The sequence below is a fragment of the Ambystoma mexicanum genome, chromosome 9 (assembly GCF_040938575.1).
Source record: "Ambystoma mexicanum isolate Mex_15411 chromosome 9, UKY_AmexF1_1, whole genome shotgun sequence".
NCBI lineage: Eukaryota > Metazoa > Chordata > Amphibia > Caudata > Ambystomatidae > Ambystoma > Ambystoma mexicanum.
In genome coordinates, this window is record NC_090931.1 from 931,698,436 (window position 1) to 931,842,614 (window position 144,179).

Here is a 144,179-nt window from a genome sequence, read left to right on the forward strand (position 1 = left end):
CAGAGCCTTCAAGGAAGAAAGCCTAAAACAGCGAACAATAGCACAAGTGTCTTGTGGCAGATGTCAATGGTACACGGGGCAAGCCTGCGCCGATAAGTAGGAGTGAGGGAAGCTCCCGTGACCATGGTACTGGCCTTGACTCCAATGAGCAGGATAGCCAAGCGGCTCATCACAGCTGGTGAGTCAAGGGGAGAGCCAATAAGAACCGGGCTGTGTTTAATTGATAATCGCAAAGTGGCACGTTTTGAACCAAGTTCGAGGAACTTTGAAAGAACTGTAAAATGTTAAGGGGAGACCAGCTGCAGAGGGAAACCAACAGCATGTGGGTGCTAACTCAAGAGACTCTGGTCGATCCCCATCTGAGGGAAACTACAGATACCAGCAGGCCAAAGGGGAGCGTGCGGAATAGGTCAAATTGGTCATAATGAGGGTTAAGCAAAATCCCTGTACAATCAAAAGACTTTGATCTGCAAACTAAGTGTAAGAAAGGGAAGTGAATCCCAAGAGGGGCAAAGTCTAAGCTCCCAGGAAACAGAGTACTGACAGACGTAAAACCGCACAGAGGGATGTCCACTATGAACTGTTTGAAGAGACATTGAGAAAACAAGGTAAGTGAATCCCACCAAAGAGAGGAGAGAAGGGTCAGCGCCCAGAAGAGGGGGACCCAGGGCTGAAGGCGTCACTCTATGTGAAACTGTGGTAAACAATTGGGAAAGGTCAGTGCCAAGAGGAGGGTGGCCCAAGGGTGAACCCATCACCCGGTGTACATTGGAAACTGGTCTTCATTTGTTTGTTAAAGTAACTTTTGTTTTTGTTAGTTGAAGACCTCAGGTCCTCAAAGGCAAGAGACTTAGTGAAACAAGACTTGGCCATTGACAGTCCAGAAAGCTGCCATTAGAATTGTCGTCTCGTGCTGGAGAAGCCCGAGACTGTACTGTGCTCCAAGATACCACCTTACCCCGTGCACAAAACGTGGGGAAGGGAGACCCAGGTTACCATATCCTGACATATTATTTGAGAACACTTCTTTCTTTTCTTGAGAACTATCCCACACCCTTTCTTGTATTAGTTGTAAGGTTTGGCAATAGGTGTCTTATTATAGGCCCTTTTATTTTGACACGACGCAACTAGGACTGCCTTATTTTTCATTTAATGGTCAATGCTTGCTCTCACCTTAGATTTAGGTTTAGAATAGGCATTTTTCCAATTGCCATACCAAATTAATTGTACAATAAACACCCTTGAACTGTGATCACTTCTGTCTGTCTTACTTGTTGCCACCATGAGTTCCTCACAAAGAGCACGTAAGTATGTGCATGACTGAGAGTGAGAGAATCGTGAATGCAAGTTGAGATGGGGAATCGGTGAGACGTGTGAGTGTGTGGGTGTTTGGGGGACTGGAGCACATAGAATGGGAATATGTTCAGCATTACAACTGATAATGATCAATACTAGTAATAATATTAAATAGGCATGCACATTAAACCAAAAACATAGCCAAAACAAACACTATTCTGCCAAGCCAGAGACATCTGGGACTGTTCCTGGTAAATTTATACAAAAGTTACAAATAATGACACCGTGGCTCTCTTGTAGCCATCCACACTGCCTCTTTCCTGCAATGTGGCAATGTAATACCCTCCAGTCAATTTGAAATGTGCCATAGAAATAGCGCAATAAATAAAGGATGTGCTGCAAATTTTGCCATTTCATGCCATAAAATTCAGATGGGGCTGCAGTTTTGTAGACAGACAGGAGTCCGAGCGATGAATCCCACACACTCCGATGTGCAGAGGTTATGAGTAATCCTCCCCTCACAACATTTCAATGAGAATTACAACGCTACAGTACGAAAGAGGTGTTCGAGCCACACTAATTCTCGAGGTGAATGCTCAAAACTGAAACAATTAATTGGTCATTTCTACAGTCCATGCATCTAAAATCAAAAGTTAAGGAATTTGGTTAAAAAAAAAGAAAAAAAAAGTAGGGTGGAGTAACAAACACGCTTTGGAAAATATACACATCCTGATGAAGGCCCACTGAACCATTTGAAGAACGGGTTTGGATGCCCGTATTCAACAGAAAGGGCCAAGACACACAGTGTCGACACTTTTTAATGTGACACATTTAATTGGGTCTCAATGCATTCCTTTTGTGTAACTGAATGTAGCAAACAATATTGAAATTGGGAGTCCTACTTGTATGTTGAAAAATATTGCTTGATTACTCAAGTGGATGTAATAATAATGTAAATGATGGTTGTTCTCAACCGAGATACACATGAATGGAGAAACTGTCGCATGTGTTAATAAGGAATTTCTTGGTATGTGTTCATCCTATGCATTCATTTTTGGACATTTTTACTAACCCCCATCACTATTAATTATAGGTCGCGTCTGGATTACACGATCAGGATTTAGGTTTGAAAATATGTTTATGCATTTTTAATACCAACAGAATAACATTTTGATTTGATGAAATGACACGAGAGCCTGCACCAGTGTGTTTATAATTAAGTTGTGTCTTTTTGTCTCCCTGTTCATGTTGTGAATAAAACGGTGCAATAATGGAGGGGTAGCCGGCTATGATATTGTATGCCATTAAAATACAACATTGAAATTCTGAGAACAAACTGGTTAAAGTGACTATATAATTAGGTTGGCCTAATAAACAGCTGTGCAGTACAGCCCAAGAAAACAAAGCCCCAAAGCCATTTTCTCTCTCCAGGCAGTTTATTTTACCCAGGTGGAGCAGATTTATTTTTCTATTTAGAGCAGGGCTAGTGCTCTGAGCCATGAAAATGGCAAAATAGAAATCACACGCACATGCAGCCTTCCCATTTTTTGTTCTCCGTGTGAAAACTCATGTAGGCTTCATCAGGCCTGATTAACTGGTGGTGCGATACAAAGTGCTGATAGCGGAATTTCCGCCACTTTTAACGCACCAACATGTCCCGAGTTTGAACGAAAAAATTGAAGAAAAACCTGGCTGGAATTGTTTTGTTCACTTTAGTGCCATTCATGTGAGCAATTACCGCCAGAAAAATTACCACCAGCGGTTGTTCCTCCAAACTCAACCATAATGGGAAAGAAGACCACTTTGGAGTAGGGAGGATTTGCCACCAGTTCTGAGTAACTCCTCTACTTTGGTAGAATTGCTACTGGTAATCCTTTGAACAGCATTTAGAGTGAATTGTAGGAATGCGATTTTTATGCAACGTGGATGCCTCACAGATGTCTGCTAAACAAAGGAGGCCCACACAACAAGGCAGCCAATGTGAGAAATGCAGGGCTCAAGTCGAGGGTACACGCGGGGGGTGTAGTCCAACCACTTTATTCAGAGGGTGGACTCAGTCCCCCCCAGCAAAACTGAGAAACATTGAATATCCTCTTTGAATTTATCAATTAAAGTCGTCCTCGGCAGTCAGCAGATTTGTAGGCCTTATACATCACCAATGCACTATATAACCTGATGAAAAATAACAAACAAATAAAGGTGAAATGTCCCATTTCGGTATTGCAAGTTCCAGGGGAAACCTTTTTATTGGTTCTAAGAGTTTAAAATCTGCACACCTTTTAAAGTTTTCAAAAATACTATTAGTAGAAAATGTCCTCTCTTGGTTTTGTGTATGTGTTGATTTTTATGAAAGGCAAATGCCATTCGTCCTGTGCAATTTGCGTGGCTATCCAAAGCCAATTTACTCAAATGTGCTGTGCATTTTTTCACCTCGATATTCTAATTTCTGGCGACGTCACATCCCATTGCGTTTGTTGATGAGTCCCCCCACTTTAATTTTTAGGACTTGACCCTGGAGAAATGCCGGTTTGTTAATGTTACCAAACAGCAGCAATTTTCAGAACAGATTAATACTGCAAAGCAGAATGTAAAGTCAGAAGCAGTGATTAAAGTGGCCTCTGTAATATAGCACCCTGCAAAATAGAACAAAATGGAGCTCTGCTGTTCTGAAGAAAGCACAACTTCCTTCTTCCTGCTCCAAGTTTTCATTGAGCTTCACACAAAAGGGGTTATGTAGCTGATGACTACTCTCAGTATATGAAAATGTCCTTTTTCACTGAATAATTTTGATGTACGGAATTCAGTAAGCAAAAGGATGTATGTTTTATCAGTTAATAGAATGCACAAGCTATGCTGTATAGAATTCAACAAATAAACATTATTTAAATGTTCTGTTTTCAAAATGTGCCTTTCAGTATAGGATATGTACACCTTTTAAATGGTCATAGAAGGATTTAATAATGGTCTTACTTACTAATATGTTTCTTTTCAGTATTATAATATATAGTATTTTCTTTCTATGACATCTATTTCACCATGCAATGTCACTGTTTACTTATGTGATGCTTTGCCCCGCACTACAAGGCGCAGTGAGGTACAGTCACACAATATCCCTTTGATTTTTGTTAAGTCGCTGCTCACTACCGCTGCAGACACGAATCCTTGCAAATGCCTCAAACCTCCTCCTGCTGTATAAATGGTAAGTTATTACCTGCAAAACTGTTGTCGTTGCATAGGATTAACTTGCAGTTTAGATGTTTTTTGATGTGGAATCCTGCAAAAGTCCAAGCACTGAAATAACACTTTCTACCCCCACTGTCTCCCCACTCTGTCTGCCCCACGCAACCTACCCCCACTTTTTCTATTCCATCTATCCTACCCCCACTTTCTTGACCACTCCCACCCTACCCCCACTCACCCCCCTTCCACAATTCTCTCTACCCCATTCTCTCTACGCACCCACCCTACTCCAGCCCCACTCTCTCTATGCCCACCCACCCTATCCTACCACCACTCTCTCTATCCCCACCCACCCTACCCTACCCCCACTCACTCTATCCCCACCCTACTCCCACTCTCTCTACCCCACTCACCCACACAATCCCCACACGATCTCTACCCCCACTCCCTCTACCCCACCCACCCTACCCCCATTCTCTCTACCCCGACTCTCTCTATCCCCCACCCACCCCACCTCTTCTCTCTCTACCCCCACCCACCCTACCCCACTCTCCCTACCCCCACTCACCCACACTACCCTCAACCTCTCTACCCCCGCCCACCCTACCCCCACTCTCTCTACCCCCACCCACCCTACCCCATTCTCTCTGAACCGACTCTCTCTATGCCCCGAACCACCCTACCCCCATCTACCCGAACCCAACTCTCTACACCCATCCAACCCCCACTCTCTCTACCTGACCCACCCTATCCCCAATCTCCCTACCCCCACTGACCCAACCCCCAATCTTTCTAACCCCATCCACCCACCCTACCCCCCCTGCCTACCCACACCCACTCACCCTACACCCACTCTATCTACCCCACCCCACCATACCCCCACACACCCTACCCCTGCTCTCTACACCCCCCACCCACGCAAACAAACTCTCTCCATCCCATCCACCTATCCTACCCCACTATTGGTACCCCATCCACTCTACTCCACTATCTCTACCCCCACAAAACCTACCCCATCCAACTCTCTTTAAATATCCATCTCTCTCTACCCCCACCCCACCCATCCTACTAACTCTCTCTACCCCAACCCACCCAACCTACCAACTCTCTCTACCCCCACCCATCCTCACACATGCATCTGAGTAAATATTCAACCACTGACCAGTCAACCAACAAAGTAAAAAGTAAACAAAACAAGCATTGGCAATGCCAATAGTTTGGGCTTTTCTGTAGGCAAGTGAAAGGCATTAGCCAGGCTGCTGCCATAGGGGTATTAATTGGCCATCGATGGTAGCAGCTGCAAAATGGTGTGACTACCTGGCATATAATAGCAGTGCCAGGCAAATACACAAATTAAAACTGTGTCCAGTGCTTGTTTTTAACAAGACTTTAGAGGAGGATACACATGGTGCTTATAAATCGAGGAGCTGAAGGCAGCCATGTTTAAGACATTTGTCATATAACAGTAGAACATTTACAGCTCCAATTAAGTCAGTAACTCTCTGAAGACAATTTCGAAAACAACACTGGCAGGCACTTCGAGCACAAAGTTTGATGGTAAAGCTTAATGGAGCTAGCTCGAAGAGATCCTAGGAGGATGAGTTTTGGGCGGGTAGGGGTAGAAAGTTGGTGGGAATGACCATAGGGATTAGCATGCTCATGGGCAGTCAATGGGTGGGTAAATAACCAAACATCACCTGCAAGCTTTTTGTCCCTCCTCATATGCCATTTTCCAGGGTGCCTCTGGACCTCTCCTCACAAGTACCTTACCCAAGGCACACTACTATTGATTCGTCGCCATTGACATATGGATGGGTGCTTGATGTTGGCCAACAGGCCCTCGACTGATCTCCTTGCAATAACGTTCTAAACCTCTATGTTCAAACCCTCTATACTCTACCAACATAGCCACTTGCACAAGTTAAGTAAATAACCCTTGCAAAAGACATCAAACAACAGAACTCTACACCTCAACACTCAACTTATGTAGGTCAGGCCCACACAATGCATCCAGCACAAACCACACACATGTCTCTCTTCTGGACACAAATGCTTCGATCACACAGAGCTCAGTGAACTTCCATTCTGCAAGGACAAACACAACAGCAAAGTTATCTTGCCCTTTCCCTCTCCACTTGCTTCACCCGCCCAACTCTTTTTCATGTTCACGAGAGCACCTGGAGACCATGCAAATGGCGGTGGAGCATTATATAAATCTGAATAATATAACATAACATAGCATGCAATAGTTCCATGCCTTTACAATCTCATTATCGAGGGGTATAGTAGTTATCAGTCTTTGCAAACACATTATCGAGGTGTACAGTAGTTCCCAGTCTTTGGTATGTCATTATTGAGGGGTACAATAGTCGCAAGTATTTGGTACCCCATAATGGAGAGGTACAAAATGTCCATAGGTTGCATCCCTTGCTATCTCATTATTGAGGGGTACAATAGTATCAAGGTTTGGTACCCCATATTCGAGGTGTACTAACATGCCAAGTGTTTGTATCCTGTAATCGATGGTTACTGTAGGTCCCATACTTTGGTATCGCATTATCCAAGTATTGAGGGGTATAGAAGCCATTGCTATCCCATTATTGAGGGGTACATTAATTTCAAGTGCTTACTTAATCATTATTCAGGGGTACAATCAGTCCAAGTCCTTACTATCTCATTTTTGATGGGTACAGTAGGCTCTATTCTTTGCCATCCCATTATCGCGTGGTACTAGGGGTCTTAGTCAATTCACTACCATTACTGAGGGGTGCAAGAGTTTCAACTGCATACTATCCCACCATGGAGGAGCACAATAGTTTCTCATTATCGAAGAGTAGAAGAGTTCTAAATCCTTACTTTCTCAATATCGAGGGGTAGAAAGGTTTCATGTTTTTGGTATCCTATAACTGAAACTGCAGCAGGTTCCAGTCTCTGCTATCCTAATATCGAGGGGTACACTATTTTCAAGTCCTTATCTCATTGACGAGGAGTTCAGTAGGTTCCAGTCCTTGCTATCTCATTATCGAGGGGTACAATAGGTATAGTAATCATTGCCATCTGATTATCGAGGGTTACAGTAGGTTCCAGTCCTGGCTACCTCATTATCAAGGGGTATAATATGTATACTAGTCCTTGCTATCTTATTATCGTGGGGTACAGTAGGGTCCAGTCCTTGCTATCTCATTATTAAGGGGTACAGACCATACCTGTCTTTGCTAAACCACTATCAAGGGATGCAATAGTTTCAATTCCTTGCTCTGCCACTATAAAGGGGTACAGTATGTTCCAGTCCTTGCTATCTCATTAAACAGGGGTAGAGTATGTTGCAGTCCTTACCATCTCATTATCGAGGGGTACAGCAGGTTCCAGTATTTGATATCTCACAATCCATGGGTACAGTAAGTGCCTCTCTTTGCTCCCTTTATGAGGACGCAATTGGTTTCTGTCCCTACAATTTGAACGCACTCTAATAAGAAAGTAACCACCCCAACATTGCTTATGAAAACACATCTTCCACCGATCCAATGTTTATCAAGGTCACTGGACTTAACATACAGGAATACAGAAAACACAAGCTGCTCAGCATGGTTATCAGCTTTCTATGAGTTTCCCAAAGAGAGTTTGGCCCGTCCTCTGCACGCAAGTCACACATCGTTAGAAACAGAAAGCAAATACAGTGCAGAAGCTTAACAAATCGAACATTAACCCCCTACCTCCACTTCCCAAAATAACCCATAAAGTAGCTTCACACCCCGTGTTGGCATTCGGATGAGAATCTTGAGGTCAGTTGAAAGCTAGGGATGCATTCATGTTAGGGTCATTTCAGTACAGCTACTGTGGGAAGTGTTGTTTGTACCTTTTTTGTAAAAGAATTTGAAGAGAGGGTCCCTGGAATGCTCCTCCTCGCCCCCATGTACATGACAGTCTGAAGGGTCAAAAACGCACAAAGTCACTCACTATTTGGCCAGTCCCCAGGAGGACCATTGACTGGCACGTATGCAGAAAAATATTCTCTGAGACAGCCATTCAAACCTTATCCATTGAATGTCTTTATGGATACAGGTGCTTCAACATTGTTCAAGGACCCAAATGCCTTTATGGATGACGTTGACTAATGCTAAGAAACCACTGTGCTGATGTCATTAGTGACATCACAACATAGCCAAGTTAGTCAAGAAGTACACTCAAAGCCAGGCACAATGTTTAAAAAACACACCTGTGAATACATGAAGAACATGCTTACACAGTTATGTAGATAGAAGACAGATACATATACATACTGTCAAAGGTTTTATTATTTTTCTCATTAACCAAGTGCAGAAACGCTGAACGCAAAGCAACAAAGAGATGCAGAGCAAGCTTGCCAATACTTATGGCAATTAACCTTATGGAGCTACAGGATCACATAAGGAATCTAGAAGGACCCAATACGACTAACCTAGGGAAAACATAGCATGGTATAGATATGTAGATATCACAGTATATGTATAACGAGAATCACATAAGGCCACAAGCCGCAGGAGAGGGATGAGGGAAAGCAGAACCAGGCTGCACAGAACAAGAAGGTCAGGGCTCGCAGGCAAGGTCAGAGACAAACAGCACATTCCAAACTTAAAACGACAAGGAGCCATCTGCAGAAAAACAGAAAAAATCCTCATAAATTGCAGACCCGAAGAGCTTGATTTCGTGGTCCTCAACCACGTGATGCGGCTCAGCTAGACAATGGTTATTCACCTGCAGTGGGAAGACGAACAGTTCTCAGCAACACAGACGCAAAGTGACATGAACTTGTCAACAACGTTGCAATGTGTAGAGCACTCTCACAGGTAAAAGTGGTACTGCTAACAGATAGATTGGGAAAACATAGTCATTCTCATCACCTAGAAAAGGTGCACAGAGCGCTGAGAACAGAGCTGGGTCCCAGGACTGGGGAGACCAGTTCCAGCCAATCAGGGGACAGAAATCGAGGGGTGGATGGCAGAGGGCAAGCAAGGGCCAATGGTAATCCTGGGACCGTGCAACTGTGTAATAGATAGTTTCTTGGGGAAGGGCAGGCCAGCCACCTGACATAAAAGGGCCAATTAACTAAGATCCATAGGGGAAATCTATAAGGTATACTACTCTGATCACTCAACCAGAAAGTGGGATAGGTTTTTTGGGTAAGGGCCCATGTTCTGATGTTACGTTGCAACAAAAAGGATTGACATGGGTTTAGGAGTGGTGACTCAGGAGATTTTTTAATATCCGGTCTGATCCATGTCGGTTTTTGTAATAACCGACAGTCTAACTTGCCCTTGGCTGAGTCCTCTGTTTTTTCTGGTGCAAGGGTTGTTGGCTCCTGGAAGCTGAATGGGTAAGCTCATAGTAACCTCCAGACCTCCGGCATACCATACCAACTGGTTTATGACTGGTGTAGCGAGATTATAAGGTGAATGGGACACCTCAGAAACGCTAGCCCAACAGGTACCTGACTGGTTCGTGTGGGTGACGGGGGGAGTGTATTGCTTAGCTGAAAAGATCACCATCTCAGGATCCCTCTGCACTCGATCCAACTGTAATCAAAACAAGAATTGGAATTTCAACCTCCAAAGGACTCTGAATTCTTTGTAGATTTAAAAAAGACCTGTGACACTTCTGTGTTAGTGGCATTGAAACAAAGTGGTGAAATATAATGTGAACGTTTCTATTGCATTAATTTGAACCGGGATCACAGGAAAAGACATATTTGGTTTTGCCCAAATTACCGAAGAGATTGTCGGTTAACTGTGCACAAGCTTTGATGTGTGAGTGTATAATCTCTGAGACATTGGCGCAAGCATTGCATCCTGCTACTATAAGAAAACAAACCAAGAGAGCAAAGCACTCATTCAGCTCGTCAATTTCACAATAATACCTATACTAGTGTAGCACTTACTCTCACAGCTTGCTAGCGGTTTCATTGAATACCCAGGAAAATGGTAGTCCTTTTAGCAACATGGGAAAGGTATGGTGTTAATTCTGCCACGCTGGTTACTTTACCCTGTGACTCGCAGGCTGCATACATATCATAACCTATGTTACCAATAATGCAAATATCAGCGACCCCTAGAGTTCCCAAAACTACAAAAGGATGAAAGGCTGAGATAACCCTTTAAGGCCTGATTCATAGAGCATTTTCCAATGGGATTGCGCCATTATAAAATGCTTCTGTGAATCAGACCCTTATTCCAAAAGGTCTCTAGTGGTCCGTTTGTCTCCCGACCTCTCCTAGTTGTAATTAGGCATTACCGGGTGCATTAACCGGCAGAACTTTCTTAGCAGCTTTCGTGTACCTAGTTTCATGTGAAGACATGCACATATCCTGATGTCAGGCTTTTATTGTATTCAGAAGATTTAGATGATAACAAGCGTGATGTCGGCATGCATGGGCATGAAACAGGCCAACATAAGCAGCCAGACAGCTCCAGTGGAAAGGATTGGTACTGTTTTGACAAAAGTTTGGAAGTGCCACTGGGAAGTGCCTGCAGTCTACATTTCAAAGAAGTGCAGCTACCCAAACCCCCCAGTTCCTGCCCAGCTGATGGTCAGCTTGCCCCCTCTCCAGGTACTCCCAATCACTGACCTAACTCATGGTTGCCTTTGGATGAGAGCTGTCGGCTCTGCACTGCCTCAGAACAGGAGTGAATGCAATTATTCCTCTGCCCCTAGGAGTGCTTAACAAGCGAGCTGCTGCTGCCGTGCAGCGATAATACTGAGTAAATAGGGCACATTCAGCGACGGACTCAAGGCCTGAAATGCATTTGTTTTGCTATTTCTTAAACAAGTAACAAAGGTCACTGCGAAGGCAGAACTGGTCAAGGCTCAGGGTGCAATGACGCACGAGTTATCTTAAAAAGGAGTCAACATGTAATAGTATACCAGAGGATGGGGCGTTCGCATCAACCATATCACAAATTAGCAGAGTATCTAGGTCCCATCCAAAACCTTTCCCTCTGCAATAACAGAAGACTCAGCCATGGGGCAAGTTGTACTGTCTTTTATTCTCCAGTACACAGGGATCATACAGGAAACCAAAAATCTCCAGCAATCTCAGCTTCTGAGCCTGTGTCACCCAGTTTTTTATCTTGGTGATGTTGAAAATACCAACACCATCCCCAAAAGCTTACAGGAACACGCTATTGGTTAGCTCGGGCTTACTACATATGGAACCCATGTACGTCTGGATTCCCACTGGTCTTCCTATGTCAGGTAGCTTCACCCGAGACTTCAACACAAAACTATCTATTACTTTGTTGCAGGGTTGCGCGAAGACCGTTGGTCCATGCAACATTCTACACCACCCCATGATTTGAGCATCTGGATTGGCTGGAGCATGTCCCCCCAGGCCTGGGACCCTGTTTCGTTCACAGTGCTCGGTGTACCTTTTTAAGGTAATGAGAAAGACTATGCGTTCCCATTGTTGCCAATGGGCTGATCACCTAGCCTGAGAGAGTGGCTGCAGGTTGCAGTTTTTGGTGGACAACACATGTATCAATCTTGTCTGTTTAGCTGGGAGCAGCTCCTCTTCTCACCATGGATAAATAGCCATTGTTTGGTTCTGCTGAGTCAACTGTGCAAGGATGACAAAACTGAGCCTTTCTGTCGATTATGTGGATTTTATTATATATTTCACAGGTGACTCACTGCCTCGGGAATCAGGAATTTTCCACCCGCCCTTGTCCTTGTATGCGAACATCGTCTCTGTGCTTCGTGCTGCAGGGACTGTACTTCTCCCTCCACGTATTTTGCACCTGTGGTTTCACCTGTATTCACTACAGTCATTCTATGGTTCCCCTATGCGTTTTGATATCTTCTTAGAGGTTAGTCAAAATAGAGCCGTATAGGTTCCCTATATGTCCCCATAGCTCCTTATGGTTAGTTGCAATAAGGCTGTTGTAAGCTCGGTACACGTATTTTTGGCTTTCTTGCGTTTCTGCAGTTGGCTAAGGAAAATGAAAATATCTTGAGAGTATGTACATGTATCTGTCCTCTATCTATAGAAGGTGTAAGCATGTTCTTCATGTATATTTGTGTGTGTCTCCGTATCTTCGTGCAGGAATGCAAATTTGCTTTGCGACTAACGATGCTGTTGTGTTGTTACTAGTGGTGGAAGAAAAGGCGGCACCACATAGTTCATTAGTATCCAATATATTCTTAATTTGATAAGTTTGTATGTTATATATAGGAGCTAACTGGAGTAAACTGATCTTATGACACTAGGATCTAATAATAATAGCAAACAAAAAAACAGATTTAAATACCCAGTAGTGCCAGATGCTCTCACACTACTCTAATGAGCTGCAATGTTTTCAATCATGTTCATTCCAATTCTTTATACATAAGTATTCCAATGTGCTCAGCATTTTGTTTGGAGAATTGTAATTATTAATCTGTTTGACGTCTTCATGGCTGGACTTTGTCATCAGTCAATTTGGTCCATCGATGAGGCACTTGTCTCCTCAAAGCCTTCAACTGGATAAGGTTTAAAAGGTCGCCTGAGAGAATATCTCTTTGCATATGTGGGACACACTCGAACAGCGAGTTACATCTTTCGTTTCTCATTCTTCAGGTTGACATTTGCATAGGGGACATGAGGGCCATTCCAGGGACCCCTCTTCAGACATGTAAACACTGGTCATCAGCCCACTCCCCCGCGCTTCCACACCCCGAAACACAATAGCGAGTTCTGCTTTTATCGCGGCTTGAAGCAATGCTTTCATTGACAACACATGTTAGTAGCTGAGTCTCTTTAGAAAATATTCCTCCTGTGCACAGAGAGGCACACAATGTCCAGAGACCACAGATCCAACACCGCAATTCACATTAGATGCCCAACTCACATTTGCACGTCATTTTCGAAGCCAACGTCCTGTCGGAGGAGCTTCCATAGAACATTGAATTTACAGGCAGCCTGCAACTTAAGTCAACATGCTGTACACAACATGGCCATCACCACAATACATTATTTTATCAACTTCACCATTGAAATGTGGACAGGTCTCAAGTCCTAAACAAACACCCATAATGCAAATTACTTTAGCTATTTTAAATAATTCACCATTGAAATGTGGACAGGTCTCAAGTCCTAAACATGCAAATTACTTTAGCCATTTTAAATAATGAATCATTTTATTTGAAAGATGCATGGTATGTTTCCCATTCAATGATGGCTGCTAGTTTTGGCTTATTTTCAGAGACCTTCCTTAGAGACAGACATCCAAGATGGCTGCCTCCATGGAAGCGCTCAAAGAGTTCCGAGATGGGCAGGAATGGGTGGATTTAGCCAAAGGGATTAGCATGGCTAGGGGCAGGGAATGGGAGGGATTCAAAATCCGAACAACTGTGTATCCCTCCTCAAATGTCATCTCCATTGCAAAAGCCCATATTTGAAGCTCTTATGTTAAAGATCTTATTTTAATGACAATAGTTCTTGTTTAAAGGTAGCCCTTTCAGTGGCATCTAATAGCCCAAACTAAAAATAAAGTTGTCTGCAGAGAGCCAAGTAATAAATAATACATTTAAGCCAGACAGTGAAACATTTAAAGGATCCTTAGCACTACAAGTTGCATGCATTGTATTGTCAATGTTATGCTGCCCTTTTCATTCCAATTTGCTGGTCTATGTCACAAATTGCTCTTGTGAGGCTTAAGTTGCTTATCCGGGAGTGGTTATATGTGCATTCTGGGTATGTGCAAGTTTTATTTTCACATTTCAGTACTGTCCAATTCACAGAATTCAAAGAAAAAATCAGGAGTCGATGAGACACTCACATTTGACATTAAAAATAATGAGATCTCTTCAGTTTGTTTGTTTCTCAGTTAAATCTGTCACTGATGCTACCACTGAGAAGCAAAATCTGCAACATTTCCCTGATTCACGTATTTCGGCCACATTTTGTTTTCCTGTCTGGAATTTTGTTTTTGGTTAGTTTTGCCTCAAATTTCAGCCAACTATATGATCACAACATTTTGCAGCCACAGAGTTGGCTGAAATGTCAGCCCAAACGATTCAAAAATAAACGTACATCTGTTTCACCCTCCACCAGTTATAAAAGCAATCCTTTACATCACTACCTTTTGTTCTTTTATGAACACATTTTTATTGAGCAATAAAGAAGAAAGGAAAGCATGAGAATGTAAAAAAATAAAACATTCCTTGTGTGTGGAGATTATAACATTACCTGGTCAGAAAGTTATCACACCAAAGGGGAAGGGTATATAATGTGGAATGGGCATTAAAGCCACGATAAACACTCATTATCAAACTGGCAAGTTGCCAGAAGTGGCAAGCTCATCGATTTAGTTCTAGCTTATAAAAAGGTGTTGGCAGAGACAGGCAGAAAATAGAAGATATACAACCTGAATAGTTGTAGCATGGTAAAGGTATCAAGAATAAGAAGAAGCCAGACAGAGTGACTAAATAGGGATCAGAAGAAAGAAGAGAGAAAGAAATTTGAGCAAGATGTCCTCTAAGTTGCAGCGGAACCCTAATTCATACATTTATTTATTTATTTATTGCATTTGTCAAGCGCTCTAAACCCGGAGGCATGAAGGTGCTTGTTAGATACAGTAGCATCATCTTGCCATTCGGCTATTTACAGTGAACACCTTGGTTATTCATGAAACAAATTGAGCCAACATTTCCTTGAATTCCAAGTTATCTATGCAGCACAATATCGGGGGCGAGGAGGGAGGCATAACATCTGCACAAGGCTACATTACAGAGGTGCACAGTAACATACAATGCTTATGTCCAACTCTTCCAGCACATTCCTTTACTGACACACCAGTTTGACTATAGATTCTCTCTTAGCATCTGAGGATTGGAATTGATCTTGTTGCTGAAGAGTGTGTTCGAAAGTACATTTGGGTGGAAGTCATATATCTCTAGGTCTGGTACGGATCTGCACATTGGTTGCTGTTCAAGCATAATTCCTAGAACTCATCTTATGGAATTGTGTTTCATGTGGGTTGCGGGGTGTCACGCAAATATTCTTCAGTTTGGGTATGTAGTAATTCTTCTTCAGGGGTGTATAAGTTCTCATCAAATCTGGCAAATTCACCAGCTATGTCTGTGTCTTTTAGGAGGAGACCATTCTCCGTCTTAAGTGTAGTTACTCTGCTATTGTGCTTCTTGGCTTTAAATATGAGGCTAGCAAAGCACCAGCTTTGTTAGCACCACCATACATTTTGAGGCAACTTTAATCACTCTGATGTTATTGCACCTATTCCTGTGTTCTAGCTCTGTTACTCTGGCTTCTAGCTCATGTACTCTGTTCTGAAGATGTTCCATGCTCTGCTTCCTGTCTTCCAGTGAGGAGACACTTCCGTTGGCATGCCTCAGGCGTCCCGTAAACTGATTCACTTCAGCACGAATGGGCTTCATCTCTTCCTAGAATTCTTGGTTACCCCTGTCAACATGGTCCTTTGTATGACTGCAAGTTCCGCCAAGACAGTACAGATGTCATTCTGCTGGGGTGCGTCTCTTTTGGGTGATGTGGAGAAATTGTGGTCAGAGTTTGTGGACGGCATCTTCCCTTCTTTTTTTGCAGACATTTGTGTATAAGCACAGGGTACCTCAAAAGGGGTTTTGAACAGACCACCCCCGCTGCTAGTTTCAGGACTCACTCACCCAAAACAGTCACAATGAAACTTGAGATGGGATGGGTCTTTAATAAAAAGTATGTTGAAGCACTGACTGTCACATCCATCCTTCTTTTTCTGAATGACAGTGTGCTTCCCAGTCCAAGAGATCCACTTCTAAGATGTATGCCACTTCCACCACTGTTCTACGAGGTGTGTAGTGATAGAGCAGGACTAGGTTCAGGCTGAGCAATGGCGGCATACAGAATACTCCTTCCCGTCATATCTGGAACATGCTCCCCTGCGGTCAGAGCGATGGAAGAGGTCTATGCTCCCAGCGGGCTGCCATACTCCGATCCACAGGGGGCTCCACACTCCTGCAGGACCAGAGCAGGTCCTATGCACACAGGGACTGCTCGTGGCTGATCTCTGCGGCCTTGGTTAAGATCTGCACTGTGGTTTTGGAGGACACCAAATAGCGTATCGCTTCACTGGCTCGCCATGGACTAACTCCAAGTAAGTTGGAGGTATTTTTGGAAACCTTTGGAAGTGCAGGGTCAATCTCCTTAATGTCTGGTAGCGCAGTCCGATAGATGCCTCTTCTGGCTGCATAGCATCCATCAAGACAGTATCAAGAAGGTTGAAAAATCATCATTGCAGTCCCTGTTTCGGTTCCTAGCATTCCAGTGTATCCGCACAATGCAATGTGGAAGAAGAAGCCCTTGGCTGCATGATAATCAATGCAAACTGGTGCAAAGTCTGTTGGCATCATGTGACTACTGACTAACAGACTGCAGCCTTTGTCTCTGATGTTTTTCAAATACAATAGCTCTGGTTGAATTCAGCCAGATCCAAGAATAGGAAATTGACCTGGGAGAGGTGAACTCTCTTCCGCTTTTAAAAGTCAATCTTTGGATATGAAAACTCTAATTCATGAGCTACTGTTCAAATGGCTGCATATGGTAGGTGCATTTTAAAACATGCTCGAAAACTCTGGGCATTTAGTTGAGCATCAGCAAGAAGCAGGGGATAAGCAATAAAAGGAATGAAGGTAAGCTGAGATAGATGTCAGTGGGAGCTTCAATGAAGCTGCCCCATTGAGCAATAAAAGAGAGAACTTAAAAGAAAGAAATACAAAAACTGAAATGAATTGAAATGACACAAAAAGAAACATTTAACTGAAATAAATGCATTGAGTTGGGCTTGCAGTGAGATGGCTTCTTATTGAAATAGATGCGTAGGAACTTCGACTTCTCTCCTCTACATCAAACACATGTCGCTGTAGTTCGGGGGGTGCCCCTGGAATCAGGAAACTGTGTTTCCGCACCAGGAAGCCTTCGCCCTGCAGTGGCAGCACAGAGAAGCACGCATCTGTGTGAACTTCTGCTCCTTTTAACAACTAATAAACCACGCCCATCATATTCCAGTAAAAATGGGTCTGGGCCCTCCTGTGGACTCCTCTGGCTCGTTATTTACATTCTTATTCAGCCGCAGAGTGTAGCAATTACTAGAAAGTCATGCAGTGTTCCTGTATCCAGGGAATAGACTATTTTGAACGGGGTGTTCCTTTTGAAAATAGACTTACTGCAGAAGTACAGTGAGCATTGCCGAAGCACAACTCAAGCTAGGGCTCACTATTAAAGAAATGTAGTTCAGTACTGCGGTTTCCAGCAAGGTTCCACGTGAAAACATCTGCCTGGAAAACGTCGTTGGTAACACGGTTGATGTAATTAGCTTGTTTTTTGCAAGGATGTTTTTTTCTCTTTGTGCTTTTTAGAGTAGAGAGTGAATGACGAAGGGGGGTATGACGTCGCAACCCCACATTCTGCCCCCCCACCCCATATACCCCTGCTGTTCCCCATTCCTAATCCTACCAGCATCACTTCAGTTACTTTGTTTATAATTTTGAATCCTTTACTCATTTCCACTGTTCTCAATATTTTTTGAAGTAGACCTCATTACCAAAGAAAAACTCAAAAGATGTTTTCACAGAGACCACTAGGGGACACGGACGGCAATGGCTGCCTAACGCATCGCTCCATCAGCTGAGGCGCTAAAAGAGACGAGAAAGAGCGACTCCCAGAACTTAAAAATGGTCAAACCAAAGGCGGAGGCACCAGAGGAACCCAAGAGCACCTGGAGCCTTCCAGATCAAGAGAAGACCCCATGAAAGGCTTGTAACCCACCACGGCGAGGACCCTGTATTACACCCGGGCCCACCCGGATGGGAGGCCCGGGCCGTAAGCTGGGAGGTGGGGGATTTGTGCGAAGTCCAGTGGGGCAGCGCCTGTTTGGCGCTGCCCCACTTAGCATGCACATGGTGGGGTCGGGCGGCTGGGTCCCTTAACAATGGGAACCCAGACAGCGCGTCTCCAAGACAGGAGGGTGAGGTGAGAGGGGCAGGTGACAACCGGTAGTCGCTGCCCCCTGTCACCTTGCCCTCCATACTTCAAAGGCCCCCCTTCCCATCCTGCGGATGCTGAGCGGGGGCCTTTTGAAGTTCAAAGAAAGGGCCGCCTTGCCCCCAGGCCGAATTTTGCCTTTATCTGGCGGGGGCAAGGTGGCCCTTCTCATGCTTCCTCCCCGTCAGCCACGAACAGCAGCAGGACGGCTGCAGGTCTGCACAGAGCACCAGGACAAGAAGGAGCACCGTTTGCTGGGTCCAGCTGACAATTTTTTCCTGGCTGCGCAGAAAAAGCGGACATTGACATATTTCCAGCAGTGAAGACCCGTCGGTGAGTGGGCCTCTCCAGCCCCGCAGGCTTTAACAAGACAGAGAGGCACACTGCTGCTGTGCTTTCCTAGGAGAGAAGGCTGCAAGCTCCCCAGCCCCTCCTGCACCTCCCATCGAAGTGGAATTTTGTAAAGAAACCAACGCTGCGCTACACTGTTGCACTCATGCGAATTGCTTCAAGGGAAGAGCCCAGCTACAGCCAGGTGTTTGTTGCTGCCAGTGTTTTGCGAGGAATCAACGCTGTTCATACATAGGACAAGGTACAGCTGGACAATTGCTGTATGAGACCTGTCCTAATCTGACATCGTGTCACGACGGCGAAGATAAATTAAAAATACCGTCTGGGGGATACAGCGGGGGGCTGTGGGCTGACACTGACAGGCCACAGCATTCCAAACCTGACCGAGTCAAAGGTCACAAGCAACGTGCAGCTAAGGAGCAGAGCAGAATTTGCAGCGGCCGTGCTTTTCTGTGTCTTCAGCCTGGGAAGCAGGACTACACAGAGCACCTGCTTTAACAGCTGGACAGGGGACAGCCGGAATTCCCAGGCACACATTTCGGCAGACCTGCATTGGAGGCAGACACAGAGCCCCAGCATTTTACTTTACCTGGGAACTACAAGAGGGGGGGGGAAGAGGACCCTGACCCACACAGCAAGTTGGGAAACACAAAGACAACCCATTACGGACCAGCACGCAGAGACCCAAACAGGCAAGAGATGGCCAACGCCTTATCCTTGAAAGAAACATTACTCCTGGAATGGGCCAAAGCAGCGGAACCCGTCCATGGCATGGACGTGGTGCAGGAAAGAATGGCAGAGCTCGCATCCACCGGCCTCAACGAGGATGACGCAGGCGCCCTGGAAGAGGAGGTCGACGGCGATGAGGAGCCAGCAGAAAGGGAGCAACCAGCTAGGAAGAAGCAGCGCCTTGACGTCCGCAGCATGCCCGCCTCTTCAGACACCCACCCAGGCACCAAAAGGAAAGCAAAATCAGGTACTGTGAAAAGCAATGATTTGGGGCCTATGCTTGAACAATTTTTAAAATGGCATAAGGGTGCGGGTGCTGGGAAAAAGAGGAGGCACAGGGATGACTCGAGCAGCTCCAGCAGCGAGAGTGACAGCACAGACACAGAGTCGGAATCTGGGGGCGAGGATGACCAGGGCCACCTTAAAGCATGGGTTGGGCCTAGCAATGATGTACCGTCTCCAACCCCTCATATGACTAAATATGGGAGGCGCACTGCCGGCAAAAGTGTAAATAGAAGCCTAAAAAAGACCATTGCATGGCACATTGAGCAGAAAATTAAGAGAAAGATCTGGAAAAAGCAATTTATTGACATTTTCTGCCTATTGGAATATGAAGAATTAGGTTTTGGCATTTCAAAAAGGGATAAGAAAGAGGAAGAAAAAGAGAGAGCAAAGAGGCCCACACTGGAGAAGAATATTCAGAACTGGGAGGCCTCTTTTCAAATACTATCCACAATAATTCTAGAAAAATTCCCAGAAGAGGGCACTGCACTGATTGCCTACCACCACAGAATTGTGGAGATTCACAATACCTTTGGGGGGGAGTCTTGGCTGAACTATGATAGAGAGTTCAGGAAGGAGATGCAGAGATTCCCTGACCTGGGCTGGGAGGAGGAAGACCCTAAATTGTATCTTTTTCATGTATTAAAAGAAAACTCAGCTAAGAGCGCCCAAAGCAGCAAGGACTATGAGCATCAGTATAATAGAAGGGGTAGAAACAGGCAACATAACCAGCACAGGCCTCAACATGACAGTATAAATACTAACAAAAACAAACCCCCCTTTCGAAGAACGCCCCCAGGGGGGCAAAAAACAGGGCATAATCAGGGGCAGTCTGGCAACCGCAGCAACGGGGGGGCCAAAGGAAGCACTGCGGGGTCCTGCTGGTACTTCAACAGAGGGTCATGTAACAAGGGCACCGAGTGCAGATACAAGCACCAATGCAGCACATGCAGTGGTGGCCACAGCAGCAACAATTGCACAAAAGCCTCTCCTTCCAGGCCCAGCCCAAAAGTCACTGAGGGCAAAAACATGCACTAGCTATAGATTAGGGGCCTCACCAAAAAAAATTGACCAACTGCTAAAAATGTTAGAGAACTACCCTGACCCAGCAGCTAGAGCATCCCTGGCTCAGGGTTTCAAAGATGGCTTCCGGATCCCATTCAAGGGCCAGGGATCTCCCACCATACCCAAGAACCTACAATCTGCCTCATCCCTAGCTACCATAATAAGCAAAAAAATTGATAAAGAGCTACAACTAGGGAGGATTGAGGGCCCCTTCCAGCACCCCCCCCCCCTTCACTGAGTTTTTATGCTCCCCCCTGGGCATTGTGCCCAAAAAAGAGCCGGGGGAGTTCAGGATGATCCATCATTTATCACACCCACCCGGTAGCTCTTTCAATGACGGCATCCCTGCCACGGAGGCCGCTGTCTCTTACAGCTGCGTGCAAGATGCTGTCGACCTAGTAAAACTGTCAGGTAGACACGCTCTCATGGCAAAAGCGGACATTAAGTCAGCGTTCAGGCTGCTGCCCGTGCACAAAAGCACCTACCAGTGGCTGTGTTTCCATTTTGACAATAAATTCTATTTTGACAAATGCCTTCCCATGGGCTGCGCCATCGCGTGTGCCTATTTTGAACAGTTCAGTTCTTTCTTACAGTGGGCGTTCCAACAGGCCATGCCCAGAGCCAGAACGGTACACTATTTGGATGATTTCTTCTTCACTGGCCCAGCAGGGTCTCTCCTATGCAGCTCATCCCTAAAAACATTCAGTGAAACCATGCAGGAATTAGGGGTTCCTCTGGCACCCGAGAAAACTGTAGGACCCACCACCACCCTGTCATTTCTAGGAATAGAGATTGACTCTTCCATGGGGGAGTGCCGCCTGCCCAGGGACAAAATAGAGGACCTTCTTCAGACAATAAGGCAGATGACAGGCAGGGACAAGGCAACGCTGCGTGAAATACAGTCCCTTGCTGGGAAGCTGAACTTTGCCACCAGAATCATGCCCCAAGGCCGGGTTTTTCACAGGAGCCTGGAACTAAAAATGAGGGGGGTTACAAAGCCACACCACCACATCAGATTGGGCAAGGAGATAACACAAGACCTGGCCATGTGGGAAGCATTTCTTAACAACTTCAATGGCCAAGTGATATGGCGCAAACCCATGAATGGGGCAGACAAAAGGTCCCTGTTCACGGATGCGGCTGGCAGCAGAGGCTTTGGGGTATGTTTTGGTAACAAGTGGTGTGCCGGCCACTGGCCGCCCTGCTGGCAGCAGAGGGGCTGGACCAGGAACATCACATTGCTAGAGATATTCCCCATATGGCTGGCACTCTACCTATGGGGGGACCTGTTGGCCAACACAGAACTGGTCACATGGTCAGACAACATGGCGGTTGTACACATTTTAAACAAGGGTGCTGCCTCCTGCCTTCTGGTGCTAAAAGTGTTGAGAGAAATGACAAAAGTCACCCTGGAAAATAACATTGTAATAATTGGGCGGCACATTGCAGGCAAAGATAATAAGGCCGCTGACGCTCTGTCCCGTTTTCAGTTCTCCACTTTCAAGGCACTAAACCCACAGGCAGAAGCCAGGAGGACAGCAGTTCCAGAAGAGGTTTGGGCCATCATGGACACACCCAAGGCAGCCCCCGCCAGCCAGCCGGTCACAGCTCTTCCCTGAGATACCCGCGCCCAGCTCTACCCTCACCCCCGGGCCCGGACAAAAGGGGTTGCCTTTCCCGGCACCACACTCCTACAGGTGAGCCTATAGGTGTCTTAGGGGAACTGGCCAAAAAGGCGCTGGCACAGAAAACTGCCAAAATGTACAATAAGTGCTTGACTGATTTTGGAAGGATCACAAAAGTCACCAACATCAGGGATATACAGGAGTGCCATGTCAATGACTTTATGGAGTGGGCTTTCAAACTAAGCAAAAAGAAGGCATGGGCTTCATCCCATCTGGCAGCAGTTTCATATTACACTAGATTAGCGGGGGCACCCGACCCCACCCACGGCGCACTAACCAGATATGCACTCAAGGGTTGGTCCAAAATGGAATGGGTCAAGACAGACACCAGGCGCCCCCTCAATTTTGCTAAATTAAAAATTCTGCTAGACACCCTCCCTGCAGTATGCAACAATGCCTACGAGACCTCACTATTTAGAGCTGCCTTCACACTAAACTACTTTGGGGCGTTCAGGATCAGCGAGATAGCCTCCAAAAACACAGGATCAGAGGAAGGGCTGGATATAGGCAACATCCACCTGGGGAAGGATTCCATGGCTGTGAAACCGTGTAGGTCCAAAACTGATCAGTTAGGAAAAGGGAGGATCATCAACCTGTACTGCATTGAGGAAACAGAATATTGCCCCATTTGCACCACCAGGGCATTCATGAACAAGCGCCCCAGTCGGGGGGGGGGGGGGCAATTATTCACACAAAAAAATGGGTCTGCCCTCAGTAGATTCCAGGTGAGGTCTGTCCTCAAGAAGACTATAATAGCTATAGGATGGAATCCTACTGAGTTTGGATCCCACTCCTTCAGGATAGGAGCAGCCACTTCAGCCTGGATGGGGGGCTGCAAGAGAAAGCCATAAAAGGGATTGGGGGTTGGAAATCGGGGGCTTACAAAAGATACATCAGAAAAGACTTGATCTAATAGTATCCTCCGTCTACCCCCCCACCCCCCTCATTTTCCTCTAACCACAGGCTACCCCCCGTCCCAGACGGCGTGGATCGTGGGCCACTCTTTCATTACCAGAGCCAGCAGATGGCTGGAGGAAACCCAGGACGGCATGCATTTCCAGGACACCATCACCTACTGGTGGGGCAAGCCGGGCATGCGCTGGGGAGACCTACACGACAAATTGACTGGCCTACTGGGGGCCTGCTCACCTCCCCCCGATTTTCTCATCATACACCTCGGGGGCAATGACTTGCCTCAGCTGGGCAGGAAGCTTCTCCTGGCTGAAATCTGCACCTCCCTCAGATCCCTGGCACACATGCTAAGACTTCGAACAGAAGTGATGATGTCAGAAATCATCCCTCGCCAACATTGGCATGGGGCAGAGTGCAACAAAGCCATGGAGATTTCCAGGCGCAAACTGAACAAAGCTGTGGCCAATTTCTGCCTTTTCTCAGGCCTCAAATTTATTAAACATGGGATCTCGGTACACAACCAGGCCATGTTCTGCAGTGACGGGGTTCACCTGTCCATTGAAGGTATGGACACCTTCACCAGGAATATTTTCTGGACCCTAGCAGCCAGAGGCTCTACTTAATTCACAATCTCTTATTTTGGGGGGACCTGGGAGACGCCGGTCAGCATCCCCTCAGGGTGGCGGCGGGGATCAGCCTCGAGCGGGCCCCTAATTGGGATTAGGGCCCCCCGCTCACCGGTTCCCTCTGTCCCCAAAATATAGTATTGTTATCCTTATGTGATGTTATGGCTGGTTTTTCTTTTGCACCATGGCTGGTACTAAAATAAAGCTTGTGGCCAAAGTTTTTTCCACCTCACATCCTGGTCGTCAGTCTCCTCATTCCTACAACTGTCATTACTGTATTGCCTGTCTTGTCACACTTGTCATCCATCCGTGTCACCCGCATGCCACTCCCCAGCACAAAAACACTTCCAGGCTTATACACCCGGGCCCACCCGGATGGGAGGCCCGGGGCCGTAAGCTGGGAGGTGGGGGATTTGTGCGAAGTCCGGTGGGGCAGCGCCTGTTTGGCGCTGCCCCACTTAGCATGCACATGGTGGGGTCGGGCTGCTGGGTCCCTTAACAATGGGAACCCAGACAGCGCGTCTCCAAGACAGGAGGGTGAGGTGAGAGGGGCAGGTGACAACCGGTAGTTGCTGCCCCCTGTCACCTTGCCCTCCATACTTCAAAGGCCCCCCTTCCCATCCTGCGGATGCTGAGCGGGGGCCTTTTGAAGTTCAAAGAAAGGGCCGCCTTGCCCCCAGGCCGAATTTTGCCTTTATCTGGCGGGGGCAAGGTGGCCCTTCTCATGCTTCCTCCCCGTCAGCCACGAACAGCAGCAGGACGGCTGCAGGTCTAAAAAAACCATCCCTCCCACCCTGCAAATAACTGTAAGGAAAAGCTATAGCGAGGGCCAGGTAGAAGATGGAACACAAGCATATCATTAGGGGAGGCTAAAACGCCTCATTTTAAAAAATAAACATAAAAATTCAACTCCAAGAAGGGCCTTTTTTAAAATACCGGGGGGTCTTTTGTCTATTAGTTAATCTTCTAGGAAAATACAGTTATAGAAGACCCAGGCGCTCAGAATCCACCAGAGAACATCAATACAGGTGGGAGCTCTAGGGGTATTACAAAACTGAAAAGGAGAGAGGAACTTGAGCAGAAACATGTACTACGAAGCCTCAAGTATCCACCTCCATGCATGCAGAAGGGGGGGTCTCACCACAAGTGGATCAGGAGCAGGGTAAGTTCCTAGTAAGGCTCCGGAACCCACCCCCTCGCATTTTATATGCAAGATAAGCACACTGGGGTACAGAAGTGGATCGTGGGCAGGGGAAGTTCCCAGCTAAGCCCTTAGAACCCACCCCAGCAGCGAAATAGTACAACACAAGTACTGAAGGGGTTTCACAACAGAAGTGGATCGGGAGCAGGGAAAATTCTAGTAAGGCTCTTTTTTTGAACCCATTCCAGCTGTAAAAACAGGCAGCCTTAAGCGCTGAGGGGGTCTCACAACGCAAGTGGATCGGGAGCTGGGTAAAAACCCAGTAAGGCTCTTTGAACCCACCCCGGCTGTAAAAACAAGCAGCTTTAAGCGCTGAGGGGTCTCACAATGCAAGTGGATCGGGAGCAGGGTAAAAAACCAGTAAGGCTCGTTGAACCCACCCCGGCTGTAAAAACAAGCAGCTCTAAGCGCTGAGGGGGTCTCACAATGCAAGTGGATCGGGAGCAGGGTAAAAACCCAGTAAGGCTCTTTGAACCCACCCCGGCTGTAAAAACAAGCAGCCTAATGCGCAGAAGGGGTCTCGTAGCACAAGTGGATCAGGAGCAGGGAAGACCCTAGTAAGGCTCTTAGAACCCACCCCGAGGAAACAACTAGCACGCAAACGGAGCGTGGGGCCTCAAAAACAAGTGGATCATGTGTGGAGAAAGTGCCAAATTCATCTCCAAAGAGTGGACCAAGAGGCTAAAACGCCTCCATCCATGGAAAAGTGCAAAACACATGACCAAATAAATCAAAATGGCTCCAAGAACACATCCCGCGGAAGATCAAGTGAAAGGCTTCACAACGCGGGGTTTTGTTTTATCAAAAAATACGGATCAAGAGCCATAACTTCAGCGAAAACCACCCTGTGAGCAAGAGAGGGCACAAGTGCTAAACCTGGTCAGATTGGACAGCAATGAAAGGCACACAAGCGCACACCTCCCCACCTCACTTGGAAAGGACAAGAGAAAGCAGGTTGAACCTGCTCCAAAGACAAGCAATTATGAACATGTCACAGCTCACACGCTGGGGCCAAACAATTGTCACAAGCTTTCATTTGAATGGCGGCGGGGATCAGCCTCGAGCGGGCCCCTAATTGGGATTAGGGCCCCCCGCTCACCTGTTCCCTCTGTCCCCAAAATATAGTATTGTTATCCTTATGTGATGTTATGGCTGGTTTTTCTTTTGCACCATGGCTGGTACTAAAATAAAGCTTGTGGCCAAAGTTTTTTCCACCTCACATCCTGGTCGTCAGTCTCCTCATTCCTACAACTGTCCTTACTGTATTGCCTGTCTTGTCACACTTGTCATCCATCCGTGTCACCCGCATGCCACTCCCCAGCACAAAAACACTTCCAGGCTTAAGCAGCCTGACCTAAACCTACAGACTGCCTCAGACGGTAAGCAGGGAAGAGGTGGGGGAGGTGTAGTAGTGCAGACCTCGGTTCGGAGGTCCCCAACAGAGAGGAAGGCACGCACCCCGGAGCCTGGAGAGAAAGCGGAGACTCAGAGCGGTGCCAGGAAGACTCAGCACGCTCCGGAGTGAAGAGAGAGCCGGAGGAGGAGCAATGAGCCAAACAGGACAGTCCCGACACGGCGAGGCAGCAGACACCAATGGCCCGATGCAGGCGGAATACAAGGAAGAGGTGGGGGAAAGGCGGCAGCATTAAGAGCAAAGCCGGGGAGCCAAGACATGCAGCACGGGTACTGAGGAAAGACAGGAGGCAGAAACGAATCTTCCCATAGCAGAGCCTTGCGATTTCAGTCTGCAAGAAAAAAGAGAAAGCTAGAAGAAGCAGCCTCAGAGGGAGCACAAGGCACAAGTGAGCAGCGGCAGCCGATTGGAAAAAGAAGGTGAGAAGAACAACAGCACCCCCAAGCCACACAGAGCCCAGCAGATTCAGGGAGGGAGGCACCATCCCCCACTCAGGGGCCCCACCACGAGAACAGCACCTAGGGGGCAGCACGAGCAAGGGAAGGAGCATTGAAACATGGACTGATTTCCCCCTCAATAAAAGGCTCCTATTAACCCTGCAGACACTATAGTGGGAAAGAAAAGAGACCCTATCTCCCCTGCTCCTCAGCGGGGTCCTGCAGGTACCTGCTCCTCCCCACACAACCAACTTCCCTAGTGCGGCAGCGTAAGGGAGACTCGCCCCCACTGGGCCCAATTGAGGCAACAGGGCCCACCTTGGAGGGCAGCACCGCAGGGCACGCGCAACAAAAGAGCCACCAAGGTCACTGAGAGTGGGAAACCCCCGCTCCGGGGAGTGAGAGGAGCTAAAGACAAGGCCCGGCTGGAGACTTGCAAAGCCATTCCCAAGGAGCAAGGGCAAAGAGAAGAGAGGCGAGCAACTAAAAAAGGCAGAGGGGATCCATCGGTGAATGGGCCCCCCGCATAGACGCCAGCAATAAGGAGGGGCAGCCCCCCATGCACGACCCACCTATAGCATCGGCTGGACCACCAAGACCAGCAGGATAACAAGCAGACCTACGAAATAAGCATCACCAAAGAGGAGGACTAAGCATAAGCACTCCCCACAGGGAAGATCAAGGAGAGAACACCAGGCCCCCTGCACCCTAGGAGCAAAAGACAGCACTCAGAGAAGCAAGCCTGCAAGGTTCAGGGGCGGGCCCGCAGCAAAGTTCCTTGGGTAGAACAAGTAGAACTTCAACATAGGCTCAAAAGAAGACGAGAGGTGGCCGGTGCAAGGCCCCCCTCCCCCAAGAGGGCTGGAAATGCTACAACAATATAGAAGGAAGGAGGCACATCGAACAAGGGTCCCCCCAATTTGGTCCCAAAAATGAGCGACACAATTATAAAGGAGGACAAAGCGGGGGTGATGGTGGAAAAAAAAGCCTTGCGCTTGCACATTCAAACATCCATTGCAGAACTGCGCGGAAAAATGGAGAAAATCGAGGGGAAGGTAGAAAACCTGGAGAACAACCAGATCAACATTGACGTGAGATCAAAATGAATGCCAGATTGACAGATATTGATTTGAGGGAGGAAGAGTACGCCCTAAAGCTAGACGACCTGAAGGATAGAGAACTGAGGTCAAACATTCGGATAGTCAGATTGGCAGAGACAGACAGAGAAACCCCGGCCCAGGTCGAGAAGAAAGTGCAGGACATTGGCCCTCATTACGACCCTGGCGGAATTCGCGGTGCAAAATGCACCGCGGAGCATGGCGGAAAGCCGCCGATAGCGCCATGGGGGTTGGCGGATTTACCACCCCATGCCGACCTTGGCGGAGCGGTAAATCCCCAATCCCCATTTTACCCTTCCCCATTCCCATTCTTGCCCGATAGGGTATAATGGGAGTGGGGAAGGAGTTAATTACGCCGCCGTAAAGTACGGCGGCGTAATTAACAACGAGGTCCCTTAGCGCCATGGTTTTCTCCGCCCGGTAAAACCAGGCGGAGAAAACCTCCATGGCGCTAAGGGAACTCGTAGTAGGGCGGACGGGTCCGCCGCGATTACCGCTGGCGGTATCCCACTCTGCCAGGGTCGTAATGAGGCCCATTGTGAGCTTCCTCTATCAAGCGGAATGAGGAAAAAAGTGCAGATTGAAAGGGCACATAGAGGAGGGGGAGCGTTCAGTGGCAGTGCATGCTCTATAGAGGTGAAATTCATCCTATACAAAGAAATAGCGGAAGTCCTCCTCAGGGCGAAACCAACACAAGAATTTGGCTATAAGGAATCGAAAGTCAAAGTGTTCAAGGACCTGTCTGACTTTACCCTAGGGTGAAGGAGGGAATGTAGACCGCTCACCACCTGGCTCACGGACAAATGAATACGGTACAGGTGGGGCTACCATTTCACCCCGGCTGTTTGAGGTTGAAGGAGAAGAGTATAGAGTCACCTCGGCAGAAGAAGCATTCAGATTTCAGTCTGCATGAAAACAGAGAAAGCAAGAAGAAGCAACCTCAGAGGGAGCACAGAGGACCAGTGAGCAGCGGCAGCCAAATGTAAAAAGAAGGTGAGAGGAACCACGGCACCTCCAAGCCACACAGAGCCCAGCAGTTCTAGTGAGGGAGGCACCATCCCCCACTCAGGGGCCCCACCACAGGAGCAGCGGCTAGGGGGCAGCATGAGCAAGGGAGGAGGGGGAGCGTTCAGCCGCGGTGCACGCTCTATAGAGGTGAAATTCATCCTATACAAAGAAATAGCAGAAGTCCTCCTCAGGGCGAAACAGGCACAAGAAATTGACTATCAGGGATCAAAGGTCAAAGTGTTCCAGGACCTGTCTGGCTTTACCCTAGGGTGAAGGAGGGAATGCAGACCACTCACCACCTGGCTCATGGACAAAGGAATGCGGTACAGGTGGGGCTACCCTTTCGTCCTGCTGTTTGAGGTTGAAGGAGAAGAGTATAGAGTCACAGCGGCAGAAGAAACAAATCAAGTCCTGCAACACCTAACAGAGAATACATAAACAAGAGCATTAACGGGCCCACAGGGGGCACACTCTCCCAAGACAATGCAAGCGGAAGTAATGACCCAAAGGCGCAAACGAACTAAAGTGGGAATGAAGTACATGAAATTGAGCTCCCTGTCGCTGTCAAAGCTGCCCTGAATCAGAAGGGGGCACCAAAGCAGCCCTTAAAAAAGGACTCAGGAGGTAATTGGGAAAGGCGAAGGGAAGGAATCAAATGGCCCAGGCAATGGAGAGCACCTAACCTAGTGGCCCTCAGTTTTAAGAGATTGCGTCTCAACACAAGAAACCATGGGTTGGATACACAACCTTTGGAATGTTACGTTAGTTTTCTTACTAGTTAACAGGGGGAATGGGAGACAGATGGACATCATACTAAGAGTAGATGAGGGAGCGGGAAGAGGCGGGCAGTGAAACAGAGAACCCAAGAAACAGGAATTTAATCGAGAGGAACTAATGCAGGTATGGAGGGAGAATTGACAGCAGCAAAGGGAAGAGCCTCCTGAAGGTGGGGTCTCTAAAGGTCAAGGGAATGAACGCCCCCATCAAAAGGTCACTGGTGGTGTGGGAATTTGAGAGAGCTGCGCTTGATGCCCTCTTCATTCAGGAGAACAGACTGAAAGCTGGGGAGGAGAGACCACTGAGGGGAAAGATGGTGGGACAGACCTAATGGGCCTCAGCCACGGTGAAAAAAGGTGGGGTGGGGCTGATATTACATCGGCGGATCCGACTGCTGAATCCCGGGGTACATGCAATGATGGGGGGCAGGCTCTTGGTGGTCCAGGGTAGCTGGGAGGGAACTGACTAACCCTAGCAGGAGTATACACACCCAACCAGGGACAGAGTGCTTTTAATGATGAGGCCCCCTCCACCATACTGGCCATGTGTAGAGGGGTTGCCATAATAGGAGGAGACTTTAACACATGGGTGGACCCACAAATGGACAGGCAAGTCATGAGAGCGGAGCATAAGGGAACACCCCTGGGTGGGCGAGACAAATAAAAATAAATTGGAAGTTAGTGGCCTACCAGATGTCTTGAGGACCCGACACCCAGACCAGAAGGGATTCACATTTCTATCAAGTGTACATGCAACCTTCACCAGAATTTACTATTTACTAATAAGCAAAGAGCATAAATCACGAATAGGAGATTGAAAAATTGGTGCAGTGGGCTGGTCAGACCATGACATGGTCACCATGGATCTCGTGATGGAGGGTATAAGTAGAGGGGAGTCCAAGTGGCAGTAGCAATGAGTACCTGTAGTGAGACAAGCTCTTTGCCCGGGAGCTCACTGCTGTGACAGAGGAATATTTCCAAAACAATGATAACAGGGAAGTAGACAAGACAACACTCTTAGAGGCAGCAATAAGGGAAGGAGCAAAGAATAAACGAGAGCGAAGGTTGCAGCGGGAGAAACTGAGCAGGGATATTAAGCAATTAGAGGACAGACTACGCTCCCAGGGGACCTACAGTGATGAAGACTTGAGAGTGCTAAGACAAAAAAGGGCTGACCTGAATGCGTTGGGAACAGGGGACACACTACGGAAATTAAAATTCCTAAAGCAAAGATTTTACGTAGAAGGAGACAAGGATGACAAGATGTTGGGCGCCAGGTTGAGGGCTCAGAGGGCAGAGAGATGAGTTGAACACGTATAGGGGGAAATGAACAATGGGCCACCTCCCAGGGAGATGTAGCGGACCAGTTTTCCAAATATTATGAGGAGCTTTATAAAAGTGAAGGCTGCGAGGACAGAAAGGGAATGCTCGAATGCATAACTGGGGCAGGGGTAACGCACCTGACTACAGCAGATAGAGGCCTCCTAGAGTCCCCATTCACCCCCAAAGAAATAAAGGCAGCGATGAACAGGGTACCAATGGGAGGGGAGCCAGGGGAAGACGGCTACACAATGGGATTCTACAAGCAATTTGCAAATACCCTGGCCCCCCACATGGCTAGGTTATTTAATCACATACAGTATTCAGGTCAAGCCCCACCCTCCTTCACAAAACCACACATAGTAGTCATCCCCAAGAGTGGCAAATACCCCACCAATTGCAAATCATACTGTCCGATATCCCTCTTGAATAAAGATGCGAAGGTTTACACGAGAGCTCGGACCTCCCTCATGGAGGAAATCCTGCCTAACCTGATCCATCTGGATCAGGTAGGCTTTATAAAAGGCAGACAGGTAGTGGACGCCATGCGCAAAACCCTAGACATCATGCGAACCATGCCCTGCTCAGCCTAGACTCAGAAAAAGCATTCAACCGGGTGGAGTGGGAGTTCCTCTGGGTCACACTGGAGAGCTTTGGATTTGGGGAACGGTTCATGACAGGGGTCAGAGCAATATATAACGCCCACATGGGAAGGATGCTAGTCAATGGGAAAACTTCGAGGGAATTCTGTCTCACATGGGGAACCAGACAGGACTGCCCGCTCTCACCACTCCTGTACGCCCTCTCCATAGAACCCCTAGGGAACAAGATCAGGAAAGATCCCACCATAGAGGGAATCAAGGTGCGGCACCACGAATACAAGTTGGGAATGTTTGCCAACGACATGCTCCTCCACATGGCAAACCCGTCCACCTCCATACTGAGAGTCCTTCAAACCATAAGGGATTACGGCAGATGGGCCGGGTTGAAGGTCAAGATAGAGAAATCCACTCTTTTCCCATACAACAAACACAACAGATGAGAATTCACTCAGCCTGGGAATCCCCGTTGCCGAAAGACTAAAGGGTCCTCTATGAAGCAAACCTCCCCCCGCTTATGTCGGAGCTAAGTGCCGAGCTGGACAGGTGGATGAAATAGACAATCTCTTGGTTGGGTCGCCTCAATGCAATCAAAATGGCAATCCTCCCCAAAATCCTTTACCATTACCAAATGGTCCCAATAGAGATCCCGGGGGTCCATTTCATAGAGCTGAAAGGCAAAATCAGCAAGTTCCTATGGCAAGGGAAGAAGCAAAGGATAGCATACAGTACCATGATTTGGGACATAGGCCTTCCTGGCTGTTACACATACTATCGTGCAGCTCAGTTCAGGGCTCTGGTGCCACATCTCAGAGGATACAAAGATAAGCAGTGGGTGGAGATAGAGAACTTCCTACTGAGACCAGTGACGCTGGGGGAACGGCTCTGATGCCGAAATCGGCATACCCAAAAAAGGCTCTAAATCACAGGATACTAGGCCGCCTCCTTAAATTGTAATTGAATAAAGCCGAAATGAAGGGGCATTCAACATGGCCTTCACCATTGAGTCACATCTGGGCTCCCCGATCAGAAACAAAATACTAGACGCACTGCGCTTCCAAGAATGTGAAGAGGAAGTGCCAAGTACGATTCACACTCTAGCTGCCCCTTTTGAAGTACCAGGAACATTAACACAGAAATATGTCACGCATGATGAGCAAATAAATCAGCAGAGAGCTGCAGTTGGGCTCTGTCCAGTACCTATTAGAATGACAGCACCTTTTGAAATACCGACACCTAAGAAAACCTGGACAGTAAAGTACCCATTAAGAAAACCATATCGACAAGTCAGACAGAATGACGATTGTCAGAATAGAATACCCAAAGAAGCCAAGAAGACACTGAAGGAAGACGAATGGTGATGTCACAAGAGCCCGGACTGACTCACATATAGAAAACATAACGACCTGAGAATGATGACAAAAAGAGATGAAATACCATGGATAAGTGACATCATGATCCTAAAGTGAAACAATTAAGAAACCTATGCCATATGCATGAGGAAGATATTCAGTTACTTTAAACGTGTACAGATGCAAGAAACCACAAGAAGCCAAGAAATCCTGAGGCTTGCTTATGCTTAGTAGCAAAAGAGATTGTGGCAAGCACCACCTACACATATATCTACCTCAAAAAAGCACTTTATATAAGTATACTTCCATTACACACAAGAGCAGAATCAACAAGAGGCTACTAAAGGTCTCAAGAGGAGAGCTTCGCAGCAAACAAATCAAGAATTAAAGACGGAAAGAAACTCAGCCGAAGGTAACCATGCCAAGAAGCCAAGGTCGTATCAGCTGGAATAGACCGACAGTGGATACAATTAAAGAGAAAGAAGAACAGAGTATCCTGTTCGGAAAGGTCAAGATAAGCCACAGATGGCAGACGACTGACAAAATTAAATCAAATACATGAAATTGCATGAAGGAAAGGCCAATTTCACGGTGTCAGAATCACGTGACCAGGCAAGCAGAAGGGATGAAACTTTCACACCTACGCATGGACCTTTGCCATACCCAGACGCCTTAACTTTCCCAGACCAAGAAGCAGACTGGAGGCCAACTACAAAGAAATAATTGACACATGACCACTGAGGTGATGATTGATTGTAACAATAATTGGAAGGAATCTGGGGTGCAGACAAACTCCCTGTACCTGGCCGTCTATTCTGCACACTGCTAAACGAAAGTGGAAAAGTATGAGTGGGGTTGATGTCAACCCAATCATAGTGGACCGTGTAATCTAGGGTGCTATAGTTAGTAGAACCAATGAGACGTCATAGTTTTAGTGACGTTTATAGTAGCCATTTTGAAGGAAGGGCTTAGTTGCCCCACCTGACAGTATTTATACAATCCCCTCTCCCCTTTACCATATACAGATATAGTACCTATATTAAAGTTACCTTCCTAGAACCAATCAAGTTGCATGCTACGTTTTAAGAGTTACACGTCAGTGATGACAAGTTTTTGGTATGAATGTTATGTTTTTTCTGAAATTAATTGGAGTTGAAGCGCGAAGGAAGATCGAGTGATTGCTGATATTCATTGAACTCCCCGTTTTTTGTACATGTCATTAAATTGACTCCCTTTGCCAAACTATTGAGTTGTCATTATTGATTTGGTGCAAGAGTATGAATCTGAATCTCCATCTATCTCAAGGGTTCTGCTGCTTATCTTAAAGTGCTGTTTGGAAACCCCCCGTCCTATGGGCCAGCTGGGGTCCATCCTGCACACTTGGTAGCAGATATTGATGGTTACATTAGAATCAATTAGATAAGACACCCAATGGCCGTCGACATAAGTAACTCTGGGTCCTCGGCAATATCACGAGCCCTTTGCCATCCGGCTGAGTAGAACGAGAAGCTATCCGTAGATAGTGGTTAATCTAAGTAAAAACCATGCAGGTTAGGTCTGAAGGAACCTTTGCTTTCTCCCAAAAACCCCTTCCCACTGCTACGAACAGCTGATCAGACGAACAGCACGGAGGGGCGGTAACAAAGGCGGTGATCCCGAGCGCCCAGAGAGGAAAAAATGCGAACGGTGAGTGAAAAAGAATGAATGCTTTGGCAAAAAGCTGCATGCGTTAGAACAAGTAAAGGGAAGGTAACGGAGGGAGGAGGGATTAAAATAAAGACAGAGTAAGAGTATAATGTATATATAAGGGGAAAATATTGACTCGAGGGTGGCCGAGCAATAGTGAGAGATACCGGGAGAATAACCGAGAGAGGAGTATACGCCCAGATAAATAGCGCGCTAGAAGAAGCCTTCATTTAAATTCCTGAATTAATAGGACGATATAGGAGACCAGAATGGATTAAGGATGATCTGAAAGAAATGGGCTTACATTCCATGTCGGAATACTAATAGGGGCAGAAATGCATCTGAGGAAGCAGATGGCAAGAGATTTATGTAGCCGACCGGAGTCTGTCTAGTCTGTCTTGTGTGTTTTGTGTTCTTTTTCTTTTTGACGTCACGAGGTAAGACAATTTTTGGGGAAAAATAGCATGAAAATTGTGCGATTGGATGGACCAAATGTTGTATGATATGGAATGATGGTTGTTGTTCGAAAAAAATAAAAAGTACATTTTTGTGAAAAAACCGGATTGGAGTTTACGACGATTGGTGCTCGCTCATATTGTTGATTTTGTTTGTGAAACATAAAGCATAACAAAATGTTATTTAAGAAGAGGATAAACAGGTTGAAAGGCATGGTCTAGTAAATTTTTTTATTGTCCCTACGTGTCGGCCATGTTTTTTTAAGCCTAACTGGCTCGATTTTAGAAAATTTTCCTATGGACCTTACCCGAGTTTTCGTCCATTAAACGCATGCAGAAACAGGCACCAGGGAGCTGCCATTTTGTGATAATCCTATCATTTCCCCCATCGCCCTGGCTGACCTGCTTTTGCGGCACTAAATCATATCCCCCGCCCCTGAGCCTGTCATCAGCAGACTCGTACCGCCCAACGCCAAAGCACGTCTTGTGTCAACATTCGCTGCGCTTCAGCTAATGACGTGTCGCCATGGAAATGGCAGGACGCCTCTTTCCTCAATAAGTATAAACAGACGGTTTCACAACACACAGCAGCAGATTTTCAATTCCATTCCTCTCTCTGTGTTACTTAGAGTATTTTGTGACTCGTTTCTGTGCTCTGGTCAGCTACCTTCGCTGCTTGTAGCCCGTGTGAACACCTGTACCATCTCGGTAAATTATTTTACTTTGTTTACCACACAATGGCTACAATAATGCCCTACATGTACGAGACCGGGTATACCGAGGAGGAACTACTGGAAAGGGAAGCAAGCGAAAACGATGGGGATTCGGACGGCAGTTGGCAGGACGAATCAACAGATGAAGAGCCTGGGCCTAGTCGCATGGATGGCGTCTCCAGTTGTTGCACATGCAATCGGTGCGAGCTTATGCCAACCGAGGAGGAGAACTGCTGCTGCCGAGAAAACTCGGGATGCCTGGCCTACATTTCGGAAGGCGAGCCACGACCGCAATGCATCACCGAGCTGCCAGACTTCAGGGCAGCCTGCCTCACACGGACCGTGTTGAGAATAATGATGGTGCTTATGCACGAACTTCGCGCAACTGTTCGTCCTCGTAATCCGAGTAACGAGTAAGTATAGTCTGCTTGTCATGCCACTCCTATTTCATGTTCTTCTACTATATCCAAAATTACATCTACATATCATTGTAACGTATGTAAATCGTTCAATAGTGTGCATTGTCTAGATAACATTTGTCCGTGCAGAATGCCATTAGTTACAAGAATTGTCATTGACAACAAACGTTTATTAAACTTATCTTGGTCATTTAAAAACAGTTTGTTTCATTCCTTTTCATAGGTGGTACTGGCTGGTAGCCTATCGTTCCTTTACATGGTGGCTCCACGGGAGGCTTGGACACCGCGTTCGAAGAGTGATACCCGCCTGTGCCGTTCGTACCATTAGAGAAACGTTCCTGAGTGACAGCGGTCAGTACAGGGGATTTTCTCTCGCTGTGCTGCAACCTGACCTGTATAATCTTTAAAGTCTTGTATTTTTGTGTCATGAAAATAAGATACAAAATAAAACACCACAAATATTTTAACAACGGTTGTTTCGATTTTTTAAATGAATCGGTGTGTGTCTACATTCAAGGATGGACGTCAGACATCTGTGCTCCGAATGGGTGAAGGTCTGGTCGCTGTGAAGCAGGGTGGTCACTATCTATCTATGCTAACATAACATATCCTCGATAATGCATGCACTAAATAACACTTGTTCAAAGTCTTTCAGTAGGTTATGTCTCTATAAAAGTCACACATATATCTATACTAACAATTACCATTGGATTATACAGGTCTTGACCACTATAATACACCGGTTGAAGTTTGGGTCTGTGCTCACAAGTCTCTCCGGTATGTGGCATTTGTTATTGATAAGCAACGATATACTATCAAAGGCGGTTCACGCCAGTGGATGTGCGCTGGCATGGGGGGCGCGAAAGGCCAAGGTGCCAAACTGCATGTACACTTCAAAAGGTATCCCACGCCAAGGGGCCATCGGTCACATGGCCTCCTCAGACCCCGTGTCTCCAGCCAGGCCTCCCCTTGAAGCAGGCCGCCCCCCTAAAACCACGACATACATACGTCATTCATTCACAAACACACCCCTGTTTCTAATACTTTATAAACCACTTGATATGTCTCATGAGAACATCTTTGTGCTTTGCAAGTCAACTCCTGACGTGTTACCTGGCAACCACTGAGACCTACGCTAATCTGCTCGTCGTCGTGCTATCCATGAACTTCTGTGACCGCTTAGAGCAAAACCTGTGGCCACCCACCTATTCTCCTGCAACATACTGCTCTTCTTGCTGAATCCAACTGTTTGTTGGTCAAGGTAAGGCCATGTATCCTAATCATATTTCGCAGATTTTTAAATTTCTATCTATTTGTGAGTAGAGTACACAATAGTGCTATGTTCATTGGTCTCATTGCTATTGACTTGAGTTTCCATTGCTATGCTATCAATAGATCTATTTATTTTCATCTGTGTCTATTGTCATCGAATTGCATCCTTTGGGGGTCCAGTCTATAATGTAAGCCTGTTTCCTTCTCGTGCAAGACAGAACATCCAAGGGACGAGTCACATGTTCAGATTTTAGTCACATCATTTATACATTTCTGCAACTTATGCAAATACTAAGCCGCACATAATGAACTGGTATAGTTCCTGCGACCAAAACAAACCTTGCATTGATCATTGTATGATTCATTTACTTTTGTATCAAATCTTTATTCTTGAAGATTGTATAATAATGTTGATATTTACTTTTCAGATTTATCAACAATGCCTGCCTGTTCGATTAGCGATTACCCTTCGAAGACCCATGCGAAATCTGAAGGCACTACAATGCATGTATTCCCGAAAACTGTTGATCGAATAAGAGAATGGGTCAGACATTGTGGATATCCACTGGATGAGCTGGAAAGTAGAGTCCAACAAGTCTTACAGGACAAGAGGGGTGATCGATACCGCATCTGCAGCCGTCGACCCCAAGTGTGTGTTATGTTTCCAATATTGAAAAGCATACTAATGCAAGTACTGTGTTTCAGGGAGACGACGGAGCTTCCACTACAATCACAACATCCCATTTAGATGATGCAGATGTAAAGGAATCGGAGAAATAAGTCGATGAAATCTGCATACTTAAATTTTCCTTGATTGTTTTAGACAATGCATCATTTGTGGTTATCTCTTTATATGTACCTGTGCTGTCGACCCCAAGTGTGTGTTATGTTTCCAATATTGAAAAGCATACTAATGCAAGTACTGTGTTTCAGGGAGACGACGGAGCTTCCACTACAATCACAACATCCCATTTAGATGATGCAGATGTAAAGGAATCGGAGAAATAAGTCGATGAAATCTGCATACTTAAATTTTCCTTGATTGTTTTAGACAATGCATCATTTGTGGTTATCTCTTTATATGTACCTGTGCTGTCGACCCCAAGTGTGTGTTATGTTTCCAATATTGAAAAGCATACTAATGCAAGTACTGTGTTTCAGGGAGATGCGGATGCCTCCTCTCCAATTCAACCATTCATGGCAGTCCATGCAGAGCCAGAGGTATGGATACTGACAGCTCCATCGAAATAGATCATCACTGGTCGAATACTTGTCGTTTGATTGTTGCACACAATGTTTAAATCGTGTTTGGCTATTGAGATGTACCCGTGTGTTCGTCCTCACGTGTGTTTTATGCTAACAATATTTTGATACATAGTAATGAAAGTACTATGTTTCAGGGAGACGATGGAGCCTCATTCCGTGCTGTCTATGCGGATACAGAAAATATAGTCGTTGCAGCGCAAGAGGAAGGGAGGACATGCGGAAACGAATCAGAGCTACAGCGTGCAGATGTTGAAGGTCGAGTCAAAAAAGTTGCAAAGAAAAAAAACCAAAAAAAGGTTAGTTACAAACAGTTCATAACTTTAAAAAAATGTTTGTGCTGGGGACTATTTTATGTTTTTTTCCAGTCAATTGGACTACACTTTATCTTGTGTTTAAACGGAACATCCCTTTTCCAATCTCTCCTCCAGTTACCCATGGGTGTCAGAACTATACATACACAGACAGTGAAGCGAATGAGAGATGTTGCTTGCCAGACCATGTACACTATGGAGGAACTATTAATTGAGGTGAGGCGTGTTCAGGCTCAAGATGCTCATGTCCAATGGCCAGAACATGAATTAACTGTGTTTGGAGACTACAGCAAAGTTGCATTGGACCATAGCTACAGTGCGACCGCACAACCACAAGAAGATGTTATTGAATGTATTGAAGATAGCTCTGAAGTAGTTGCAGATCAATTCACACAATCTACACCCGCCAAAAATTTGCCACCCAAAAACCTGTGGACATTGTTGTGTTCTCCCATCAATGTTGAAATAATAGATGTCGAAATGACAGAGAATGAACCAGCCGCAGCATCCATAGACGCATCAGAACTTGATATCAGCGATATTACTTTCCAATGTGTTGAAATCTCCACAACGTCACAGGCCGAAACAACGTTGACGCAAGAAGACAGTCTAATGAAAGAGAGCAAATACATTGTATTCGACAGTTGTTTGATGGAAATTATAAGTATGCTGAAATGTATGCATTCCATTAGAGGGAAAGTATGTGGGAAGCCATTGATTAATGTGACTCGTCAAATAAAAGGCAGTAACATCAAAATAAATGCCGCCTGTAGATTAAATCATAGGTTCTCATGGTCTGCACAGCCGATGCTGGGGAAACTGCCAGCAGGCAATCTACTGTGTGCAGCTGCATCACTTTTTAGTGGCTCCAGTTTTAGAAAGTTAGAGGCTTTCTTTCAGTTTGTGGGACTCCATTTCATTTCTAAAGCACTGTACTACATATACCAACGTGATTATCTGTTTCTGGCCATTAGTGATGCTTGGAAAATTGAACAATTGTCTCTAGCAAGTACATTCGAAGGCAAACGATTCAGGCTAGCCGGCGATGGACAGTGCGACAGCCCTGGATTTTCTGCCAAATACTGCACCTACCACTTTCAGGACATGGATAGTAAGAAAATTGTGAGTTCGGTGGCCGTGCAGGTAACACAATGTACATCATCAGTGGCCATGGAGAAACTAGGATTTATAAAATCAGTGGAATATCTACAATCAAGGGGAATGCACATCGACCTCATAGCCACGGACAGACACGTTTCAATTGCTAAGGTAATGAGAGAACAGTTCCCACATATTAATCATCAATTTGACGTATGGCATCTTGCTAATCAATCAGTAAGAAAATCTCGGCTGCAGGAAAAAAAAAAGGTTTTGAAAGTATTTTGCAGTGGTCCCATTCTATCACAAACCATCTTTGGTGGAGCTCAAAAACTTGTGAAGGGTCAGTGGAAATACTACTTGAAAAATGGCGGTCACTGATGCACCACTGTACCAACGTTCACCGCTGGACAGCAAATCAACATTTCCACCAATGTGAACATGGCCCTTTGTCCCCAGAGGAGGCACGGAAGAAGAAGAGGTTGATTCCATCTTCACCGACACACAAAGCCATTGAGAAGATTGTTTTTGACAAAACTCTATCAAGAGATTTGAGAGGACTGACAGAATTCTGTCACACAGGAGATTTGGAGGTGTTCCACAATATGTGCCTAAAGTACAGGCCAAAGCGCTTGCATTTTAGCTTTTGGGGCATGAAACATTGCACTCTACTAGCTGTCTTGGCCCATAACAGCAATGTCGGACATGAACAATCTAGGACTAGGGGTAAAGTAAGGATGCCTCGCTACACTAAGGTGTTTTCAAAACGAAGTAAGCAATGGGTGATCAAACCAGTCTATGAAGAAATGCAGTTCGACTTTGTGAAAGGCCTTATTGTTGCTGTGTTAGAGAAGCACAGATATGGAATTTTGGACGTTTCTGTGCAGAGAAGTGATCCATTGCCACCGAACATTGCGACTGTGCCATGGCCACCCGAAGCACAGCTGGTTGTGAAGTACAAATCCCGGTTTAAATAATTGCAATACGATTGTCTTTTTGTAAATAAATGGTATTGTAAAGTGTACCTGTAACCCTAACCCCAACCTTCACCATCATGGGTGGCGAACAAGCTGGGTGTCATCTTTGAATTATCTATATTCACCTCATATATGTGTATGTATATATTTTTCTCATGTCTCATCTCATGTAAATGTAAATGCTGTGCACTGTTGCGCACTGTTAACAGAGGGGAGGCTTGCGTATTGCAAATAATAAAACAAACAAACAATAAATCTCACTTTTAACTCAACTCCTGTGGTACTTTATACTTTCCCTGACCTTCCGCCAAAAATTAAATGTCTCAATTTGGGCTTCAAAGCTCGCAGCCAACGGGGACAAAATTGAGGCACTCAGAACGCGCCAAGCGGGCCGTGGCATTTGGGAGAGAAGCCAGTTCGCATTTGCACATTAAGGCGCACTTCATAGAGGGATTCTAAACTTCAAGTTCTCACAGATGCCTATACTACGTGATGTTGCAAATAAAGAATGCGAAGGACAGCGGCTTTGATTTTCAGCTCGCGCCCAGATGAGGCCCACAAGTCGCACTGGAAGTATAAGGGTCTATTATTTTTTGACCTAGAGACAGGGACTATGCCGAAAGAACTACATTTGAAGGGGGTGCGCAATAACATAAGAGACGATAAGGCAGAAAATTCAGAAACTAGACCGAATTTCATTTTAGTTCAGTATATGAAAAATCGTTGTCAAGAGCACGGTCCGTTTTACAGACTGCATTACGAAGAGACACAATGGAAATTTCAAATATAATGTAAGTAAATCTTTACACGCTTTTATACCGGAATGAAGATTTAATGAATGGATGCATGAATAAATGAATGAATGAAGAGCTAGGAAAAGCAAGGAAAACGTGTTCGTAGTGGGCACACGGGCATGCAGGTCCACTGGTCTCACCGATCTCGGTCCTTGGCCCAGCTACTTTTCCCTGCACTGCCTACCTGCAATACGGGACTGTCTCTGTATCCTTCAGCCCCTTCTCCCGGCATTTACCTTGCACTTGCCAACAGCTGGCCCTATTATTTAATTTGTATTCAACTAACCATGTACAACACTTTTAACCCCCCCCCCCATTCCCCATGCGCGATCAGAAAGACACCTGGCCTAGTAGGATCGTTGTATGTCTGCCCTTGTTCCCCACCTGCCTCGTCGCGCCTTGAAACACTTGAGTATAGGCGCGTTACAAATGCCATATCATATATCATATCATTCCTCACGCATGTAGACTAACTGTCGTTTATCATTGTGTGTTGGCCTCGATTTATTTCGTTACTTTTCGCATTGATTTTAGAGCCGAACATACTCCATTGAACTATCCTTGCAAACAAATAGTTTCTGATCGGCTGTAATAAATAAAATGAGTAATATTAATGAAGATCGGCTGGCGAGACTAATTATAATGTTTTTGTTTTCATAACAGGTATTTGCTCTCCTTCTGCTACTGCCATCGGTTTGAGACACCAGCAGACGGGTTCTTCGTGAGACACCTGCAGCTTCGTGTGAACAACTGGAGCACACTGACAATTTTATGGGACGATCGCCAAGGGCCCACATGCCCTTACGCTGTACTAGTGGCTAAAAGCAACATATCAACCTTTACGATGGACTAGTGCCTAGTTGATGGAACAGCCTTGCGGTTCACCGTGCTTCCAAAGTGCTTCTTTTAACGAAAAGCAACACCCTGTGTACCATGGCTGATACAGATAAAAGAAAATAAATGGCTTTCAGAGTTCATATGGCAATTGCTGAATATTCTCTAAACATTTAATGTCAAATAAATGTACTTTACCAAATGTACCATGTTGCTGTTTGATTTTAAAGTACAGTTTCATATTCCGAATTGTGGCGCGCTGTGTTGTGAGATGGTCTGTGTTGGTTTCCGGGTTCTGTGTGGAGTCGCGTAGAAGACGACTGGGCGGGTTTGCCTATGCAGCACAGTAACGTCACGGAGAGAGGCGGGGAATATGAATGTTTGGATAATGTCAGGCTCAGGGGCGGGGGAATTGATTTAGTGCCGCAGAAGCAGGTCAGCCAGGGCGATGCGGCAAGTGATAGGATTATCACAAAATGGCGGCTCCCTGGTGCCTGTTTTCGCGTGCGTTTAATGGATGAAAACTCGGTTAAGGTCCATAGGAAAGTTTTCTAAAATCGAGCCAGTTAGGCTAAAAAAACATGGCCGACCCGTAGGGACAATAACATTTTTTACGAGACCATGCCTTTAAGCATGGAAGATGTTACCCCATTGGTACACTTGTACAAATAGTTGCCAAAACATGCACGTAAGCTAAAACAGTACAGTGCAGAGTGAGTTAAAGGAACCGCAAACAAAATGTTTACTCCATGGCCCCAAGATGGCTCGCTATCCAAAACAGTCCTGCAACACATGACAACATATTTGCATGCCACGTATGCTGGCAAAAAGTTAGACAAACGCCTAGCTAGTTTTTAGCTTTGGAGAATATACCAAGACGAAAAGGAGGAGGAGCTGCCGGTAGATTGGATACTTAACATATGCACAGAGGGGGGTGAACGCCTTCTGCGCCACCCGCCCTGTCTGAAACAAAAAGCGAAGCCAGTAAAGACAAAGGATTATACCCATTGAGGGAACTTAAGGCAGTCACGGGATACAGCAACCTGTCGTATGAGTCACCTACGCAAAGTAGTGATGAAAGTCCAGAGAAAACCAAAGAAAGAGATATTGCCTCCAAAGTCCCAAGGGACAAGGAGAGACGTGAAAAGGATAAGGCAGATCAATCACAAGCAAGTACATCTCTAGATATGGGTAGAGAGGCAAAGAAATGGAAAGGTGATGAGGTCAGGACTGATGAGACGGCATTCACACAGAACAAATGGATGGGAGGTCCAATTTTATTGAAACTCGATGGTAAAGGCATTGAGGATATCAGACAAAAGGGAGAGCCAGATTAATTAAAAAGGAAAGAGAAGAAAAAGGAAAAATCATTGAGAGGTGAAGGAACTAAGAAAAAGGACAGACAGAAACGAGAGCAGTTATATTGTGAGGAGCAAGAAAGGAAACGCGATCATAAGCAGAAAACAGCTGATGATCAGGACAGGCAGGAACAAAGGAGAACAGAAGAAGAAGAACAAAATATACAGTAGAAGAGAATAAAAAGATGAAGGGATGAGGAAATACAAAGGGCAAATGAACGAAGAGATGCAAGGAAACAAGAAGAAGATAGGGTTAGAGAGGAAGCGAGGAAGAAGATAGGGTTAGAGAGGAAGCGAGGAAGCGCAGAGACTTTGATGATGACATGGAACGCAAGCGAAGACAGAGAGCACAGGATCTTGAATATCTGGAAATATCTGGAAGGAGAGGTTAAAAAACCTGATCCAGTAGTAAACTGGGAAGATATAGAAGAATACTTTCATGAGTACGATTTAAATATGGAAGATGACTTTGACACCAGAAGCAACGGAGAGATGATCGATAGAATATATGATGAAATGGGACTAGAAAGGTACCCCTAGGGAAAGGAGAGGATGAGCGTCTTGAGAGCCCTCAGTTGTACGACACTGAAGACGCCTCCAGAAGTAGCAGAAATAGAGAGCTGTCCGATGCAGAAAGAGAAGAATATGAAGAAAGAGAAGATGAGAGAAGACGGGAAAAATGCTTCTGTGGGGAAAGGGAATCAGATTGTCAGATTCTAGTGGATCTGCACCAAAACCATCATAGTCAGCCACACAATCAGACCGACACAACGGAGTATCTTAAGGTCAGAGGGGGGTGTCTCCACCAACCTATGTGAGCAGACTAAGGACATTTCCAGATAGACGGCAATGCAGGAATATTACCCCTGCAGTGGATAGAAAAATGATGAGAGAGGAAAAGGAGTGCCATGTGTCACAATTCCCGTTACTCAAAAAAGGAGGGACAAGGCCTCAATATATACCATGGCCACACATGGATCGAGAAAATCTGAAAAACAAGCTTCCAATGTTGACATTGGGAGCTGGAAAATGAATACACCTGTTAGAAAAAATGACAGGAGTGAACATGTTAGCTATCGGGAATATTAAGGGTCTTTTAATCGCCATACTTGGTGATAGAGCTGACGATGTGTGGACACGTGTAGGTTACCCTGGTGTGACTAGAGTTAATAATGCGCATGATAGAGCGCCGTTTAACAATTGCAGAACCGAAGTATGGAAAGCATTACAAGTGCTATACCCGTATACTTCAGAAATGGGAGCTATAATGACACGTAAAATGAAGGAGCCCGATGATCCTTTGCTTTACATTCATAATTTCCAAGACGCCTGGGTGCTGGAAACTCATGAATCTTGGGGGAAATCTATACCTGTATTTTACCATATATTATGCCAAGGGCTGCCAGATCAAGTACAGAAGGAGCTCAAGAAATTGGTAGGAACACAGGCCAAACCGTGATCTGAAACATGGTTGACCATAGCTCACTATTGCAGGCTGCTGCAAGAGACAAATCGCAAAAAAGAGGTTGCACAAAAAGGTGAAGAGGCAAAATTAGTGCAGACGAAATTTTCAAAATATGCCATTGAGGGGGCAATGATAACCAATACAGACGGATCAAACATGCAGCAGGTTACCAAGGCAATAACAGGTTTTACCTAAGAGGGAGAGGCTTTTGCGGAAGAGGATGGCAGAGTAATCAGGGAGATTTCCAAAATAATCAAGGAGGTTTCCTAAACATGCAAAACGGCAATCAGAATATGTCAAATGGGCAAATATTCAGACCACCACTACTATGTTGGAAGTGTGGGATATCAGGGCATCTAGCACGCACATGCAGAAGTCAAGGCATGGTGCAAAACGACCAAGGAGCAAGAGTAGGGATGGTGAATCCACCTGTGTTTTTGCAGCAGGGTGGGAATGGAGTTACACAAAATCACACAGTGCAACAGCAAGCGCCGTGAGCACAGCAAAGTTTGCAACCTCAGAATATGACAAGTTTTCCACAAGGACATTCTCAAAAGTCACTGAATCAACTGTTACAAACAACACGTACAGGGCAGGTACTGAATTCTGGAATAAGACATGACACTGGTGATGAAGGAAGTCCATTCACTCAACATGGGACAAAGTTACATATGGATTAGGACAGCTCACTGGGAAACCTGATATGTTCTAACCTATCAGTGACACCGAACCCTCACAAGGAACCAAGGGTAGATGTCCTTATAGGGGATAAAGGGTATTCTTTCTTAGTCGACACAGGTGCAACACGCTCGTGTATACGTGAAGGCACGTTTTCTTTGTCCGGCGATACCATAAATACTCAGGGCTTCACAGGAGCAACAAGTTGTGTACCTTTTACAAAAGAACTTCCAGTTTCCATAGGAGAATGTGACATGAATGTGCCACTGCTGTATTCAAGGCAAACCCCAATAAATAGATTGGGACGAGACCTAATGACAAAGTTAAACATGACAATCTCGTTCACGGAGAAGGGCATAGTATGTTCAGCTCCAAAAATGCATTATTTGAACGTATGCAAAATGATTACAGCAGACGCAAGACAAACACTATGAAAGCTGTTCAATTGGAACCAGAAATATTTGCGTATGGAGCGCGCATATTAATGTCATGGCTACCAGGCCTTACAGACAAACCAATAAGAACCCCAGATGAGTTTCTATTTAGGCCAAGAATACCTATGCATTGGGAAAAGGGACAAGTGTTTCCCTTGGTAATACACATAGCCATAGTGCAAGGAAAAATGGCTTTGATTGATGTTTGTGATGATGGCGGCAGACAATGTTGCACAGTAATCACCATTCAGGAAGGATACAGGTTGACTGACGTCACTGATGACGATCTGTTTGAAGAGCAAACAGGTGTAGATGAAACGACAGTTGAGGTTAATCTCACCTATTGGGTGAAAATGATCAAAAGAGAAGTGCCCCAGAGAATGATGCTGGCTTCCTGAATATTTTGATGATGACATGGCAAAGGTGCCTGACTCAGTGTGGACTAGAGGCCCCTATGACTTAGGCTTGCTGAAAGGGGTCGGAGAAGTGAAGATTAAATTGAAAGCAGGAGCAATTTTACCAAAGGCACGACAATATCCCATGTTGAGGGAAGCAGATGAAGAGATTTTCAAAACAATTTCTGCTATGATGGAGCAGGGCATGTTAGTGATGTCAGAGTCGTCATGCAACTCTGCAGTTTACCCTATCAAAAAATCAAAGGGAGGGTCTTGGCGTTTAATCCAGGATTTAAGAGCAATTAATGATATTGTAGAGGCCGAGTTCCCTCTAGTCCCTAACCCGCCCACAATCCTATGTAATATACCCGTTGAGGCAAAGTATTTCACGGTGATTGACTTGAAAAATGCTTTGATCTCAATCCCATTGCACAAAGACTCACAAGATTTGACGTCATTCACGTTCAGACAAATTCGTCTGAAAAGTACAAGGTTACCTCAGGGGTACTGTGAGTCCCTGTCAATTTTCAACAGCGTCCTACAGATGGACTTAAGAAATATTGCATTAGAGAGTGTTGTATTGCAATATGTGGATGACATCTTTATTTGCAGCACGACATAGGAAATGTGCAGACATGATTCTCTTCAGCTATTGACTACATTGGCTGAGAAAGGATATAAAGTTGACAAAGAAAAGTTACAGTACTGTTAACAAGAAGTGCTGTACATAGGCCATCTAAACTTATATTAGGGGAAAAGGGTTACCCCTGAAAGGGCTGAAGCCATATTGAACACAGCCAGGCCACACACGATAAAACAAATGCAGAGTTTTTTGGGATTATGCAATTATGTCAGGGCATGGGTTTTTGACTACAGCTCTTATACCAAGCCCTTGTTACAAGCCCTAAAGAAGGCACGGGTGATGAAAGAAAAAATTGTGTGGACAAAGATCATGGAAGAAGGGTTTGTTGAACTAAGGGAAGTTTTAGGGATTCCAATTATGCAGAAGAATTCTACCTGTTTTCACACACGAATGGCAGTTTTATGACAGCGGTACTAACACAGAAAACCATGCTGGGGTACAAGCCCCTGGCATACTACCGTGGGAATCTAGACCCAGTGATGAGGGGTCACTTCCTGTGTGAACAATGTTTAGCTGCCGCAGCGTTCACCATAAAGAAGGCTGCAAGCATTGTAATGGGATGCTCAATAACATTGTTCGTCAAGCACGCATTATTTGCCATTTTAGAGAAACCAAAAGGCACATTGACATCTCAGAGAGCTTCAGCTTATGAAGTGATCATATCAAATCCATCGATTAAAATAGTTCGATGTAAGATAGTGATCCCAGCTGTGCTTATAGCAGAGCCAGTGACTGAAGGAGAACCAATCCATGACTGCGCAAACTATGAAGAATTTTATGATGAGATTCCCAGAGTAAAAAATGCATTGGCAGAAGGAGAAATTGTCTTTGTTGACGGTTCTTCGAGAATCAATCAAAATGATGGGCAGATATATACAGGCACTGCTGTGATGAAGCACATGGAAAATGGAGAATGTCTCATTACTCATTATTGCACGATTACCATCACATTATACAGCAGAAGCTGCAGAATTATTGGCATTGATACTCGCACTTGAGAATCACACATACCAGGAAGTGACGGTGTACAGTGACTCTGCCTGTGAAATCGACAGTGCACGCAGGCCTAGCGCGCTGGAAAAGAAGGGGCTACCTCCGAGCAGATGGCACGCCAGTGCAGCACGCAGCCTTATTGGACAGGCTCATTAAGGCACTACAATTCCCAGTGGGCATAGAAGTCGTGAAATGTGCCGTCCACATGAAAGGGACAGATTTGATCTCACTTGGAAATCAAGCAGCAGACACGGAGGCCAAGCGTGTGGCAACCAAAGACGAGATTATAATGAATGTGGAAATAACTGATGTGCATGAGAGAATGATTGTTGCACTCAGTGAACCTGAAAATTACAGTAATTTGGAGAAAACCCAGTTAATGGAGCTCCAGGGGGAGGTATCACAGAAAACCCCTTCGAGAGCTTATGGCGACAAGACAGCACTGGTAAACCGGTGATGCCTATAGCCTTATTGAAAATAGCACTGGAACAGTTACACTATCCAGCACATATGACAAAAGAAACTCTAGCAGCGACAATTGCCGAAGACTGATTTATATGGAACTTGGCAGAACACGTTGCATTTTTTATGGTGAACTGTATAATCTGCCAACAGTTCACTGCTGGGCATACACTATGAGTAATTAGAGGAGTTATCCCAAGGCCTAATGGACCTTTCCAGCACTTGCATCTCGATTATGTCAATATGATTCAAGTATGTAACGGGTACAGGTACCTAATTGTGGTGATGTGTCCATTCTCTAGATGGATAGAAGCAGGTCCAGATACATACCCAGACTCTACCTGCGCAGCCAAATTGTTGGTGAGGGAGGTATTTCCTAGATGGGGAGTATGTGGAGTTATGAGGTCAGATAATGGTCCTCACTTTGTTAACGCAGTATTTGAACAGATCAGCTTGTTGCTTGGTATAAAGCACAAGTTTTAATTTGCGTATCATCCTGAAGGGAATGGGATATCCGAGAAGCTCAACGCCTTGTTAAAGGAAAGGATAGCCAAGTTGAAGCTTACTCTAAAGAAAGGATTGCTACACTGTCTTCCACTGGCACTGTATGCGCTCAGAAACCAGCCTGATTCTGACCACCATCTCACGCCGCATGACACCATGACAGGCAGAAGGATGCACACGCCATTAACACCCAGAGATAGAGCTAGATGTGATGCTCAGCCAACAGTGGAAGTGTTAGGATCAGAAATGCAAAATTACTTGATTTGCATGACATCTTGTCTTACTGTAATTTCAGGACAGCTGCAGCGCCGACAAGAATGGTGCAGGGCAGCATAGAACACAGAAGGAGATATTGCAACAAACCAAGTTCAGGGTTTACATGTACCACAATTGTTCCCTGGGGACACGGTCCTGGTGAGAAATCACATGAGAAAAAAGTGGGAAGAGCCAAGGTTCAACGGTCCATTCAGAGTGGAGCACGTCACTCCCACTGCAGTCAAGTTACAGGGAAGAAGAGCTTGGATCTTCTTGGGTGACATCAAGCCATACATCAGAGAAGACCCTCTGCCCTCACCCCAACGCGTAGAGTCTACAGACAATGGGGAAGAACCACAGCACATGCAGACAAGATCCATGACGAGGAAGAAGGACGCATGACCAGCAAAACCAAGGCAAAGAACTTTTGTGCAAAGTTGTGGCTTAATTTTGGACATTTCCTCTGAGCAAAATAGGAGGATAAGGACATAAAAACACAGACACTCTGTGCATCCTTGTTGCAGGGTGAAGAAGAAAATTGCACGTATAAGCGACAACATATTTTGTTGACTTTGAACTTTGGACTGAGGCACACTGAAGCTTTCATAAGAAAAGATATGCCAAATTTTGATCGAGGATACATAAATTGGAAGAGTATACAGGATCCTGACTCTTTTGATACAGAAGCCTTATTTGGACTCACTTATGGTGTCACGCAGTAGTGACATAACTAAGGACGTTTTGAGCTATTTCGAGTTAGTATTGAGGTTGTACCCGTCTTAAGTGGGAAGGCTCACTAACATCACTGAATTTCTTCAAGATCCTGAAAACGAAAAGACAATAAGGAGGCTTTCTAATCATCATCAGAGTTACCGGAGGAGATTGTAAACTTTCCTTCAAGGGACAGATCGTGAAGGTGTTGCCCGATGTTGACAAGGAAAGGACATGTCGTTGGGAGTGAAACAAATACGAGGCATCGACTGGGAGCATGTTTATTTTGAACATCCAATTAAAGACTTGCTGAACTTACTACCTTATTTGACATTTTCGTACACGGAAAAGAGAACTATTTCCAGAGACAGGAGACAATCTATTATTCAGGCAAAGAGGATAATTGTTCCAGTATCTGTAACCTGCAAGCAGAGACAGCAGAATTCAGATATAACAATATCTAGCATGTATTAAAGAGTTCACATTTTCCTTAGATGATCAAAATGGGCATTCAAAATAGTAATCTTGTCCTCCCTCAGGAGGAGAGATGCTCATATTGGCCCAGAAATAAGTGCTGTAAACTGACATACCGAGGAATTATGCATAGTTTTCATTATTGTATTACTGTCACTGATGATTCGAACTGCATTTTTTATTGGTGCACAAAGCGTTCAGACTCCAGTGCACCCACCTAATGATGCACGCATGAGACCCACAAAGGTGCCCATACCTTACATAGTCATTCCAGTCCCTATAAAGTCTGATAGAGAAGTGAGTGAACTTGAAATGGATGTGATTAGCAATGACACACACATACACTTGTGGTAACAAATGGATTGAACCGCCGGAGACAGGGTCGGCAAAGTAAACATGAGAAGGGGTTGGTTAATGAAAGATACACGCACGTAAATGGTGAGTGCACATATACCTGGTCTAGTGTCAATAACTGCAGAACCACATTCCAAAGAATGGGGGAAGCTTGGACAGAAAAACGACGAAGAGCTCCACACCAAGAGAAGTCAAAAGACAGTGGAGATGGCTGAACTCTTAAAGAGACAAAAGGAGTTGGAGAATAAACAAACATAGAGAGCATTGACAAGCACAAGTCCTGCAAACCTATCACATGCAGGGACCATAGCAGAGTCAATATGGACATTCATAACAAGAGCAAAAAAGATGCAAGAGGACAAGGAAAGAATTGCCAGACTTTCGCCTACTCAAATGGTACAGATGACAATGGCTGGACCATTGATGGTGATACCCCACAATCCTCCAGCAAGAAGAAGCTATATGGATGTGTTTAAGGATGTGGTTATAGCAAACAACAGAAAATCCTTAAGAATCAGAAGAAGCACACAAGAAGTCAACAACGAACTAAACGACTACCTGGACAGCACAGCACAATTGGGAAATAATATATGGTACCAACATATGAAAGAAGTTGGAAGACGAACTTCAGAGGACGAGTGCTTTGTTTGTGCACTCTTACCATACAGCATGGGGAAGTCGAAAATCTTCATAGCTGTGGAAATAGACATCACAACAGTGCACTGTCTATCACACATCGCAATGTGCAAGACCAGAGGCCAGTTCATACAAAGTGATGCCTCACTCAAATGGGCAACTGAAGCAACTGATCCAAATGAAGAAGAGTATGTCCAGGACATAATTATGAGAAACAATGGAAAAACAAAGAACATTGTGATCAGATATGAGAAGCCTAGAGTGAAAGGAGCAGAGATCAGAAGAGAAACAAACAAAAAGCTGAACATTCAAGGAAAAACTCCAGTAGAAGCTCGAAGTTGGAAGAACAGAGGTCAGATACACATTTGGGAAACAGTGCTTTCTCCAGATGGATGGGAGAAAGGAGTGGTGATCTGCAGAGCATGGATGGTCATCGATCATTACCAGGCTACCCATTGACATAGTACAGAATGGATGCAAGCCATTATGGCCAAGACTTGCAAGACTAATAACATGGGTCGAGGACAGATGAGGACCCTTGCAGATAGTGCCATTGGAAAGTCCAACATTCTGCTTCAGGACCAATGGTACGAGAAAATGGGAGAAAAACTGTGGCAGAGTCTTTGATGCTCCAGGAATGGTACACAGCACAGCAGTGATCATGGATCATTATTGGGCATGTGGATCCAAAGCATATATCAGACTACCGAAGAATTGGAGAGGTATATGTACATTAGTAAATGTCCATGTTCCAGCATTGGTGATTCCAAAAAGAGATCTAAACATTGGCAGTTTCCCGAAAGCAGATGCTCACCTGAGGAAGAAGAGATCTGTGGAACTGATGAGCCGAACGGAGAGAGAATTACTTTTCTGCAAAATCCATAGAAGCTTTCGATGATATCCCATATGAACATAGACTGTTCAGTCAGACTTCATCAGTGTTCACAACAATCCTGATGCCAAGAATTCAGGTTGGAGCAAATACTAAAGGGTTGCAGATAACCAGGTGGGAGTTACTGCAGACCATCAACACGACCATAAAAGGATTCAATGCAATCAAGGAAGAGTTAAGAGCAATTCGACTAATGACTCTCCAGAACAGATATGTCCTTGACATGATCACAGCTATGTATGGAGGCGTTTGTGCAAAAATTTGAGAATCATGTTGCACATTCATACTGTCACATGATGACGAGAATGGAACTTTAACAGAAGCCATAGGTATGCTGACAAACCTACAGAATCAGATGATAGATGAAGTTGACGAAGTTGATGACGACAGTTGGTTTGGATCACTGTTTTCATGGGTTCCACAATGGATGTCAGATGCATTCAAATTCCTAGGAGCCCTGCTAGTGATGATATTGCCTGTATTTTGGGTTATCAAAATAATAATCTCTCAGTGCCAGAAAACTGCAAAGAAGGCCATAGGGATGAAGATCATGATTGATGTCGAGTCAGGATGGAAGTCCAAGGACCTGACTGATGATGAAATAAGAGACTTTGTGAAGGCCAGCATTTATGCACCAGAAGGAACAAAGTTTCGGGTACCAAGGAACATAGAAATTACGTGGGAAGATGGATCTATTGCAATCCAAATGGAGATTGTCAACTACTGACATGCAACAAAGATGAGCATGTAAGAACAGCAGGATGCTTGAAGGGAGTCAAAAAGATATGGACCCCAAAGAGACATTTCTTCGGACCTCTATGTTTGGATCCAGAGGATGAAATAAAGGTGGATACAAAGGAAGAGTGGTCGATGAATTTCCCAGAGGGGGGAGTGAAGAGGAAGTGCCAAGAATGATTCACACTCCAGCCGCCCCTTTTCAAGTACCAGGAACATTCATGCCGAAATATGTGAGGTATGATGAGCAAATAAATCAGCAGAGAGCTGCAGTTGGGCTCTGTCTAGTACCTATTAGAATAACAGCACCTATTGAAGTACCGACACCTAAGAAAACCTGGAAAGTAAGGTACCCATTGAGAAAACCATATCGACAAGTGAGACAGCATGATTGTCAGAATGTAATACCTGAAGAAGCTAAGAAGACACTGAAGGAAGACGAATGGTGACGTCACAAGAGCCTGGACTGACTCACATATAGAAAATATAACGACCTGAGAATGATGACAAAAAGAGATGAAGTACCATGAATAAGTGACATCCAGAGCCTTAAGTGAAACAATTGATGTCAAAATGTCAGAAACTTATGCCACATGCATGATGAAGATATTCAGTTAGTTTAAACATGTACAGATGCAAGAAACCGCAAGAAGCCAAGAAATCGTGAGGCTTGCTTATGCTTAGTAGCAAAATAGATTGTGGCAAGCGCCACCTACACATATATCTACCTCAAAAAAGCACTTTATATAAGTATACTTCCACTACGCACAAGAGCAGAATCAACCAGAGGTTACTAAAGGTCTCAAGAGGAGAGCTTTGCAGCAAACAAATCGAGAATTAAAGACAGAATTAAACTCAGCCGAAGGTAACCATGCCAAGAAGCCAAGGTCATATCAGCTGGAATAGGCCGACAGTGGATACAATTAAAGAGAAAGAAGAAAAGAGTATCCTATTTGGATAGGTCAAGATAAGCCACAGATGGCAGACGACCGACAAAATTAAATCAGATACACAAAATTGCATGAAGAAAAGGCCGATTTCACAGTGTCGGAATCACGTGACCAGGCAAGCAGAAAGGGATGAAACTTTCACACCTACACATGGACCTTTGCCATACCCAGACGTTTTAACTTTCTCAGACCAATAAGCAGACTTGAGGCCAACTACAAAGAAATAATTGACACATGACCACTGAGGTGATGATTGATTGTAACAATAATTGGAAGGAAGCTGGGGTGCAGACGAACTCCCTGCACTTGGCCGGCTATTCTGCACGCTGCTAAGTGCAAGTGGAAAAGTATGAGTGGGGTTGATGCCAACCCAATCATAGTGGACCGTGTAATCTAGGGACCTATGGTTAGTAGAACCAATGAGACATTGTACTTTTAGTGACGTTTATAATAGCCATTTTGAAGGAAGGGCTTAGTTGCCCCACGTGACAGTGTTTATCCAATCCCCTCTCCCCATTACCAAATACAGATATAGTACCTATATTAAAGTTACCTTCCTAGAACCAATCAAGTTGCATGCTAAGTTTTAAGAGTTACACGTCATTGATGACGAGTTTTTGGTATAAATGTTATGCTTTTTCTGAAATCAATTGGAGTTGAAGCGAGAAGGAAGATCGCGCGATTGCTGATATTAATTGAACTCCCCGTATTTGTACTTGTCAATATACGGACTCCCTTTGCCAAACTATTGAGTTGTCATTATTTATTTGGTGCAAGAGTACAAATCTGCATCCCCATCTATCTCAAGGGTGCTGCTTCTAATCTTAAAGTGCTGTTTGGAAACCCCCAGTCCTATGCGCTGGCTGGGGTCCATCCTGCACAAATGGTACGAAGCAAGGCTGGAAAGAGTTGGTCAGATGCTAAAAGGCGAATCATGCATTTCACTCCAAGAATTAGAAGCTGGGCTAAAAATAAAACCTATAGCGACCTACCACTTTCTGCAACTGAAGGGAGTCCTGACATCCCCGAAATGGAAAGACAACTCCGTTAGAGAAGATCTTGAGCGAAGCCACATCATGAAGGGGTCTCATCTCTCAAATATGCAAAGCCCTCCTGAACAAAGAGTCAAATACGGACATAACCTAAGGAAAAGGTGGGAAAAGGATTTGGGCAGCCCAATACACAAAGACCTTTGGAGACGCCCTCTGCAAAGGCGCTGATAAAACCTCTATCTCATGCTAATACAAACTGCATGGACTAAAGCTCTTCCACAGGTGGCAATACGACCCCAAACACCTCTCCAGATTGTTCCAAGGAGAGAGCCCGCTGTGCTGGAGTGGATGCGGCGATCAAGCAGACTACTGACATGTGCGTTGGTCATGTCCGAAGGCGCAAGCATTCTGGAAGGAGGTTCTGGCATGGATTAAAAGCGTAGACAGGGTGGAGTGCAGCTGCAACCCCTGGCTAGTACTGTTTGGGCTGGAGGAATCGGAGGGCTGATGGTCACGGCTCCAGAACATGCCACATTTCCTACTTCTGGCAGCAAGAGTATGCCTCAAGATAGGATGGAAAGCACAGACCCTGCCATCAGAAAGAAGATGGGCCCAGAAGGCCATGGAGATATACGATATGGAGAACATTACAGGGGCGCTCTGAACACCGTACCCCAAGAAGACAAATGGAATGGTTACCCTTCCTCAATGTATACCAATAAACTGTTTCCATGCTCTGACCCAGGCTCCTCGCCGACTCGTCGGAACTCTTTGATCGCCAACTGATATCTCTGATCCATCACGTCTCTGGGGGAAGGAGAAATAAGGGGTTACACGACTTAAATGGACAAGTGCAGAAGTTGCAATCGTCCAAATGTACTTATATGGGAAGGAAATGTGTATTTCGATGTGGATGATACTTTACTGTTGTGTCTCGTAAACCTTAAAAATGCTTAATAAAGAAAGAAAAAAAAGATGTTTTCACATGTTGCCTTCAGCTAGACTTAACATAACATGACCTCGATAAAGTGCTTAGAATTAAATGAAAAAACACTCTGTCAATCAATGGGTCACATTTATAGTATTCACATAATAAATGTGGATGTCTTATGGAACCCAGAATATGAGTTATTTGTATTACTAACGTACACTGTAAGTGTACCAACACTATGATTTTGCTACAGTATTGGGAGGGAATGTAACAAAAAAAAAGAAATCATACTGAACATTTAATTTCATTGTAGCTCATCGGTGTGGGCAATGTGCATCCGCGGAATGACGTTTTCGGCCCTCGCAGTTGTATAGCAACGACTGTCCTTACATTATTTGAAGCAGAAGAGAATACACCTAGTCTGTGTTGTTTTTAAAATCTACCCCTAAAGACATTTGTAAGGCAAAGCTGTAAAATACGTGCCCACACTGTAGCCCCAGACCTGCTGCTGAGGGCATGGGAGAGTTTGTGACAGTGCCCAGTTTCAGCTGGAGATCAGTCCTGAAGAAGCAGTGATCTGACTTGTATAAAATGTTGACAATAATAGAACCTTCTTCGCTTATCTATGTAACATGAATTGACGAAACACAAATTATTTTAAGAAAATGACTTGGTACTGACTCAGTTCTTGTAAATTCAGGAGGCTACTACAACACCCTACTCTGACTTGTTACTAAATTAACACCAGGCTGCACGATTTTTATCGTTATCAAATTTTGCTTTTCAGAGTGACGGCATGGCAACTAAGTCAGAGGACCCTTATTCCATGTGGAACCAAAACAAACACTATAAACAGATAGCTAGGTTCAATACTGGTTTATCATGGGGGACCATACAGGTGTTGCTGCCCTAACAGAGTATGCCTAGAGTGTTATCTGCATCCACTTGAATGGTACTCAATTTCTATACCTCAGAAGCATGAAGTGCTCAGTTACTCCTCCTGGGGTTCAATCCTGTAATTGCAGGCAACTTTGAGGCACATAATGACCTCACTCTGCATTGTTACCAGCTTTCAATTGATTTGACCTCCGTGCAAACACCAGCTCATAACAAACCACCACCCTAAGTAGTTCCGTGTTGCCAGGACTCCTGGTTTACGTTCCCATAAAATGCAGCATTCATTGCTCTACAAACGACAACATTTGTTCTGCTCATCCTTCAGCATTTGCTCTTTACTTTTTATTACTGGCCTCCTGCCTGGCTCCTGGTTTTGTCCTCATGTTTGCTCTCTGGTACTGCATTCGATAATTGACCACTTAGTGTGGACATGGACTGTAGGCGGGGTTGCGTTTTAATATCTTGTATCCCTGCTCTCCTCTGTCACAGACTACACACCTGCACACTGGATACACAGTGCTCAAGTCATATCTGCCTGGGTGTCTACTCTCTCAATTGCAATCTGATCTGCTGTTACTTCCTCTATAGTTCGGGGCTGCCATAGTCCTGATGTTACCCCCACCTTTCTGCTTTCTAATAATATAATCATGTGTTGTTTATGTAGCGCTTTCACTCAACTGCTATACATAGAACATTTTACATACAATTATAACTGCCAAATTAAAGTTGGTACTCGTTTATCTGCTAAATACATTTATAACTACCCAACCGAAGTTGGTACTCATGCATTGACCTTGGAAGTTCTGAGGTTATGTTAAATGATATTTATACCGTGCACTATCACCACCTGAGTGGTCTCCTCGGGCTTTGGCGGATCTGAAAAGCAAGAGGGTATGAAAAGCAAGAGGGTAGGGTAAGTTAGTTGGACTGAGCGGGAAAAAGCACAAGAGAGCTGTGATGTGCTGGCAGCTTCAGTTCGGTTTGCACCGTTCGTTGAGCGTTGGTGTGATTTTTTTGGCCAGTAGGTGTCATGTGCAGTTGTGCGAGGCTATCTGTGGTTTATTTCATTGCTGCAGTACAGTAAAGTGTGTGCGGTTTGTTGTGCAATATAGGTATGGTTGTGTTTTGTTTAGCGTTTGAGAGGTATAAGCAGAGGTATGAGTTTTTAGTGGGTTGGTTAGTGTTGGCGCCCTATCGTACCTCCTCCCCTTTGACCACCTGTGGCGCCCTCCCTGCCAGTGTCGCGCATTGTTGTGTGCTTGGGGGGGTACCTCCTATATTCTGTGCAGAGTTGTGGGTTGTCTGCAGGGCTATTTAGTGGTGATGCTGTGCTGTAGCACCTTGGATCATATTTTGCGCTAGAGGGAATTACAATAAAGGTCACAAATCAAATAACCGGACAGACTCGAGGAATATGTCAAAATACTACTTTATTCTCAGTTTAATAAAGTAGGGACACCTGACAAACATTGGGCTGATGCATGCCCACTCACAATCAAGTTTGATTGCATGGGGATCTTATACCCCAATATGCGTCATCTATGACATCATTCTGCATTGCAAAATACACAAACTACCGAAGGAAGGATTGGTTAAGGGAACATATCGACTTATAAAATATATAAGGGTTAGTGCTTCATTGGCTACCCCTTGCCTGTAGGGCATGCCTTGCACTACCTCTAAATGCATACAGTATTGGTTATAGTCAACAAAACCTCAGGGGATTGACTCTTGCAACGTTGTGTGTTAGGTTGTCCTCCAACCCCACTGATACATACTATCCCAACCTTGGACTTGTGGCTGCTAAGCAGCACGTACTTGAAACGAAACGTAAGTGTTTGAATCCCATCGGACTACTCCCCATTTTCCCAATTAGTCCATCATCTCTGATCGGCAGGCCACAAGCCAAAGTCTCTCATTTGTAGTTTGACCTCGTTGCTCCTCACTGTCCTGGAACATTCAAGACAGTGTGAGCACACCACTATCTTAGCTTAAGGCTCTAATGAATAGTCTTTGTTTTCAACTTCATAGTCATGTGTGAGTGGACCACGAATTTGTCAATTTCAGTCTTTGATTTACTGCTATTTGATTTCATTATGCAGGATGCTGTTGTTCCTTTGGGCCTCTACAGACTTGCTCACTCTATCTCCTCTACATTTTGTTTGCTTTTAATTGAACAGTAGTTTGGCTCACACAGATGATTTTGGCTTTCTTCATCTAAGAAGAATGCTTCCCATTCTGAGCTTATCCACATACTCCCTTTGTGCTCTGTGCTTGTCCTTTAAAAATAGCATCTTCATTCTGGGACAACCTTGACTCATCGTCAGGTCTGCTCATGGGGCTGTCTTTCCATGTCTCCTGATTCTTACAGTTTTGGAAGACTCTGAGGTAGAATGAGTATAATCAACGTGAACCGTCGTCCATTTTCCTTATATGGCCACCCTTGCCATGTTATATATTCCTCTATAGCAAGCTTCTATACTTTATCTTTCTACCCTGCGTTACTGCGTATTTACAGTTATTGGTCAGTAAGTTGCTTCTTTGTCTTTAAGATTCATGATCACTTTAACTTCAGGTTCATGTTACTCTTAGTGCTTCAGTTACTTCATTACTTAGTATTTTCATATTGTTTTAACATAGATTCATAGATCTTCTTCATGACATCATTTTGTCCTTGTCAGATTTCATTTAACGTCCATCCACAATATTCACCAGTGCATTCTGACATCTTGGCAAACAACATCCTTCCATGTAGCTTTCTTCCATGAGATATTCTTCCACACTTTCAATGCAAGGGTACATTCTGTATGGCTGTCTGAGTGCATAACGTCTTTCATACACTTGATGCAGCATCAGAACGATACAGGGGGTCCCATCTATAGCTCTTCTCCAACTGTTCCAATCTGAAGGTGGCGAGGGGGCGGGGACTGGAAGGATAGCGCCTACCTTCTCCTCTACACTGCCTCCTCCACCCCTGTGTTCAGACTAATGGATGTCTACACTGCTTTGGCCCCTGTCATATCATGGTGTGCAGCTGCCATCACCTCCATGAGCCCCTTAAGGGGGAGGGGCACGTCTTCCCTGTGCACTTGAGCTCCCTAGACCCTCTGTTCAGTCGCCACTCTTTCCACCTCAAAGCCTATGCCCACTGTCTGTGGTTCAACCTAGGACGCTCCCATCTCCCTCGTTAGCCTCCGGCAGGGCCCTCCGTGGGAATGGTTGCACCTGGGTCTCCCTCCCACTTGGGTGTCCCTCCACCTCCCTGCACTTTGTCGGGCACGGTCTAGTCCTCCGTCTTGCCATATGTGTGGTCATTCCGAGGGGTGTGGGTGTTGCTCATTTGTTTCCGTCCGGTTTTGAGTTGAAGTGCTAGGTTTTTAGGCGTTTTCTGAATTTGACATGGTCCTTATTGTTTTGTATTTCTCTCGGGTGGAAGTTTCACATTTTTGTGGCTAGGCAAGAGAATGCTGATCCACCATGTTCTTTCCTTTCCTGTGTATGGTTTAGGTTCCAGGTGGATGTCGTTGCTGGATGTGAGTGGTCTGGTCAGCTGGTAAATGGTGATTTTCTTTTGTAGGAAATCTGCTCCTTGGCCGTGGATCGCTCTCTGCATAATGGCCATTGTTTTGAAAGCACAAGAGTGCTGTGGTCCCTTCCTGGGAGTTTGAGAGGTGTGGCCGGTGCGTTCTGTATAAGTTGCAGTTTCTTCAGTAAATAGTTTGGCATTCCGAGGTATTGGCTGTTGGCATAGTCTATCCTGGACATGATGAGGGACAGGATTGCTAGTGTTGTGTGCGTAAAGCAGAGGAAAGGTTGAATCCTTTTGATCGTGTGTAGGTGGAAGAATCATTTCTTCATTATTGTGTTTATTTGCGGTTCTAGCGTTAGCTCCTTGTCTATTAGGATTCCAAGGTTTTTGATTATTTTCGATGGCGTGGGCGCTGTTCCTAGTACTGCAAACCTTGGGATGTATAGGTTGCTTTCCTGGTTTTTTGATATAATCATGATTTGGATTTTTGAAATAATCATGATTTCTGTTTTGCCCAGGTTGATTTTGAGGCTGTTTGTGTTCATCCTTTCATAAAGTTGTTTCAGACAGTTTACTACTATTGTGTTTTCCTCGTACATCTTGGATTTCGTAGATGATTTGGGTGTCTTCTGCGTAGTTGTAGCAGATGAGCCTGTGCCTTTCGATTAGGTTGATTAGTGGAATCAAGTAGATGTTGAATATACACATATGCAAATCTCCCTGACCAATTAATTAGTAGTGCATTCCTTTTGGAACCTTTCTGGGGAAACCTGGGTGTGTAATCTAGGCATTGTGCATTCTCCTGAGTTGTGAAAGAGGTCTATTTCTGGGAATCCCAAGCTTGAGAAGATGGGGTCTAGCACATCTGTGTTTAGTTGCCACTTGTGCTTTGACGGTAGCATTGTACTTTAGCTTAGCACATCTTCCAGAGAATAGAGTTCCCCTGGATCATGTTGTGCCACTAGAAACATGTCGAGATTTAGTGCCCACAGTCAGATGTTCTGGGCTAGTTTGGACAGCCCTGGAGAGTGTGTGTCCCCCTGCTTGTTTATAGAAAACATGGGTGTTGTACTGTCTGTTAGGTATAGCACTGTTTTGTGTGCTGAGACTTGAAGGCTGGAAGTGCTTTGAGGACTGTTAGCAGTTCCAGAAGGTTGATATGTTTCCTGGTTAGTGCTTTTTTCCACACTCCATGAGCAGTGTGAAGGAGGAAGTGAGCTCCCCACCCTGTTATTGACACGTCTGTTGTAAAAGTGGCTTAAATCGGCGGTGTGTTAAAAGGTATTCCCTTTAACAGATTGTCTCTTGACCACCACTGTAGTGACTGAACCAGGGGTTGTGAAACTACCACTAGATCGTCCCATATTTTGCTTGCTTGCAACCACTGTTTCACTAGCCACTCTTGCATTGGACACCTGCGCAGCCTGGCGTGTGGCATTAGGTAGATGCCGGAAGCCATAATTCCTAGCGGGCGCATTGCCTTTTGTACCATCACCTGATGACCGGGTACATACTGAGGTGTTTGGAACATGTTTTGGACCCTCTCTTCTGAGGGGAAGACTAGCCCGTTGTTTGTCTTGATTAGGGCCCAGAGAAACTGTTTTACTTGGCTGGGAACTAGACTTGACGTCTTTTTGTTTATCGAGAAGCCTCACTGGAACAACAGATTGATTTGTTGTTGCATGTTGTGTAGGCACCTTTGAGGTGTGTCCCCAGTAATCAGCTAGTCTATGTAAGGGTACACTGGAATGGACTGCCATTACAACTGGGCGGCTACCATGGCTAGGACCTTTGTGAACACCCGGGGTGCTGATTCAATGCCAAATGGAAGCACTTTGAATTGATAGTGCTTGTCTCCCAATTTTAATCTTAGGTATTTTTTGTGTGCTGGCAGCATTGAAATATGAACGTATGCATTTAGAGGGGCGTGGTCTGAGCCCATGTGGTAAGCTGTGGACTCTCGGAGCTCCTGTAGAGATCCAACATTGATCCTGATGTTTGGTGGTGACTGATAACCCACAACACAATTCAGAACACCAACCTGTGGGGGAAATCATTGCCCTGCTGGGGGAAGTTGCTGTGACTGAAATCAGAGTGATAATGCCGAAGAACAAGCGTTTGTTGATATTGGGCCCGGCAGGAACGAAGATGGCAGCTGAAGCTGTGCGGCATAGCGCAGAGGGAGGAGTAGAGGCGGCACCGCTGTAATGACCGGCGTGCACTGAGGGGCTGGCGTGCTGAAGCTCACGGCTGGTTTGCCTGCAGCTGAGAGCTGCATTGGATGGCGGTCAACTGGCTTATAAAGATTATCCGCCCAAGCCTGTGCGAGGCTTGCACAGCGAGGTTGAGAGGTTGGTGTGCTGTGTGCGGATTCCAGTTGGTGATGGCAGCGAGCGGACAAGCGTGAGGAGGTCAGCTGGGCGCTCGCTTGTGCTGAAAGTCGGGATTGGACCAGCAGAGGAGTATCCACGCCCGGTGCCTGAGAAGTGACCTGGATGGGAGCGGGACCACCCACCCTCCTTATGAGGACTTGCTGAGACATGGCGGGTGAAGCGGGGCCCACAATGCCTTGGGGGCACAGAGATTGCAGCTGATTTTGAGTTGAACCACCTACCTATGCGTGGCTCTGCAGCACGTACGGCTGCCAGGACGTAGGAGTGATCGGCAACCCAACAGTGATAATTACTGAGCCTGCAGCAGCACAATGCGGCTGACGGCAAGGTGACCACTGCGCCCTATACATACTGAGTTCTGCCAGAGGCCTGAAGAGGATCAGAGGAGCAGCGAGGCACCTGATGTGCTGCTGAGGTGCGGCAGGGACACAGAGACTGCAGGGGGAGGCTGGGCAGATCTATTGGCTTGTGCAGGGAAGGCTAACAATACAGACTAAACAAGTACAGTGTGCTTGTTGTGCATTGAGTGCGGTCCTCACAGGTCCGTAGGCCGGGCAGGGTGAATACCCGTGGCCAGGACTGGGTTTACAGGGGGGGCACCTGGCACTGCAGTAGTAGCGAACCAGCGCAGCATGTGGGTCCTATGCAGAGTGGATTAGTGAGAGAATAGCACTACGCCAGCACCTGCCTGATACATTTGGGTGAGGAGCTTGGACACATACAGCACACAGAGGGTGGAACCTGCACGTGGTGGCCCTGATACGGCCGGCCCTGTGCAGACCTGACATCTGGTATTGGTACATGGAGGCCTGCCTAGTGATCGCTTGTAGTGCAGCGTCCTGTGAGGTGGAAAGGGAGAAGCTGCAATGCGAGAGAGTACGTAAATAAGTGGAACACCACCAAGAGAAATACTTGCTGCCCCAGAATTGACACTTGAGTGTGGCTGCTGCCGCCAAATGCTGTGTGGGTGGTACTGGGACAGTAGAGGTGCTCCATGAGTACCGGTAGAGGTGCTCCATGAGTACCGGGGTGCTCCATGAGTACCGGGATTGTGTGCGGTGCCCCCACGGCTTGAGGATCTTGGGATTTTTGGGTGGTGAGAGAATGGGCTGGGCCAGGTGTATTGGGTCTTTGGTATACAGTGACTTGTGCAATACTGTCTGAAGGCGTTGGCCTGGCTCTTGGGGCTGGTTGCACACTTGGATCTTACCTGTGACATCACCCTATGACTGCTTCACCTCTACCTGGGGCAGGCCCCGTCCAAGGGCAAAGTCAAAGCTACAATTATGGATGCGTTTGCTGGCACAGGAAAATCCTGTGAATCTCTGCAGCGTGTAGCCGCGACGCAGGCAGAGACCGGTGCAACTGCTGCAGGCCCTCAGGAAGATCCAGTACTGGCAGCAATGGCGGCGCTAAGATCCTCCTTAGAGATGAAGATTGATGAAGTCAAGGTGGATGTGTAGCTGCTGCGGCAGGACGTTCAACAGCTGGCTGAAAGGGTTGCGATGGCTGAGGTGAGGCTGAAGTAAACGAGGGATGCTACAAAGGAACTGGAGCCCCGGGTTCGATATCTGGAGAGGAGGAACACTACTTTGGAATGTGGGCTGAGAACACTGAAGGCAGGGCACGTCGGAACAATGGACGATTACTTGGGATCCCGAAGGGTGTGGAGGGCTCGGACCCCACCCAGCATGTTAAGAACTTACTACTGCAGGAAATAGGGCCTGGGAATCTATCTCAGGGCTTTGCAGTTGAGCGTGCTCACCGCTCATTACAGAAGCGACTTCCTCCAGGCTCTCATCCCAGACCTGTCATTGCAAAGATACTGAACTTCTGTGACAGGGAGGTGATATTGAAATACTCTAGGGAAGGCAGAGAAATCCAGAGAGATAACTGCAAGATAGCCATCTACCCGGAATACACACCGGTGGTAAAGAGGGCCAGGAAATTGTTTGTTCCAATCAAGGCGAGGCTTTGGCAACTCAACATTAAATACATGCTTATCTATCCGGCTAGGCTTAAAATCATCTATCAAGGCAAGGCACATTTTTTGGAATCACTGGCAGTTGCCAATATGTTGCTGGAACAAAACAATTTGGCTAGTGGTGATGAACCTAACACCTGACACAAAGGACATCACTGAGTGCTGGGCCGCATGTCAATGACGGTCTTGATGCCTGGATGCACCACACTGTAACTATATCTGTAAAAACCGCCGGGGTAAGGTGAGGAGTGTGAGTTAAGACTGTGACCTAATGGCTGCCCTCTGATATGGTGTATATTTATATGTGATCCTGAAATTGTAGGTGAGATGGGTATAAGATGTGAATGACATGTCCATCTGGACGAATAATCCAGCGTATACAGGGGCAAAGTTTGTTCACCCACCAATGGCTTTTGAGGGTACGCTCTGCGCAATTGTGGTTGGCTAGCCCGCTTCTAGCCATCAATTTCCAACACACAGCAGCCTGGATTGGCTCTACTGGTGTAGGAGCACCTAGAGTGGTGCACATTGCGCTGTCGCTGGGCAAATTCGACTTGTTTGGTTTGTAATGTTATTGTTAGTGGTTATGTGTTCTCTATGCATTCTGGTCCGTATGTTCTACATAAGGCTTGATCGGTTGAGTGGGTGCCGGGTTGAGGGGCTCTGGAGGCGACTGAGAGGTACTGGTTCTACCCAGACAGGGCTGAAAGGGGCATATGAGTCTGTACGCAAGGGGGTGGGTAAATACCTGACTCATGACCCCCATTAAAGTATTAACCTGGAATGTGCGAGGGATGGGTATGTACCTGTGCCGGAACAGGGTGAAGTTTTTCCTAATATGGAAGTAGATCTCCCTCGCCCTGCTCCAGGAGACCCACCTAACGATTGAGGAGCTTGAGAGGTTTCGAGAGCAATGGGCGGAAAGGGGTACAGGGAGGCATACTAAGTATGCAAGAGTTGTGTTTACATGGATAAGTGACATGCTACCATTCCAGCTGCTGGAGATGGAGGCAGATAGGGAAGGGAGGTACCTCATATTGCGGGGCAATGTTGACCATGTTGAGGTGTGTATTGGCAACTCATACTTCCCAAAACACAGTATTCCAACCCATGTTTCCATGATGTGCTCCAAGGTGGCGCATCAGCGAGAGTGCTTTTTCTTATGGGGAGGTGATTTCAATTGTGCCAGAGACCCTGTCCTTGATAGATCCTTTATTACCTGGGGTGGTTCATTGTCTTCATCTATTGCACTCAATGAGTTGCCGACCAATTTGGATCTAGTGGATGTATGGAAAGAATTGAATCCTGAAGTTAGGGGCTATTCCTACTACTCCTCAACACACGCCTTGTACACTAGGATTGATTATATTATTGTTGGGCGACATCAGATGGCAGATAGAGGTGAGTACTTGGGGATAACCATACAGGATCACTCCCCACTAGTGGTTTTTTGGTATCTATAGAGTCCACGACCCCCCATTCTGATGTGGCATATGCCGACGGATGCACTGACAGACCAGGTCTTTAGAGACAAGCTACAGGTGCTGCTGATAGAGTACCTAGAAAATTGTCACGCCTCTCAGGAGGCGTTGGTCCCTTTGGCACAGATGGTCCCGAAGATGGGGGTCTTCCATTTTTCCTTCCAAGAAGGCGTTGTTATCTGACAGTAACAGTCTAGTTTTCTGGCCTTTGGAGGATTGGCAGATTCCGCCCCCTCTACAGCACACTGCAGATCAGCGACTCGCCACAACGCGTGTACGCGTTGCTACACTGCGCTTTCAACGCTCCGTGAGTACGAACCTAGGCTGTATCTTACTGTCTATGTATCTTTCACTTTTCTCATTACCACCGTAACTTCTGCTTATCAATTCTCAGGGTAATTCGACCGCTACCCAAACTCCCAGCCTTCTCATTCCCTTGCCGTCCCTTCCTCGAAAGGTTTTGCCGAGCAGCAGTACTGATCTACACTGTGCAGTCAATCGGGGACAAGAACGCCGTGTCGGTCTTACAGACACTGCGAGATTCCTTTCCCGATCTCCGAGACTGCTTTCAGAATACTCCATCAATCATATTCCTGTTTCCAGGTACAATTCCATTAGATAGATTACACATACTATCTATTCCCTTTCACAGCTCTAACATACTATTCTTCTAACAGGGAATTTGTCCTTAATTGGGTAAATAAATAAATTTCCTACATCGCTCTACTGTACCTTTTACCCAAATCACTTACCTTGTTTCCTTACCTCTTTACTTAGAAAAGAACTACAAAAATAATGTTTGTAGAGTCAGATAGTGGGGTACTGTGTGGGAAACGCTGAAGGTTGTGGTCAGGAGGGAGGTAATAGCTGGTGCCGGAGGGATTAGAAGAATGCTGAGGGCAGAATTGGAAACTGTGGAGGATGAGATCTGGGACTTGGAGGCCCAAATAGCTCAGCTGGGGTCAGAGGAGATGCTAGCTAAAGCCTGGTCACGCTGCTCTGAGGCTTGGGAAAGACTGTCTAAATTTGACTCTACAGTAAAAACAGCCAGAGCACATGCCGAGGGAGATAGGGCAGGGAGCCTTCTAGCTTGGCTGTGCAGGAGGGAGCACCCCAAACACCTGGCCACTGAGCTGATCGAGGAAGAAGGGGGTGTATGTAGGACGCAATCTGGAATTAACGATAATTTTGCTAGGTTTTACTCTCAGCTGTAATGACATGAAGTGCAGGTTCCCCGTGAAGAATTAACAGAGGCTATCTCACTGATGGCACTTCCCAAGTTATGGAATGTACAATGGGCTGAACTGGACCAACCCATCACTGTAGAAGAGGTGCGGGATGCGATTTCTTCCCTCATTACAAGTAAATCCCCAGGTAGTGATGGTCTTCCACCTGAATTTTATAAGACATATAATTAAACACTTGCTCTGGTGCTGCACAAGATCTTTGAGGAAACATATACTAAGGGTGCACTCCCAGCAAGCATGCAGGATACCGTGGTGTGTCCCGGTGCCAAAACCCAGGAAGTCCACAGACAGGTGGGAATCATACAGACCTCTGGCAATGCTTAATTCTGACATGAAAATTCTAACGACGATATTGGCAGGACAGCTCCACAAAGTGATTGTGGGATTGGTACATGGTGACCAGGTGGGTTTTATCCCAGTTCGAAACACAGCTCTAAATTTACACTGATTGCAACACATAAGTGCACAGACCAGTGGTATCACTGGATGTGATTAAAGCTTTTGATTCTCTTTACTGGGAATGGTTGTATGTGGCGCTGCAGGGGTTTGGGCTCGTTGAACAATTCATTAGGTGGGTAAATCGAGATGAATCGGGTGGAAGATGTGTCAAAGGAAGGTGTTTGTTTGTTTGTTTATTTTATTTCTATAGCGCTCCGGACCCAGGAGTATAGGGGCGCTTAGTACAGGTTACAAGGCACACAAGGTTACAAGGTGCAGTACATGGTAATAAGCAGTGATGCTAGAACAATTTTAAATAGCAGCTATATACAGGCAGTGGCGGTGAAAGCACCCAATAGTCAAATACGTGAGGCATGAACGGACAGTACAGTATATATCTGGGTCTGACTTCAAAGTTGACTATTTGTCAGAAGCCACCCGATGACAAGTTTCCTGAATGACTGGAAGGAATTGGATGATTTGATGCTCAGTGGCAGGGAGTTCCAAAGTTGGGGGGCGAGGACAGTAAAGCTCGAGCCTCCTGCTCTTTTAGAGTTAAATCTAGGCACTGTTAGGCATAAGGTGTTGGAGGATCTCGTGGTTCTAACGAAGGGTTTCATAGTGAGTTTGTTGGTCAGGTATGGGGGTGCTAGATTATTGAGAGCTTTATACGTCAGGGAAAGTGTTTTTAGGTCGATTTTATGTTGGATGGTGAGCCATCTGCATGTGGTTCTGGTGGCCGAGATGTGCTCACGTCTGGGAATATTTAGCGCTGCCCGTAGTGCATTATTTTGAAGGACTTGGAGCTTGTTAATTATCGCTTGGTTGGCACCTAAGTAGAGAATATTGCAGTAATCTAATTTCGATTGTATAAGGGCTCTGGCTAGTATGAGGCAACTGTTAGGGGAGAGAAATGGTCTACAGGCTCTGATGAGTTTTCCGGTATATGCCGGTATGTACCGATGGAAGAAAATATGTCTGAAGAGAGGGCAGGAAACGACGAATGTCATGGGGTGGGAGGAAGGAAAAAGTGTGCAGTAAAAGTCGCACGTGGACACATTAAGAAATGGGCTGGTGGGTTTCCTCAGGGAATGATTTCTCTCGATTCTTGTGGTGGCAGAAATCTCCTGTTATGTATGATTTCTTTATATTTACTTAGGTAATAGAGAGGGGATCCAGATAGAAGCAAACAAAGGTATTCTTTAAAGCTACACGCACATGATTCATAAAGGGAGATATAAACATGCTTTAGACTAAGAAAACGCAATATGATTGAAGTTATTGCTGATTATGTAGAAATGTTTTTATGATATCTCCCATGTTGAGACAAATCACCACACTGAGGGGGGTGATTGGGACAGGGATGCATAGGTACACTGAATATGTGGGAGGGTGGACATTGGGTGTAGCGGTCATTTGTTGAATAGGTGTCAAAATACAGACCAGAGGGGGGATTGTAGAAGAGGTGCTAGACCCCCCTCCCAAACTGGGTGTCAATGGCATGGTGGGCTGATCAGTGGTTCCAGACCTGCATCTACCAAACAGCGGAACCTGCAATACTAAATTTGGGCCGCATGAGTTTGTTTCTGTTTTTTCATCTTATTTGCTTATTTATTATTCACATCTATTTGCTTATTTGCTGTTTTCATCTATTTGTTCGCAAGTTTTGGGTTTCCTTAAAGAATTTCCGTCTTGGTTTTCAAACCCCTTTTCTTCCAAAAATCTGATAGATGTTTTTCAAGTCTTTTCCATATGAATTGAGTTAAAGTTTCTTTCAAATCTATTTCTGTTTCACAATTAAGTATAATTTATGACTGTGTTTTTAATCTTAAATATGTTTTTCTTTGAAATGTAGTTTTGTAATGTGCACAAAATAATAAATTGCTTTAACAAAAGGAATGTTTTCAGTAAATATAGTGGTATAAAATAATTTTGATATCCGCTGTTTAGGATACACAACAAATTAAGTCAATTGAATTTTCAAATTATTTTTTTTACATTAGCGTAGTGGATACTGTTGGTTTAACAAAATATATATACCTTTCACAAGTCCCAATCCACTCTATGCTTTGAGGAACTACCCTGATCCTACTTTTTATGTATGACAGTGGTTCCAGTATTGCAGAAATCAGAATTATAGTGCTTTTGAAGACAAAGAGTGCATAATAGAGCAACATATATTTTCTGGGTCAGAAGGACCGAGGGGATGGAGGGTGTCTCAGGTATTACACACACATCATGAATATGTGAAAATGTAGTCTGAAAACTGTTTAGAAAATAAATTATGTACAAAAGTAGATTGGTGCGCCGTTTGGTAGCCGAACATCTAGGCTGAACAGGCTCAGATATTTTCTAAGATGGATGCCAGAGACAAAATTGCGCCTTGTGTGCATGTGTCAAAAGCCATTAATCATGCAGGATAATGCATATTTCTTTGGAAGGAGTTCACTGTAGATAAGCATGGCTGGGATTGATATATTTAGAATTTCTTGGCAGACAAAGCAGACAATGATTGACAGTAAATCAGATAGGTGAATGGAAAAGCTACTAATTAGACCAAGAAGCTGCTTACTTGGAAACAAATAAGATTAGCTCATGGAGGCCTTCACAGCATTTAGCTGTCATGGCCTCGAGAATCGGATAAGGGCTGCTTCTTGGCAGGCTTTTAAGGATTTATAAGGAGGCCCGGTTGGATTTCATGCAAGTTTATCAGATTATGTGTGAGTCAAATAATGCTCGCCAAGATGAACTAATGTGGCTTTGTGGGTCACAGTTAAACCAACCAATCACAGACAAAGAGCGGTTTATTTTTGGCTGAAGGGACCAATCAGACCACGACATTGTATGAAATGTTGCATCATTCTCAAAAGTGTATTAAATGCAAGATGATTGTAAGAGGGGGGATTGTAGAAGAGGCGCTAGACCCCCCCACCCCCCAAACTGGGTGTCAATGGCATGATGGGCTGATCAGTGATTCCAGACCTGCATCCACCAAACAGCGGAACCTGCAATACTAAATTTGGGCCACATGAATTTGTTTCTGTTTTTTCATCTTATTTGCTTATTTATTATTCACATCTATTTGCTTATTTGCTGTTTTCATCTATTTCTTCGCAAGTTTTGGGTTTCCTTAAAGAATTTCCGTCTTGGTTTTCAAACCCCTTTTCTTCCAAAAATCTGATGGATGTTTTTCAAGTCTTTTCCATATGAATTGAGTTAAAGTTTCTTTCAAATCTATTTCTGTTTCACAATTAAGTATAATTTATGACTGTGTTTTTAATCTTAAATATGTTTTTCTTTGAAATGTAGTTTTGTAATGTGCACAAAATAATAAATTGCTTTAACAAAAGGAATGTTTTCAGTAAATATAGTGGTATAAAATAATTGTGATATCCACTGTTTAAGATACACAACAAATTAAGTCAATTGAATTTTCAAATTATTTTTTTTACATTAGCGTAGTGGATATTGTTGATTTAACAAAATATATATACCTTTCACAAGTCCCAATCCACTCTATGCTTAGGAACTACTCCGATCCTACTTTTTATGTATGACAGTGGTTCCAGTATTGCAGAAATCAGAATTATAGTGCTTTTGAAGACAAAGAGTGCATAATAGAGCAACATATATTTTCTGGGTCAGAAGGACCGAGGGGATGGAAGGTGTCTCAGGTATTACACACACATCATGAATATGTGAAAATGTAGTCTGAAAACTGTTTAGAAAATAAATTATGTACAAAAGTAGATTGGTGCGCCGTTTGGTAGCCGAACATCTAGGCTGAACAGGCTCAGATATGTTCTAAAATGGATGCCAGAGACAAAATTGCGTCTTGGGTGCATGTGTCAAAAGCCCTTAATCATGCAGGATAATGCATATTTCTTTGGAAGCAGTTCACTGTAGATAAGCATGGCTGGGATTGATATATTTAGAATTTCTTGGCAGACAAAGTAGACAATGATTGATAGTAAATCAGATAGGTGAATGGGAAAGCTACTAATTAGACCAAGAAGCTGCTTACTTGGAAACAAATAAGATTAACTCATGGAGGCCTTCACAGCATTTAGCTGTCATGGCCTCGAGAATCGGATAAGGGCTGCTTCTTGGCAGGCTTTTAAGGATTTATAAGGAGGCCGGTTGGCTCTCACGCAAGTTTATCAGATTATGTGCGAGTCAAATAATGCTCGCCAAGATGAACTAATGTGGCTTTGTGGGTCACAGTTAAACCAACCAATCACAGACAAAGAGCAGTTTATTTTTGGCTGAAGGGACCAATCAGACCATGAAATTGTATGAAATGTTGCATCATTCTCAAAAGTGTATTAAATGCAAGATGATTGTAAGAGCTTGGTGTGCTTCCAGTGTATCTTTCTGAACCTATATTAAAGATGACTGTGAACCTTCCGGGCATCCGTTTTCCTGCTTTGTCCTAGTCTAGTCTCCAGTACCTGAAACTGCAGATGTCAAATGCTGTTGGAGGGATGCAGGGGTCCCCCTTTTCAAAAGTCATAAACTGAAGGGCCCATAGCTCTTCCTTAATGTCCCGAAAACCTAACTCAGACGCATTGACAAACAGTAGAAGTTCATATCTGGTCACCTTGTGCTACTTGGCATTTGTCGTGGTTTGAATGCCAGGTGCCAGAAGAGAAGACAATTTTTTTTGGTATGACTAAACATCCGGTACTGTTCAAGAATGTCCATTAAGGCTTTTTATGAGACCGCTGAAAAGTAGTTTGATTGTTTGGTATGTTGCAATAGTTCCTGGTTCCTGTTGTCGAGCAAAGTAATTGATTTGCCCATATATGATGATGAAGGGGCATAGGAGACAAAGGGGGCACAGATGTAGCTTTGGGCATTGGACGGGCGAGGTGCTCCTCAGGGATAATGAGAACTGGCACGTGGAGTGTAGTGAAATTGCACACAGCTTGCCTGGCTGGAGGCAACTGCCTACAGCCATACGATCCACAAGTCCAGAAATTGTCCAGAAGGGCAGCCATGCCGCCACCCAGATCAGCAATGCCAGGCGTGCAGCTGCAGTTCCCATTTGTGCCAATGGGCACTGTGCCATCGCCCTTAAAACACAGAGGAAAATGTGTATGTGGCTGTATATTAACAGGTTTTTCTGGCTCTTTGAGCCAAGTCAGGGGCCGAAAATAACTTCATCACATGTGCCCACATTCTTGTTTTGTTTATGCCTGCCACCCCTTCTTCTGGAAATCCCCTCATTCCTCCAGTTCTGCAACTCTTCACCCATTGCTCCCAGGAGTTTTTAGAAAGAATAGCTCCTTCTAAACTCAACTGAACCCTTTGTATACACCAGACATTCTTCTTCTCTTTAAGATCTGCAACTGAACATTCTTCGTCGATAGGCAAAGCGGATGCTGTAACTGATTGCCCTTTAAACTGCCCTCGGACAATGCTAGCTACACTAGACACAGCATGTCTGCTACCTCTACTTTGTTCAGGATAAACACCCTAGGGACACCACGAGAATGGGGTATGAGAGAACAAATGTAGCAATATCCTAATGATCTCTCTCTACCAACCTTTGTAAGATACAGAAACTCGAGGAGAGCATGGGTTTAGGGGGAAGGGTGGGCCAAAAAGCAGAGAGGGAGCGGTTAGCTGGAAAGAGGCAGTCAACTGCAGATTGGGAGAAAAGATGAGGGCAGAGTGCGATAGAATGGGAGAAAGAATGCAAGATGCAGAAGTAGCATGAGAGAATGAAGCACTGTATGCTGTGGGAGGAATTGAGGAGTGTAAGGTGTGAGTTGGGCGTATGATTTGGAGTTGTGGCAGAGACTGGGGTGGCGCAAATTGTGACTTGGCAGTGCGACAGAGCACATGAGTATGTGTATGACAGAGTGAGAGGTTCGGGAACGCAAGTTGTGATGGGGAATTGGTGAGACGTGTGAGCTGTGTTGGTGAGAGAGGTATGTGGGTGACGTTTGGAGAACATAGAAGGGGGATATTTTCAGCATTACAACTGATAACAGTCAATACTGTCAATAATATTAAATAGGCATGCACATTAAACCAAAAACATAGCCAAAACAAACACTGTTCTGCCAGGCCAAAGATATCTGGGACTTCTCCTTTGAAATTGAGACAAAAGGTGCACATAATGACACCTTGGCTCTCTTGTAGCCCTGGACACTGCCTCTTTTTTGCAATGTGCCAATCTTACATGCTCTAGTCAATAAAAAAATGTGCCGCAAAAATGCTGCAATAAATAAAGGTTTGTGCCGCAAAATGTGCCATTTCATGCCACACAAATTGCCATTTCATGCCGCAATATCCTGGAGGGTCTATCTAATGAAGGTAAAGGCTGGTTGGATTTTCCATCCCACTGTTGGATATGATAGTGAGAGAGTGGGAGGGTATCTAATAGTATTTGAGTTTTGAAAAACAGGTCTTGTTGACTAGTTGGGATATGTAGTTGAGAGAGCAAAACCTCTTTAAGATTAGATACACAATCAGAGTCAAGGACTTCAACGATTCTATTTTCCCCTTCTGGTGATACGACAATTATCAGCATGGATTCTCAATTTGTATCAATTGAATCACATCCCACTCCGAAACCATATATAAGAAAGGAATGGTATCAATAGTAAGACAGACACAAGTGACCACATTTCAGGGGTGTTTATTGAACTTTAACAATAGTGTGGGGCCTATCTAATCCTAAATATATACATGGGAGCAAACTACGATCATCAAATAATAATAATGCAGTCCTAGTGGAGTCTCGTCAAAATAAAAGGGCCTATACTAAAAATAAATATTGCCAATCGTTACCTCTAAATACAAACAGTGTGGGGTAGTGTTCATGAAAAAAGAAAGAAATGTTCACAAAAATGATATGTCAGGATGTTCAGCCAATAGGCCTCCCTTAGCCATGTTTCAGGCACGGGACAAGGCGGTTCACTCGAGCATAGCACACTCTTGGACTTCTTCGGCACAAGGACACAATTCCATTACTCGCATCAGGGCCTTCTGTAGTGCAAGTCTCTTAAGTCATCAAAGTCTCTTGATTCAGAGGGCCTGATGTACCAAAACAAATGAAAAGTTCCTTTCCTCTTACAATTACTCAAGTCAGGTGATTCACTCTTCACCCTAGACCCCCTTCAGCTGGGCTCAGATCCCTTTTTGTACTGCAATCGTTACTTTGGACCCCTCTCTTCCTGGCTCAGATCCCCTTTTCCAATGTTCAGAGAATATTATTTCTCAGGTGACTCATGGTTCACCCCGGATCCTCCTCAGCCGGGCTCAGATCCTTTCTCTTACACAATTAGTCTCCCTAAGCCGGGCTCGGACCAATTGCAGTTCGTATTAACTATCGAAGACTTTTGAATGTGCACAGGGTTTAGCTTGACCCATTGCAGGACCACTCGATTCCACAATTCACAATTTACATTTGCCACCTCTAACAGAGACCTTCGAATGAGCACCCATGTGGAGCTGGACCACTTTCTATATGGTATCTAACTTGGCTTCAAAAAGTTCAGTCACTCCCTTTATGTTCAATTATATTTGTGTCGCTCACCACATACGCTTCACACACTGTTCTCTTCAGATTTCTCCTTACAATCTTGCCACTTGCAACCTCAGTTCCAACACAGACCAGTCTGCTGTCAGTCTCCCTGACTCACCGGCTCTGCTGACTTTTACTGGCGCTGCTTTGTTGGAGGAGCCAAGGACAGTACCATGGCGGCAAACGCTCCTCCCCTCCTTGGCTATCAACGCGGGAGAGCCCAGGGTACCTCCGACACACAAGGCACGTTTCTTCAGCTGTACTTCAGGTCTTATGTTTCTTGTTCTCGAGCGCTCGTGAATGTAGTGGTTTTTCTCTGAAAAGGTCAAGGGCCCTTCCCTCCTTGCAACCCTCTCTGGTCTTGCTGTCTTTCTCTTGGAACTGTTGCTTCCTCGTGTGTTTGCCTTGCTCAGAGTGTGTTTTCGTGCTCCGGATTTTCTCTGTGTGGGGAAGTGTGATGGAAGTCAGGTGTGTATAATGATCAGTATTTGCCTGACTCTGCTTGACCATTGTGTTGGGACATGTCCGGTATAGGGCTCAGGTGTTAGTCAGTTTTCTCTCACAGTGAGCTGTGCGTGGGAAAGTGTTCATGTCGGGAACGGAGGGTGAGGGTTGAGTTCCTAAGTATCCTACCTGGTAGGATGGGAAAAGGTGTTACAGGGAAGGGGATACCATGTCTCACCATCCAGTGTCCCACTCCCACTCCCCAAATACCCTCATCCAGATGATCCTCCCACACTGGTCCACTCTCAGGAACTGGATCTAATAGCGATGGCTGTGTCCTGGCGACCTGGATGAAAGATCCCTGGGGACTAGTGCGTGAGACACCTTCTGTTTCCCACACCTTCCTCCTATGGCTGTACCATGCATTATCTACTACGAAGCCATGTGCATCTGTTGTGGTATCTATTTCATCATCCCCATTATCCAGGAAATCAACATTACTTCTTGCTCTTGACAATACATCCTCAAATTCTATAAAACTAGATACATTTGAACCTTTGAAATGTACACTTGTGGTCATCCTTAAACATGATGACAAGAGAACCACAAAAAACAAGTAAAAACTAATTTGAACACACATTATAAATTTGAGTATTTCTTCTTTTTGTAAACAGAGAAATTCAAGTACCAGATTTTCGTTTGCACCCGCCTCCACTGGAATGAACAGCAAATCTTTAGGGCATACTTAACTTTGAGCCTGCTCCTATGCCGGCAGAGGGGTGTCGGTATCACTTTCGGTATCACTGACTGGATCCAACTCTTGTTGCCCTCCGCCTTCACAGAAGTAGGAGTCGCATCAATGACACAGTGTGGCCCATGAAAATGCTGCTTGTTCCAGCGACATACGAAGGTCCGGATGAAAATTCAGTATCCCAGGAGTAGCTGTGGCTTGCGTGTCATCACTGGTTTCCTTTACCTTTTTCTCTTGTAGTCTGTTGGTGAGAAGACACAAGACATATAATCTTGACACTTTTGGTTAGAGCCATAAGGTACTCCCAAAACCCCTCTCCTAAAACCTCTATGGTTTTGTGTGCATCTGATGCAGTGCACGCAGGTGAAAGAGGTGGGTTCAGCCTATGCCCTGCCACAAACCCATGGGGATCAAGTTGTGGTCTTTTCCTGCCTAATTCTTCAAATAAAACAGTACTAAGAGAAGACAGCAGTACCAAGACTTTTTCAAATCACTGTACACTTTTGCTAACCGGGACTGAAGGACCCCATTTAGTCTCTCCATGGTTCCGTTGGCCTGCAGGTGGAATATTGAGCACAACCTGTGCTTGGTTTCTATAAGTGAAGTAATTTCTATGAACAAGGCATTAAAAAAGGGGGTTCCATTGTCGGATTTTAAGACCTTGCAAATTCCCCACTGTGGAAATTCCTCCCTCACCAGAAATCTTACTGTGGACTTAGCATCAGGATGTACGCAGGGACCAACCTCAAGCCACTTAAAGAATGGACAAACTATAACAAAGAGGTACCAATAAATGTTACACCTCGTGATCATGTCCACAAAGTCTATATGGGGCTGCCTGAAAGGCCCACAGGGCCTAGGCAAAACTCCCCTTACTGGCCTCATATTATTTCCAGGATTTAATTCCTTGCAAGCTACACAGTTTCCGATGAACCTACTTACATGTTCCTGGAGGTTCGGTACAAACCATTCTTCCCTGAGCTCTGCTGCAATTTGTCACCAAGAAGTGTGTGACGGGTATGTAGTTGTTCTAGAGCCAAAAGAAGGAGCTCTGTGGTCATTATTAACTTCCACATCAACTCCTGTCTCCACAGCAAATACATGGGTGGGAGGAGGCATCTTCTCTTTTTCCAGAGCTCCTATTCTTCTCTAGGAGCTTTTCCTTGTAGCTCTATAATCTGAAGCACCGGGACTGCAGTGTGTGGGGCTGGAAACTGTACCGGCTGGGACACAGTTTCCATTTTCTGCAAATCTGTAAAATGTAAGTACACTGCTTCCTTCACCGCCTTATCCGTAGCATTATTTCCAAGGGCTATTGGATTAGTATGGTTAGTATGCACAGCACATTTAACTAAACCTACCTCTGTGGACAAAGATAACTCTTCAATTTGTCTGGGTAGCAGCACAGCAGGCTGGACAGGGGTCTCTTCAGATCTCGTAAACCCTCTTCTCTGCCACCTTGATAACCCCAAATGCACAGTGGAGGTGACATAAGCGGAGTCAGAATAAATAGTGACTGCCTTCCCTTGACTAATTTCTAGTGCCTCTATAAGCACCACTAGTTCCGCCGCTTGCACGGAGTAATGTGAAAGTAACCGTCTCTTCAATCCGACCCAGTATTCCCCATCCACAAAGCCCACAACGGCTGCACCGGTAGGCCTCTCACCAGTGTCCTTATTGATTATTGAAGATCCATCAACAAAAAGTACCTCACCTCCCTCCAAGGCATCCTCTTTGACATTCATCCTCTCATCCTCTTCCCCATTATAAGTGGTACAATAATGAACACTATCATCAGGCTGCACTGGCTCCGCTCCAAATGCCACAGGATTGACTATGTGACACAGCAGAGGATGTACTGATGCAGTTGACAGGATTACCTCATACCCCGAAAATCTTTGGGTCGTCAACGTCGACTTGGATTTTTCTAAGATCGCAAAGACCGCATGCTCTGCTTCCAGTGTCACTGGGCAAGCCATGGTAATGTTTGAAGACTTTTAAATCGTAAAATCTGCTGCCGCTAAAGGTTGCTCGCAAGGGAACCGTCCCTGCATTACTGGGTCTAGGAGTCTGCTGTGAAAAGGGAAAGGTTTGTGTCCTAGCTAAGTTTGCTATGTCAGGACCACTGTCATCACCTGTCGTTCGAATGAGAAAACAAATAAAATGGTTTCTTGTTGTTCAAGGTTGCCAAGACCGGAGCATTGCTGATCGCAGCTTTTAGTTCCTGAAAGCAAGTCACCATTTCTTCAGACCACTCTGTCGGACCTTTCACCTTTTGCACATCCATAAGCCACTGCAGTAAGGGCCACACGTAACTAGAGTAGTCAAAGATCCACAACCTACAATAGTTACAGAGCCCCAAAAACTGCTGCATTCTTTTCACTGTGTCTGGCTGAGGTGTATTTTGAACTTCGGTGGCTCTCTCTGGCATTACCATCCTTCCTGCGGGTGATAATACTTGCCCCAAATATACTACCTCTGTCTGGCATTACTGCAATTAGTCCACTTTGTACCCCTTCTCTGCAAGCAGGGTGAGGTGCGTTATTGCATCTCCTCAACAGTGCTCCTCTGAAGTGCTACAAACGAGCAAATCATCCACGTACTGAATTACGGTACTGGACACATGTAAATTCCCCAAACCCATGGGAACCACACTGCTAAAGACACTCAGAGATTCACAGTACCCCTGGGGCAACCTTTTGTTCTTGAATCTCTGACCACGATACATAAGCGCTCTGAGGTACTGAGAATCGGAGTTTAAGGGGGCATTTTTTAAATCAATCACCGTAATGTGGGTCAAACCAGTAGAGATGTTACAGAGAATGGTCGCAGGATTCGGTACCACCGGCAATTCCGCCTCAACAATATTATTGAGGGGTTGCAAACCCTGTACCATCCTCCAACTGGACCCCTTCACCTTCTTCACAGGGTATGTTAAACTGTATTGATATAATACCGCCTTGTTATGAATATTGGGCTAAGCCCATTTGCGTTGCACGAAAAACCGCGTTTGAAATTCTCTGATTTCTAATCAACTTCGCTGCCATTTTAAGAACTATCCGCCATTTTGATTTTAACTCTTGCTTTGTGTCCTAAAATGGTGGACTGTGTTTTCAAATACAGCGGAGCCGAACGAACTTTCAGTTGTGTCAACATATAGGCTGACCGAGAGCAGACTGTTTGTTCTGTGCAAAGAAGCCTTGTGACTCGTATGAACTGCAATCCAAGTGTTGTCTGCGCTCACAAGCCTCATCCCCATATAAACAGCGGAACAATGTAGAGCAAACTCAAACCGTGTGCTTTGGTTTAAAGGTAATGGGCCTCATTACAGGTCGGGCGGTCCGGAATTAACAGTGGCGGTAAACCCGCCGCCACTGTTAATTCCGGACCGCCCGATCCCGAGTCCTGCAGGCGGGAGGTGATCTTCCCTCCAGGTCTGACCTGGCGGGTTGAACACCTCCCGCCTGTAGGCGGATGTGGAAACACCAGCACCATCACGAGATGGTGCCGGTGTTTCCACTTCCCCATTCCCATTGCGTCCTATGGGACGCAATGGGAATGGGGAATTACCGAATTCCGCCTCCGGAATTCCCTGGACACCAGGGCTGTAATGCCCTGGTAATTCTGGGAGTCACGGAGGCAGAATGGTAATACCAGTCTGGCGGTAACCAGGCGGTTACCGCCAGACTCGTAATGAGGCCCATTGTGTTTTTTCTTGAAACTAGGCTTACTATGAGCCGGAGAACCAATACTGTCATTGTAACTTCATGGACATTCAAACTTTTTAAATCCGTTAAATAATATTGACATATTTGTCATGTGAACTGGGCACGAACCCTAGTATGTAAATGATTAGTTTGGAGAGGGGCTGGACAATGATTGGAAAAATGTATAAAACAGCTTGGATTAAGATGTGCAGCACTCTCACCCCTTACTGTGTCTGCTGGTACACACTGAGAGGTGTTGGGAGCCAGATAGATAACTGTTTTGCTTTGCATTCTGTACAGAAATAAAGATACTTGTATCTTTCAACCCGTGATTGGCATATTTCATTTTGTGGTACTAAGCCTCGATATTTCTTTGGTCTTTCAGGTAGATGGCTGTGTTGCATGGGGACAAAGAAGGTTGTATTATGCCTTCCTTCAACAATGCATAATGGTCTCGTAAATCCCCTTGTCTGCCTCTCTAGCCATGGGGTACTGTTTATCCTGTGGTATTATCGCACCTGGTTTCAATTTTATTCGCACTGCTCCAGCACTCTTCAGTATCCCTACATCATGAGGATTGCTGGTCCATAAATGGTTCGACACTTTTTCCAAATCCTCCTTCCAATGTGGCGATGTATTTCTAATGATAAGCATAGCCTGTGGTACTTCTCTTTGCTCTATCACTATCTGACAAGGCATCCCAATTTCAAAAACTATCTCTCCTGTGTCTTTAGTGTCTTCGAATAATTGCTAGTCGGACACGTCCCTTAGCTATAAGGTCAGATCGATGCACAGAACTATGTGCCGTTCTCAGTTTCCTCATCTGTGCCTGAGAGAATCACCCGGTTCTTCTTGATCACTACTGCCTCTAAAAGAATCGTAACAATGGTGCCTGGTGTTACCACCTGCGGTACAACAGGTTGAAACAAGACCTCAATTGGTACCCACCATGTCTGATTTCTGATCCCAGGAACCCGACTCAACAAAACCATTAAACCATAAAGAAACAAGGCTGTATGTATAGGCATCCCCCTTATCACTCTGTCGCCACAATATGCATGCAAACTTGCTGCTTCTCTTACCCGATACAAGCCTGGAGTCAAGCATACTATACCTTCTCTGTGAAAGCAATCGACATCGCAACTTGCTCAAGCATTCTCTTCCTAAAAGATTTGCTGGGATATCTGTACAATACAACAAAGGGGCAGATACATTTTGAGTACTTACCTTAAAACGTAGATCTTGCTTTTCAATCTATATATTCGCCCTCTTCTAGAGATCCTGAGACGTCATGGACTGAATGTCCATCCTTACGCAGATGACACTCAGATCTTTCTTCGAGTCTCTAATTTTAATGATGCATTTGGCAAACTGGCACAGTGTTTAGATGAGGTTAGTACCTGGATGTCCCATAATCAGCTGCAGTTGAATGCTGCTAAAACTGAGTTGATTTTACTTGGACCCAAACATCATCTAAAAGTTGCTAAGAAGTTACTCATCTCATTACTGCTGGGATCAAACTTGAAATTTGCCTCCAAGGTTAAAAACCTTGGTTGCATCTGACAGGATGACCTGGGTAGTGAAGCCCAAGTTGGAACAAAGGTTAAGGTGGTACATTTCATCCTTAGTCTCCTTAGGCAGGCACTACCTTTCATCCACAGGAAGAGTTTGCATGGTAGTTGGCACCCTAACCAATGGGCACCTGGACTATTGCAATAGCCAACTGCTTGGCATCCCTCACAAACAAATATTAAGATTGCAGAAAGCTAAAAATGCTGCAGTAAGAATTATTTTGAGCCTAGATTGGCATGCACATGTATCATCATCGTGGCGGGCACTACATTGGCTGGCCGTGGAAGACTGGATTAGATTCAAAGTGGCATGTCTAGTACATAAATGTATTAATGATGATTCTGCCCCAGAATATTTAAGAGTCTGATTCAAGTATACCAACCATCAAGATCCCCATGCTCTAACGATCAACATCTTCTGGTTATTCCCCATTCCATTTACAATTCAAGGGGAGACAGAAGATTTGCTGTATTCGGGCCAAAATTATGGAATTCACTCCCATTGGACATAAGAATCTTACAGTCAATTCCACAATTTTGGAGAGCACTAAAGACCTTCCGATATAGATAGTTTATTTTTCCATGTATGAGCTACCTGTCTGCTGGACCCTAGTGCATCCCTTGTTATAACTTTTGGCTTCCATCTGTGTCTCTATAGGGCTCGGGCTGTCATGTGCATGTAACAAATACAAAAAATCTAATAAATGCAAGATTTTGTAGCCCATGTGTCGACCATAAATGAGAATGTTTGGTCACTGACTTGCACACCAATCCGGGGTTGCTATTCCAGATCGGTGGTAACGGGCAGGACTGGACACATCAGAGACCCTTGTCTCCATCCAAAAACACTTGCTTCCGTGTAATGAGTAAACATACCTTAGGGTAAAGGATTTTTCTCCCATGTCTGTACTGGTGTTTGTGCTGGCATTGTCAGTGGGAAATCATAGGTCTGTGCAGCCCCAGTCACTGGGCTCTGTTCAACCAGTGCCTGCTGCGATTGCACAGTGCCTGGGACACATGGCAGGCTCGGGGATTGCATCCTCTGAGCTTCCACATTAAACTACTGTGACCTGTCTTGACAAACTTGTGACACATATCCCAACCTCCCACACGACCAAAACTGAATCCCATAAAAACCTCCATAGTTATTTCCCATTGGCCCATTAAACCGGGGTCCAATTCCGGTGAAGCCACCAAATGACCCACTTCCTCGTGGAAATCCTCCCCTACCCCTTGGAAACCCTCTCATTTGCCTTGGACCAGGTGCATACCCATCCATCCACCCCTGTGTCATACCCGATTCACCCTGTGCTGTTGTCCCAGTTGCCCCTGCTGCCCCTCGATGGAGTTAGTAATTACTGCCCCTTCTAAACAAATCTTCACGCATTTCTTTTGAACAAACTTGGCCTCTGCCTTTTGTGCCTGTTTTATACTCTACTTTTCCTTTTCTTACCTCCTTTTACAAAAATGCACAATATGTGCTTGAATTGCTGGCCAACTCTTGGTCTCCATCCCTACGACTTTATGTTCCTTGGGAAGTCCCTTTTTTAACATGTGGTAAAAAATCACCACATTCTTGTCCAACGCTACTCCTGTCCCTGCCCTCCACATCTCCTGAATAAACTGGATGTGTATGGCAGGATCATCATCGGAGTTCATCATTTTGGCTAGAATTGAAGTTATATTAGCTGTATCATATACATAATCCGCAAGGCACCCCATACTCGTGCCCCGAAATGATTAAAACCTGCTCCATCATCGGAATTTGTATCCAACTGAAATCCTGTATACCCCGTATACCCTGCTCCCCATTAGGGCTCTTCATGTGCCCTATGGCCAACATGACACAAGCAGTATGTTTCTCTAATGCGTAAATCCACTTCCCTGCAGTGAGTAAAGGGAGTCTCTTCATCAGGTTATTCCGCTCCATGTGTGATCACGGGACAGTGTACGCCTTTCCCAGACCCTTCTGGAGTAACGTAAAACGAGTTACACCCGCTTTCAATGGGGCTTCCCCCCTCTCTCCCCTGCTTCTTGCTACGGCCATACGAGTACCATGGCACGCCTGAAGACCCCATGGTTAACTCTCTACTACTGGAGCGGAAGGTAGGGCTGGTACACCCTGCTCTCACTGCTCGACACCGATTCCCATTCCTCTTTGTCTCCTGCTCCTGTTATTCCTTCCCCTAATACTTCTATAGGCACGGAAGCATACTCAGCACTACAGTAGGGTGCCGGCTCCCATCCTCCCTGCTCAAACCCTGTACCCATGGCAATATTTCTATCCTCCATGTCCAAAATGTCCAAATGTATCTCTTTGATCACAATCCAACCTGAAAAGAACTTGTCCATGCCTCCACATTCCTTCCTTTACATCTGGTGGGCACAACATATGGCCCGCGGGGCATATGCGGCCGGCAATATTGTGCTTTGCGACCCCCTAAGGGCAGGACTTCATTACGAAAGTCTTTGAAGCCCGAGACATTGCTGCATAGGCGTCGCTAGAAGGGCGTAATTACCACCATAATTGTTGTTCTGCCCCCCCTCCAGCAAATAACTCTTTGCAGGTGCCTTAAAGGTGCTCCTTCTCCCAGCCATCATTCGCACGTTAGCAGGCTCTATTTGCACAGCTTGTGTTCTTTCTTCTGGCCTGAAAGGGACACCAGAGGAAACAATGGGCCATGTATATCACTGGGGGCCATCACTGATAAAAGCAGGCTACCTACATGGTGGGTACATTTTTGTTTTCCAAATGCGCAGTTTACACTGGTCTAGAAAAAAACAAAAGACATTTCCAAACTGAAACATGCTTCTTGAACTTACATTAATTAATTTTCTTTGAAATGTGTCTTATTTATTTGTCGGACTGGCACACAAACACACTGTGATTTTTGTGTCCCTTTGTTTTTGTTTTTTCACAGGATATATTTCTAAAGCTGTTATATGCTTGTCAAACTGCTTAATCGCAAATAAATGCTTCTATGTTACACTCACCTGGCTCCCACAGGGGCGTCAATCCAAACTGGACAGCTGCGGTCTCCACCAATGTGACGTGTAGTGCCGAGATGACAGACTGGACTGGCCCACCCAGCTTGGTTTGCTTGGCCCGTAGGAGTGTTTTTCTGTAAATGGAGAAAGGGAATTAGCCACCTGTGGAGTTGAGAGTTAACCCCCACCTCCCCCTGCTGTTCTCCCCACTGATCGCCTCTACTGTCCCTCCTTAAAGTCTCACCTGATGGTTTGGAAGTATGAGCTCTCCATCCTGAATCGATCGCAGGGGCGCGTAGATAACCAGTTGCTTCACTGTTTAGAAGGAATTGGTGAGTTTCAGAATATTGTAGTTCGTAAGAGTTCAAATGTCTGACTTTCACTCTTGTCCGATTCCTTTCAATTTGCAGCTTGACCCCAGAGAAGAGTTCCTCGTGGTAGCTGACGAAGTTCAGGTAAGGATTTGTCTTATCCAACACAGTTCAATAAAATAAGGCCAGAATGTAACCTGTTGCTTTCTCCCTTATTCAGATGCGGAGAGAAAATATGAAGTTCAGGGAATAATGCCTCTGGCGGTAAAATTAGGTAAGTCTATTGTGGTGAGAAGGATTCCCCTCGTTTGTCCCTTTGTCTCACCTTGTTGTCCTTTTGTTCCCCTTAGGGGCCGGGGTACGGCGAGGATGCTATGGAGGCTGCGCCGACCCGTGAAGAGGAATAGTACCTCCAGCGGTAAATCAGGTAAGTCTATGGTGGTAGTTACTATTGCCTCTGTTTATTCCCTTGGCTCACCTTTGCTGTTTTGTGTTCCCCTTAGGTGCCGGAATGCGGCGGGAACGTGCAGAAGGAAGCGGTGGATCGTGAGAATGCTGCGAAGGCCGGTGAGTTCAGCGCAGCGCTGCAGCAGGCGAGGCAGCGCACGTGAAATACTTCTTTCTTCCAGCTCGAAGGCGCGGTGGATCCGGAATTCAGGTAAGGATCGAAGGTATTGCTCTTGTTCTAACCTTTTCTCCTTCTGTTTCCCTTTTTTCTAGGAGCTGCAGACTCGAGGCGGGCGTGGCAGAACACTGGATGCAGGCTTGCAGACATGGTGAGCGTTACGCTGCTGGATGCAGAATAACGCGAAGCATGTGCTGCGCTTCGGGTGTGGTTTAAATAGCCTCCAAAGTAGTCCCAGGTAAGTATTCCTCCCCAGCCCCACCCGAGTAAAACATAGTCCCAAGGTAAAATAGTCCCTTCCAAGCCTCATTTGGCTTGGAGCTCTTGCAGCATGGTCTGCATCAGGTAAGTTTGCAGCATGGTCTGCATCAGGTAAGTTCTACTCTATGAGCCTGGCGCCTATGGCGCCAGGACTGACTCTCCATATGAGCCACCGCACCCAAACAGCCCCTAACAGGGGCTTTTGGGCTTGCTCTAAATAACCTGATGCCTGCTTCCGGGGTTGCTGGACCTGGTCTGAGTCCCCGGGGGTAGGCATCATGACATTCTATTGCACTGACAGCAGTTATCAGGGAACTAAACTGTGGGTTCGTGGGTGCCAACTTTTGATTTTCACTACGTGGGCAGAAATACCCTCACCCTGAATATAAGTAAGCTACCAGCCCGACACATCCCCTGGCCGAACACATTTGATAGCACTTGTTTTTATAAGGAATTGCAGAAAGTCATAGGATTTGCAGCCAGTTTTAAATATATAACATTTTAGCAACAGTCACTCAACCTGCTGAGCTACCCTGGTAGCTTTCTTCTGTAGCACATGTCTATGAGTCCATCATTGTGTTCAACATTACTGTATTACAAACAGTGCAGTTCACGTACATGACTTCAAAGTCAACATGATTTCATCTCCAGCTACACATACCCTATGTATACATTCTTTGACGGTGCACCAATGGTGCTTCTCCATAATGGGCAAGGTTGTGCTGACCCACAGGCACCCTTGCCCATAATGGAAGAGCCAGCCCATTTTAAACAATGAGCACTCACTGGGGTGCATTATGCAGCTGAGGAATCGCTCCTCGGCTGGCTTGAACTGTCAAAGAGAAACGCAGGTTTCCGTTTGACAGTTCTGTTCCTCACTCTCTTATATTTATTTATTTTATTGTGCATTTGTAAGGTGCTTATACATCAAGTAAATTGTGTTTCAAAGCACCCACAGGGCAAAGAGGAGGGAACATGGGAATGAAAGGCAAATATAATGACAATGAAGAGAAGGAGAGTGGCGGTCCAACTAGACCTTGTGAGCATTCAGAACGTGCAAGTGCAGAAAGAGAGAAGGGAGTAAATGCTAGGAGTTCCACAGAGTGAAGTGCTACGGAGTGAGTTGCAAGCAGCTGTTAAGTGCCTGGCAGAGATCACTTGGTAAGAGTGGTCAACTGCCAATACAATACAATAAGTGCTGGCCTGTGAGACAGCACAGGCTAGTGGGCGCCCAAAGGCAGTGCTGGGAGTGGGCAGAGGCTAAAGGCGATGGAGGGGCAGGATGCAGACAGACACATAAGGGAACTGGTCACTAATCTCAGCGACTGTGGGGTTTATCAAGGGAGGGAGAGGGGGAAGGAGGAGGTGCAAAGTTAAGTCTTGAGGAGCTTCCAGAATTTGAGGAGATCCAGCTCCAGACAGAGAGGAAGGGGTAGGCTGTTCCAGAGTAGGAAGAAGCTGAGAGAAGAGATCGGCCACCAGCTTGCTGTTTAGAGAAGTGCTTGACACACAGAGAGATGTCATCGGAAGAGCATAGCGATCTGGAGGGAGAGTATTTGGTGAGAGCCTGTTGTAGATAGTGTGGTCCCCAGCTCGATGCAGCCTTATGGAAGCATTGGGATTTGAATTTGATTCTTGACGCAACCGGGAGCCAGTGGAGAGATTTTAGACTGGAGAGATGCAGTCCATGGGCTAGAGGCCAAGGATAAGTCTCACTGCTCATTGGATTTTATCCAATGAGCCATATAAAGCCAGGGGGGATTTTAGTTCCCCAACCTTGCATGGCCCATTGGGGATACTGGCTGAGGAACTGTATGTTTGTATGTGCGAGGGAGGGGCTCCTGTGCCTCCTCCCACATACAAATGGAGAAGTCTATTTGTCCGTGGAGCAAGATGCTAAGTAAACTAACTCAGCTACTCAGTCGCTCTCTGTATGTACCCAAACTGGCTTTCGAAACTAATATGGCGTGTAATACAAAAAAATAGTAAGTATTAGCCAAAAAGTAATGCAGGATAATCTCAAGACATCATAGCCAAAGCTTTTCCATAGGATTTTATGTTTTATTGTTCAAATCTTTTAAAAAATGAGGAAACCATCAGCAGTAAAAGATTCATGTGCCAATGCATTTAGGAGATCACTCCTTCTTCAGGGCGAGTCTTAACTGTTTACAATGTGTGCACCATGTATACACAGGGTGTAATAACATATACACAATTAGTATTGGGAATTGACAAATAAAGAAAACATTCATAATGTTTCCAAAATTCCAGGCCAAACATGTAATCAAGAAAAATAAAAGAAATCAAATGAGTAGAAATGAACTCCAATTTAACTAATGATGCATAAACTTAAATAAACTTAATGGACCCATTACCTGTCCTGTCTGTGGAGCTGTAATGGTTGCTGACAAACATGCTTGTTTCTGAGCTTTTTCTGACTCGGCGTGTAGCGCCGTAATGATCATAAACACTATGGCAAATACACACAGTATATTAATATAACTATACTATTGCATGTGGTGATCAGAGAAGCACACAACTTTTCTGGCTGACTCACCCATTGGCGTCTCGTAGACCTGCAGAGTCACAGACACGTGCAACGTTACTGTTTAGTCCCGTTGCTTAGGAGAAGGAACTATTTTATGTATTAGTCCCGTGTGATCGCTAAACAATCAGTATGATTACGAGATTGCAGATTTAAACCAAACAAATATAGGAAATAGGACAAGGGTCATAGTGCTGATACCCTATTGTAATTACATCGGTGACAAACTGGCTATCATCTGTGTGTGTTAAGTGAGAATGTGTCGTTGCTTGGCAATGCTGTGAGATTGCTATGAACATAGAAAAGGCTCAAAAATCTACAAAGATCTGTTAACCGCTAATAGGAGCAGCTAACTGGATTCTCATTGTGCACTATACTGTCACGTGTGATAATCAGAAAAGCAGACAACTTTTCTTACTGACTCACCTTTTGGCGTCTCGTGGTGCACACTGCTCTTTCAGAGTATCTTACGCGCACAACGTTACTGTTTAGTCTTGCTGCCTAAGAGATGGAACTATTTTGTGCATTAGTCCAGTGTGATCGCTAAACACTCAGTGTGATTTCGATATTACGGATTTAAACAAAACAAATATCGGTAATAAGACAAGGGTCTAGTGTGATGTTAAAAGCCTTTATACGTCCATACCCCATGATTTGGGAATGGAGGCAGTAGGATGGATACTATTAAGAGCACCCAAAATTGGAGCCAGGAAGGAATTTATACTCACATTATTTCAATTAATTGCAGAAAATTCGTATTTTCAGTAAAAGGAGCGTTTTTGTTTACAAATTTCAGGTACATCTATGGGTGCCACTATGGCACCCGCCTATGCAAATTGCTTCATGCCCAAATATGAGATGAACCATGTATTAAGCAAGGAAGAATGGAAGAACAGCATCCATCTTTGGGTGAGTTATATTGATGATATTTTTGGCATGTGGTCAGGAAATGAGGCAGAGTTTAATATCTTTTTCGACTACCTCAACAATATTGATAACAGAATTCAATTCACGAAAGAGGTATCGAACACCAATATTAATTTTTTGGATGTACAAGTAAAAGTAGAAGGTCAGGGTTACAGTACTAATCTATTCCGTAAGCCTTCAGACAGAAATAATCTTTTACATCATTTAAGTTTTCATCAACCTAGCTTAATTCGCAATTTACCATACAGTCAGTTACTTCGTATGAAGCGAATTGTAAGTGATCCAAATGACTTCATTTTACAACAAACTGAGATGACTGACACATTTTTGGCTAGAGTATATCGAAAAGAAGAACTCACTGCTGCAATCGAAAGGCTAAATGTGCTAGATCGTGAAACATTACTGGCGCCTACTAAGAAAGAAAAGAAAGAATTAAGATCACCAGTATATGTCTCCAAGTTTTCCACACAAAGTTACAAAATTAAAAATACAATTAAGAAACATTGGAGCATCTTGAAAAGTGACGCAAGAACAGAATATCTGTTTCAAGAATTACCGATATTTGCCTTTCAAAGAAGTAGCAACGTACGAGATGAGTTGGTAAAGATAAGGCCACTGATTAAAGAACCGATAACTTATCGTACAGGAACATTTCCTTGCTTGCACTGCACAAATTGCAATTTTGTTTTGAAAGGTGATATTGTACATCACCCAAGGACAGGCAAAGAAATCATGCTTAGGACTTATGGGACATGTGACAGCATAAACACCATTTATGGAATTAAATGCCCCTGTGGCCAATATTATGTTGGGCAATCCACACGACCAGCCAAGATACGGAGGAACGAACACCGCTCATGCATCCGCAACAGAAATATGAATTCGGCAGTGGGCCGACATTGGATAAACAAAGGACATAATGTGTCACAGATTCAGGCCCAGATTTTAGAAGTGAGCACTAAAAATAATCCTCACGAAGACATTGGTTTAAGACTTAACAGAAGGGAGACTTTCTGGATTGACAGGCTGGGGTCTTTAACCCCGAATTGACTTAATGAAGAGATTTATTTTCACCGCTTTATTTAATCTTGTTTCATAGTTTTATTTATTGATTTATTTAATTATAGGCCTTATTAAAATGCACTTACTTTTATTTTTTCGTACCCATGACAGTGTTTAGCGATTCAATGAAGAGATTAACTCTCACAGTTTTGCACAATTCTGTTTTGCAAGGTGTTACTCTGTTTCATTTTTTTGATATTTTTTTTATACATTTCTGATATTGTATTTTACTTGTGAACATGGTAATGTCTGTCATCCATTTTTGTTTTGCATAATTTTTCACTGATTTATTTTTTACTGATTCTTTCTTTTAATATGGTTTCCAATTTTGCTTTTCATTCTTATCTATTTTGTGTAATCACGTTTGTGTTTGACATTCTATTACCACAGCCATTAGAAGCCAGGGGACCCATCCTGGACGCTTCTTATGTCTGGAACCCGAGGTGCCGCCACTGGCGACACCTTCCGTTTTCTCTGGGGTTCCGTTTAAAGTCAATATACTGACTGTTTAGTCACGTTTGAATGTACTTCTAAGGAGTCATAATTGCCCTCTCCTATATCCTGTGAGCAATAGTCACAATGATAATCCAGTTATCTGCCCCTATTAGTGGTTAACAGATCTTTTTAGATTTCTGTTTCCATTGTAAGCTCACAGTGTTGCTAGGCAACGACATGCTCTCACTAAACACACACAGATGATAGCCAGTTTGTTTCCGATGTATTTATAATAGGGTATCCGCACTATGACCCTTGTCTTATTACCGATATTTGTTTTGTTTAAATCTGTAATCTCGAAATCACACTGAATGTTTAGCGATCACACAGAACTAATGCACAAAATAGTTCCATCTCTTAGGCAGCGAGACTAAACAGTAACGTTGTGTGCGTCCGAGACTGTGCATGAGCAGTGTGCACCACGAGACGCCAACAGGTGAGTCAGTAAGAAAAGTTGTCTGTTTTTCTGATTATCACACGTGACAGTATAGTGCACAATGAGAATCCAGTTATCTGCTCCTATTAGCGGTTAACAGATCTTTGTAGATTTTTGTCCCTTTTCTATTTTCATATCAAGCTCACAGCGTTGCTAAGCAACAACACGTTTTCACTAAACACACACAGATGATAGCCAGTTTGTCACTGATGTAATTACAATAGGGTATCCGCACTATGACCCTTGTCCTATTTCCTATATTTGTTTGGTTTAAATCCGCAATCTCGTAATCATACTGATTGTTTAGCGATCACACGGGACTAATGCATAAAATAGTTCCTTCTCCTAGGCAACTGGACTAAACAGTAACGTTGCACACGTCCGTGACTCTGCAGGTCTACGAGATGCCAATGGGTGAGTCAGCCAGAAAAGTTGTCTGCTTCTCCGATTACCACACGCAATAGTATCGTTATATTAATATACTGTGTGTATTTGCCATAGTGTTTATGATCGTTAAGGCGCTACACGCCAAGTTAGAAAAAGTTCAGAAACAAGCACGTTTGTCAGCAACCATTACAGCTCCACAGTCACAACAGGTAATGGGTCCATTAAGTTTATTTAAGTTTATGCATCATTAGTTAAGTTGGAGTTAATTTCTACTCGTTTGGTTTCATTTATTTTTCTTGATTACATGTTTGGCCTGGAATTTTGGAAACATTATGAATGTGGTATGTTTTCTTTATTTTTCAATTCCCAATGCTAATTTTGTATATGTTATTACACACTGTGTATACATTGTGCAAACATTGTAAAACAGTTAAGAAACGCCATGAAGAAGGAGTGATCCCCGAAATGCATTGGCACATGAATCTTTTACTGCTGATAAGCTGATGGTTTCCTCATTTTTTAAAAGATTTGAACAATAAAACATAAAATCCTATGGATAAGCTTTGGCTATGATGTCTTGAGATTATCCTGCATTACTTTATGGCTAATACTTACTATTTTTTTGTATTACACGCCATATTAATTTCGAAACCCAGTTTGGGTACATACAGAGAGCGACTGAGTAGCTGAGTTAGTTTACTTAGCATCTTGCTCCACGGACAAATAGACTTCTCCATTTGTATGTGGAAGGAGGCACAGGAGCCCCTCGCTCGCACATACAAACATACAGTTCCTCAGCCAGTATCCCCAATGGGCCATGCAAGGTTGGGGAACTAAAATCCCCCCTGGCTTTATATGGCTCATTGGATAAAATCCAATGAGCAGTGAGACTTATCCTTGGCCTCTAGCCCATGGACTGCATCTCTCCAGTCTAAAATCTCTCCACTGGCTCCCGGTTGCGGCAAGAATCAAATTCAAATCCCAATGCTTCCATAAGGCTGCCTCGAGCTGGGGACCACACTATCTACAACTGGCTCTCACCAAATACTCTCCCTCCAGATCGCTATGCTCTTCCGATGACATCTCTCTGTGTGTCAAGCGCTTCTCTAAACAGCAAGCTGGTGGCCGATCTCTTCTCTCAGCTTCTTCCTACTCTGGAACAGCCTACCCCTTCCTCTCTGTCTGGAGCTGGATCTCCTCAAATTCCAGAAGCTCCTCAAGGCTTTCCTTTGCACCTCCTCCTTCCCCCTCTCCCTCTCTTGATAAACCCCACAGTCGCTGAGATTAGTGACCAGTTCCCTTATGTGTGTCTGCATCCTGCCCCCCATCGCCTTTAGCCTCTGCCCACTCCCAGCACTGCCTTTGGGCGCCCACTAGCCTGTGCTGTCTCACAGGCCAGCACTTATTGTATTGTATTGGCAGTTGACCACTCTTACCAAGTGATCTCTGCCAGGCACTTAACAGCTGCTTGCAACTCACTCCGTAGCACTTCACTCTGTGGAACTCCTAGCATTTGCTCCCTTCTCTCTTTCTGCACTTGCACATTCTGAATGCTCACAAGGTCTAGTTGGACCGCCTCTCTCCTTCTCTTCATTGTCATTATATTTGCCTTTCATTCCCATGTTCCCTCCTCTTTGCTCTGTGGGTGCTTTGAAACACAATTTACTTGATGTATAAGCGCCTTACAAATGCACAATAAAATAAATAAATATAAGAGAGTGAGGAACAGAACTGTCAAACGGAAACTTGCGTTTCTCTTTGACAGTTCAAGCCAGCCGAGGAGCAATTCCACAGCTGCATAATGCACCCCAGTGAGTGCTCAGTGTTTAAAATGGGCTGGCTCTGTCATTATGGGCAAGGGTGCCTGCGGGTCAGCACAACCTTGCCCATTATGGAGAAGCACCACTGGTGCACCGTCAAAGAATGTATACATAGGGTATGTGTAGCTGGAGATGAAATCATGTTGACTTTGAAGTCATGTACGTGAACTGCACTGTTTGTAATACAGTAATGTTGAACACAATGATGGACTCATAGACATGTGCTACAGAAGAAAGCTACCAGGGTAGCTCAGCAGGTTGAGTGACTGTTGCTAAGATGTTATATATTTAAAACTGGCTGCAAATCCTATGACTTTCTGCAATTCCTTATAAAAACAAGTGCTACCAAATGTGTTCGGCCAGGGGATGTGTCGGGCTGGTAGCTTACTTATATTCAGGGTGAGGGTGGGGGAATTTCTGCCCACATAGTGAAAATCAAAAGTTGGCACCCACAAACCCACAGTTCAGTTTCCTGATAACTGCTGTCAGTGCAATAGAATGTCATGATGCCTACCCCCGGGGACTCAGACCAGGTCCAGCAACCCCGGAAGCAGGCATCAGGTTATTTAGAGCAAGCCCAAAAGCCCCTGTTTGGGTGCGGTCCTGGCGCCTATGGCGCCAGGCTCATATGGAGAGTCAGTCCTGGCGCCATAAGTTTATTTAAGTGTATGCATCATTAGTTAAGTTGGAGTTAATTTCTACTTGTTTGGTTTCATTTATTTTTCTTGATTACATGTTTGGCCTGGAATTTTGGAAACATTATGAATGTGGTATGTTTTCTTTATTTTTCAATTCCCAAAGCTAATTTTGTATATGTTATTACACACTGTGTATACATTGTGCACACATTGTAAACAGTTAAGATTCGCCATGAAGAAGGAGTGATCTCCGAAATGCATTGGCACATGAATCTTTTACTGCTGATGGTTTCCTCATTTTTGAAAAGATTTGAACAAAAAAACATAAAATCCTATGGAAAAACTTTGGCTACGATGTCTTGAGATTATCCTGCATTACTTTACGGCTAATACTTACTATTTTTCTGTATTACACGCCATATTTATTTCGAAACCCAGTTTGGGTACATACAGAGAGCGACTGAGTAGCTGAGTTAGATTACTTAGCTTCTTGCTCCACGGATACTTTGAGTTTGGGTGTCTCTAAACTCTTCTCAGTCTGCTCCTGAAGATTCCAACTAAATTTAGATTTACTGTTGAGCTTCTATAATTTGAATTACTGATTCCATTTTTAGTGTGGTGCCCACTTTTTTTGCTTAGCTGAAGTGCTATTTGTCATCAGTATTCCAGCTCTTGATTGGTTTGGGCTCCCTTGCTACGCTCCATCACACTGGCATATTTGGGGGAAATATTTACACCCCTCCAATTTAGTACACAATTTTACAAACACTACTGCTGTAAACCATGGTAATAAGCAGTATAGAAAACAAACTATATTGGTTATATTTTCATTCCATGGCCTGTACACACCACCTTTGTATGATGCTTCAGAGCAAAGTATTGTAAAGAAAACATTAATGTATTGCACTGGTGACAAAGTAATGTTGCCAACAAACAGGAGTGGCAGGGGATACCAGGATTATCTCAGTACTATGATCTGGCCTGAATAGAACCCATATATTTGTTTTAACATCAAAGATCATAGTACTAGTGTTTCTGTGTGGGGAGCTCTGACACAGTTCACACATCTAGACAGTCTTTATCTCATCATAACACAGAACAATAATAAAAAGAAACATGTCTTTATATAACCAATCAATGAGATGAAAAGCATTCAATTCAAATCAATGGACACTATCAAATATTTCAGCATTTTTATTCGTATATAGAAAAAATATAAAAGACTGATCTCATTATTCTAAAAATCATCACGTGTGTCAATATCAGTGCACTTGTAAACTAGTTCGAAAAATCAATAGCTCAACTGATGTAACACAACCTTCTCATCTTTTCCCACAACAAACCACACGCCAGACATACCTCATTCATACTCAATCAAACAATTGCAATATTTTATTCAATTATGACATCTAAATCACCAATCTAAAACAACATACTAAAATGCAACAATACAACCTCCGAAAACCGAAAACCCTCTGTCAAGCTCCCATGCATCCAAGAGATTACATCTGCTTTCTGTGATACTTATCAGACCATAAAAACCATGTGCAGCTTCTGGGGTTGTATGCATTGGGACATGTTTCTTTGGCATTTAATAGTTGAAAAGCAAATAAAAATGCACCTATACACCTATGCGGGACTTGGGGGGCATACTAAGTGGTGACACACACATAGACACGTGATAACCTATAAATAAAATGTATACCCCTGTGTTCTTCCATAAATATGCAATTTATTCAACTTTCTAAGTATGTTGTAAATTATGTGAAATCATGAAGTATGATTAACAAATCACAGTGTGTGCTTTTCAGGACTAACAATAACTCAACATGAGGTTTTGATGATAAACATAATATTGCACACAAAATCATTAATTGCCTCTGTTTTTACTGTCACTACGGGTAAGACACGGATTACAATGCTTATATATTAACATTTCCATTACAACCTATTAAGTCCTCTCGAATTTAAGCAAAAACATGCTGGGGATCCTTTCGCAAATCTAGGGCATACAAAAATAGTTCTAAAAACCTTGTCTAAGATTTACATCAGGTTTGGTTCCTGTATTTGCACTCCTAGGCATTGGGCCTCATTAGGACCCAGGCGGTAAGGGGTTTACGGCGGCGTAAACAGCGCCCACCCTTACCGCCTGATTCCGAGGTCCCTTAGCGCCATGGCGGATTTAACACCTGCTTTTAGTAGGTGTTAAAATCCATGGCGCTAAGGGACCATGTTGTTAATTACGCCACCGTAATTTACGGTGGCGTAATTAACGCCTTCCCCACTCCCATTATGCCCTATGGGGCAAAAATGGGAATGGGGAAGGGTAAATGGGGTTTGGGGACTTACCGCCCCGCCAACCTCGGAATGGGGCGGTAAGTCCGCCAACCACCATGGCGTAAACGTAGTTTACACCATGGTGGTAAAGGTACGACCCAGGCGGTAACTTACCGCCTGGGTCGTAATGAGGCCCATTGTCGTTATTCTTTTTTTTCTTATTTTCTATTTTTTTTTGTTCAGTTTACAGTAAATTACAAACTTTTACCAATATCCCAAAGGAACTACCCCTTCCCTCATCATATTTCAATATATAATAATTTTTCCGAAACAAGTTGCAAAAACATTGTCAAAGCGTTATTTAGGCAGGTGGAGCAGCGGTACAGACACAATTACCATCTCGACCTGCCCCATAATGGCTGCCTGTCAAACAAATAAATGCATTAAAATCAGCATGTCACTTCATGCTGGTGGTAAAGCATAGGATTCCAATGGAATCCACCTTTTTTTTAGTAGAGGTGAGCAGGCCTTGAAATTCAGTGGAAGAGCCCCGTCACAGCCGAGTGAAGAGTCTGGCTTGGCCCTTGAAACCGAAGCATGAGCAAAGTCATTGAAAAATAAACGGTGTTTAAATTAGGAGCCATACTATTTTGGAAGTAATAGGTGTCATGTAAAGTAAGATGCTGTAGTTATCATCATTATAATATACAATTCAATAGGCTGCATTTTCAAGCATTATCTACAAGCAAATCTGGACTTGCAGGTTTCTCAAGAATGATGAACTCACATCATTACCAATAACCACTTTCAGTGAAAATGCATTCAAAGCTACCGTAACACTGTCGTTATGCACTCGGGCTCTCTTCTTGCAACACAAAGAGTGACATGCACACTTACCATTATACTTCAAAAGCAATATAAACTAGTTACACATCTCACCCATGTACCAGGATCAGGGTAGAACGAGTCTCAGGCGTTTTGTTCACATCTCAGATTCTAAGGGAAAGATGACATTTTTCCAGGTAACCTACATATCTGAATGTATGCCTTTGGAGCATTTTTTCAGACTGGTAATCCTATTAGAGACGAGCACCGCACTGCAATGAACCCGGCACTATCCATTCGTTTCTATGAAATCACTCAGCGCCTAAAAGAATTCTCAGAGCGAGGCACATCCAAAAATCCCCAGGTATTATCATTGAGCTGAAGGAACATTGTAATGGGTCACAGCATGAAAAGTTTAATTTAACTAAAACAGAGTCAAGTATACATATTCAAACCTCTAAAAGAGGGTCACTTAAGGGCTACGGTCAAATGATCCTTGTTGCAACTTAGACAGGTTGGAAGATATGTAGACACATGATCCAGTTTACCCAGCGAGTATAGCTAGTGTCTTATTTATTCACAAAAAACTGCCCATCTGTCTCATGGGCTGGAAGAAGACTGGGTGATAGGATGGACATGTCAAATTCCCCCCACATCTAAGCACTGCAATTGTCAGTGTTAACAACACTCACAAGATTGAAGAGCTGACCCTGTGACTGTGGATCCCACACAGACAACAGGGACAAGCATTTAACTCACTGAGCTATCGTAACATTCTTGTAATTGCATCCATTCACTGTGGATACGTTGGCCTCTCTGGTCTGACACTATAGCATATGTATAAAGTGATTTGTCACTGATGGTGGTGGATGGCTAATAGAAAGTTTGCACCATCTTCAACTTCACAGCCTTGGACATGGCATCCTGGGATTTTCCTTCTCAGTTCCCTGTGCTCACTTTGTTCTACCCATTTCCTGCTGAGATAAAACAGGTCTGCACTGCAATAAAGGGCAGCCATTTTCCTACACAAAGGCACTTCTGGTCCTGTTTCCATTAGGTTGTGCTGCTCTTGACTAGGTTTATACAATTAGTTCTGCTGTAATCTTTCCCAGGCTATTCAAGTTTTCTTAATTTTTCTAAGGAAATATTTGATTGAAAGTTAAAATCTTTATGACAGTGTTGATTGCCTTTTGGTACACATTAGGGATCTCCTAGCAACGAAAGTTTCAAAAGGTGAATGTCATTCATATTACATTTCCATGTACTACAGAAATAATAGGGTTCACAAACAATGCATGTGCTACTTTAAACCTCTGTGCTTGTCAAAGGGGGCAAGGGCTAATTGGCCCATCTTTCCCCCAAATATGCGTGAGTGACCGTGCTTTAGGATGTTTCAACCGGGCAACATCTAGTTATGGGGTATTTTCTACCTCCCCCCAAAATCAGGCGCACAAAATTTTCATTTATTTAATAAAGTTCTTTTTATGAACCCGGGATCCCCAATTTAACAATATTTCTGTACAGCCTCCCTCCTGTAACGATATATTGGGAGACCACCCTTAACATGGGAAGTTCCTTTCCCACTAATTAAGGTGACACACAACACATCTGTTATTTTGATTTTGTTCAAGCAAGCCCTGTCTATGACTCATGTAGAGCCACGTAGATCCCTTACGCTGTGCCACCCATAAACCAAGACACAGGCCAGGGTGCAGAAAAAATATATTTGTATTACATAATAGTTTCCTTGAATATTTGCATTAAATGATTACACACACCACCTTCTCTGTGGCAGAAAACAAAGCTTTGATACAAAATCTTACTTTCTCTGATGTGACTTTTGTTTAATGTACCTGGAACACAGGCCAAATAAACAGTTCGAAACTCTTGTCCCACGAACCCCCTTAGGTATAAATTAACCAATACCATGGAACATTACCAGATCATGAGCATTAGCATTTCTTGATGAAGTTTAGATTTAAAACAACTGCACCATTTTCTTGTTTCAAAGCAATTTCAGACATGCAGAACCTTGTATGTTTAATTTCTCTGCACACTTGAAAATGCTAGCAGTTTTGAAATCACAACAGACCTTTGAGACTTTAGATTAATAGAACCCTTCTTCCTTCTTCACCCCAAAGCAATGCACAATATTTCTGCTATCAGGATCACTTCCTCACACTCAGGACACTTTTTCAATTAGGAATTACACGTGGTTTCATTTAGCAAAGCCCTTCTCATACCCAGCACAAATCCAGACATTCAGGTAAATTCAGCACTCCTCTGCTTAAATGCCAGATCTGGGGAATGGTGTAGTTAGGAATTCCATTTTTGGGGAAGGACACTCCTTTCCTTTAGGGAAGTCTGGGGTTGACAAGAAAAACAGGTGTACCCAATTACATGAGCAGACTATAGTTTCTAAAGTACACTAGAATGCAATTTGTCAATTTTGAAGGTTAACAAAATCACCCTGTGGTATCTGGCTATAGGGTAATTAATTGAATTATTATTGCTCAAATATGCTAAGGATCTACTTCCATACCCCCACCCATTAACTAAGGGGAAGGTATTACATCAAACAAATCCCACACTCTTGGTTCTGTTGGACAAGCTACTTATATTTGATTACTCTGGGTTTGGAGCGCAGGAACTTCAGAAGTGGTTCAGGACCCTCCCTTGTGGAAGCACAGGGATCTGGTCAGGTACTTCAGTCAAAGATAGCCACCAGCTTCATCCCTCTATTTGGTTCTCCTTGGTCATAGGGCCCAGTGAGCCTTTAGGCTTTCCCAATTGCTATCTATCAGGTAGAAATAAGCATGCAGCAATCTTCGATAATTCCAACCCAGGTAGTATCAGGCAGTTGTGTCAGGATTCACCCAGATGAGTTTTAGGCAAGTCTCTTTGATGATTTATAGGCAGCTCCCCCTTTCCCATGGTGCAAGGCCTCTTTAACCTTTTAGCCACACCTTCAAAATATAAAAATTAGAAGGTGCCAGTTTATTGGTTCTGACTTTTCATTGGAGATGTACTCCCTTCTCCTTCCGCAAGGCATAACCCCTCTATGCTGATAGAGGAATTGATGGGACAGAGGTACAAACCTACTAGCATTTACAGTGTTTACATGACAGTTTTTTTCATTCAAAAAGTCCTAAGTGATAAAAATGTTGGTTTTACAAATAAACAGAATAATATTTATATATTCTGATTCAGCTACTCGTGGCAGGCTTATTTAAATTATCCCTGTGTCGGCAGGATGTTGCATTGCGAACTGTGGATTTTTGCCATTTACACACAATTGATAACATTTAGTGTCACCAGACTTTATAGACAGTTGCATGATTCACTAAGTGACCACCTCCCTGAATTATGGTCTTGTGGCATTTTCTGAGAAGCTACCATCAAATTTTTTATTCTAACTTGAGTTCCGAAATTTTGATTTTGACGAAGGTTCTCTGAACAAAGCCTCCTTGGACTTAGCTGTAAAATGACCCCATAATGGCCTCTGTGCGACTTATAATTGCTAGAAAAATCCCTAAAGTATGATTCTGCATACACTCATATTGGCCTTTCTTAATTATATGCATATTTTTCAGTTCCCTTGCCCTCTTGGTTTAATTTCTCTTGAAACATGCATTCAAGGCCTCTCTGCTCTTGGCTGATATTCCCCTGGTGTAAAATGATCAATTATTCTTGTGAAGTCAAATGCCGGGCTAATGGATGCTGAGGATATTTTGTCTTCCTCGCCAGATGGGTCTCTGGCATCATGTGATAATCTGGATTGCAGGCCACTCCTAAATCAGCCCAGGGATGGTCCACAAAATGGCTTGAATTTTGGGGATTTTACAAAGTTGAACTCGCTTAATAGCAGTCTCTCTGTTTATCCAGCACACCAATAAGTGGCTCTGTCATGCATAAACGCAGCTCCTCCCATTGCCTGAAACTTCAAAGCAATTGTCTTTCAGATGGAGAGGCTGAACAGATCTCTTAGTCCCTGCTGGGGGGAAGGTGACAATACCCCATGGGCTGCCCCGTTTCCATGCACAGAAAACTTGCACTTAGAATGTAACTTTTTTTTTTTTGCAAATGAGGCCTTCTATTTATTTTTAATAAATTGCATCACGCCATCACTGTTCAAGGACCATCTCATGATATGTTCATTTTAGCAAGGGAACAGTTGTCTCCATGTATTTATTTCAAGCTGCCAAATGCACGCACTTTTAGACATCACAGTTTCTGTGTTGGCAAATGCCAATTTCCATATAGAATAAGCCTTTCATTTTTCTTGGCCTTCAATGTTGCATGCAAGGCCCATTTTTTAAGTGAAATCTTGAGTCCACTAGGCACCTTAACAGTGTTGAAGTTTTGAGGCTTGCTTTCCCATCTGCCAGTGTGTCTTTCCATGACAAGAATGTATTTCAGCACGTTAGGGCCTTAACATGGCCTTTTAGTTAATGGGATCCTGGGCTGCGATTAAACCCGACACTCCCAATGCGGGACAACAAACATGCAGGGTTGCACAGAAGGTGTATTTATTAATAATATAGAAATGATTGAATCAATTTCAATATCAACAAGTTATGCATCTCTGAAATTCCAAAGACAGTAGTGGCTATGATGAAGAAAGATCAATAAACAAATTGCATCACTTTTCAATGCTAAATTTATTTGAATAGACTTTGTAGACACCCCCACCCCCATCTGTACATTTGATGTATCCTAAGCACACATCCACCATGCGTTGAACAGTGTATGAGGGCTCAGGATAACCTTGTCATTTTATAGGAAAGCAAATTAAATCAGAACATCCCTGCATATTTAAATCTTCTTATATTTTATATATTTAGAATAGACATAAACACCTCCTCTCTACCCAAAAGATATGTGAGTATCTCAAGCAGCATTCCAGAAACTATTTGAAACACAGGTTAATTACCACTGCCACATGCTTGCTTGGAAAAGGAAAAAGTATGTTCAACGTATAGGATTGCTAAATTCCCTTCAGTGATGTTTCTATTGCAGTGCCAAGTAAAAGTGTACATTTCTCATTATCAAGGGACACCTTAACGTTGGGAAAATGGGTAGCAGTTAATCACCTTTCCCCCCCCTTGTCTTTAGCATACACACAAAAGTAACAGGACTGTTCCTGGTGATGGACCCAGGAAATGACTTCAATTAGCTGATTCTTCTAGGTATGCACACAGTGAGATATCCCTTTGACTCCCACAATATTTCTTCTCTGCTTGATCATTACACAGAGAAGGAATAAGGGGTTCTCTTGGTATACACACAGCATAGGACCTATTCTATCAACTCTATCATTGCAGTAGCACATACACTTCTGAAATATTCCCTAACTTCTCAGGATGTATAGTCAATTTATCTACCACACCCACTCAGTACTTTCACTAATAAAAAAGGACTGGGATTTAATCCAGTCCCCTTTAGAGTATTGCTCAGCTCAGGAATATTTCCCCTTAATATTATACTGATATATGAATTTATTTTGGCTATTACACAGAGAGGTGGGCACCCTCTTAAAGACTGGTTCCATTCTCTCCCTCTAGGAACAGGTGGGCATCAGTATGCAAGATGGGGTAAGCTCCTTTCACAGTCTGGTCTCCATCTTTCTGCATTGGGGTCTTTCTGCTGTATGTTCCACTGAAAGGTCTTTATCTCCAGGTAGGCCTCATTTACAGTGCCCTGATATTGTTACAAAATGGGTCCAAAATAAGGCAATCTATTCCATTCTCCTTTCTGTTGTTATCAATTCTCCTTTCTCTCCTTCTTCGGTCAGCCAGTCAGTTTGAGAGTGAGTTAGTGTTCCCAGAATCTATGGATCTGAACTTTTATAGAGCAGGAACCACTCACCTTAAAAGTGGGTATCATTTCCCTAATATAATTGGTCAATGTATGTGATTGGACAGTGTTTGTGATGAATCTTCCGATGCCGTCCCTTCTCCCATAGGGGGAGATCTTTCCCATGGGGCCAGGTAGGTCCAGACACAGTCCAACAGTCCACTTTGGGGTGGTGCACAGGGAGTGGATCACATGGTGGAGGGAACCCCTTTTGGGACTAGCGACAACCATCCCAAGAAAACACAGTATGTCTCCCCTGTCTCACAACCTCCATATTTCCCAAAAACCTATCCTTTTTTTACCCTCTGCCAGACAGTACTAACATGTACTTATGTAAGGTACACCATCCTTACACCTTAAAAAGTACCAGGACACAAAAGAATAAAACGTGCCTATCAGGCCTTCACAATATAAGTATTGTGAAGAAGAAGATAGGTGGAAACATGAAGATCACTCCAAAGAACCGGAGTGAACAGTCTAGCCTTTCTCAATATCTGGTTTGGCAGATCCGATACAAAATCGAAGAGGGAAGCTGAACCAAAGAGAACCATCCTCCATGGAGGAACACCGAGAGACACCTTTCCGGCAGAGGGAGCGAAGCAGAACGGGACGCTGTGTATGGAGGAAGAGAGTCTGAGGGTAGTCTAAGATGAAGGGACTATGCAGGCTGCTCCCAAACAGAACCTCTGGGCATTCTGAAGTCCCAGGAAGTGATGGAGAGGGAAAGCCACAATTCTGGGAAGAAACAGCAACCTGTGGCACCACCACAGCCGAAGTGAAATACCCGAATGCTATCGGAGTCTCAACGAGGAAGGCGGCTGCCCGGTAGATGCCGGCATTGACGCAAACCACACAAACAGGTATGCAGGTGACCTGAGAGGTGGTGGAGGTCCGGGGAAGCCAGGAAATGAATACCGAGAATGGGATAAGAGGGTCTGGGAGCCTAAGATACAAAGAGAGAGAGAAGAAACAACACATGCTTGGCAGGTGAGTAAACCAATCAATCAGAGGATGTGAAAGCCTGAGAATTAGGAAAGGCTTCATAATTTACAGATCTTCATAGTCACAGTACCGGTAGAGAAGGAACCCAGGTTAACTGTGGAATGAAGGGAACTTAAAAGAACCCAAGGTCTTTGACCCAGAAGAATTAAATGAGAGGTTTTTCAAATACAGCAGTACATGACCCCATTGGTAGTGTCTGGCTGGTGAGTGAATCATACCTACCCTCTTTGTGAGTCAGACGAGTCGGACACACAGAAATACAGAAGTGCATGATCTCATTTGTAGTGTCTGGCAGGTGAGTGAACCAGACCTACCCGCTATTTGAGTCAGAACAGTGGGACACATGAAAGTAAAGAACATTGTTTTGCATCCAGGGAAAGGAAGATATTTCCCTTGGCACAGAGAACATTATTTTGTATCATTGTGAATGCCTGAGAAGGCTAGGGAAAGGGGTATATTTCCCCTGGCATAGAGAATATTGTTTTACATCATTTTTATTTTTTTTATTTATTGTGCATTTGTAAGGCACTTATAAATCAAGAAATTGTGTTTCAAGTGCCCACAAAGAAAAGGGGAGGGAATGAAGGTAAATAATACACTGTGAATAGGAAAGGGGCGGTCCTACTGGGCTTTTGTGAGCATTCAGAAGGCAAATACTGGGAAGAGGGGTGGAAGGAGGAGGGTGATTGGGTGGAAAGGCCGGGACCCAGAAGGGCACATGTGGTCCCAGGCCACCAATCTTACTGACTGTGGGGCATTAGCACAGGAGTGGGAGGGGGAAGTAGGAAGTGAAGAGAAAAGTCTGAAAATACTTTGTGAAAGCCTGAGAAGACCAGGGAAAGGAAAACATTTCCCCTGGCACAGAGACCATTGTTTTGTATCAATGAGAAAGCCTGAGAAGGTCAAGGAAGAGGAGACATTTCCCTTGACACAGAGAACATTGTTTTAAATCAATTGGAGAGCCTGAGGAACTCCAAGGGAAGGGAGCCATCCCTCTGGGACTGGAAGATTGTGGTACTTGAAAAGTGCATTTGTTTTCTTTATTAACAACCAAAGACATTGGGAACTTTATGTTTGTGAAGAACCTTTTACCACCAACTGGAACAATACAACACCTTTGAACTTTAGTTTAAGTTATTAATGTTAGTGTCAGAAATAGGCTATTTGGACACGACAGTTGACCAGCATTTTCTTTGACATCCTGAAATCTCATTAGTTTTCTTTGAGGCAGGCAAGTCCCTCTTAGCTTTAGGGAAGAGAAGCAGTTTTCCAACCTACAAATTTCTTTAATGAAAACCATGTCACCTCTGTGTCAGAGCCTTACTTCTGCATCCTTACATGTTCTAAAAGTGACATCACACTTAACCAACCCCTCATTGGGCATATCAATGAAGAGGGCAGTCTGATGGGAGTAACTTCCCATTTGATGTTATGTAATCGGTATGCAGTGATACAATTGCAGCAAAAATGTCGCCTGTACAAAATATCGTGGGATTGACCGATTAAAGGTATACCCCATTGCACCATTTAAGGGGAGCAGGGGCTGCGGGGGTGTCCCCATTCCCGCAAATGGTATAATGGGTCCAGGGGTTGCAGGGGTGTCCCCCGCATCCTTTACATGGATCGCGGTGGCAAAACCACAGCCTTTTTGCCGCGATATTTTGTGTCCATGGCCATTTTTGCCATGATTTTAACACATGGAACCATGTAATCTTGGAGATATGTACATTAAACAAGTGTTGCTTTCTAAACACCATGTTCCTCACATGAGATCATGTTACTAACTGGTTTATCAGAATTCTCTCACTTAGGCAAATCTAATAATGTGATTTTCATCTTGCCACAACATAGGTTGGGCGTGTTATAGACTTTCTGGGTTTACCCTATGATACTTTTGTGCAAAAATCCCATTTTCAGCTAAAATAAGGGCTCTCTGGCATGGACGCTCAGATATATGAAACACAGGTGCATGTTGATTCTGTGCGAAATATCCACATTCGCCTTATGTACATAAGCTGATAGAGGTTTTCACCCTGAACATTAAAATAAATTAGCTCTCTAGGACCTTTCCGTCAAATAGTTACAAGTGATATAGTGACTCCCAATGCAAAATTCAAAAGTCATTTTTTTCTTATTTCCAAAATATTACATGCCATCTCCAGTTTCTCTGCCTGGTAACAGAACATCTGGTATCAGTTCCTTTTGCAGCTCAGGCAGGGGCATTTATGACCCAGAGAGTGCTGGTCATAATGGCAAACGTACAGAGCTGGCAGGGAGTCCCACTGACAGGAATGATTCTAGGATATGGCTGCCTCTTGTGTGAGACATCCAGTCTCCAAGGGAGATATGTTTCCTTCCCCCTTGCCGGAGAGGAATTTGATTACTTGAGAGTGGAATGCTGCAGAGAGCCTATTTGTTGTATTTTTAGGGTGTTTTGCACACCTCCTTTGGCAGATGGAAGTTGTACATTGTATATTGACAGCCTTTGTTTTTATTACCTAGGCATGTCTCTGTGAACCAGGATCGAAGCAAAGTCAGAGGGCCTCATTACGAGGTTGGAGGTAGCCTTGCCGGTAAAAACCGGCAAGGCTACCTCCAAACTTGCATCCGGGTCCGGCACCCGTGAATGGGCAATTACTGGGCTATTCCAGCCCAGCCGGACTCAGTAATTGCCCTTTCGTGGGTGCCGGACCCGGTACATCCCCATTCCCATTTGAGCCCCATAGGGGCTCAATGGGAATGGGGACGTTGGATGCACTGGCACCCTTTACAACGGTGCCGGTGCAGCCAACATGCTGTGCTTGCGTGTGCTGCACTGCCCCCCAGGTCCGACCTGGCGGGTTGATAGGCACCTCTAAGCACAGCCCGTAGTATGGCGGTACGGTAGCAACTGTGCCAGTAGCTCTACCGGCACCATTGTTGCCTTATCACCATACTTATAATGAGGCCCACAAGGTTTTATGGTGAGCTTCTAAGGACAGTGTTCACACTTGTCTTCCCCTTCCTGTAGCTTGTTTACGGATGAATGCCATTTGGCCGTTCAGGCCTTGTTTCATTCAAGTTGGTTTAATTTACAATTGCAGCCTTTAAAGCAATGGTATTCACACGGTGGAGCGTGACCCCACAGTGGGCTGTGGCCGCATCCCTGGGGGACCGTGAAAGCCCAGCATGAAATGTGTAAAAAATGAAAATCTTTTTTTTTTTTTAGATTGGAAGAAATGGTCAGGGGCGGCTCACATGGTCGGGCTGAAGCATGAAACTGTCTCAGGCACCAATAAAGAAGTGGCCTGCAGTTGTAAATGGATATTCATTCCTTTAGTCACAGACTCTTTGAATAGTACCCAAGAGGGTGCTTTGTGTTAAAATGTAAGTAAATTGTGATATTTAAAGAATATTTATTCAGCAACACTGGTCAAAATTACTAACTGCATAGTGAAGTAACTCGTCAAACGGGCCCACATTGGCCAAAAAGGTGGCCCATTTTGACTGGCCCACACTAGCATTTAGCATTTTTGGTACAGGCATTGCCTTATAGGCCAGTCCGAGCCTGGCAGCTCATCCATAATGGCGAGGGGGCGCCAACACTGTACCCCCCTCACCCATTATGGAGTAGCTAAGGAACCAGCCAAGTGGAACAATGAGCACTCCCTCGGCTGCTTTTTCCAGCTGAGGGAGTGCTCCTGAGCTGGCTGAACTGTCAAAGGGAAACACTATTTCCCTTTGACAGTTACGGTTAGGTCCCCAGCCGCACATGCTCACTGAGCCATGCAAGTGCTGGGGAGTTTTTGCTTCGCCAGCATTGAATAGCTCATTGGAAATGCTGGCTGGGGCACTGCATGTTTGTATGTGTGAGGGGTAGCTCCTGTGCCTACTTGCACATACGGACAGAGCAGCCTGGAGCAGGGGGCATATCAGCACCCACACGTAGGCCAATGCAGAAGGTACGTTTCTGTTCATTTTTTTATTTAAACATGTGTATGGATGCATGTATGCTTGTGTTATGAGTGAGTGTATGGTGATGGATGCTCGTGTAAATAATAGAGTGATTGCTGTATGAATGTGTGTGTGTATTTTAGTTTGTTTTGGTCTGTTGAGCTGATTTTGGCAAGTGGTGGATAGAGGGGGGAAGGAGGGTTGTACAACAAAAGCATTTTAAAAATGCCTAATTGCCATTGTTGCACAATCTCTCTGACCACCTGCCAAAATAAGCTCTCCTTCTGAGGCACTGTGGAGCCCAGGGGACAGGAATGGTATCTTTTTACATAGGTGTCCAGTAAAAAATGTCATGCCTGCACCCTGGCCCCCCCTGCACCAATTGCAACAAGCCTCAGGGGCGGGGGACTTCCTTTCTCATGAGTTTATTCTCGTTTTGTAAATGTCACACTGTCATGGTGTATGGAAATTGCATGGCTTAATATAGGATTACCAGAATATATTGATTGCCTGTCTTTGCCGGTTCAAGAGGTCCTACTATATTCATACCAATAAAGGATAAAGGTATATCAACAATGGGTAAAGGTTTGAGTGTGGCTGGTGAAGGTATATGGCTACTGGTCTTCTGACACAAGGCACAGGTAAGAATAGAGTTCTTCACGTCGGCGTAGATCATGGGCCAATAAAACCTGTTTGTCACCAGTGCTTGATTTTTAGCTATTTTTTAATGTCTGCCTGTCAGGTGAGAATGGGCAATTTCCAACACCATTCTTCTATGACCTTTGGGGGCTACAATTTGAGACCCAGGCATGCCCTCTGAACTAGTGTCCCCTCTATGAAGCAGACCTTGCTTGATAAAGAAAGATTGTCCCACCTTCTTTCTCCCCTCTTCCACTGAGATGGTATGGAGGAAGGCTTCAGCCAACATAGGGTTGTTGCGCTGGGCAAACGCTAAGTTTGGGATAATCTTATTTTCTTTGTCCCTGGGTTTCGCTTTTAGAACCTCGGGTGAGGTTCGAGGGTCTTCATCTGTCTCCCCAAATCCTTTCTCACCCCTTTCAGTCTTGTCAGTCTTGGTAACTTCTACAATTTTGGGGAACAGGGCCTTATCTAACATCCCATGACACTTTTCTCCAACCCAGATGCGGTATGGATGTTTGCCGTTGTTCTGTATTAGGACTTTCACGTCACCCCTATAGTCGGGGTCTACTATCGCGGCCATGACATCCAAGCCATGCAGCCAAACCAGTCAGATTTAGAAGCTAACCTTATATAGGTTCCTTTAGTGGGTATTAGGACCAGATCTGTGGGAATTAATGACCGATTTACGGGTTGTAATACTTCTTCGTGGCTACTGGATAAGTCAAAGCCAATGGATTCTTTAGTGGCTACAGATGGGTTAGAGTCTCACTCACTAAGTTTAGTAAATTCAAGGGTTTCCAAGTTTGTTTAAACTGAGCCAGATTCCACTCCACTGTACTATCCAAATTTAAAAGGGAGTTGGAGAAAATCCAATCTCGCCCTAACTCTAAGAGGGGCTTCCCTCCCTCAACTAAACAAAATGGTGTCTGTGTCAGAATGTCCAAACTAAAGTTCCCTGTCCTGTGTCCAAATCCAAACCTAACCCTTACATGCTAAACTCAATATAAAGTGAAAAAGACAATGGGCCTCATTACACGCAGTGCGGTAAGGGTTTACCGGTACCGGTAAGGGCACCGGTACCGGTAAACCCTTGCCACCTTACTAAGAGGTCCCTTTGCGGCTTGGTACTTTAACGCCTGCTTTTTAGCAGGCGTTAAAAACCAACCCGCAAAGGGACCAGGGTGCTCATTACGGTACCGGAATTTGCGGTACCGGAATTAGCACCTTCCCCATTCCCATAGAGCCCTATGTGGCAAAAATGGGAATGGGGAAGGGAAATGGAGGAAGGCGGAATTACCGCCTTCCCAACCTTGGAATAGGGTGGTAATTCCCTTTTCCTCCAAGGCGGTACCGGTAAATTACCGGCATGAACCATGGTGCTAATAGCACCATGGTTTACTGCACTACGTGTAATGAGGCCCAATGTTTCTAAGCTGGCCACTCGTAGCTCTTTTCCAAAGTTCCAACATATAGTTCCAAAGAAAGGTGCTAAAAACAAAGTTCCACAAGTCTCAGGGGTGGCAGGGGCTTCCTTTGCCCTGAGTTTATTCAGGTTTTGTAAATCTCACACTCTGAAGGGGTATGGATCTTCCCTTGACCTTTCCCAGATTAATACAATTCACAGTCTTAAGGGGTTTGACTCTTCCCTTGAGCTTTCCCAGATTCTCACAGTTCATAATCTTAAAGGGTATAACTCTTCCCTTGAGCTTTCCCAGATTTCCACAAGGTCAAGAAGCAGCTCCACTTCTCTTAGCCTTTTGACAGCACCAGGGGGAAATTATTCCCTGGTCACAATATGCTCCAGTTCTAGTTCCAGGGGGAATGACTCCCTTCCACTGGATTCCACATACTCCAGAAAATTCAACAAGCGTGAGAGCGAGTCCATGACCCTCCTCTGTCAGTTTGGTACACTCTCCTATTATACTTTGTGAGGTTGGCATCATGGAAAGAGACACAGACAACAGATAAAATGTATAACAAAAGGTTTTTATTAAATAAATGTATTAAATAAAATGTCACGCTGGAGTAAGGACTAATTTTCCTTATGCCAAGGTGGGATTTCCCTACCTAAAGAAACTAAGGAGATTCTGTGTCAATAAGTTCAATTGAAAAACATGTCTGTGTCCAAAACCTATACTTTTCCTCACAACTAAGATATAACGATGTGAAGGGATGTCAACCATAAACTAGACAGTGTTACAAACGTAAAGTTCTGAGCTATTTCCAGCTTGGGCTTAATCTTCAACCTTTTCCCCAAATGTCAACACGTTTGATAGAATGTTCAATTTACCTTCTTTTGGACTTGATGTAATATAGTTCCACGCTTTTGTAAAGGTCAGGATGCCCCCCCCCCCAAGTTCAATATAATTCCAGGGTAGCACGTCTCAGTGCTCCCTTTCCCAAGTTCAATATCAACAGATGACACGAAAGGAAGTATCTTGAAGCTTTACCTTTAAACTGTGTTTCATCAATTCTTTACAACTCAAGGTTCCCTTCCCCAAGTCTGGTATGCACCAATAGTAGTTTTCCTTTTTGACACAACAGCAAACTTCCTTGCTAGCATATAGGGGTTCTCTGGTCTTGGCGCAGTTGTTAGACCACACGGTCCACCCGTTACAGGTCATGTAACCAGGAACCTTGCATTCACTTTCAGCAGTTCTTTATTCAATGGATAGTAGTTTTCTGGTATAGGCGCAGTTGTTGGATCACACAATCCACTCATTACAGGTCACCCAACCAGGAACTTCCACTTCTCCTTGATTAGTTCAATCTTCAGCCAAACAAGTGGTTTCTCAAATGGAGCTCCACAACTTAAATATACGAGTGGTATCTCAACCTTGATTCCAACTATGCACTCACAGTCCTTCATTCAATTTAGTTTCCCATCTAGTTCCAGTTCATTGTTCAATATCAGCAGGTTTGTTCTTTACATTTACTTTGGCATTCAACGTTAGTCATTGTGCTGTGTCATGCAGTTTAATATTCAAACCAAATAGTCTTGCCTTTCCTTTCAGTTTTCAGTAAGTGTATGTTTTGCTTATTTCATTCAGTTCGGTATTCAGTAAATGCAGCTTAGCTTATTTCCATTCAATTCAGTGTTCAATAAATGCATCTTTGCTTGTTTCAGTCAATTCAGTATTCAATAAATGCAGCTTTGCTTGTTTCATTTAATTCGGTATTCAGAAAACGCAACTTTGCTTGTATTCAATCCAGTATTCAATAAGTGCATCTGTGCTTGTTTCATTCAACTCGGTATTCAATAAGTGCATCTGTGTTTGTTTCATTCAATTCGGTATTCAATAAATGCATAGTTTTGTGTTTCATTCAATTCAGTATTCAGAAAATGCAACTTTGGTTGCTTCATTCAATTCGGTATTCAATAAATGCATCTTTGCTTTACTTTCTTGGACCGCTACTATATTCACAATCCCTTGGAGCTCCCGGATGGTTCCAATGTCCCTGCCAGTTACCAAGACCCGGCAGCTCCTCTTGACGGCTTCTCCCCAAGCAGGAAAGCCTGTTCGCCCGGTGCTTCGTTCAGCAAATGCCAGCTCCAGTGTGCAGCTCTGCCACCGCTACACGGCAGTGCCTGCTGCCACCTTCCCTTCTGAGAGTTCTCTGTCCTGCACCGTCCCATCAGCAGGACTCCCAGGATCTTGGTTGGCATCTCAGTGTCTCGGCTTCTCGCGCTCCCGCACGGCTCCTTCTGCTGTGTCTTCCTCTTCCCTGCTGCTGTCCTCTGCTTCTGGATTCCACCTCTTATGCACATGTGATCCTATAATGGGCTGCAGGTGTATTCCATTAAGTAATGCTTCCTGGCTCTGATTACAAGGACATGCCTGACCTTCATGCATCTTCGTCGTCCCAGTATCAAAGTGGTGAGAGTAAGTGCTGCCTATTACTCTCAGTTGCTTATCACTCATCTCAGTACTAGAATGCAGAAAGTGTATAATGTGCATAACTCTCAGTTCTTTCTTCCTCATCTCAGGACTGTTAGGGACCGCAAGAGCAGAATAAAGGGGAATTGCCTTATAATGAGCCATAAAGGTTGGAGGAGGGTTTGGTAGGTTGTCATTAGGATAAAGCGGATACTCTGTTTTGTCCTAAGGTACCTCATCCCTAATCCTACTCCACCTCTTTCTAACGGTTTTAGGGTTTTGATATCTCCTGTCCTGCTTAGAGACAAGGGAACATGGTGAACAATGTCCCATAACCACTTCTGGGATAGGGGTTCCCCCCTGAAAGGAAGGTGTGGAATACTGTGTCTTACCTAAGGGCGTCCCACCGCCAATCCCCAAGGACCCTCCATCCAGGTGGTCCTCCCTCGCTTGTCCCCTGCCAGGGTCAGGATCAAAAAGTGATGACCTTTCCCTGGCCACCTGCATAGAGGTTCCAAGGGGAGTAGATGTGAGAACACCTTCAGGTTTCTCACAGCTTTCAATGATTTGGATCAACGCAATTGGGTGTGGGTCGTAGACTTGCAATCCTTCTGCCTGGTATACTCTCCTTCCAGGGCTTTCCTGACTCGCTTGTATGTATTAAGGTGCAGGTCCTAAACTGGAAATCCTTATGCTTGCTATACTCTCTTGCCAGGGCTTTCTATCAATGAACAATTTTGCCTTCTTTCTAAATGTTAAACAGTTCCAAGATTTGATATTTTCTTCCTTTATACATTGGGTCCTCGACCCGTTCTCATCTGTTTTAGTTTCTCTCCAAAAATGTCTTGGCATCCCAGCTCCCGTGTTTGGGCTCACCAAGTTCATTAAATTCAGTTCTAATGGTACGCGGTACATGCCACAAAGCCTCCCAGCATCCTAACTTCCCTCTATGGGCTCACTCATCCAAAGCGCTGTACATCATATTAACAGAATACTTACACTTGGCAGCTTTGGTGTCCTTCGCGGTCCTTGGTTCTGCCAGCAGCTTGTTCCTTGTCTGACAGGCATCTCACTGGCTCTCCAGTTCCCGCAATGCCTCGGACTTCACTCACCAGCTTTGTCTGCTCATGGCATTCACGCGGTGAACCACCCGCTTCCGAGCTTTTTCTGACAGTGCTTCCAGGAGCTTTCTCATTCCACGCTGCAGCTTGCTTCCATACGATAGAAAGGGCATCCAAACCATCCAAGGGAGTTTGGGGGGGTTATAGAATCTTTACTATAATGGGTTGAAAAGGTGCCTTACAGCACACACTTTTTAGACAAATTGGCTAAAAAAACCACACACATTTTGCAATTGCTTTTTTTTTTTTTTTTTTAGCAAACTCATCAGCAGCATTAGTATATATATGCTAGTATACACACGATGTTCATGCTGGCTGTGCACCCATACGTTTCCATGATCAGAACATATTCATGTTTGCTTTGTGCCTAATGCCTGTAATGATACTATCAGAAATCATGCCCATGCTGGCTGTGCCAATTTATGCCAGCATCATCATGTAAGAACATACTATTGCTGATTTTGCCAGTAAAAAAGCCATGCCACAATAAGAAAACATGGCAAGACTGGCTATACCATTGTAGGCCAGTCTCGCAGCATAAGAACACTCATCCTTCTGGCTTTATCGTTAATGACCGTATAAAATGCACTGCCTTGTTGGAAAATATATTCAGACTGGTTACCCCAAAGTAGGCGAGTCTAGCCACATAATAACACTGATAAATGTTACTTTACTCTTCATTTCCATTGAGTTATGCAATGCCAAAATAAAAAATATATCCAGATTGGCCCACGATCGTACGTGAGTCGCGCCATGTAATAACAACATTAGCATCATGTCATGAATCATGTCTACTCTACTCTTCATGCCAATTAAAACATGCCATCCCACCACATTAAGAAAATATATCAAGCATGGCCCGCAGAACGTAGGGTAGTCTGACCACGTAGTAATACAATGGGCATCACGAGTAGAGCAAACACGAGTCATGCCTGATTTACTCTTGATGACCATTAAACCATGCCATGCAGCAGTATTAAAATATATAGAGACTGGCCCAACCAACGTAGGCCAGTCTTGCCACGTAATAACAAAATGGGCATCGGGAGGAAAGCAAACATAAATCATGTTTATTTTTACACTTGATGTCCATAAAAAAAAACATGCGATGTCATGTCCTTGCATACCCTCTTCACCCACACTTACAGTCTCACTCCTTCCCAGAGCCCCCCATTCCCCACGCCGACATGCACGCATTCACACACACACATTCATCATTTTCTCTCATTCAAACACACAGCCACACACCCATTCATTTCTTCATTCACTTGTGCGCACACATACAACAGACACTCTCTCATTCACTTGTGCACACTTACAAACAACATACACTGTCATTCACTAGTGCACACCTACAGACACATGCGTACATACATACATTCTAAAAAAAACATTCTCCTTACCTGCTGCCCTGGTCCTGAGGCCGTCTTCCACGCTGCCCTCCGGCACCCATATGGCATTGACAGGAACCTGCAAGCAGAGAGAGGTTCCTGGTTCAAGAGGGGGTGCATGGGGGAGCCATACCTTCTCCTAAACAGCACCCAGGGAGGCCTAAACGTGCAGAGAGGCACCGGGATGCCCCTATGCACAATTAGGCCTGCAGTTCCTCAGTCTGCATCCCCAAAGGGCTGTGTAAGGAGGGGGGAAGCAAACCGTCCTGCTCTTGCATGGCCCCTGGGCATGATCATTGGGGAACTTAAACTGCCAAAACCAGTTCAGACCAGCCCAGAAGCGCTTGGGAGTGCTTTCCCGTGGCTTGCTTTGGGTCGTTCATAATGAGAGACAGGCAGGTCGGTGAACCATTGCCCAGTATAGAGGAGCTGCCCGTCACCCTACTTAGTTCTTCCCCTAGTCTTTTCCTCAAAATGCACCTTTCTGGGTATGCGTAAGGAAGAGGCAGGGGAACGTTTTTTCCAGATACCCTACAGCCACTCCTTGACAAAGGACTACATTGACCTTTCTGATAAACCAGAAAATGAACACCCCCGGGACAGTGCAGTTTGCTACGCTCTGTGCAGCAGGAGAGAATTGAGATCCCTGGGCAGACTGTGCTACACAGTAAGTCCAGTCCTCAGCTATGAGGCTCTCTCAACTTAAGGGCAGTGCACAAGCCCACTGCCTGGCTGGTCCTATCAGTTAAACCCTCTGCTCAGCATGAAAGGGCCTGGGGGAAAGAAGGGAAAATACGTGCAACTCTACATAGACACTTCCTGTACTGTGCCCAGTTATGTATGAATGGAGAAGTAGAGGTGATCAAGCAAATGAGGGCTCACGCTTAGCTCGGGCCAGATATCTGGCTCTAGTGTGGCTCTTGTCTTCCAGAGGACAATGAGCCAATCAAGGGCCAGATAGTTGGCTCGAGATAAGCTCGAGCCCTCACTGGCTTGATCATCTCTACTTCTACATGAATACATTCCTGGACACAGTATAGGAAGGATCCTATCCAGCGCAGGGAATGCAATGAAAGGTCAGACACTGGGCCATGCAGTCAGTGTGGGGGTAGAGTTGGTTTGGGTGTATGTGCACTCTCATCAGGGCTATTTTAAGGGACGAGGACACAATAAACAGGCATATCCAAGGAATTGGGGTGGGAGAGTGTGATCAATATGCGTTCTTCTGTATTCTTAAGTCATCATGATGAATTTGGCATACAGTGATGAGTGGTAACAGCCCCTCAACCAAGTTAATATTCCGGAGTGCAGAAAGCCCCTTTAGTGAAGGCAGCGGGCTGTGACAACCCTGTAAAGCCTTACAAACGCAACCTATGGCTATTAGCGCCCTGGCACAACCTCTAGTGTGCTAAGGCCTTTTATTTTAGAAATGAAAACTACAACAAAGGTGCCCATCACGGGAATGGCACTTCCGGTGAGCGCACCTTCCACTTCCTTGGCAGCCATGGAGCTCGGGTGCAGCGAGGAAGGCATCTCGGGATCTGATGCGGGGTGGGGTAAATAGGGCAGGGGGTGATGGAGGGAAATGACGCTGGCCCCAAGCAGCAGGCAGTGGGGAGACGGGGAAAAGGGTGCTCAGCCAACTAAGCTGTTCAGAACGCAGGCATGTGCTGGTAGTTAATGCCTGTGATAGGCGCCACCTGACTGGCTGCATGCCAATCTCATATTGCTGGCATATATCTCATCCGTAACCCGGGAAGCATCGTTTTGAGCTATCTGAAGTATGGGCCTTGGCAGACACTCCTACTCAAATATTCAAGGACTATTTATATTGGTGAACATAAATGTGCGGGGGCCCTGCACACACAGACTGTACTCCTAGTCGACCACGAAAAATCGCTGTGGACAATCAACATGCCAGCATGACATATTTTTCACGGCGGATAGCTCTGGAGTTAAGTTGCTTGTTTCTGCCATGACACCGATTTTTTTTTTATTGCAAATCAAAGACTCAGACCTTCCCCTTTAACGGGGCTGGATACACTGAGTGAAGATAACAGCTATTATTACAGAGCTCAGAAGTGAGAAGAATCCAGCACGCAGCGCTATATTTAAACCTGATAATATTATCAGTGAACCTAGGAAAGGCAGTATGCATGGCGCTGAAGAATAGTCGCCACGATCATAATGTCGCTTTAGATCCCAATGATGAGCGAGTTGAACTTCTTGTGAAACAGAACCAGCACGTTGGACTCAATCTGAAACCTTCATGCAAAAACAAAACAGTGACCCTTATGTTCTCAATCACTCCAGAAAACGTCCTTCGTGCATTGCGCCAATCTAATGGCCTGCAGATCTCCCATGAATGGTTGATGGTGCTACCAATAATGTGCGGCGTGGCCATCACTGCTTCCTGTGGCCTTCCAACCTTGGATGGTGGCCTGACAGCACCGGCACCAACCACCAGCCTCTTCTTTGGTAGTTGCCAGTGAAGCGCGTTGGCTCCTCTCTCTCTCTCTCTCTCTGTACGGATGGGAGTTCATCCTCCACCCTGCATCTGCCCTCGCCTCCTGTTTGCCTTGAAATCCGCTGTTTTATTTATTTATTTATTTATTTATTTATTTAGTTAATGTGATACAGTCTATTTAATAAACTTTACACATATGATTGCTAAATACATAGATAACAAATATTTGACAAAGAAGATAAAAATGATATATCAATATAATAAGAACAAACCATTTACAAAAGAAACCAATCTAAGAGCTCAAGTAGCATATAGGCAAGAAGAAACGAAGCAGTACACAATGTCCCGTATACCCCACACTAACATACGGACAGCAATTCAAAGGAGAAAGCAGGGCTTAAACCATTTCTAACAACTAGTGGTGAGCACAGTGAATATTTAGAGTGTGAGTACTGGGTTCAAATCTGTATCTCCAATATTTCTTCTATCCTGGACCATATATTGAAGAGAGCTAACATCACTCGCATACTCTCAGAGTTCATGCAGTGATGCCAGAATAATAATGTTCCAATTGATGCCAGATTGTGGGCGAACATCCCCAAGTAATATTGGATTACATGGATCATAGTACCACATTCAGTCAGTACATGTCTTGCTGACTCTAGAACATTGTATCCTTTACACAACCGACAGGTGCGTTGTTCCACTGGTAACTGTAGTCTTCTACCCGTAACCAATAGGATAGGAAGTTGGTCCAACCTTAATAGTAGAATAAATCGCCGCAGTTTTTTGGAGGGGCAGAGATTGAGGTACCCTTGTGGTTGCATAAATGAATACAATCTATATTGTACAAATGCATAACTTTTCAGCGAGCTAAGGTGAGCAAAATTCTCCAGCCAATCCCACATTTCCACCCGCTTGTCAAGTGCATTTTGAGCTTGTTTAGAGTATGGCCCTTCTCGCCAGGTCCAGCCAATAGTGGCAAGATGTTTTAGCATCATCGTATATGGAGACGGAGAATTTTGTTTCTTGCATAATTCTTGGAGGATAGTGAAATCCGCTGTAGTATTGCACTCGCCACTTCTGCACTCTCTTCCATTGTCCATCTCTCAGTGCTGCCATCCCAGCTCCTACATAGATTCCATGGCTTGTGGCCAACTTCTTCCCTTAATTTCGCAGCTCCAATGGGTCCAGTTTATTTCCCATAGACCTCCTTTTTCTCCAGCCACCTCTTGCCATCACTCTGGGCGATCCATGGGCTTCCGTACACCTGATTGGCTACGGCCTGTCTGCGAATTTTACATTCTCCTGACCGTTTCCAGTGCACGCAATAGGTTGTACAGTTAGCAGACAAAGGGTAGTATTTGCTTTTATCCAAGTTATTTTCTCTCCTAGCTTGTGGCCTATTTCTCACAGTTGCTGAGCGCAGAGGAGAATGACTCTTGTGCAGTTTACACAGTAAATGATATGGCCTATTACAAAATGGAAGTTTCCTGCAGGCTCTTATTTAATAGCATGGTCTCCAGAATGCATTCTGTGTGCCATTCGCTCGTGCTAGTGCTTATAGCAAATTGCCTACTTAACAATGTCCGGGCTTCATCGTACCGACACAGCATTACTTTATGTAAAAGGCCATCTTTTACACGTCACGGGTCAGGGTTCATCTGCGCTTTTGCTTTTACTCGATCTACCAGCAGCATTTGATACCCTGGAGCGTTCCATCCGATTAACAGGGTTAAAAGCCATTGCCAATGGATCAGATGATGTTTTACATTGTCTTTCTTCATTCTTAAATGACTGAACAGCCTGTGTCAGGTTCAATCCAACTGGATCTAAACCGTTTAAGCTAGACTGTGGAGTGCCACAAGGAGTGTGTTAATCCCCTCTCCGCTTTAACATCTATTGAAAGCCACCACTTGAATGGCCTTAAGAGAATGATAACAACTTTCTGAACTATGCCGATCACACTCAACTCATGTTCAGCATTTACCCACAAAACAATCACAAAACAATCACTCAATCATTCACTGAATGTCATTGATAAATGAATGGATCAGAAGGTTTGAATACCAGCAAAACCTAATGCCTCAATACATTTATATCTGCTAAGAATCCATGCCACAGCAATACCACAGCGAGCAGCTTCTTCTTGACAAATCAAATGTTAAACTATCACCATTTGTGAATAATCTGGGTGTGTATTTTGATCAGAATTTCCCTATGATGCAACACCTAAATATAGTCATCGTTGCAACTAGTTTCTATATTATGATATTACGTCAAATTGGACCTTGTATCTCGGAAGATCACGCTGCAGATATTACATGAGCCACCGCCAGTTCACGCTTAGATCACAGCAATTCACTGCTGCTAGGTGCCCCCAAATATGTGGTAGACAAACTACAGGTAATCCAGAATACCACGGAATGCACTGTTCTGGGACCCTCCCACAGATGTTTTGACAAAACAAGGGGGCAAAAAAGAAGAGTTACCAGGGTATTGCCCTTACTCTTTACAAGTTTTAACACAAAAATTGGGCAATTGCCAACTGTTTCATAATTATGTTATAGTTCATGCAAAACCAAAAATCCTACGTGGACAAAGACTGATGTACTGTCACCCAAAGAGGGGTGCACTACAAGGCTGTGGAAGAAGACAGAGACGATAGAGCGAGTGTCTAACTAACCCTGCCTAAATCTGCTGTCTCCACTAGGTTACGGTGCTGTGGCGCGTACAAAATAGGGATAGAAAAAGAGGTAAATTAGCCACTTCTAGATGGGTAATACTTTCAGCCTTGTTGGTCCTTTTCCACTCTCTTCCATTATGTGTAAGTGTGTATTGGAAGAGAACAACTCTATTGATAGTTTTAAAATGGTACACCAATGGTCAACCAAGTAGGCATCTAATACGGTATTGTGAAATTTATTAGCCTCTAGACTGTCTATCTGACCATGGTGGACTCAAATCTAAAAACAACACATGAACACAATGACAGACAATGTTCAACATAACATTTAACAACGAAGACACTAGATTCCCACCCTCCGTCTTGGAGTAATGTCAGTATAACGGGTTGTGGGAATCTAGGTAAAAGGTATGCTCAAACTGCAAGGTAGGCCCAATTTATGCCTCTTGTGTGTAGCAACCACTGTCAACCGGTTTCAGTGGCAAACATGTAGGTAAGGCCACCTTTATCAGGACAGTCTTCTTCTCCCATCAATCGGTGCAGTCAAAAAAGTTAAGAACTGACCATTTTGAGAGAGTACAGGTACTACAATTGGAAGTATGAATACATTACCACCAAGTCGTTAGTGCCGTGAGGCTGGATCACATTAGGAGGGAATTTATGAGAAACAAAATACATTTTTCTGAAGCCATATCCACCTCTGAGCTAATAACTTCAAATCAATTAGATGTGAATCACAATAAGTTAAATGTCATTCACAAATGCAACACTGCTAGTACTACTGTTCCATTCGGTGGAGAAAATAGGTACTCGTAATTGTCTAAGCCAACCTCAGTAAATAGGCAAACGCACACAACCTACATCTAATCGGTTTTTAGTCTTGTTGGTCAATTACTCGGGATGACCATCTAGCGTGCAGTGAGGCGCCCACCGGGCCACATCTCATACAGTGGGTATATCTTTTGTTTGTTTAGTGATTTAACGTAAAAGGGGTGCCAACCACATTCAACTCAGTCGGCGGGACATGGCCAATTATTTAGTCAACAGCCACACAGTTCACATATCACAAGGTAAATAACCTACTGGTTCCACGTACCTTAACTAGGTAGTCCCTGTGTGTGATGTCAAATCAATGTACCCCTATGTCTGTGGAACACGTGGATCCAAGCCCCAAGTTTTCTATTGAAAAAATGATGAACAGGGGCTGTCATATAGTAGGCTAGAACATCAGGTACAAGGTGATTCAAAACCATGTACACAAGACTGTGCCGGAGCCTGCCGGCACGCAAACTGTACGCAGGTCAAGATTTCCTGGCAGCAAGTCAAATATCTAGTTCGCAGTGGAGCGGGCTAGAGGGCTCAGCACATGTACCCGCCGAGCCAGGAGCCCCATTATAAGTTCAAAAAACGTGGGCACTTACTTGAAGAGGTGTTTGTAGGCGCATAGGAGTCCGCGTCCTGCTACCCGCCGTCAGTAAGTAGCTCTCAGGGAGACGGCTTTCATTCTCATATTGGAGCCTGTTCACGTGACATGGCACTAGTCCAATCGGCTTGAGTGTGTCCCTACGTAGTCAGGCAGGTATTACTGGGGTGCATCAACATACAAGGAGAGCGAACATGCCCTTATGTCGCAAATATCTCTGTGCGGCGGGATCTCAGGTTCTAAAGAGATCGTTTCTATTTACATTTTTCTTTTTTATTTCCAAGCTGCTGAAGGGGATCTCGACACGAGGGAGATAAGGAAATCACGTGCGAAGCTGGATAAAGTCAGGCATACCCATCTATTCAATTGCGAGTGTCTGCACAGTGTGCCATGGCTTTAGTTTTTCTTCTCATTGACAAAGGTATCTAAAGGATATTCAGCTCACCATTAAAACCATTTCTGGTGAGAGATGCATTGGAAGATATGTGGGCTGCGCCCCAGTGGATAGAGCATCAATGTGGGTCCAGGATAGGTCTCATGTGGTCAGTCTCATAAGGTTGTGTGGACCAGTGGTGGCTCCCTAGGTTTATGTAATCAAAGCCAGCGAGTGCCACGAGATATTATCATTCAGACCATGTCTGTTTGTAGCCGGAAAACCCACTTTTGTTCTCTTTTGAGTAAAAGGCTAGCCATATCCCCCCTCTTCTGGGGCATTTTACCTTCTCAATTACAGTCCACTGTAAATCATTGGCCTGATGTTTGTTCCGTGAGAAATGTTCCACCATGGGAGCATTTTCGTGTTTTGTCCGTATAAAGGACATATGTCCTTGTATACGCTTTTTGATTGGTCGGGTGGTCATGTCAATATATTTTTTTATCACATGGGCACTTAATCAGTTAAATTACATTAGAAAAATTGCAATTCGTCAATGAGTTTTGTCTCCACGGGGTACTAAGGCCAAGGTCGAGGATCTTGGTTCTTTTAGTCAATGTGCATACATTGCATTGTCTACAAGGGGTATGTCCAAGTGGCTGAGTAAAATCCCATAGAGTCATTTGATCTCGAACCTCATGTGTGGGCGCATACGAGTGTATCAATGTGTCCCTTATATTTCTCCTCTTTTTCATTGCAAAATGGGGGACAGGTAGAACAACGGGGCCAACATTAAGGATGGGCCACAGCTTCACAATCTCCCTCTTGATCTGACTGATTTTGGTAGAATAGCTGAACACTGCTGTGATGGTGTTCTCCCCTACCGGGCGTACCTTTTGTTGCAAAGTGATATCTTGGGGGATGTTCCTCACGCATTTCCTAGCATTTTTAATGATTCTATTGGGATATCCTCGTTCCAGAAGGCGATCAGTGAGCACCTTCGCCTGTGTGTCATATTCCTGAATGCTAGAGCAGTTGCGTCTATAACGCAGGAATTGGCCAAAGGGCACATTTTCCCGGAGACTGCTGGGATGGAAGCTTGAAAAATCTAGCAACGAGTTGCGATCTGTAGGTTTTTTGAATACGGTTGTGGCAAGTTTCCCTTCAAGCGTAGAGATCTTCACATCCAGGAAGTGGATGGTATCTTTCGCTATACAATGTGAGAATTTAAGGTACCTGTTTCTTGAGTTCAGCCAGGTCATGAAGCCGTTGAACTCCAACGCTGTTCCTGTAAAGATGGCCAGCACATCGTCAATGTATCTGGTCCATAAAGAGACCTGTGATCTATAAGGGTTCTCTGTTTGATATATATGTGTCTCTTCGAAATCAGCAACATACAAATTGGCCAATGAGGGGGCAAATGTAGCCCCCATGGCGGTGCCAGAGCATTGTTGGTAAAATGTCTCATTGACCAGAAAGACATTTTTTGTAAGTGCCAGTTCTGGCAGTTGTACAATGAAGTCTATAGGATTCTCAGGGGGAGGAGTCAGATTGCGCAGGACTTTCTCTACTATTTGTAAAGTAGCTGCCTGGGTAATGTTGGTGTACAGAGCTTCTATATCTAGTGTCACCAGAAACTGTGTGTTAGGGTCAAAGGTGACGTTGTTTAGCATGTTTAGAATGCTCATTGTGTCCTTTAGGTAAGATCGCATTTTTGGGATCTCTGGTCTCAAGAAGAAATCAACAAATACAGAGAGCGGTTCTAGGATGGATTCAATCCTGTCGCTATAGGTCGTCCAGGTGCGGGCTGGGTTCCTTTGTGCACTTTCGGAAGGGCATAGAACACAGGAATCTTTGGAAATTTGGGGTTGAGAAAAGAGGCTTCTTTGGCACTAATAAAGCCCTCACACGCTGCCTCTTCCACAATGTTGGTGATGGTCCCACTTAGTGTTTCTGTGGGATCTCCTGTTAGCACTTTGTAATGTTCCTCCTCCTCAAGCAAAGTGGAAACCATACTGTTGTAATCATTTGTATCCTTCACAACGATGGCTCCTCCCTTGTCAGCCTGTTTCATAGGACTGCCTTGTTGTTGCTTAGGTCGCGGAGAGCATCCCGTTCCACTTTGGAAATGTTTTGGAAGCTGGTTCTGTCATCTTTTTCAATTTCTTCTAGCTTCTTAAGGGTGGCTTTTTCGAAAGTAAGGGACTCCGCAGATAGGTTGGGGGGGGGGGTAAAAGGACGATATGGGATGTAGCCCAGTGACATCCGTCTCCCTCAGTTAGTCCGGGTTCTGACCCAGAGTACCGAAGTGTTGACGTAATCGAAAGTTTCTCATTGGTTTAGCCCATTCGATTCTAGTTTGGAAGGCATTGTGTTGGACTGTGGGCACAAAGCTAAGGCCTTTTTTTAAGACCTGTATTTCTATAGGAGTTAGGGTATGTGTGGAGAGTTCTGTGGTTGTTGTGCTCCCTTGCCCCTGCTCCTGGTGACTTCGGGGGAACCCAGATCTTGTCCTCGACCTCTGCCTCGTTGGCCTTGGTATAAAAAGGCCTTCTATTGGTGTTTTGTCACTCGTTGGTTAGTACTGGCCTGGAATTGAACCCTTCTGTCACCTGATTGGTCACGATTGCGAGAACTATTTCACTCGTGTTCTCTAGAGGTGCTGGGTCTGTTGTCCTCATCGGAGCTCCCACTGCTGAAGGTCCAGAGAGCTGGTGTGTTCCGTTTTTTATTTTTGTCATTTTGCCTGGGTTGCCATCTCCTCTTGGTGGGGTGGACAGTTTTCTGTGCCACCCCTGCTTGTGGTTCATCGTAGTATGTGTCCACAATGTAGGGGTACGTTTTCTCATGGGAGAAGGCTGAAATATCTTTTTTCAATTTCTGAATTTTCTTATTCAGATTGAATTCTTTGAATTAATTTATCTAATTCTTCCAGTTTTTTCTTGACATTTTCTAGGACTTCTGCGGACTTGAGTGAATCGAGAGAGCAGATTTAGGCAGGGTTAGTTAGACACTCGCTCTATCCTCTCTGTCTTCTTCCACAGCCTTGTAGTGCACCGCTCTTTGGGTGACAGTACATCGGTGTTAAGCTCACCTGGCTCCCACGGGGGCGTCGATCTGAACTGGCCAGCTGTTGTTTCCACCAGTGAGATGCGTAGTGCCGAGATGATGGACTGGACTGGCCCACCCAGCTTCGTTTGTTTGACTCGTAGGAATATCCTTCTGTAATGGAGAAAGGGAATTAACCACCTGTGGAGTTCGAGCGCTAACCCCACCTTCCCCTCTCCCGTAGTTCTTCCCACAGGTCACTTTTGGATTCCCTCTATGCTCTTACCTGATGGTTTGGAAAGATGAGCTCTCAATCCTGCTTCGAGCGCAGGGGCGTGTAGATGACCAGTTTCTTCACTGGCGTGGAGGAGTTGGGGAGTTCCAGAACGGTATTGACTCAAAGAATGCCGGCGAGATGCCGTAAGTCTGTAGTTCGTAAGAGTTCAAAACACGTCTGACCTTCACTCTGTCCAATTCCTTTTAGGTTGCTGTATTGCCCTTATGAAGAGTTCCACGTGGCAACCAGTAAGATGCAAGTAAGGGTTTATATTATCCGGCTCAGTTCGATAAAATGGTGTTAATGCATAACATGTGGCTTTTCCCCCATTCAGGCGCTGATGTGGTATGAGGTCTTGGGTATTGATGCCTCCAGCGGTAAAACCAGGTAAGTCTATTTGGAAAAAATTGGTTTCCCCTTATTGCGCCTTGCGGTTCTGTTGTTTCCCCATAGGGGCCGGGGCACGGCGGAGATGCAGCGGAGGCTGCGCCGACCCGAAATGAGGTAAGTACCCCCTGTGGTAAATCAGGTAAGTCTTGGGGGGTAGCTTGTACAGTCTTAGAGTATCCCCTTGGCTCACCTTGCTGTTTTTGTCTCCTTAGGTGTCGGAGAGCGGCCGCGAGATGGAGAAGAGCGTGATGGAATGCTGAAGTGCTGCAAGGCAGGTGAGTACAGCGCGGCACTGCAGGATGCGAAGTAAGGCGTTTTTAAAGACTTCTTCTCCAGCTCCGTGGCGTGATGGATCAGGATTCAGGTAAGGATTAAAGGTAAAACTCCTGTTCTGACTTTTCATCCTTCTTTCTTCTTGTTTCCAGGAGCTCCGGACTAGAGGCGGGCGTGGCTGAAGACTGGAAGCTGCTGCAGGCACGGTGAGCGTTACGCTGCTGGATGCAGAATGACGCGAAGCGTGTACTGCTGTCCGGGTGTGGTTTAAATAGCCTTGGAAGTAGTCCCAGGTAAGTATTCTTCCACAGCCCCACCCGAGTAAAAAGTAGTCCCTTAGGTAAAATAGTTCCTCCTAAGCCTCATTTGGCTTGTGGCTTCTTGCAGCATGGTCTGCATCAGGTAAGTTTGCAGCATGGTCTGCATCAGGTAGGTTTTCTACTATGAGCCTGGCGCCCATGGCGCCAGGATTGACTCTATTCTTATGAGCCTGGCGCCATAGGCGCCAGGACTGCACCCAAACAGCCCCTAGCTGGGGTTTTTGGGCTTGCTCCAAATGGCATCCACAATAACTAAAATGGTGTTAAAACCATTGTACAGGGGGTAGATCCGTGATAAAGTCTAATGACAAGGTGTGCCAAGGAGTAGGTGGGATGTCCAAAGGTTGTAATAGTCCAGCTGGTTTTTTCTTTTGACTTTTGTTTTGGGCGCAAATGCCACAAGACATGACAAATGACTTAATGTCTTTTCGCCAGGTGGGCCACCAGAATTGTTTCTTGATTTTAGCTTCAGTATTTGCAATACCAGGGTGTCCCTCCATTAAGGTATCATGGTAACGGGAAATGACTAACTCTTGTAGTTCCTTTTGTGGCAGAAATAGCCGCCCTTGGTAATAAGGCAAATCATTGGTGACTGAGTATTCCGGGCCTTTCCTTGCCCAGTCCTGTAAGGCAATAGGATCAAAGAGTTGTGGGATCTTCCCCTGAATGTCCTCCAGTGTCTGTACAGTTGTCATGCCAAGAATCCTCTGTTCGGGAATTATGGGTACGGGTTCTAGGGTCATTTCTGCTTCTCCCATCCCAATTCGGGACAAGGCGTCTGCTTTACCATTCTTACAACCTGGTCGATAGGTTATCACGAAATCAAACTCGGCGAAGAACAATGCCCAACGGAGTTGGCGCAAAGATTGGGCCTTGGCTGTCTTTAGATATTGCAAGTTTCGGTGATCGGTGATGACCGTAATGGTATGCCTGGAACCAAGTAGATACTGCCGCCAAGCCTTGAAGGCGGACTTGATGGCTAACAGCTCCTTGTCAGTAATGGCATAGTTTAATTCGGGAGCTGAAAACTTTCTAGACCAAAACGCCACTGGGTGAATCTGGTTAGTTTCGGGGTCCTTTTGAGATAGGACAGCTCCCATGGCTAGACTGGATGCATCAGTTTCCACTATGTATGGGAGCTCAGGACGCAGGTGCCTTAATACAGGGGCAGATGTGAATTTCGCTTTTAATTCTTGGAAGGCGTTTTCGGCTTCTTCTGTCCACACAAAGCGTTTATTTTTTCACAAGAGTGCTGTAATGGGATGTACAATGTGTGAAAAGTCTGGGATAAACCTGCGGTAGAAATTGGCAAAGCCAAGCATGCTTTGTACTCCTTTGACTGAACTTGGCGAAGGCCATTTAAGAATTGCGTCCACCTTATGCGTATCCATCCTGATCCCTCTCGGGGTCAGAATAAACCCAAGGAATTCCACTTCTGTGGCGTGAAAGACACACTTTTCCAGTTTAGCATATAGTTTGTGCTGGCGTAACTTCTCTAGGACTGCTCGGACGTGTTTCACATGATCAGATTCTGATAAGGAGTATACTAGGATATCATCGATATAAACGACAACACAAACGTCGATAAGTTCTCGAAGGACATCATTCATGAAGAATTGGAAGGCTGCTGGTGCATTGCATAGTCCGAAAGGCATCACTTGGTACTCAAATAACCCGTACTTGGTACGAAAAGCAGTTTTCCATTCATCACCCTCTTTGACACGTACCAGATGATATGCCCCCCGAAGGTCCAGTTTTGTGTATATGCAAGCGTCCTTCACCTGGTCCTTTAGTTCAGGGATCAAAGGCAATGGGTATCGATTCTTAATGGTTATCTGGTTCAGTGCGCGGTAGTCTATGCACGTTCTGAGGTCACCTTCCTTTTTGGGCACAAAGAACAAAGCTGAAGATGCAGGGGACTTGGACGGGCGAATGAAGCCATTAGCAAGGTACTGGTTTAAGTATTGGCGCAGGTGAAGGTTTTCAGGCTCCTTAAGGGCATAGATCCTGCTGCAAGGGGGTTGTGCACCGGGTATGAGATCTATTTGACAATCATACGATCTGTGAGGTGGTAAGGTGTTTGCCTGTTCTTTTTGGAAGACGTCCTGAAAGTCTTGGTATTCTGCAGGTAATTGCACGGCGGCTGGGGTTACTGAGGCCAGGACTGCGTTTAGTGTTTTCTTTGGGTAACAGGTGTGCGGGAAGGTTATTCTCTTCTCTCGCCAATCGATACAGGGATTATGTTTTACCAACCAAGGTATCCCCAGTATTACTTGGAACTGTGGGGCCTTGATTAAATCAAACACCATAGCCTCTCGGTGCCCATCCTGACCCAGCAATGTCATCTCTGCGGTGGAATGAGTTACGCGCCCAGAGGCAATTTCCGTTCCATCTACTGTGGTGATGATATCTGAGGTGGTCTTTCGGGTGAGAGGTAGATTCATCCTGGAAGCCAATTCATAGTCCACATAGTTTCCTATGGCTCCGCTATCAATGTATGCTTTTACCGCGTGTATACATGATGGCTGCTCTGGATCTACAAGGACCATTGGCATGATGAAATGCGAGGTCTGAGTGTCCTTCTTCAAGCTAGGCAAGCGGACCTCTACGCTTGTCGGGCGTGGTCGTTTCCCCCCGAGTCAGGTTCCAAATGGTTTTTATCTGCTGCTCCTACAATCTTCTTGGGTGGTTTTACAGGGCAGTTCCGTAGAAAATGACCAGTAGTCCCGCAATACAGACACAATTGCATTTGCCGTCTTCTTTCTCTTTCTTTCTGAGTTAAGGGTCCTCTAACCCCTCCGATTTGCATGGGTTCTGAGGCATCTGTTCCCTTGGGACTAACGTGGGTGTTGACCAACACCCTATTCTCAAACTTGGCTCGATCAGCCTTTCTGTTTTGAAGTCTGTGATCTAACTGGACCACTAAGTCTATGTATTCTGCACAGTCTTGAGGCGGGTTCACGATTTGGGCCAAGACATCTTTGAGTTCTCCCCGAAGCCCTCGATGGAATAATGTGATTCGCTTTACTTCAGGCCATCCGGTTTCCACTATTAATCTGTTAAAGGTTGCAATGTAAGATAGAAGATCCTGATTACCATGCCGCAAGGACAAAAGTTTGTTATCCAGGGCCTTTCCCTGGGAGTGTCGGGCGAATAGTCTTTCCATGCTTGTTTGAAAACTCTGGAAATCCCGAAGAATTGGGTCATCCTGATTGACTAGTGGAATGGACCAATCCGCTGCACTGCCGCTGAGATATGACAGTACAAAAGCTACCTTGGCTTGATCATTTGGGAAAGCTCCAGGTCTGCATAAATAGTGCAAGCGGCATTGATTCATAAATACGGCGAACCTTTTAGGGTCTCCGGCAAAACGTTCGGGCGGAGCCAATGGAACGGTTCCTGGTAGGTTTATGTGCACCGGGTTACTCGATGGTACAGGAGTTGGACTTGCTCCGAGTCCTGGTAGGGGTATTTGCCCAGCCTGGCTTTGCAATAGTTGTCTGGCCAGATCATCTGTTCGTTCTTTTGATACAATCAATTCTCTCCTGAGGGCATTGGTTTCTTGGCGGGAGGAATGCACTTTGGCCCTCAGTTCTCCTAATAATTGGGCCAACTGATCGGTTTCCGAGGTCTCCATAACGCCCAGGTGGGTATTTGTGGGCAGGCTTCGCGTTCTGTTACGCTCACCTGGCTCCCACGGGGGCGTCGATCTGAACTGGCCAGCTGTTGTTTCCACCAGTGAGAAGCGTAGTGCCGAGATGATGGACTGGACTGGCCCACCCAGCTTTGTTTGTTTGACTCGTAGGAATATCCTTCTGTAATGGAGAAAGGGAATTAACCACCTGTGGAGTTCGAGCGCTAACACCACCTTCCCCTCTCCCGTAGTTCTTCCCACAGGTCACTTTTGGATTCCCTCTATGCTCTCACCTGATGGTTTGGAAAGATGAGCTCTCCATCCTGCTTCGAGCGCAGGGGCGCGTAGATGACCAGTTTCTTCGCTGGCATGGAGGAGTTGGGGAGTTCCAGAATGGTATTGACTCAAAGAATGCCGGCGAGACACTGTAAGTTTGTAGTTCGTAAGAGTTCAAAACACCTCTGACCTTCACTCTGTCCAATTCCTTTTAGGTTGCTGTATTGCCCTTATGAAGAGTTCCACGTGGCAACCGGTAAGATGCAAGCAAGGGTTTATATTATCCGGCTCAGTTCGATAAAATGGTGTCAATGTATAACATGTGGCTTTTACCCCATTCAGGCGCTGATGTGGTATGAGGTCTTGGGGATTGATGCCTCCAGCGGTAAAACCAGGTAAGTCTATTTGGAAAAAATCGGTTTCCCCTTATTGCGCCTTGCTGTTCTGTTGTTTCCCCAAAGGGGCCGGGGCACGGCGGAGATGCAGCGGAGGCAGCGCCGACCCGAAATGAGGTAAGTACCCCCTGTTGTAAATCAGGTAAGTCTTGGGGGTAGCTTGTACAGTCTTAGAGTATCCCCTTGGCTCACCTTGCTGTTTTTGTCTCCTTAGTTGTCGGAGAGCGGCCGCGAGATGGAGAAGAGCGTCGTGGAATGCTGAAGTGCTGCAAGGCAGGTGAGTACAGCGCGGCGCTGCAGGATGCGAAGTAAGGCGTTTTTAAAGACTTCTTCTCCAGCTCCGTGGCGTGATGGATCAGGATTCAGGTAAGGATTAAAGGTAAAACTCCTATTCTGACCTTTCCTCCTTCTTTCTTCTTGTTTCCAGGAGCTCCGGACTCGAGGCTGGCGTGGCTGAAGACTGGAAGCTGCTGCAGGCACGGTGAGCGTTACGCTGCTGGATGCAGAATAACGCGAAGCGTGTGCTGCTGTCCAGGCGTGGTTTAAATAGCCTTGGAAGTAGTCCCAGGTAAGTATTCTTCCACAGCCCCACCCGAGTAAAAAGTAGTCCCTTAGGTAAAATAGTCCCTCCTAAGCCTCATTTGGCTTGTGGCTTCTTGCAGCATGGTCTGCATCAGGTAAGTTTGCATCATGGTCTGCATCAGGTAGGTTTTCTACTTTGAGCCTGGCGCCCATGGCGCCAGGACTGACTCTATTCTTATGAGCCTGGCGCCATAGGCGCCAGGACTGCACCAAAACGCCCCCTAGCTGGGGTTTTTGGGCTTGCTCCAAATGGCATGATGCCTGCTTCTGGGGTCGCTGGGCCTGGTCTGGTTTCCCGGGGGCAGGCATCATGACTATCGGCCCTTGACCATGTAGCTTTTTAGGTTTTGCATGAGCTATAACATAATTATGAAACAGTTGGTGATTGCCCAGTTTTTGTGTTAAAACCATCCCACAGATCCCACATCCTGCCTTCGCTCAAAAATCTTCACTGGGTGCCTGTTGCAAACAGAATTAGATTCAAGTCCCTTACTCTTGTTTTTAAAGCCCAGCATAATCTAGACCCTGGTTATTTACCCAATCCATTTCAGCGGTACTCTCCTGTTCATAATCTACATTCTTCACATGCCTCTATTTAGAGGTTCAATGTTAAAAATGGTCCAGAGCCATGAGGAGATCGTTTTCCGTCCTGACGGCCAAGCACTGTAACGCCCTTCCTCCTGATTAATGAAGTAGTCTCAATTATGTCTTTCGGAAAGCAATTAAAAGCCCTTCTTGTTGTATATTCATTATCTGATTTTGCTAATGATTTCCCCCACACTGGTGAGTACGTGGTTTGATGCCTCAGCCGTTTGCACTTTACAGAAAGCAGTAGCAATAACTTGTCTGTTTGTAGCACAAGATATCTGTATGCAGCATAATCACTCCACACAGGTGATCTCATCCTACAGTCTTTGTCCTGATAACCCCTTTCCCCAAACACCAGCATATCAGTGGTGGACAAAGCAGTATGAGCCAATTATAATTCATATCTTACTGATTGTAGGTGCATCCGCAAATAGCCATGGCTTATCATTATGTGGCTCTACCAGTTGTTTTGCACTCACCTCCCATCAGTCCCAGCCAGCAGAATCAGTGGTGAAGGATCATGGGAGTAGTAAGACAATGAAGTGAATGGAAGAGAATTTTTTGCAGATGGTATAACTACTGTCAGTCAATGGAATAGTATTATCAGTAACTCGGTCAATGTAAGCTCTTAGTGTATTGACAGATGTGGGAAGTAATGCACCACAGTATGTGTGGCTGTTAGGGCTTTCTCCAATTCCTTATCAGCGACGGACCTTACCTCTTCTGGACACTGGTGACCGGAGGATGTGAGGTAAGGCCTGTCCTTCCTGGAAGCCACTTTGGAAAGAGCTGAACCGGGACAGTCGACCCAGCCCTTTAAGACGAGGTAGCAATACTTTGAGATGAATGGGGATGAAGAAGATACTCAAACATCAATAATCAAAACGACTCAGGAAGTTGGAAAAGTTGACTGTTTTAATATCAATTATCTAAAACATGGAGTACAACGGATATCAACGGGTGTCTCATAGCATGGTCTCTTGTCAGGATTCCCTGTGGTTCATCCACTCTACCGTCACGTTCTCTTACTAGTAAACCTTGTAACGCCTCTAAAGTGTTCACGCAAGCACAAGTGTTGCCTTTTCCTAATCAGAGGAAATATGGTGCTTCAAGACATAGTGCACGTCTCTTACATACACGGCTATCAGGAAACATGCGCCCTTTAAAACACAGTGGCGGTTGCCATGGAGACTAGGGCATAAACATTGAGGCAATACGTCGTCACATGCACATTCAATCACGTGACTTCACGGCTTTTAAACTCCTCCTTGCCGTTTAGCCAATGCTTCTGATTTTGGCAGAAGTGCGCTATGTTCTGTGTTTAGACTTGTATGATTCCTGGTTTCCTGACCTCGGGCCTGTTCTTGGACTTCGTTTTTGCCTGACCCATACCTGCTCAGAATTACACATGGTATTCTGCTGCCTTGATATTCCTGACCCTTGCTTTGTCCTATTGATCTTGCTGTCTTCCTGCTCCTTCCCGATACTTACCTAACCTCCTGTTATCAACCCGGAATGTTTCAACACACTTCTTACGTCTCTTGTGGTTGGATTGGAACTGCTCCCCCTGTTGCCGACTCGTATTGCCCAACGGACAGCCAGTAATTCGGATCCTTACCTGTTGTTCACGCTGCCCAGTAGGTCCGGAAGCTCGTCTTTCTTGATCATCCTGGTACGGACTAGAGGCTTCCTGGTACCTGGAGGGATGATTGAGAGCGTCCTCATGCCGCCGGGTTCTACAACGAACTTCCTGGCCTCTAGGTATTTGCGTTCCGTCGGGAATAGTCCTATCACGTTGTTGGTGCTTCCGGATCTTACCTAAGTAGCATATTCCACCTTGCTGCTGTATTTGAGTCGCTGGTTCATCTCAAACACGGTAAGGACCCACTCCTCTTCCCGTCTTCCTCTTCTGATCCCTCTTACTATTTCTCATCTTGAATATATCTTCCTTGTCACTCTGCAGATACTTTAAGAGCTCCTTATACTACTGCTGATTCTATCCTGTATTGCCAGCCATTACAGTGTTATCCACTGTGTATAACAGCAGAATTGAGGTTGGTGCCAATTTAGAAATACTCTTGTTTGTCTATATAGAAGAAAGAGGCTGTTGTTAATGTGCCTTTTCCTTTCCGGCTCTAGGAGGTCTGCTGTCCGCGTTTGGGTCAATTTTTCCAAATAATAGATCCCTTGGTATTAGTTTTTATATTCATACATAGGGTTACATTGTTGGGTAGAATTCTTCGTCTACACGACGTGGGCAAGTCACAAGGTAACCCTGACATAATCAGAAGCCTTAACCATGGACCCAAACAATCCCTTGGCCCAAATCGTGCAAATGGTCACAGAGTTACGTGCGGATATGACTGCTGCCCATGCTTCCACCCAGCAGCGTATCGACGAGTTGCAAGCTGGTATGCAACTGACTTGACCCCCGGCTCCCGAGTTGGCACAACCCTCGGGTGCTGGTTTGGCTCCCCCTAGGTAGGATTCTGGACCAGTGTATATGACGGCTCAGTTTCCTCTGGCCCAACCAGAAAGGTTGAATGGGGATCTCAGGACGTACAGCACCTTTTTGAATCAGTGTCGCTTGCATTTTCTCTGTAGACCATCCTCTTTTCCTGATTCTGCGACTAAGGCTGCCTTTCTATTGTCACCTCTAGGGGGGACGTCAGCATCATGGGCTAATCCATTGTTGGAACAAGGAAGTCCGTTGTTGTTCAACTGTGATGCCCTTATTGAAGCCATGAGTCGGGTATATGATACTTAATATAAAACTCAAGCAACGGAACTTGAACTTTTGGGGTTACATCAAGGTGACTCATCCTTGTTAGCATATCTGGTTAAATTTAACCAACTCATAGCAGAGACAGGTTGGCCTGAAGATAAGAAAGCTTCCATGTTCTATAAAGGATTGTCTGAATCCTTAAAGGACACTTTGGCAACTGTACCCATTGCACCTACCACATTCCCTGAACTCCTTGATATGGTGCTTCAAATCGATGCTAGGAGAGCAGAGAGGAAAGGGGAAAAGAGACCCTTAGTACCTTTGGCAATGACTTCTCCAGCTCCTGTTTTTGGAGGTGTAGAACCTATGCAGATTGGTGCGGTGCAGGGTCCTTTGACCGCTGAGGAAAGGGAGTCAAGAAAAAGTAACAATTTATGTTTCTACTGTGGTTCCTCAGAACATCTGTTGAAGGCTTGTAATAAGAAGCCAAAGCGGCTGGGAAATGCCAAAGCTCGACAGTAGAAGGGGTCGAACTGTCGAGCTCAGCACCTCTTGACTCCTTGACTTCAAAACCATTTCTCATTTCAACCCGCTGTTCTTGCCCTCCTAATCATGAATGGTTTATAGATGCATTGCTCAATTCAGGAGCTACTGGCAACTATATTGACGATGCTTTTGCTCGGAAATTAGGCATCCCTGTGGTATCCAAGTCTCAGCCAGAATTGGTCAATGCCGTGGATGGTACTACATTACTTTCCGGTTTAGTTACGGAACAAACTGTTCATTTAACTATGGTTACTAACTGTGGCCATACAGAATCCTTGTGTTTTGATCTCATTGCTGCCCCACAATACTGGTTTATCCTGGGATTACCATGGCTGAGACGTTGCAATCCAGTAGTGGATTGCAGATCAGTAGAAGTGGATTTTGTGTCTTCTCACTGTGAAGCCTGTGTTTTTCTTCTGTTACTGAACCAAGTTCACCTTGTCGGCCACTGTTGAAGGTTCCATCCTCTGTGGGGGCCATCATGGCTGCTATATTACCAAAAGAATTCACAAGCTATATGGATGTATTCGATGCTAAAGGTGCCGAGTCTCTTCCACCACACCGACCGTACGACTGCCCCATTGATTTAGTGCCTGGAGCCAAGATTCCGGCAGGTCATATATATTCCCTCACACAAAAGGAGGATGTTATTCTTAAAGAATACATTGGCAAATCATTGCATTCTGGTTTCATCCGTCATTCTCGCTCTCCAGCACTTCTCCACTGTTTTTATACCCAAAAAGGAAGGGGATTTACGGCCTTGCATAGACTATCGTGCCTTCAATGCCATTACCATCCGTAACCAGTACCTCATTCCTCTAATCTCTGTACTTCTCGATCATATCGGTTCATCGAAAATGTTCACCAACCTGGATCTACGAGGAGCTTATAACCTGAGGGGGATGAGTGGAAAACTGCATTCAAGACCAAGTACGGCCTCTTCGAGTATTGTGTTATGCCATTCTGCTCATGTAATGCTCCTGCAACATTTCACCATTTTGTTAATGATATCTTCAGGGACATCATGGATAGGTTTCTCATCATTTATTTAGATGATATCTTGATCTATTCTGATTCATACGAACACCATGTCCAACATATACGTTTGGTCTTACAACGTCTACGGGAAAATGCTTTATACGCAAAGATGGAAAAGTGCATATTTCATGTTGCTTCTGTTGAATTTCTTGGTTACGAGATTACTGACCACGGAATACGAATGAGGACTGCCAAGGTTAGTGTGGTTCTTGATTGGCCGGTCCCAAAAGATCTAAAAGCCTTACAATCGTTTCTTGGCTTTGCCAATTTTTATAGGCTTTTTGTGAGGTCGTTCTCTGAAATTGCTGTACCTCTTACAGCTCTCACTAGTAGCAAAAAGAAGTTTGTCTGGAACTCCGCTGCTAATACAGCTTTCGATGCACTAAAGCTTACTTTTACAACAGCTCCAGTGTTACAACACCCTGATTGATCACAACCATTTGTGGTTTAGGCTGATGCATCGGATACTGCCCTGGGTGCCGTATTATCATAACATTGTCCAGACACACAGGAACTTCATCCTGTGGCTTATCACTCAAGAGAGCTCAATCTCCATGAACGAACCTATACGATCACTGAGAGAGACCACCACAATTTAGTCGCCTTACAGTCTGTGAAGTGTACAACGGCCAGACTCTCATGTTGGCACAAATTCTTTTCTGCATTCAATTTCACGATTACTTATCGCCCCGTGTCTAGGCAAACTAAAGCAGATGCATTGTCTCACATACCTGGGGATCACAGTCTGCATGCTGGTCAGAATTCTCTCTTGCCTCCCCATCAAGTTGTATGTAATTGTACGGTGAATTCATCTCTGAGGTCTCTCCTGCTTACTTGGATGGAGCAAAACCCACAGACCATCAAGAAAGATAATATGCATATTTTTCATTCCATGCCCTATGTTCAAGAGCGGGTTTATCTGCCCACTGAGGCAACCCACAAATTGGCCTTGCAGTGGTATCACGACTCCAAGTTCTCGGCACACACATGTGCTCGGAAAACCCTAGAACTACTAAGCAGATGGTGTTGGTGGCCGAATATGTCAGCAGATATTAATCGATAAATGATTTCCTGTGCCGTATGTGCCCAGGGTAAAGATTTGCAAGCCAACCCCATAGGATTGCTACAACCTTTACCAGTTCCCAAGATTCCATGGACCATGATATCCATGGATTTCATTGTAGACCTGCCTCCTATTCGAGGATATTATACCATTTCGGTTCTGGTCGATTATTTGACTATGTCTGCCTTCTTTGTTCCTTGTTGGGGTTTACCGTTAGCCCCCGTATTGGTAGAATTGTTCATCAACCAGGTCTTCAGGCGCTTTGGTCTACCAAGGATCATTGTCACTGATTGTGGTTCACAATTCACGTCTCGCTTTTGGCGGGCTGTGACTTCTACTTTGGGCATTGAAGACAGGTATTCAAGTGCCTACCATCCACAAACTGACGGGCACAGTGTGTGAATGCAACTTTGGAGCATTATTTGAGATGTCTCCAGCTCCACCATCAGGGGTCTTGGTTGGCGCTGCTACCTATGGCGGAGTTCGCTTACAATAACTCGTTACATACTGCCACAGGTGCGACCCTGTTTTTTGCTTTGTATGGACATTATCCTCGCACCTTGCCTCTGCCACTTGTAACCTCTTTGAGTAACACTGCTGCTCAGTCTTGTGTCCAATCCCTTGCCAAACTCCAAGCTGGTTTTAGATTGCATCTGTTGAATGCCGATTTTTTTTTAAAATTATATATTTATTTTGAGGTCCGGGATAAAAAAAAATGGTAAATAAAAAAGGGGGGATTGGGGGTGAACTGGGGGGGGAACCCCCCCCATTTCGAATAAAAACGTAATTAAAAAAAAATCGACTTTTTTTTTTCGGCCTTTTTTTTCGAGATTTATTTTTTCGAGATTTATTTATTCGAGATTTTGACCATAAACCCCTCGATACCAAAGTGTCACGAGGTGTGCGGCTGTTTCTTGTTGACTGGAAGGGTTACGGTCGGGAGGATCGGACTTGGGAACCTCTTGCTCATATTCATGCCCGTGCATTGTTGCAGGATTTTTGGTCTTCGCACCGGGGGAGGCATTCTTTGAGGAAGGGTACTGTCAGGATTCCCTGTGGTTCATCCGCTCTTCAGTCACGTTCTCTTATGAGTAAACCTTGCAATGCCTCTAAAGTGTTCACGCAAGCACAAGTGTTGCCTTTTTCTAATCGGAGGAAATATCTTCAAGACATGGTGCACGTCTCTTGTCATACACCTAGGCTGAAATGCGCTACGTTCTCTGTTTAGACTTCTATGATTCCTGGTTTCCTGACCTCTGGCCTGTTCTTGGACTTCGTTTTTGCCTGACCCTTACCTGCTCAGAGTTACTCCTGGTATTCTGCTGCCTTGATATTCCTGACCCTTGCTTTGTCCTATTGATCTTGCTGTCTTCGTGCTCCTTCCCGATAATTACCTGACCTCCCTTTATCAACCCGGAACTCTTCAACAGACTTCATACGTCTCTTGTTTTTGGATTGGAACTGCTCCACCTGTTGCCGGCTCAGATTGCCCAACGGACTGCCAGTAATTCGGATCCTTACCTGTTGTTCACGCTGCCCAATAAGTGCTGAAGCTCCTCTCTCTCGATCATCCTGGTACGGACTAGAGACCTCCTGGTACCTAGAGGGATGATGGAGTCCATTCTTCCAAATAATAGATCCCTTGGTATTGGTTTTTATAACCATACACAGGGTTACATTGCTGGGTAGAATTCTTCGTCTACACAAAGTGGTTAAGTCACAAGGCAACCCTGACATCTCTCAATGCATTTCATAAAAAACATTCTTTATATAACAAAAACTGGTCATAGATGACATTAACCTACGTATTTGCTTACGTCATCCCACGTGGCAAACTACAAATACCTAGTGGCAATTTTGTAATAGGCTTAAGGAGAACGTCTAAGTATATGTTCCATACTAGTCTAGCAAGTGATAGGTTCTTCAACATCAGGTGGGACAACTAAGCCCACCCTTCAAACAAGTCACTATGAACGTCACTAAATACACATCATCCCATTGGTTATACAAACTATAGGGCACGTAATTACGTGGCCCCCTACATTGGTTGGCACTCTTACATCCATCAGTACTTTTCCACCCACGTTAGCCGCACGCAGGATGGACGTCCAGGTGCTGGTGAGCTGGTCATAACCATAGCTTCCCACCAATTAGCATATCATCTATAATCACCTCAGTGGTCTGCACGTCAATTAAGGCTTTGAACTTGGCCTTGGAAGTGTCCTTGCTCTTGAGAATTCAGGGGAGTAGAGCCACACTCTGCCCCTCTGCGTAGGGGTGGTTCGTCATGTTTTTCCAGTTCCATCCATCCACGTGACTGAAGACCCCAAATTTGAGCTCTGGTGCATTTAAAATACTATTTTTTTAATAAACCTCTGACGTCTTCCTTGCTTTCATCCATGCATTCTGAGCAGGAGTTTCATTCTTTCACACAATTGTAACTAATGTCTGCTCATCCCAGTCCGATAAGACCTCAGCTTCTTGGGGCTGATCCAGCCTCGCCTTTCTGGGATTCACTTCTGTAATTCAATTGTTTTTTCAACTGTGACACACTGGAAAAGGCCTTCCTTCTCTGGTCCAGCTCTGCTATAACACGTAGTGGAAACATCCATTCTTTACTTACTCCTATATGTGTATACATTGGCGCTTGCCGCAATCTATTCACTACATAGCTAGCCTCAAGAATACTTTGTCGGCTTGCGTTTTCTTTGCATCTGTACACGTGTAAAATAACTTGATATCTTCATCGTTTCTGTAGCATAAGTTTCTTCATCTTGAGACAGAGATGTCACTTATTTTTGATACTTTCTTGATGCCTTAGAGATTATCTTCACTTTCATATCTCTGCATCTCTTCGAGGTGCATCAGTTTTTACTTCGCATGACGTGACCAATCTCCTCTTTTTCTCTCTGTTCATGCTTCTTCTAGGATTTCATTCAAATGGCCATCATACTGTCTTGTATGCAGGCATGGCTTCCTCAATGGGAACCTTGCTTCCAGGATTCTCCTTGGTATCGGTATTTTCACTGGTACTGCATGTGTTTCACACTCAGGTTCCCAACATATAGGCAATATGGGCGAGATGCTTGAGGTGGGGGTACTTGGCTCTTTCTCTACAGAGCGTCATAAAAACACTTGAGAAGAGTGACCCCAGGAGGAAAACAAAGTAAAAAATAACCTACCAGGGGGGAAAACCTCCTCTGTATTAATAGTGTTCCATTGGAAGTAAGATGAGTAGCAAGGAGTAAAGTGAAGCTTTTCACTTACGGAGTGAAGTCAAGCTGTGGATAGCAGAACTCCAATGAAGGGAGAATAGGTCTTCACGAGCAACACGGCGAGCAGCTAGAAGAAGGCTTGAGCAGCAAGAATACAGCCGGCAAACAGCAGAAAATCAAGAGGGACAAAGGAGAGAACAGACAGTGAGTACCTCAGGGGAAGGAAGGAAGTGTTCATCGGGAGTAAAACATCAGCTCAATATGAGCAGCATTGAGATGCAAAGTTTTGCGTACGAACTGGGATTATATGTCCTGTGTGCACGATGTGCATGTGACACAAACATCTTGAGATGGGCGATGTGGCGTGTTTGAGAGGCAAAGGTGTTGGTGTGCGGGTGCCATCGAAGGCTCCAATGATGATACAGCCGCCGGGGGTGGCGCTGTGAAACAGCCGTAACACTCCTGGTGCCAACTTGGAGAACAACCAGCGGTATTTTAAGATAGGGCTGGTACAGATATTCATGCTCTAGGGCATAAGTACTCGGTCTACAGAGGTCTAACAGGACCCTTAACTGATAGCTGCTTCTTGGCTACCTGTGGTTAGGCAATCAAGGTCAAAGCTCTGCTCTGCAGCAAGGAAAGTTAAGACGTAGCAGACAGAGTACAACACAAAGTAACAATTTGTAGGTGAGAAAATGTTAACTTTTATATACACACTTTAGGAATATAGAGCGGGTGGTAAGTACCTTGGAAGTAAGCTAGAAGTCTCTCGCCATAACCATTGGTAGGTGCTGACCCCAAACAGGGTTTAGAACAAAGGTTGGGCTACCACGTCAGAATGTTAGCCTTTGCTGTAATGTTACACCAAAGCCTAGGTCTTTCTCTCTACATACAGTTGTGTTAGGTTGGGCAGGTAGGTGGTGCATTAATAAGCTGAAACTATTGCATTAGAGTACAGATAGGGACAAATGGCATATGAGGAGGGACACACAGTTTGTAGGTGTTGATTGGTTATTAGTCCACCCCTTGACTGGCCATGGTTTTGCTTATACCTATGGCCATGCCCACCCAGTTGCTGCCCCTCCCTACCCAAAACCCTTCCTCATGGGAACTCTTTGAGCTTGTTTTACTCAAGCCTTTCCATCAATCTTTGCAATTGAAGGGCCTGCGAGTAATTTATCAAAGCACTCTTCTGAGATTTAATGACTTAATTGGAGTTGGAGTTGTAAACGTGCTACTGGTGTAATAAAAATGTCTTAAGCAGGTCTGGCGTCAGCCACTTTATGTATAAGCACTATCAGTGTCCTTCTCTGAAGTCATATTAAAAACAGGCATTGGCAAAATTAACAGTTTTGGCTTGGGTATAAGTGTAGGGCATTTCCCAGGCACTGCTATTAGTTGCCCATGTACTTGCACCATTCTGCACCTACTACCCTCAATTCCCATGCCTACTCAAAAGACCAAACTGTTGGCATTGCCAATGCTTGTTTTTCAGCTTCCCTTGTCTTCAAAATGGTCAGGCCTATACAGGTGCATGTCCTCCCCCTTTTCTTGAGGTAGCATAGGCGTGTTTGGAAAAATATGTCAAAAAAGGGTCGGTTGGCAGAAGCAGAACTCCCCTTTCAATGGCTGTGTAATTATGAGGCTGCTGTGGATCGAGTACAGTAGACGGATGGCGTGTTTCCAATGTTCCAGTGACACTCATTTTTTTCCTGCTGCAACAGCTGGTGGCGTTTTCTATGGTGTCTCATCTGCATTGCCGGCAGTTGACTCACAGTTGGTGGGAAATTGCTGGTGGGAAGGGACCGGATGTTGAGCTTGTTGTAATCTTCGGCTTCCTGCTCGACTCGGTGGTTCGCCCACAGTTTCAGGGCAGCTCTGGTACCACGGGGGTCACCACTGGACAAATGGCGGCAATGTATGTCAGATCAACGAGGCTTTGCAGCTCAATAGCGCAGGGGAAGCTGGGCAAGACAATGGCAGTTGGGAAATAACTCTGAATACTGCACCAAGAAACAATTCCATTTGTGGTTTGTGCAACACAAACCACGAGTGGAAATGTTTCTTTTTGTTTTTTTTTAAATGATTGAGGTTTTGCAGTCTATCTAGAAATTAACAATGGGCAGGTTGCATAAATATGCGACCACGGAAGCGATCTGGATTGACAAACCGTTAACTAAGGCACAAGAAACATTATTTTCAGAACAACATCAGAAAAGTGAGATATTTAGGGCAGTTAACAAGACAAACAACACCCATGGTCCAATGAGAACAACAGGGCAAGCGGAACGGGTGAGGAGAGTGAAGAGACACCAGCCAGGAAGGAATTCTGCATTCCCCATGAGGTGAACAGCAACATCAAACATTACTTACATATCATTATTGGTTCTTTATTCTTCTAGGACACAGGCAAGCTTCAAA